This window comes from Aquarana catesbeiana, linkage group LG01 (genome assembly GCF_042186555.1).
Source record: "Aquarana catesbeiana isolate 2022-GZ linkage group LG01, ASM4218655v1, whole genome shotgun sequence".
Lineage (NCBI taxonomy): Eukaryota > Metazoa > Chordata > Amphibia > Anura > Ranidae > Aquarana > Aquarana catesbeiana.
Window position 1 is genome coordinate 442,947,809 of NC_133324.1, and position 121,896 is coordinate 443,069,704.

The following is a 121,896-nucleotide window of genomic DNA, read 5'->3' on the forward strand; positions in this document are numbered from 1 at the left end:
CTAGAAGTTACAATTTTGTATTTTTACTGAGCTCCTGGAGTACAGCTACCGCTATCCTTCTGGTACTCCGATTTTGGATCCTCTGGTCTCAGCTCCAGTAGCTGCAGAGTCGCATTCAGCCACTGTGCCCGCCCCTCCCCCTGTAGGGTTGCCACCTTTTCTTCAAGTCAAACCCGAACACTTTAGCGGCGCACAGCAATTTTTTAATATACATACAGTATATTTTGCTAATAAATAACATTTCTAATTATATGAAGTTCCTTTACATCAGAGTCCTGAGTTCCCCTTTTACATCTGAACTCTGTTCCCTTTGACTATAAGGGGGGACTCTGCAGACTCTGATGTGAGGGAGAACTCCGGGGACTCTAACATAAGGGATGCTCTGGGAACCCTGATTTAAGGGGGAACACTGAGAACTCTGATGTATGGAGAGGACTCTGATGTAAGGGGTAAGATGTAAGATGATGTAAGAACACTGATGTAAGAACACTGTGGCTTCTGGTGTAAAGAGGAGCTCTGATGTAAGGGGTGCTCTGAGAACCCCGATTTACCTTAGTGTACTCACTCAGAGGCAGAAGAGAGAAGGGGGGAGACAGTCACAGACAGGGATGGATGGTGAGCTCACTCACCCCTTGGCAGTCAGCACCTCTCATCCAGATGTATCTGAAGCTGCCGAACTTCAAATTTCGGGACCCCACTTTCCTTTTCTGAGGCACAGTGCCGGGGATTGGAGTGTGGGCAGACATAGAGGGGTAGGGGTGGAAGGAAGAGGTGCAGATTGAGCCTGTTTTCATCTCCCGTCTGTGTGTGTGTTTGGGGGGGGGGGGGGATTGTTAGTGCTGGCTTTGGACAGCATGAAAGAGAGTGTATCAGACACTCTCAGCTTAGACAACTGCAGCCAGCAACCCTGCTGGGAAGCCATAGTCTAGTCTGAATAATGTGTCCGGGTTTCAGGCAGCCTGAAACCCGGAAGCATGATTCCTAACCCAAACTGTCCGGGTGAATCCCAGACAGGTGGCAAACCTATCCCCCTGCCCAAGCACAGAGTGCTTTCTTTTATGTGAACTCATTCACAAAATACTTCTGTATATGGACAGCAGAGGGGAGGGTGGGCAGAGATGCTGTGTGGAGAAAACAGCATCTCTCCCATCAGAACTCCAGGAGTGTAGTAATAGCTGTATTACCAACTGTCAGATGTTGCACCCTGTTGGACTTAACTCTTAGTGTACATTTTAAAAAGTGGCTGAATTCTTGCTAAATTCAGCTTTACCCTTGCAGGCACAGCCCCACTGCAAGGGATACGTTTTTTTAGGTGCCTGGAGCGTGCTGTGGTAAACTGCAGACATGTTGCATTTTTTCGCAGCGCACCGGGCCACATCAAACTGCTGCGCTGCCCAATATTACAGTGAATGAAGTGTACGTGTTTTACACTTCAAATAAAGCTTGTACAAAACAAAAGGGGAGCCGCGTGATGCGCAGAATTGTGCATCACACTGCCCTCTAGTGCAGCTGTCAACGCAGAGCCGCAGCGATGAATCACTCTGGCTGCTCTGCGATTTAACGACTTTGTAGTGTGAATTCGCTCTTACACTTTATTGAAGTGGCACAAATTGACACTTTGCGCACAACAGCACGGTAGGGTGAGTTGCACTGTGTAAAAATGCAGATATGCTGTATTTATATACTGCACACCTCACTGCAGCATTATGGTGTAAATTCCCTTGCATTGGGTCTTCACTGATCTATGCAGATTAACACAGCTCAACAGATATGATGTGAATGCTCCAGTGACACTGTCAAGTAAGTAAACTGTATCAGACAAATGCATACCTAAAAGGAAGAGAGGGAATACTTACCATTCCGAATGCCTACACCACTAAACTCCACATCGTTCGTAAGAAATGGACCTGTCAGGACTTGGATCACCTGCTGGTGGCATTGTGCTTCCCAGAGCAGGAGATTGTAGTTCTGGTGTCCACCAGCAGGTGTCTCCTGCCATATTCCAGTAATCTGTTTCCACCTGATGCTGGTTGCTGGGAGGGTACTATTATACTTCACTTCAATGTTCCGTTTTGCTAGCCAGATACTGCTTGCTATTTATCCTGATCTTGCTCTTGCCCTGCATCCTGCTGCCTTATAACTGCTCTCTTTGTGATCCCAGTCCTGCTTCTCCCCCTAATTCTTGCATATCTGGTATTACCCTGTTTATCTGTGGTCCCCATTTTTGTACATATTGTAATTAGTCATGTTGCTAGTTAGGCTTCCTGTTAGGTTGCCAGATAGGCATTTTGATATACTGTATGGTTATGGTTCACTTGTAACATTTGCTGTGTTTCCTGTTTGTTGATGTTTGGATAGATTTTGGTTTCACTGTAAATAAATCTTAATTAGAGTATACAGTCTGGTCTAAGTTTCCTCAGTGTGGCCACGCAGGTCTGGCCATCCCTATTGCTGATTCCTGACAGGTCCCCTGAAGTCTGCTCGGAAACCTACACTTCAGGAATGTGGATCCCTGAATACCCCACTGATCTCACTGGTTTCTCCTGCTGACCTTCATGTTACTATTTTCTCCTTCAGTAAGGTGGAGGTCAGCAGGAGAAACCAGGAGTCCATCAGAACTCCCACCTTATACTGGTAGGTGTGTTGTTCTACTCATATAATGTGAGACCATATACACATTCCAATGAATATGAAATTATCACTTTAAACTATTTGTTTCAATTCCTTTTTTTTTTGTTGTGGATAAAGTGAGGGAAAGATTATACCCCTCACTTCTCTATTTGTACTGGTGACTGGTCACAGAGAAAGAAAATATGTTATCCCTAGGAAAAAAAATATTTTCCAATTGGAACACCTATTCCGAGACTACTGTATAGAAGAGGAATTTTCTTCACTTTGGGAGATTTTCTCTTACTACCTGTTGCTTGGAGAAATTTCAACAATGGTACACAGAGAGCAAAAGAATACTTGACGGGTTTTAATCCTTCCTTACTTTATCCAAAACTACAGAAAATGTGTTGGGTATGCATGTACCTTACAACTAAGTCAGATTTTCCTAATAATCTGCATCAGTCAGCAAGCATTCTCATTATCTAGAAAATGCATAGTGGGGCACTCTCTTCATTCATTTTAGTAATAATGGATTTTTTTCAACTACTTTATTTAAAGAGAACACACGGTAAATACAGATTCTCATTATATGTAAAATGCCTAGTGGGTCGCCCTTTTCATCTGTTTTGGTTATATTATATTTTAATACTAGTTCCAGATTCTTATATGGAAAATGCATAGTGGATCACTTTCTCATTCTTTTTGGTTATACTGGGTTTTAATGCTAATTCCAGAAACTCAATATATGGAAAATGTGTTGTGGGGTACCCTCTTTGTCCTTTTTAGTTATACTGAATTTAATATTAGTTCCATATTCTCATTATATGGCCTAGTGGGTCACCCTCTTCATCCGTTTTGGTTATAATGGATATTAATGCTAGCTCCAGATTCTCATTACAGCAAAACCTTGGTTTGAGGGCGTTTTGCAAGACAAGCAAAATTTTTAAATACATTTTGACTTGGTATACAAGTGATGTCTTGATATACAAGTAGCATCAAGTAACAACTGAGTATAAAAGAGAGGAGAGGCGCCTCTAAGTGTAGCAATTCCGTTACATTTAATGGAGGTACAACATTTAGAAACTCACATGGTTGATGATTAAAACAGGCACTTCTAAGTATGCAGGCATCCGGGGTAAAGCTGTCCACATAGACCATCCTCCTCACTGCCATTGACGTTGTTCCTTCCATGCTGCACGCTTTCAGATCGCTCTACTGCAGGGTAGTCTTCCAGGTCATGATTGCAGACTGATAGCGGTGAGAGCCGGTGGTGCGGAGGATGGTGTATGTGGAACGCTTTACCCTGGATGCCTGCATACTTAGATGTGCCTCTTTTAAAACCCTTTCATGACTAAGCCTATTTTTGAAATTTGGTGTTTACAAGTTAAAATCCGTATTTTTTGCTAGAAAATTACTTAGAACCCCCAAACATTATATATATTTTTTTAGAAGAGAATCTAGAGAATAAAATGGCGATTGTTGCAATATTTTTTATCACACGGTATTTGTGCAGCGGTGTTTTAAACGCAAATTTTTGGAAAAGTGACACTTTCATGAATTTTAAAAAACCCCATGTATAATGTGAAAGATGATGTTACGCCGAGTAAATAGATACCAAACATGTCACCCTTTATAATTGCACGCACTCGTGGAATGGCGACGAACTACGGTACCTATGAATTTCCATAGGCGACGCTTTAAAAATTTTTTACGGTTACTAGGTTTGCGCTACAGAGGAGGTCTAGGGCTAGAATTATTGCTCTCGCTCTGACAATCGCGGCGATACCTCACATGTGTGGTTTGAACACCGTTTACATATGTGGGCGCGACTTCCGTATGCGTTTTCTTCGCTGCGCGAGCTCGCGGGGACAGGGGCACTTTAAAAATTTTTTTTTTTTTTTTTAATTTATTTTATTTATTTTTGTACTTTTATAAATTGTGTTTAAAATTTTTTTTTTTTTTTTTACTTTTATTGCTGTCACAAGCAATGTAAACATCCCTTGTGACAGTAATAGGTGGTGACAGGTACTCTTTATGGAGGGATGGGGGGTCTAAAAGACCCCCCATCCCTCCTTTACACTTCAAAGTATTCAGATCGCCGAAAACGGCGATTCTGAATACTGTGTACTTTTTTAAATTTGGCGCCATTGGCAGCCGAGTAAACGGGAAGTGACGCTTCCGCGTTTACAACAAGGAGGCTGGAACGAAGCCACTCACAGCTTCGTTCCAGCCCGCCCCCAGCTGCCGAAGATTCCCGATTGGACACCGGGCCTCCCGATCGCACGGGAGGCCCGGTAACAGCGGCGGGAGGCGGCGGGAGGGGGGGGGATGTCCCCTCCCGCTCCTCCGGTATAACAACCGAGCGGCTTTTAGCCGCATCGGTTGTTATACTCGGGTAGCCGATCGCCCGCTGAAAACAACGGTACCAGGATGATGCCTGCAGCTGCGGGCATCATCCCGGTATAACCCTGGAAATCCGAGTACGCATATGTGCGTACGGTCGGCGGGAAGGGGTTAATCATCAACCACGTAAGTTGTTAAATGTTGTATCTTCATTAAATGTAACCATATTGCTACACTTAGAGGTGCCTCTATTCTCTTTTATACTCTGTAGCTCCTGCTGGATTTGCTTCTAATCCCCTTGTGGAAGCTTCCATTTGTGGATGGACATTTTATTGTTACACAACCTATCACATTGCTATAATCTTTTTATATGGACTATATACTGAAGGACTTATGAATAAATGGTTGTGGAATGAATCATTTGAGTTTCCATTATTTCTTATGGGGAAATTTGCTTTGATATACAAGTGCTTTGGATTACAAGCATGCTTCCAGAACAAATTATGCTCGCAATCCAAGGTTTTACTGTATATGGAAAATGCCTAATGAGTCGCCCTTCTCATCCTTTTTGGTTATACTGGGTTTTATTAATAAGTTACAGATTATTATATGGATATTATATTATATGGAAAATGCGTAGTGGGACACCCTTCTCATTATTTTTGGTTGTACTGGGTTTTGATACTAGTTCTGTATTCTCTTTATATGAAAACTGTGCAGTTTGGCATCCTCTTCATCTGTTTTGGTTATATTGGATTTTAAGGTTAATTCCAGATTCTCATTATATGGAAAATGTGTAGTGGGACACCCTTCTCATTATTTTTGGTTATGCTGGGTTTTAATATTAGTTCCAGATTCTCATTATATGGAAAATGTGTAGTGGGACACCCTTCTCATTATTTTTGGTTATGCTGGGTTTTAATACTAGTTCCAGATTCTCATTATATGGAAAATGTGAAGTGGGGCACCCTTCTCATTATTTTTGGTTATGCTGGGTTTTAATACTAGTTCCAGATTCTCACTATATGGAAAATGTGTAGTGGGGCACCCTTCTCGTTATTTTTGGTTATGCTGGGTTTTATTACTAGTTCCAGATTCTCATTATATGGAAAATGTGTAGTGGGGCACCCTCTTTATCCTTTTTACTTATACTGAATTTATTACTAGTTCCGTATTCTCATTATATGGAAAATGCTCAGTGGGGCACCCTCTTTATCCTTTTTACTTATACTGAATTTATTACTAGTTCCAGATTCTCATTATATGGAAAATGTGAAGTGGGGCACCCTTCTCATTATTTTTGGTTATGCTGGGTTTTAATACTAGTTCCAGATTCTCATTATATGGAAAATGTGTAGTGGGGCACCCTTCTCATTATTTTTGGTTATGCTGGGTTTTATTACTAGTTCCAGATTCTCATTATATGGAAAATGTGTAGTGGGGCACCCTCTTTATCCTTTTTACTTATACTGAATTTATTACTAGTTCCATATTCTTATTATATGGAAAATGCTCAGTGGGGCACCCTCTTTAACCCTTTTTAGTTATATTTGTTTTTAATGAGTTCTTCTTGTTCTTATGTAATGCTTCTGTATTTCCCGCCTCAACATTTTCTGATTATAAAATTTCTGTTTTGATTCCTCTGCCTGGTTTTGAAAATGTTTTATTAGAGCACCTACTTCTTTTGCCCTTTTCAGAATGACTCTAATGCCGTGTACATACGGGCGGACTTTTCGGCATCAAAGGTCCGATGGTCTTTCCGATTGACTTTTGACGGACTTTTGAACGAACGGACTTGCCTACACACGATCACACCAAAGTCCAACGGATTCGTACATGATGAAGTACGACTGGACTAAAATAAGGAAGTTGATAGCCTAGTTGATGGCTGTGTAGAAGGTAATAGCCCAGAAGAGGAGCCAAACTACTTCTGTGTCCACTTCTTACCCCCAACTTCTACTTTTCTTAGACCCAACCTTTCAGGGGTTCAGTGATGAACTTTGTTCCCCATTGAACTACTGAAAAAAAGGATTTCATGTTGAGTAGAAAAATTTTATTTTTAACCACTTCCTGCCCACATGATGTCATATGGCGGCGTGGACTTGAAGTGACGATATCTGGATGATGCCTGCAGCTACAGGCATCATCCAGATATCTTTCTTTTTAGCCAGCGATTCCTTCTAGTGTAAAAGTCATCCTAGCGGCTGATTAGCGGCTGGATTGCTTTTACAGGCAGTGGGGAGGGGAAGTCTCCCCCTCCCACCACCCATCAGTGCCTCTCCAGGCTCTCATGTGCACCGGGTTACCACAGAGCTGGCCGAGGACCGGCTGCTCCCCGGCCATCTCTATGAGCCTGGGAGATGCAAACACTGACATTTTTTTCCTAGAAAGCAGAGATCGATGTTTTTATTTTTTTTTTATCTCCTGCTTTCCAGGGTAGAGAATAGATCTGGGGTCTTATAGACCCCAGGTGCCTCCATAAAGAGGACCTGTCATGCATTATTTCTATGGATGGAAGGATGTTTACATTTATTGTGATACAATAAAAGTGATCACAGTGTAAAATAAATAAATAAACAAATAATGTTTTAAAGCGCCCCTGTCCCCTCATGCTCGCACACAGAAGCGAACGCATATGTAGGTCGCACCTGCATATGTAAATGGTGTTAGCACCACTCATGTGAGGTATTGCCATGAATGTTATAGCGACAGCAATAATTCTAGCACTAGACCTCCTCTGTAACTCTAAACATGTAACCTGTAAACGTTTTTAATAGGGTCGCCTATGGAGATTTTTGAATATTGAAGTTTAGCGCCATTCAACGAGTGTGTCCAATTTTAAAGCATGACATGTTTGGTATATATTAACTCGGCATACCATCATCTTTTATATTTTACCAAAAAATTGCATTATATATTGTATTTTTTTGCATTAAAATTCATTAAATTTTATTTTTTCCCCAAAAAAATTGCTTTTGAAAAATCGCTGCACAAATACCGTGTGACATAACAAATGCCATGACCACCATTTTATTCTCTAGGGTCTCTGCTAAAAAACATAATTTTGGGGGGGGGGGGGTTCTGAGTAATTTTCGTGCAAAAATATACAGATATTTACATGTAGGAGAGAAATGTCAGAATTGGCATAAGTGGGAACTGGTTAAGGCATTTCCATGCAAAAAATCCATTACAAATCATATCATGCAGTGGTACAATACTGTAAAGAAAAAAAAGGTGGATGGATTAAACTGGCCTTCATGGGATACAAAGCTAAAAGTTTGTGGGACAAGTTTACAGGATTAAAGATATAGGTTTTAGCTAGGAAGACCTAACGTCTAATTCTAGCTACTAAGAAATGCCACAAAGCCTCCCCCACCTCTCTCTTTTTAATAAATAACAGTCCACTTACCCTAAAGTCAGAGTATAGTTGTGGTCATGTGATGGCCGCATATATGAATTTTATGACATGTGACTGCAGTTCTATAATTACTTTCTACAATAGCTTAGCAGGCGTGTGAAATGTATACAGTGAGACCACTGCTTTCACGCAGAGAAAGGGTCCTTCTCTGTATGCTGGCAGGGAACAGGCTTTTTAACACTAAAGAAAATTAACTTTAAGAATTTTGTTTCAATGTACCTGGAATATATTGAGCCGAGAGACTGAGTCAGGTGCTGGTTCAGGCATCTGGGAGGATTGCGACCATATTGTCGGCATCTTTCCCGAGCCTGGACCTACTGATTGATGTAAGCCGACAGTGGGCTTTAGCCTGCTGTCGGCTGAAAATGGGTCACGGGAGTGCAGAACAAACTGCACTCCTGTGATTCATAGGAGAAGTATGGCCAAAAAAGCTCTGGACATACTTCTCCTTTAAACTGTGTATATACACAATTTCAGCACCATGGATAGCATGCTGACAAATTAGTGAAAGATCATTACCATTATTCAAGGTATATCTAAACATTCCTGCCAAGAATCAAGAAAATCTCTACTTTACTTCCAACATTTGAATGACATTAGACTCAACAACATTCCTTTATGCAAGATTCACCCATCAGCTGCCTGCATAATTAATAAAGTAAAAGTTGCCAGAAACTGATGGACGAATCCTGTTGAATCTTTGAACAAATCTTTGGCTGAAATATTCATTGGGCAAATTGGGAAATATGTACAGTAATTATGTGGGAATTTCACATCTACACACAAACTACTGCTTTATCAAATCAAATTCCACGCATAACAACACTACAGATATTCTGTTCTCTATTATACAGAACACCTGGAGAAATCAAATTTACTGTCAATATGCATACAACACTCAACCCAATCAGGTGACTGTAACTAAAGCCCAAAGAGTGATTATACAGCAACTAAAGCCCTCCTCTGCAGAGGACAAGCCTTTATTGATTTTTCTTTATGTAGTTTTCTCAGATGTCATGCTAGTCACATGATGCCACAGGATCCTCCTCCGTGGCACTGGGCAGTCCTCAATGCAGAGAAGTGATAATGTGAGCACTGTTCTCTGTGGCATTGTATATAAGTGCAGGGTGTCATGGTACCACCCTTCCCTTCTTCTCCAGGCCTAAGACATCCTTCCCTCACAGGAAGCAAGTTGAATGACAGTGGGTGTCATCATATCAAAAGAAGACCAGTGTTAGATCCAGAGCATTCAAAGCTGTTTTCCCAGTCTGTTTTTTTTTAATGATTTTCAAAAGCTGGAGTTGAGCTTTAAGGCATACCCTGCTACTTTGCATTGAGTTTGATGAAAGTGCTGGCACAGCTTACATCCATATAAAACAAAACAGGTAAAAATCTGAATTAGAGGTTGTCAAGATTCTTGCAAAGCACATAATTCTACCTGAAAGGGATCCACTTTCTTTTTGCAACAAAACTGGAGTTCTACTGCAAATATCTTAACAATTTACAGCACATGAAAAGTCAAATAAGTATATTATCTTAGAAGGCAGCTTTTGTGTAATGATGATCTGTGAGTTTAAACTTGAGGAAATACAGGAAATCAGTAAAATAACAAGATCTACACATCCAGGTAGGAAGGCAAATGTACATTCTGTATGTATTAGGTGCATATTTACAGCCAATGGTCTCTTTTACAGGAGATTTTTGAAACAAGTCTTGAGTGCAAAAGATTAGATTAGTAAGGACTACAAAGCTCCTTTAGCATTTTTCAGACAAGTATATGTGAAAAACTGCATTTGTACACATTTTTCAGTGAAAGCATATATTAAGATACACAGCAGTGAAAGCTTGCTTCTTGTTGGTCTTGTGTAAGAAATAAGAAAATAAAGGAACTTTCCACTACTGAAGAACACCCTTGCATTACCCTGTTCCCCTCTATTTAGCAGTCAGGTGGGTTTTGTTTCTACAAGCCCATTGCTTATATGGCAGCATGCAATAAGAAAAACATGAGTTTTAATATAAACATTCTTGATTTGGTGGTCTATCATTCTTATATAGCAACAGTATGAGTCATGGCCCTCCCTTTTGAAGAATAAGCACTGACATTTTGAGGTTGATTGTCCTACAGTTCTGAGTGCACACCAAAGGGTTTTATAACATTGGAAGTCTTCACAAGTGTATGAACCTAGCGCTACTCCCTCCCAGCCTCACCAAGCTTATGTCATTACAAGTTCCTTGTGTTTATATTTTTAGACCCAGAAATAACTATAGAACTTCATTATTATTAATTAAATTGTATATCTGGGCAAAATAGCACATATGCAGTAGATAGCTGCAATACATACTTATTTCCTCATGTTTTATCCTTTTAAAAACAATGCAAGTACAGAACAATACCCGTTGACCCTGAAAAACAATCCAGTGAGCTCCTAATGTTCTGTGTTCTTTGCCTGCTCTAAAATCTCAAGCAGTGTTATCTGCCCTAGCAAGTTCTCTTCGTTGGACTATAAATAACCACCCCACAGGTTATAGGGATGAAGAGACTGAGGTGTTCTGCAGGCCATATCAGGAATGGGAGGGTTTCAGCAGCAGAGGCAGTGCCCTCAAGCCAGAAAGCAATGGACAGGACGAGATCTGGCCAGGTGCTGATTGACAAACTACAGACTTGTGAATCAGCAGTGACAATTCTGATAGTCATGCCCTTTGCAACATGTCTAATCCCATTGCAGTGCAAGCAGTCACAGCCTATATAAGGGTGACAAGACTTCTAAATTCAGCAGCAGTGTTTTCATTCTATCACAGGAGACAACATAGGATGGACTTCACTGATAGAAAGAACAGGTATTTGTAAGACTTTGCAGGGGGCCTAAGGGAAAACTGTAAGTGCAGATACCTTTTATAAATAGGTGTTGCAGCACATATATTTTTCTTTATTTGAAGGCCATAGTTTTACTTTAAGCAGAGTAAGAGGACATAATCCATTATATAGTGGGACCAAAATTTTGGGGAGATTTCAGTCTTAAAGCTGAAATTGAATTAGCTTATATTTTGCCTCCCTGGTTCTTTCCTCCACCTTCCTCATCAACATGCTAACCTTTCTTTTTTTAATGATGTCCTTTATTTCAGACCCAATTACATCATCATTAGGTCTCTGTACTTCTCTGTGCAATGAATGCAGATTATGGCAGGTGGGAGGGCCCAGCAGGCTGCTGTACATAGCTTCCTTCCCCAGTACTCTTTGTAAGAGCTGTGGGACTTGATGCAAGCAGTGGGCTTGCTCTTTAGAGGAATTGTGCAACTATCAAAATGCCTTAAGGGTTGGAGCGCACGGCGATCCTAGGAAGATTGTATTTTTATACAGATCTCCCAAGGCAATGCCCATATGTAATGCTAAGCCTCCATGAGTAAAAAGACTGAGATCCAATGAATAAAATGATGGGCTAGGGACAGTTAGGCAGGCCGTACACAGTACGTTCAGCCTGCCCATGATCGATCAATCAACTTGGGTACAACCAGCATGGTAGGGTTTTACCTGATTATCCCTAGTGGCTGCTATAGCCGCTAGCAATAATCACTGTCTTCTCCCAGCGGGGACGGCTTCCCCCACCCTCCCCCGCTGGGAGAAGACAATTGCCGGGAGGAGGGATTCCCATATCAACACTGTCTGTGTTGATGGGGGAATCAAGCAAATTTCTTTCCTGCAACCCATGGTTTCTTTCCGAGAACCTGGCTAGGGAGTTAATAAATAAATGATGCTGGACATCCTCCAGCCAGAAAATAAGGTGGGCTCTACCTGACTTGCTGCAGCTCACACTGTGCAGTGAATGCAGAGTAAGCAATTTCAGTTCAGAAAAGGAGCACAACAAGGAGTACAACTGTGCAAGACTGAAGGTAAGGCTGGAGTTCAGCTTCAATGTAAAAAAACACTGCATTCTCCTATCAAAGTTATTAGTTGACGGAACACTGGTAGCTAAGAAGCAGTAAATCACTCATGATTTTGGTGTCTTGTCAACCAACAATGGTAATCAAAAGGAACAATGGAATAGACAGAGATAAGCTGAGCATAGACAGTTATTTTTTTAACTAACCGATTTCTCTCTCCGCCCCCCCCCCCCCCCCAACCACCCAGTCAAGTGGCTGCAGCGACTGATTGACAAAAGTTTTCCACCATGTCCATTTTTCAGAAGTTGATTTAACGACTGACTTCTGTCGAACAGGGAACTATTCGAAGATTGGTCAGTCCCTACTGAACTGGCTGAATTTTGATCCATCAATGCCCAGCTTGGTCATTGTGACATCTGTGGCCTACTTGAATCCGAACATAGGCAGAATACCATTAGTGAAAAAACCTGCAGCAGTGACTGACCACTATAGTGCATACCAGCGTAAACAAGATAAGATATAGCAGTAAACCATATCAAAATTCCACGCAACACTGATTATTGGTTGGGGTACAGTGCTAAAGCCTAGTACACACTATTCGTTTTTTCCAAACAACCCAGCGGGTTGAACAGAAAAAACTCAGCTCTGTTCGGAGCCACTATACTAACTATGCAAAGTTAGTATAGCGATCTCCCCCGCTGAGTTATTGTGTTCAGACGGGGGGTGGGAGATGCCCCCGGCCCCCCCCCCCCCAGAACACTCTGATCAGCACTCCGCCATTGGCTGAGAGCGATGATCAGGAGGCAGTGGGCTGCTGGACTGACCGACATACACATGGGCCGAATGTCGACCGTTTTTCTTTTAACCGCCACATGTCTCCCAACATTTGGCCCGTGCGTACCCGGCTTAATGGTGAGAGTTTCACCTTGCCCATGTGTGAGGGTTATTTAAAATGTTATTTGTTTATAAATACAATACACCTGACTGTTTTTTTTCTTCTCAGCAATGATACAACATACACCTCGGTTTTTAGACCATGGTTACATTCAGTGATTGCTAGCACTTTAATTATAACTGGTAATAACATAAAAAAGCAGAATGTTAATGCTGTTTGATCTCTCCGCATGTTTTATCTATCTTGCATATAATGGCATTAAAGATTATCGTTTTAACCCTAAACAAATTACGAAAAGTATACCTATCTTTTCACCAGCACACTTTGGTCCTTTGGAATAACTATTCAAATTGCAATTCTATTTTGTTCCGTAAGAGCAATAGCAATCCTTGAAATGCAGTACCTGATACCAGCCAATCAGAATTCACACTTAGTTGCTATGGGTTACTTAAATGCACATTACTATTGCTCTTTACACTGCCTTATTAAACAATCCTAAGTTAAATTTCACCACTCGGGACTTTTCATTACCAAGGGCAAGTTGATGCCCTAAAACAGATTGTTCTTACATGCCAATACTTTTGCCACAAATCCAAAAAAAAACATATTAACATATTTTAGATAAACTTGACAAACTGCTCTGCCTGATGCAAACAGTATGCAGTAATGTACAGTCCTTTTGTCCCTCTTTCCTAATACAAGTCTACCACTTAGGACTGACAAAGTAACCCCTTGAGTCCCCTGAGTCATTTTATTATGGCACAAGGATAGAGGCTATTCATCCCAGCACTGTTTAAAAAATCGCGCCGTCTCAGTGGCTTCTGGAACCACCGGATATCAGTTACAGCTGGGGTTTAGCACTAAGCCCAGCAGCTCAAATAATCAGCGCCAGGGCTTCTGATGCTTCTACAAATCGCTTTTGTGCTTACATTTGATGATCTGGATAACATTTGCATTCACAGCGCAAGCATCAGTTGCTCAGATAAGCAAATGCAACATCATTCAAATTTTTAGTAATCCCAAACCTGTGAAAAAGTAATTGTTGTGCTAACTTATGCTCTGGTAAATCAGATTGTTATCTCTTAGGGTTGGTTCACACTGAGGCAGCACGACTTACAGTGCGACTGCCTCAGGCGACCCAGGACACGACTCAGCGGCGACTTGCAAAACGACTTCTGTATGGAAGTCAATGCAAGTTGCCCCCAAAGTCGTACAGGAACCTTTTTCTAAGAACGGTTCCATTGCAGAGAACGGGACGCTACTTGTCAGGTGACTAGGTCGCCTGACAAGTCGTCCCAGTGTGAACCGAGGCTTAATGTTAAGCTAACATTTATTGCAAACCAGTTTCCCCCTGCATGTGTCACAATGTAGCACTGAAAGGGGAATTAAGCTCTTAAGTAAAATGTTTATGTTCGCTTTGAGCTTTACCATTCCACTACATTAAATAAAAGTCACACTATTGTGATATCCCTTGGATCAGTAGACTGTTGATTATATACAGGATTAGGGTAAAAATATGGAGGTGAGCAAATGTATGTACAGTAAATGTTGAATTGAGAAAAAATATAGGAAAATGCATTTTTTCTAAGGCACAAGTGCCCCCTCCTCCTCCTGACTTTTTCAATAACTCGAATAGGACTAACAGTGGGCTTTATGCAGAGGATGTGCTGCCCTGCATTTATGATGCCCAAATGTCGCTGCTGTTTGCTTTGCATAAACCTTGGCCAATTTTCCAGCATCAAAGTTAAATCCACTTTCTTCCCGTTGGACCACCAGGCCAGAATTGGTTGGAAACTTCTTTCCCTCTTCAGTTGACGCAACAGTTAACAGTTTACCTGAATTGAGTATATCCTTCCATGTTAAAAAAAATAAAAATAAACAGTATACAGTACAATGTATACAGACCTGAAGAACACACCTCAATAAACTCATTAGTGTCAAAAACACTCAGATTAAAGCCTGGGGTTTAGGGAAGCAATGGCCCTAACACAAGATCATTTTATAGAAACATAGAAAAGTAACAGCAGAAAAAGACATAGTCCATCAAAGCTTTCATTTTTTTTTTTTTAATTGTTTTGTTTTTTTCCGTTAACTTTGTTCTCTGACTATAGATCTATGTTAATCCCAAGCATGTTTGAAGCCATTTACTGTTGACTGTCTCACTATCTCTTTATAAAATATGCCAGAGTTTTTTAAAAGTAGAGAAAGTTTTTAGAAGAAGCTGGCATATTTTATTAAATGAGCTTGTGCTAGGGCTGTTGCTTCCCATAACCCTGGGGTTTATTTATAGAAAGGCCCCTAATTTTGGGGATAAGATAATACAGAGTGTTATTGATCCACTAAGGAGAAGATTTACTTTCCTTGACTCAAAGGGTTTTTTCGCTTGTGGAAGGAATAGAGAGAATAGGAATAGAACAAATATGAGAAAAACCTTCTCATCCACAGGCGCATTACCGCATGTCACATATATTCTGGAGTTTCCTGCAATATGTGAGTCACACTAAAAACCTTTACATAAGAGGATCTCAGAAAATATATACAATATCATAGTTTATCCTTACACTACAGAGAAGTACATATCAGTGACCCTCTTCATCACAATTTTGAGGAGTTGGAAAATGTTAGGCTGCATTGGAGAGGGATTAAGGTAAAATGTATATCTCAGAAAGTGGCAAAATGTTTTTTTAATTTGCAAACATTGAAACCCAAAGGTCTGGATGTGGAGCTTGATATCAACTGTTTTATCAGTGCTGCTTAATATTTTTTCTGGATCTTGCATATGTTCTGATTTGTTTATTGGGATTCGAGGATTTAATTTTTGTTCTTCAACGCTGTATAAAATTTTTTGTTTAGTTTAAATACCTGGCTATACGCATCACTAAGGATTTCAAGTGTTATGTGGATCTCAACCTCAAAACTATAATCCACCAACTCTCCACTAAGGATGAGTGCTTGTTCTTTTTTCCCTGTTGGAGGTCAAAAGAACCAACCTCATTTAAATATTTTATTAACCTAAATTTGTTCACATATTTAGCCCTTCCCCTATCTGGATAATGAAAAAAAAAAACTTCCACAAAACAGTGTACTTTCTTCATTTATGTGGGCAAAAAGCTCTCACTAACCTACAAATGCCCACAGCCAAAGAGGGCCTGCCCCTACGTAACCTATGTTACTCTATAGCTTCACTTACTGTCACTATTAGGTGGTGGCACACCTTACCTGCATTCCTATGGTGGAATTGGAGGTAACTATATTTAGATCCTCTCAGGGCCCTTGGTGTTTAACCATTTGCCAACAGCCCTATTGTAGCTTTACTGTTACAGGGCAACAGCTGTGCGCAGGATCATGTATATATACGTGATCCTTCACTTCTGGGTCTGGGGCACCCATGCATGTCACCGGCAGCTCGCTCCTGCTGTGATTGTGCACAGCGGGAGCTGATAAGCGGGTACAGTGGACTCGACATCTGCCAGCACCCGCCGATTGCTTGTTACACAGGCAGAACGGCAGTCTGCCTATGTAAACAAGGCAATTGGTGTTCTGTCAGTATGGAAGGCATTGATTCTGTGTTCCTGCAAAGCAAAAACATGTATCAATGCCTTCCCCTCGTAAAAACCCCTTCCCCACAGTAAGAAAACAAACACTGGCTAGGGGTAAATCTTCTGGAGCTGAAGTGATTAAAGAGGAACTTCAGCCAAAGAAAATAAAAAAACCTGCAGCAAACACAGACATTTCTGATTTAGGGAGTTCATTTTTAAGCTGAGTCTGTATTTGTTATGGAATGATTTATTAGTACAGCACTCACCTGTGCTGTGTGGGCAGCCATTTAAAGTATGGGCGTTTCTTCCAGGATATGGATGACAAACACCCACCTTGCGCCGTTCTGTTCCTCCTTGCTGTGCCCTGTGCTTGTTCTAATCCTCCTCGCTGTGCCCTGTGGAAGCTAATCACTGAAACAAATAGTCCCTGGCTCGCTCTTCCTCCCATGTACAGGCGTCTCTGCATGCCCCTTTGCCCTCTCAAGCATTGATCCTAAACTTCTGGACACACCTCCCACCCTTCTTCTTACCCTAAAGCATTGATACTAAACCTCTGGGCATGCCTCCCACCCTCTTTCACACTCTCAAGCATTGATCCTAAACCTCTGGACTTGCCTCTCCACCCTCCTCCAAACTCTGAAGCATTATTCCTGAACCTCTGGACATGCCTATCCATCCTCCTCCACCCTCTCAAGTACAAAAAAAAAATAAAACATGCCTGAATACTCCTGGGGTTTGGACAGTGGTGTCCCAGGAATCAATGGGAGCACACACTTCGTCATTTGTCTACGCGATCAGAGCAGGAAGTACATTGGGAATTTTTTTATTTTATTTACTATCCAATAGTTTTATAGGAGGGGGAAAGGATTCCAACAACAAGAATTTTAGAAATAGACCCACAACACCTATGAAACAACCTTACAGACGCGGAAAGACCACAACTATGTGGTATAGAAATGTAGAAATACTGCGCTAGCAACACAGTGGCAAAAAGCAGCAGCATACAATGCGATAACACCAAAAAGTCTAAGAAATGGGGGAAGCTGCGCTAAAAAACGAAGTCCATAACGGTCAACATCAGGGAAAACAAAATGTCTATTGGGAAGATGCAAAGAAATAATAATACCACAGTGTGCATATACAAGCAGTGTGCCCAACCACCGTAGCTGTTGATTGAGCTTACCAAATGGCAAGCTTAAAAGGCAGATGGCTATAGCCCAGCCAAGGCCTTTTCAGCTTGCTGATGATCACGGTGTTCGGATGGCAGGGGGTCAATCTCTAAGGCCCACTTCCGGTATCCACGTACTCAGTTGAAAACCTTTTACTGAAGCTGCTCTGGTCCCACACTGAGCTGTCAGCAGTGGCGTCGCTGTGGAGGCGGGTGTAGAGGAGGCAGCCGACAACAGAAGCCCCATAGTGGGCCTTAGATTGACCCCCTGCCATCCGAACACCGTGATCATCAGCAAGCTGAAAAGGCCTTGGCTGGGCTATAACCATCTGCCTTTTAAGCTTGCCGTTTGGTAAGCTCAATCAACAACTACGGTGGTTGGGCACACTGCTTGTATATGCACATAGTGGTGTTATTATTTCTTTGCATGTTCCCAATGGACATTTTGTTTTCCCCGATGTCAACCGTTATGGACTTCATTTTTTAGTACAACTATGTGGTCCCATCCTCCCAACTCCTGGTCCCTTGTGCCTCTCCAGGGCAACCTTACCATTCACCACCATCATATGATCCCTAATCATCATGTTTGGGCCAGATCAGATATCACAACTCTTGGCCAACTTCCTCCAACAGGTGATCAATGCATTGTTTGACTCATTGAAAAAGGAATTTAACCTGTCCAACTGTATGCTTTTTTTTTTCAGATATATTCAAGTCAGGCATACTGATAGAGCTTAGTTGCTCCAGCTGCTACCCATATAGAAAGACCCTATTAAAGCTTTACTGCTTCATCATACCCTATATCTAAACCACTCTCCTCCCTGTATACATACCATTCCTTCAAGCTAGGCACTCTGTTCTGTCAATAGTAGAGCAACATCTCTGATCTCCAGGAGGAAGCTTGGAATTCTACATATGCTGCACTCATATCAGTCAGGGATAATTTCATCCAACTAAATTTCCTGGCTGTTGCCCTGGGAACCATCCTGGGCTCAGACCCACTTGCTCTTCTGTTGGGTTTCTAGAATGACCCCACAATATCTAAACAGTAGAGAAATCTTGCTCAATTGGAAACTCCCATCCTGAGGACATTGATGCCTGGCCAAACTTGACAAGATTTGGTCTGCCTAGATACAAACAAGACAAAATCTGATTCTCCCCCAATTAAAAGAATAAACTTTCTTGCTATGCTTGGTCCCCTTCTCGCCTTTCTTCCTCCACTACCCACGTTCCTCACCCTCCATGTCATCCCCTCCTACAGTCCCCATTCTAACTTGTGGTATTACATGGTAGTTATTACTGCAATCTTTTGTCACACCTTTATTATGTACCCAAATGAACAGCTTGTTGACTGGCATTGCTTCATCCGTGGCAATGTGAATTTCATCCTCAAATTGATTTGCTTGATTGTACTTGAGTACTGTGACTGTTTTATATTATAATTAGTTTCTCTATGTGCTTGGGAAATGTGTACTCTCCTCCCCTTCCCTTCCCCCTTTTCTTTGTTCCCTTCCCCTTGTACATTCTTTATAACTTGAATAAACTTTACCTGTTAAAAAAATGCATTTTCTTCTATTTTTTTTACTATTTTTGAAAAAAGGAAAAAAAAAAATTCTACCAAATTAAAGAATTATTTGGCCTGTATAATACATTAGGGTAGACTACAAATGCTAAAAGGCAAAATTTGTGGAACCATGACATCACTAAAATAAAAACAAAAAAAAAGAAAAACACTGGGGGTTATCTACTAAAGACAAATCTACTTTGCACTACAAGCGCACTTGAAAGTGCACAGGGAGTACACTTGGAAGTGCAGTCACTGTAGATCCGAGGGGGACATACAAGGAAAATAAAAAACAGCCTTTTAACTTGCACATGACTGGATGATAAAAATCAACAGAGCTTTCCCTCATTTCAGATCTAACCCTCACATTTACAGCGACTGCACTTCCAAGTGCACTTTTAGTGCAAAGTGGATTTGACTTTCGTAAATAACCCCCACTGTGTCTCAAGGGGGTTTAGGGAGGAAAAGGCCTGGGGACTCAAGTGGTTAAAAAAGCAAGACAAACTATCAGTTGTTAGGGGGGCTAAATGAATGAATGAAATGCTGATAGCTATTACAGAGAAAATCTACAAGTCTGTGGGGGTTATTTACTAAAGGCAAATCCACTTTGCACAAGTGCAAACTACAAGTGGAAAGTGCACTTGAAATTGCACTGAAAGTGCACTTGGAAGTGCAGTCGCTGTAGGTCTGAGGGGGGCATGCAAGAAAAATAAAAAAACAGCATTTTAGCTTGCACATGATTGGATGATAAAATCAGCAGAGCTTCCGCTCATTTCAGATCTACCCCTCAGATTTACAGCGACTGCACTTCCAAGTGCACTTTCAGTGCAAAGTGGATTTGTCTTTCGTAAATAACCCCCTATATACGTAATACAATGATGTAAATAGGGCAAAGCAAACCTTGCATAGGTGTGAAAGTTACATGAAAGTAAAAATTACTTTTAAGATGAACTTTAGTGATAACTCAAATATGTCCCCAATTGTATACACCTCAAAATATGTTCTAAAGAATAATTTACTTTTAAAGAGTTAATATCTTGTTTTCTGGATTTGTGGTGAATGTGATGGAATATTTAAAACTTTCTGTTTTAAGACTCCAGTGCTATATAATATATTAATTCCAATTATAGTGACATGGCCAACATGTGCCAAAAAGTTCTTCTTTTTGGCCCCACACCATAAATACTTACTTATACAGTATTTCTTGTAAGACAAGCACCTGATTCTGTACCCAATCTTACTTCAAAGACTTGCATACACTGTATCATAAAAACACATTATGAAGTTGTCGGGATATTTACATTTTAGCAAATTAAAAGACAGTCTTTTATAAAACCACAATGCTCTACAGAACACTGGGGTCCACTTAAAGTACAGAGGTGGTGATGTGGAAAAATTAAAATTAAATACAAGGCTGCATCCATGGTTATAAAAACAACCTACTAACATGGCATATTGTTCTTTTTGTGTCTGCCTAGTTTCTATTCACTCAGTCTCTTGTTGGAACATTTGCAGCAGATGCTAACATTGGATCTGAGCAGCACATGGTCAGGCACCAAAAATACTGCAAGCTTCAGAGCAGCAGCAGGTAAACAACCCAAATGATCAGTTTGCTCCTAATTTTGGTAAACAGCAACCGTAATTCCACTAAATAAAATAATAATAAAAAAAAAAAACTAACAATCCACTCTGGTCAGAGCAAACTTTTCATCCTGTTGGTTAAAAGAGCCATGTTATTGGGCATTGCTGGTTAAACTACTAGATGAGCCGCTCAATCCATTTTCAGCCTTCTGAAGAGTCCTGACGGCACTTGGAACCTGTAATCCTGTGTACAATGTGATCCCACCACACCATGCCTGAAAAACAAAATAAACACATACAAGAACACAGCTATAATGACTGAATGTTCACTAGACACACAAAATGTAATATGTGATGCAGAGCTCTAAAACCTTGTGTATCTAAACCCAAAAACAAATGTAATATTTTGCAGCTTACCAGTCCTTTCATGTGACGGCTATAACCAAATGCTTTAACGGTATACAGTATTTAACAGATTAGAAGGGAGCTAATATGAGGAGTTTATTGTTAGGTTTAACATACACTTCATTTAGAAAATCGTTGGTACATCTCCTTTAGTTGATGCATTTTTTTGGTGACCACTTAAAAAAAAAAATAGGTGCTGACCTGTAACCTAATTCTAATTGTCAATTGGCAAAAACACTCAGAATGATTTAGTCATATCTTTGACGAAACGTACGTCGGGTGGGAGGCGTGCTGACGTCATCGCGGTCTATCGTGTATTGGTGGACGGGTGTCTGCGAGCCGACCGGCATCTTCTTATTGAGCGTTTTTATTCCTGTTTTCATGTAAGTGCATTACTTCTTTTTTCAATAAATTATTTTAATGGATTCACACTATGGAGAGTCTCTTTTTATGTCCCCCTAATATGCTTACAGGCTTGCTATCGCTTGCCTTTTGGTAAGCGTGTATTCTTTGCGGTGGAGGTTCACTGTCATTGGTGTTGGTTTATGCACACAAGAATCATTTTATCAAGATTCACTTCACTGTATGCCATTTCTGTATAGGACATTTTTTGATGGTATCCCTTTTATGTGGTGATTTATCATTGTATTTCACAATTTATGGACTGTCACAATATGCTTATTTAAACAATTTTTTCAAAATATTTTTTCAAATTATTTTTTTTCTTTTTCCTTTTTTTAGCGCAGCCTCCTTCTTCCTTTTAGCGATTTGCAGGGATTTCCTCTCACTTCCTGGCAAAGAAAATCTGACAGGGGTTATAACCCTCCTTTGCTCTATCCAAAATGAAAACAAAAATTGCCTATAGTTCTACTTTAAACACATTTGCATTTAAACTTTAGCCAAACCTTGGACTATGAAAATAAAATCTAAAACTACTGTCAGGTCTTTATTGCTGTCTGTGTCACCAATGAGTTGATGTTCTCCCACTACCTATTAGGCAGATACAGATAACGGGTGGTCTCCAAGACAGGAATCGAGGGAAAATCTCTCCACCAGGAAAACAAACAATATAATAAAATGTAGAATGTGAAAAGTTAGAGTCTTTGATAAGTTTTATTCCTCTCAGTAAAAAAAGTTTTGGAGTTTTACTTTAAATAGACTTGTACTGCATCCATACACAATAAAGACTGCAATTAGCTACCAGAGCATACGCTATCACAGCATGCCTGTAACAACCCAGCTTCCTTTATTGACACCAGAGCTATACCAACTTCATATTTAAATACTGACTTTCATGGATGCTCAGAAGTAGGTCACTCATGAACCAGGTAATGGGTTGTGAGAGGCAGGAAGGGGGACTATTTTCTCCATATGGTACCACAGTCAGCTACAGTCTTGGTTTTAACTTGTATTGCCATGCTACAGTTTAATTTTACCTGAGGCTTTAGCTTCTAAAAATGGGTGCTCATAATTTCTTAACCACATTGCAACAGATCACTAGCCCACAAATCCTATACAGTGTATCACACCAAAAAGTTTATTTGTTGTACTATGTTCCTGCTTCTGACTGAAAATGAACTATATGAAAAAAAAGATTTTAGTTGTATTTAAAGGGTCTCTGAGGCGAACTTTGGATTTCACTGAACTACATGTTCCAACAATTTTCTAAGCAGCCTGGTTAAAAACGTTTCCTTTGTTCTGGTACTTTCTGTATAACAGGTATATTTTACTGTTCAGCTAAAAAACAACTCCACTACTTGCACGTACTTGCACCGCTTTAGACTTGAGGTTTAGATCTAAAATGTGGTAGACCAGGCAAGACTAACGTTAAGAATTTCTAACTAATATGCCATACACATAAATTATTATATTGGTGAATTTGCACTTTTTAGTTAACAATAAAGAAGACATCTGTGTAAAATGATTAATTATTATTTTGGATTAAAGTTGATGGATAGCTAGGTTGTGTATGGCATTATAAAAAAATAAACAATCATACTTTCCCCCATTGCCTCTAAGGCTGAATTCACACCTATGCATTTTTAGTGCTTTTTGCATTTTGCAGATTTGCACTACAGCCCATCTAACATGGTTTCCTATGGGTCACGTTCTGTAGTGCAAATCTGCAAAATGCAAAAAGCACTAAAAATGCATAGGTGTGAATCCAGCTTAGGATGGAGATCTGAGCGATCAAACATCACTGATCTCTCTGCTCTTGAGCCTTATTGGAGGTGGGGACTGTCAGTCACCAGTTCTCTGCTCTGCCCTTCCAGTGCTCACTGGAGCACTGGGCTGTGGAGCAGCTGGTTTAGGCACTCAGCAGATGGCTGAGCCAGCTTCAGGTCCAGGCTTCTAGGCAGATCCTGACTATATGGTCAGGATCTTTTCAGAGCCTGGACTGGGTCTGTGACGTTAGACAACAGCAGGCTTTAGCCTACTGACGGTCACAAGAACTAACTGCACTCTTGTGATCCATAGAAGTATAGCCAAAAAAGGCATAATCAGTAGGAGAAGTAAGGGTAGCTGACTGCTAGAGGAACTGTACTTTGCTAGACTGAGCAGGAGGAATAAAAATGTAAGAATAGTTTTCATACAGGCTACTCATCCTCCTTCACAACATTAACGCTTTTGATATGAGACATGACAAATGTTCAGAACTTGTTGTATTATCACTCCAGTACAATTTGAGAATATCTATACTTCACTGTCAATAAGCGAGTATTGGCAGGTATCTTTTGATGTTTGTTCTTAGGAAGTTTTATATCTTTTATGCTGGGCTTACTTTAACTATAACTCTTGGTTTATATGGGGACTTGCAAGGATAAATATTTTACTGATGGTATATAATGAACAAACAGAAAATGTAATCATGCTACATTTTATACTTACCATAAATGCAGGAACAACTGGCTGTGTAAATTTTGTTTTAAAACTATGAAGTAATTGCTTTGTTTCAGAATTATAAAATGAAAGTTGACCTGTGAAGAAAAAAATGATCACTGGTATAAACAGAATAAATCCACTGAACAATAAATATAACAAAACCAATTTAAAGACCATGAGAGGTAATAAAGTAAAAAAATGGTGCAGATAGGAAATAACTGCTTTGCAATAACAGGCAATATTACAGTGATTATAAAAAGTAATACTGCTTTGAAATAAATCCAATTTAGGTTCTAGTCCTGTTTGTATAGCATTTAATAAAAAAACATAAAAAATGAAAGTAAAGTTTATGTTAAACAATATTAGAGCAGTATATTATTGGCGAAGCAATAGTAATGTATCATTTTCTTTTTTCTGAATACACAGTTAAAATACATATGTTTACTGCTTTAACTACCAAAGTATTTATAATTTTGTCTCCCATTCTTGGAATCTATTGATTGATTGAATGATTTGTATAGCGATGCAAATGCGAACTGAATCGCCTCAAGGCGCTTGATCTGTCCTGTGTTGTCCAGCTTCTTAGAAGAGGTAGGTCTTGAGTTTTTTTCTGAAGGCCTGGTGGTTTTCTTCCATGCGGATGTTAGTCGGTAGAGCGTTCCATAGCCGTGGTCCTTGGACTGCGAATCTTCGTTCTCCCTTCGATTTGTAGCGGGACTTGGGAATGAGGAGGAGGTTTTGGTTAGTTGATCGAAGACTGCGATTGGGTGTGTAGTGTTTTATTTTCTCGTGTAGGTATTGAGGAGCGTTTCCTTGTATGCATTTGTGGGTGAGGCAGAGGGTCTTGAATGTGATCCGATTCTTTACGGTTAGCCAATGCAGGCTCCTCAGGGAAGGGGAGATGGATTCCCATGGTTTTTTTCCTGTTACCAGTCTTGATGCCGTGTTTTGGATGAGTTGTAGGCGTGCAATCTGATATTGCGGTAGTCCTATGTATAGGGAGTTTGCGTAGTCGAAGTCGGGAATTAATGATTGTTCCAACTACTGCTGCTTTGTCCTCTTCTGGAACAAAGGGAATGAGTCTACGTAGCAGGCGGAGGAGATGGTGAGATCCGCTGACTACTGATCTATAAACCTCTGCTAGTCAGTAAGGGCACTAACAGGTACTTACTGGTTTACCAAAGCTCAATATAGGCTCAGCTGCCTGTTGACTACACAGAGGTGATGATGCTGATTCACTGCTCAATGCCCAATGAAGAGTTGTAGAGGTGACATAGGAAGGTTAATGACTGAACCAGAAAGATGAATTGCTTGATCAGGAATTATATGTAGTGTGGAAATGTATGTAAATCACAGAATTGGCTGCACAAATTTAGGTAAAATGTATTTTAGCTGTGCATTTAGGTGCTTGCCCCGAGTTTTGCCCTAATGGTTACAGTATGTGTAATTAGTAAAAGAATAAAATAAAAAAAATTAAAAGAAGCTGTATACCTTATAACCTGTATTGTTGATAATCCCATTTGGATACCTTATAACCTGTATTGTTGATAATCCCATTTGGATAAATGGCTGTACAGTACAGTGGATATAAAAAGTCTACGCACCCCTGTTAAAATGTCTGGTTTCTGTGATGTAAAAAAATGAGACAAAGATAAATAATTTATCTTTACCTTTAATGTGACCTATAAACTGTACAACTCAGTTGAACAACAAACTGAAATCTTTTAGGTGGAGGGAAGTAAAAATAAAAAAATAAAATAATATATGTTTGCATAAGTGTGCACACCCTTAACCATCTCAATACAGTGCATTTTAACCCCCTTCCTTCCCAAGCCATTTTTCAGCTTTCAGCGCTGTCACACTTTGAATGACAATTGCGCGGTCATACAACACTGTACCCAAATGAAATTTTTATTATTTTTTCCCCACAAATAGAGCATTATTTTGGGGGTATTTGATCACATCTGCGGTTTTTATTTTTTGCGCTATAAACAAAAGAATAGGGACAAGTTTGAAAAAAACACAATATTTTTTACTTTTTGTTATAATAAATATCCATTTATTTTTTTTAAAAACAAATTTTTTCCTCAGTTTAGGCCGATACTTATTTTTCTACATATTTATGGTGGTAAAAAAAAAATCGCAATAAGTGTATATTGATTGGTTTGCGCAAAAGTTAAAGCATCTACAAAATAGGGGATAGATTTAAAGCATTTTTATAATTTTTTTTTTTTTTACTAGTCATGGCGACGATCTGCGATTTTTATTGTGACTGCGATATTGTGGTGGACACATCGGACACTTTTGACACATTTTTGGGACCATTCACATTTATACAGCGATCCGTGCTATAAAAAAGCATTGATTACTGTATAAATGTGACTGGCAGGGAAGGGTTTAACACTAGGGGGTTATCGAGGGGTTAACTGTGTTCCTAGGGAATGTTTCTAACTGAAGGGGGAGGGGACACACAAGGGGAGGAGACCGATCTGTGTTGCTCTGTACTGAGAACACAGATCGGTCATCTCTCCTCTCTGACAGGACGTGGATCTGTGTGTTTACATACACAGATCCACGTTCAGCCGAATTACCGGGCAATCGCGTGTGCCCGGCGGACATCGCGGCCACTGGGCACGCGCATCGGGTGCCCAGTGACACGCGCCCCCTGGTGGGTAGGTAAGGCGAGGGGCGTCATATGACGCCCTCCCAGACGAGAGCCGCGCCGCCTCACCGTCATATGACAGCAGGCAGGCGGCAAGCAGTTAAACTAATACTTTGTTGAAGCACCTTTTGAATTTATTACAGCACTACACGATCAGATTTTCCGCAGACAAAACCTCAGTTTTTCGTCCAAAGGCTTGTGCCTGGATTTTGTCTTGCATACAAATGGCAAGGAATTATCAGCCAACAAACACGAACATACTGACGTACTACGTGGTTTTTCGGCTCTTTTGCGCCACCCTTTGGGCTCCTTCTGCTAAATTCGTGTTAGTAGAAGTTTGGTGAGTGTTGATTCGCGCTTTTAATTTTGCGCTTTTCAGTTTGTTTCTGAACGACCGTTCGTCAACCAGCCATGTTGCGGAATCGGAGGAGATAACGTGTTATATTTTATTGGCCTTGGAGTTATTGCTTTGACCCAAGTCCAGTCCAGGAACAGGAGGAGGAGTTCTTGGACTAAAAATTGGTTGCTTTATTAATCGTGACCAATTATGTCATATGCCTTTGCTGCGGGAGCTCCAGGAGAATAATCCAGATGATTTCCGGAATTATCTCCGGATGACGGACCCCTGCTTTCTCCAACACTTGGCATTGGTGACCCCCTATATTAAGAAGCAGGACACATGAATGAGGCTTTTATTTTATTTTTTGGTTGAATAATAATGATTTGATTTGGTATATTTTCTATATTTTTGGATGCATAAAATGCACGTTTTGGTTAAGTTCTATTGGCAGATAGCATGTCTAATTTTGTTTTCTTTTTTTAATGCACAATAAAAAAAATTGTGTAGAATAATACTTTGTATTTTGTGTTTTACTTCAAATGACAGTTTGGGAGAAGGCAGTTACATTTAAAAAAATACAATGAAAAATTGACATAGTTGTATCTTTGATCTTAAAAACTACGGGATAATGGTGTTGTGGTAACTTGCCCAAATTAAAAAAAAAAAAAAAAAAAAAAAAAAAAAAGCAGAATAATATTATTCTTGATATCACTAGAAAATAAAAGCCTTTGAAAATTTGTTTGCAATAACTCCATCAGTATCACCAGCAAAGCAGCTTCATTATTATCCCATTAAAGAAGAAGAGAATTGTGCACTGCATTTCGAGATTTCATAATTTTCCACATCACAAATGTTAATTCTCCATTATGAATGCTAGTTTACAAGATCGACCGCTTCTGGCTCATCCTTGCTTCCGAGCATGCGTGTTTGTACTTTGGACTTTTGTCCGACGGACTTGTGTACACAAACTCGGAAAATCTGACAACACATATTTGTCCGCGGAAAATTTTAAAACCTGCCATCCAACAGAACAGGGCCATTTGTCTGCGAAAAATCTGACAACAATTGTCCGATGGAGCATACAAACGGTCAAATTTTCCGCCAACAGCCTGTCATCACACATTTCCCGCCGGAAATTCTGATCGTGTGTACGAGGCTTTAGGCTCCATTCACACCAATGCATTTTTTCATGCTTTTTGCAGAACTGCAGGGCATATTTTTAACATGGGTTCCTACGAAACATGTTCACATCAATGCATTTTTGTGCCTCTGCGTTTTTGGAAAGGATCAGGGACTATTTTAAATGCAAAATGGTGCTTTTCTGCTTTTTATGGTTTAATAGCTTTCAATAGAGAAGCTGCAGAAAAGAATGTAGTTCGTGTTTACTGCGTTTTTACTGCGATTTTGCCACGATTTGCAATTTTAAATCTGCTCAACAAATTTTCCACAAAAAAAAGCATAAAAAACACAAAACGCAAATTGCTGTAAAATTACGGTAAAAATGCAGTAAAAAAACACAGTAAGCACAGCAAAAGGCACTGCAGCAACACTCAAAAGCAACACGCATAGATGTGAAATGAGCCTATCAGCATGGCACATCTTAACTTGGCAATATTTGCCCAATTTTCTTTGCAAAAGCACTCCAAATATGTCAGATTGCGAGGGCATCTCATATGCACAGCCCTCTTCAGATCACCCCACAGATTTTCAATTGGAGTCAAGTCTGGGCTCTGGCTGGGGTATTCCAAAACTTTAATCTTCTTCTGGTGAAGCCACTCCTTTGTTGATTTGGAGTTATGCTTTGGGTCGTTTGTCATGTTGAAAGCTGAACTTCCTCTTCATGTTCAGCTTTCTAGCAGAAGCCAGAAGGTTTTGTGCCAATATTGACTGGTATTTGGAACGGTTCATAATTCCCTCTACCTTGACTAAAGCCTCGTACACACGGTATGATTGTTGGCCAACCGAGCGTCTGATTTTTGTCAAAAGGGCGTGTGCCAGGATCTTGTCTTGCATACTAAGGGTACACAATTGTCATGCCACAAACATGAACGTAGTGATGTACTACAAGGAATTTCAGCTCTTGAGCGCCACCCTTTGGGCCCCTTCTGCTAATTTCGTGTTTGGTGAGCATTGGTTCCGAGCATGCGTGTTTGTACTTTCGACTTTTCTGTGATGGATTTGTGTACTGACCATACGAAAATCTGACGCCAAACCGTTGTCCGCCGAAAATTTACTAGCCTGTCATCCAACATTTGTTGGCCGAAAGTTGGGCAACAATTGTCAAAAGGAGCCTATTAACGGTAAGATTTTAGGACAACCATCTGTCAACAGACAATCCCCTGCCAACAATCGTAACATCTGTACGAGGCTTAGTGCCCCTGTTCCAGCTGAAGAAAAAGAGCCCCATGGCATGATGCTGCCACCACCATGATTCACTGAGGGTATGGTGTTGTTTTGGTGATGTGCAGTGTTGTTTTTGTGCAAAACATATCTTTTGGAATTAATGCAAAAAAGTTCAACCTTGGTTTCATCAGACCATAACACATTTTCCCACATGCTTTTGGGAGACTTCAGATGTGTTTTTGCAAAATTTAGCCGAGCTTGGATGCTTTTCTTTGTAAGAAAATGGTTCTGTCTTGCCAGGCTACCCCATAGCCCAGACATATGAAGAATACGGGAGATTGTTGTCACATGTACCACACAGCTAGTACTTGCCAGATGTCCCTGCAGCTCCTTTAATGTTGCTGTAGGCCCCTTGGCAGCCTACCTGACCAGTTTTATTCTCGTCTTTTCATCAATTTTGGAGGGACGTCCAGTTCTTGGTGATGACACTGTTGTGCCATATTTTCTCCATTTGATGATGACTGTCTTCACTGTGTTCCATGGTATATGTAATGCCTTAGAAATTTTTCTGTACCCTTCTCCTGACTGATACCTTTTAACAATGAGATCCCTCTGATGTTTTGGAAGCTCTCTACGGACCATGGCTTTTGCTGTAGGATGCAACTAAGAAAATGTCAGGAAAGACCTACTAGAACAGCTGAACTTAATTTGAGTTTAATCAGAGGCACTTTAAAAGATGACAGATGTGTACTGACTCCTATTTAACGTGAATTTGAATGTGATTGCTTAATTCTGAACACAGCTACATCCCCAGTTATAAGGGGGTGTGCATACTTATGCAACCACATTATTTTATTTTTTTTATTTTTACTTCCCTCCCCCTAAAATATTTCAGTTTGTTTTTCAATTGAGTTCTACAGTTTATAGGTCACATTAAAGGTGGAAAAAGTTCTGAAATTATTTATCTTTGTCTAATTTTTTACATCACAGAAACCTGACATTTTAACAGGGGTGTGTAGACTTTTTATATCCACTGTATATGCACTTTTTTATATCTACTTCATTACTATTTCACTGGTCCAAAAACCATGTAGAACACTGTGGGGTTGATTTACTAAAACTGGTGCACTCAGAATCTGGTGCAGCTGTGCATGGTAACCAATCAGCTTCTAACTTCAGCTTGTTCAATTAAAGTGTTGCTAAACCCACAACATTAAAATCAGTCTGTATATGCAGTAAAGCATGCTTGTTATACTCACTGTAGAACCTAAGGGGCTAATCCTGCGCATTGTGCATGTGATTGGCACAGGGCTAATCAGCACTGCCCAGACAGAGGGTCAGGAGGCATGCAGCCTCAAAGGACAGTCAGAGGAGAATGAAAACTCATTCTACAAGCTTTAATCAGACACTGATATAAGTCATAAGACTGATATATACTGCTGCTGAGAAAAGGTATTTAAAAGTTTGTATTTACTAAAATAATTGCATTTCCATGTTCTGTGTACTGTGGGAGACCAGATACAGTGAATGCAGGGTCCTGGGTTTAGGAACACTTTAAGCTTTGACAAAAAAAATGGAAGCTGATGCAGAGCTGCACCAGATTTTCCACTCTCCAGTTTTAGTAAATTAACCCCAATATTCACTGTAAAGAACTTGAGAGCCAAGAACAGATTTTGACTTTACTCAGAAATGTATTTGTTGTATCCTTGTTCTGGTGTAGTGACTCAGAATTACTTAAAGTGCATGTAAAGCAAAGAATAAACATGTTACATATTGCAGCTTAGTCCGTAGATATGTTAGCTGCATTAGGTTTCTTTTGTTTAGGCTTTTTTCCCTTTGTTTTTACCTGGTGATCCTGCCAGTGACATAATCCCATCCTATGGTTACAATGCTCAATCTTTGTACAGTATCTATGGAGGGCATTGTTTTCACCCTTTTTCACCATAGGAGAGTAATTGTGTTAGAACTACAAACACCTCCCCCTCCTCTTCTTTATAACACAAGGGTGTGTTATAAAGAAGAGTCCATAGAACAATGCTAACGATAAGAGTGTAGCACAGGCCAAGTGCACAAAATGTTATCAATTCACACAATTTCTGTCAGAATCAACAGGTATTTTGTGTACAGATATAACAAAAAAATTAAATGGTCTATTTATCTTCCAAAAGGGAGCAAATAACAGCTGTTCATTGCCAGAGTTTACATACACTTTAAGTCTGTCACAGATAGGCAAGTGTCATTTATGGAAAGAAACAAGCAATAGCAGCTCATATATTTCTACCGTGACAAGTAAACAGTAATATAAGGTAGTAAGGTAATAAATCATAGGCAATTACTAAAAAGTTACCTCCATCGAAGTCACAGTATACACCTATTTTATCTGGTACTGCTACTTCCAAGGCTTTTGCTTTGTTGTTGTGTTTTGCAGCAAATGTTGCCTGCAGCCAGTTGTTCACATGTAAGCACCAGCTTGTATTGGTCTTTCCTAGCTGGTCAAACTTGCCAATTGTCTTATATGTGATGCCCACACTGTAGGATTTGCAGTCCTTCTGAGCTTTAACTTCCCAGTAATGCTGTCCACTTTCAATTGTTGAATCACCTGTTGGAATAACCATTAAAATTATTAAGCAACCACAGACTCACTTTGAAGGTACTGTATATTCACACCACACAATCTTGTGCTGATAACCGTTAAAGCTCAACTCTAAAGCTCTCTAGTGAAGGGACACAGACAATAAAAAAGTTGTTTTAGTGGGTTGGAAGAGGATTAAAACCCTCACATTTGTATTCTTATAGTTTATGTAAGAAACTACTAAAAGCCTTCACAAATAAAAATGTAGAAGCCAGTGCTTAGACAGAACCTGTGATGGTTGACATTTGGGTACCTCTACTTAGTAGGTTATTGTATATGATCAAACAGTTCAGGCTATGTGAAGCTTTGAAGTGGCAATCCTTTTCCTCTGTCAGATTACTGTACAGGAAATCAGTTGCTTGTAGGTAAATGTCCTCATGCCACTTTTTTCTCAATATCTCAGTAAATTTAAACATTTAGAAATAAAGGTCCTGCCTAAAAACAGGCCCCACAAGATTTCTAGTGGTCCTTATTAGCCAATAATGCACTTTAACTGGACAAGGGGGTGGTGTATGGACAGGGCTTAGCCCAAAACTGTGGAAGTTGAGCCACTAGGCCATAGGCCTCAGAAGGCCAAAATGGTCATGGTGCGGCTGTGGACAGATGGTGCGGCTGCCTGGATGTTTGTAAACAGCCACAGCCAGGAAGCATGTACAAGTCAATGACAGGCTGACAGAAGGTGTGGCTGTCTGCCGCTGTAAGCAGGCATCAGCACTTTGCGCAGTTACATTATGTTAGCGACAAATGATTGGCCCTGGTTGCAATCTGTCTGTGTCCATGGATGGCCATCTGTCCCTAACTGCATGCAACTGCTCGAAGTGCAGATATAAACAGCAGCAGACAGCTGCTGTTTTCTTCTTAACTTGTCATTGACTGTCTGTAGCTGTCTGCAAACAACCGGGCTCCTGGTCGCAGATATCCGCAGTATAACTACCACAATGGCCAACTTGAGGTTTTAGTAAACATTCTGACACCAGGGTCAATATGCCACAAAAAACACATTAAAAGGACTATTACTTTTCAAAATTTTAAATGGCTAACGGGTAGGTTTAGGTCTCTTCTCTTCGGAAGAAATGCAACTATTAGAATTTGTTTTTTTGCACTCAGGCAGAGTCCATTTGTGTGAAGTCAGTGGATACTACAAAGGTCAGTACAGACTCCCAGATGGTACGGTTGCAAAAGAAGGGAGGGCTGAGCTTTCACCCCTGTGTTAGAGCCTGGACCTAGTATTCAGGGGCAGAAATTACAACTTGCCCACATGTGTGGACGTGTCTCTCAGTTGTATAAACAAGTAAGTTGGGACTAAACTAGAATGGCTACCTTGTTTACATGAAACTAAAAAAGGAGATTCAAAATGGAAAGAGACAGCAATACGTACCCAAAACTGTGTAAGACTCTCCAGTAAATCGGTCTCTGCTGCCCCTGCTAACAGGAGGCCTAGAAGTAACGGAAGTTCTTTTCGGGGATGGTGTTGCACTTCTGCAGGGCACAGGAAAAAACTACATATAACTACTAGGTCAAATCAAACACACTTGCACATGCTAATGCACTAAAACTCATACAGGCAGTGGATTGTACAGTACAAGTTCCAAGTGTTCAGACTGTGACAAGCATTCGCGTCTACTAGTGCACTGTCCTCAACACAGCAATTATGTACATATAAGTTCATATTTTGGCTTATCTTGAAAAAAGGTTTACACTATTCAGCCTGCTCACGCCAAGCACAGTGCTTTTGTCCTTCTGAACCCCAAGTTTGCTTTTGGTTTAAGAACGGATAGAAAATAATAGCTATATTTGTCCCTGACTCAGAATATTCAATTCCTTAAAATCCAGAAAGTTTTTCTCTCCAGACTGCTCAATTTCTCTTCCCCTTTCCCTTCCTGTGCAATGATGTTTGAAGGGAATGAGCACAGCCACGCACTAAGAAACACGTTGGAGGTGCACAGGCTTTAGGTAGATTGATGTCTGACAGGAGTTTCCCCTGAGAAACCTTCAGTGGTGGGTGCAGTGCCAGGATACACAGCTCCTCTTTGAGTTGCAGCTACTAGTGACAGGCTTGGCTGTAGCTCAAAGACACGGTTAAGAAATCCAAATGGAATCCAATCCTCGATGTGTGCAGTAAGTGCACAGTAGTGCTCATTCTACTTGAGATACGTGAGAACTGCATACGTTAGAAATACACCATTGATTGTGTGTCTCCACTACACACTACACAGAGCTTACTATTTGGTCATGCTGCCTCCGTTTCCAGCATGACGTCACTTTGCAATGGAAATACTCGCTTTAGGCTGCTGCTTGGAAAAACGAAGGGACTGATCGCTCGAAATTGTAACTTTCCCCTCTAAACATTCAAACAGGAGTGGATTGTTACTTGGTCCTTACTGATAGTTCAAGTGCGGCAACAGCACTAACAACAGGGCATAGGAAAGAACCCAAAGCTGTTCCAAACTTAAGGTAAAATGTATTATTTATTTAGGCTATGCCACATTTCTCCTTTAAGCTGATACAGAAAATTACAGTGTATTTAGAGGATGTTTAAATTACTGTATATACTTGAGTATAAGCCGATCCGAATATAAGCCGAGGCACCTAATTTTACCACAAAAAACTGGGAAAACGTATTGTCTCGAGTATAAGCCCAGGGTGAGAAATGCAGCAGCTACTGTAAGTGGAAAAGAGGGTCAACAATGCCCATCTGCAGCCTCACTGTGCCATCTGCATGCCTTACTGTGCTCATCTGCATCCCTCACTGTGCCCACCTGCATGCCTCACTGTGTCCATCTGCATGCCTCATTGTGTCCTGTGCCCATCTCCCTGCCTCACTGTGTCCATCTGCAGCCTCACGTACCTTGATCTTCAGAACACCGGCGCTGTGACATGCAGTCAGTCTAGTCGGCGGCCGTCCAGTGTAACAAAGCCCCGCCTCCTCCTCGTCCGTGACGGAACACTGACTCAGTTTCCCAGCAGTGAGTCGGTGTTCCGCCTATCACGGACGAGGACAAGGAGGCGGGGCTTTGTTACACTGGACGGCCGCCGACTAGACTGCATGTCCAAGCGCCGGGAGATCAGGCGCATGAGGCTGCAGATGAACAGTGAGGCAGGGAGACTCGAGTATAAGCCGAGGGGGGCTTTTTCAGCACAAAAAAATCAAAACTCGGCTTATACTCGAGTATATACGGTATTTAAAACTATTTGGAGATGACTTTTGCATTTCTATTAGCCTGCTTTTTTAATTTTGCTTGCTGTTCTATATGTAATTATTGTTTTCCTTTTCAGAACAGTAAATGCTTCCTCCAGGTATCATCTCTATATAATAGAATGTGATTACCACACTTTTCTTGCTTCATTTTTGTTGGGATCAGATTATTTAGATTTAGGCAAGCCATAGATTATACAATTTTCTTTCTTTTAACCACAAAGTTGAAGGAAAGAAAATGCTTGATTCTCCCAGCGCTATTTTGTTAAGCAGCAGGGAACACAGGGAGCCTTCCCCTCCAGCAGAATAGCATGATCACTGCTGGTAGCTATAGCTGCAGGCAGTGATTAATCGGGGGAAAAAAAAACCCAGACGGGCTGGTTGTACTGAAGTCGATCAATGGATTGACCTCAGCACAACTAACCTGCCCCTAGGTGGATCAAAATTTGGCAAGTTCAACACGAATTTCGATCAATCTATGGCTGGCTTAAGGCAGCTTATAGTCTTAGAGGGCAGACAAAAGTGCAGGCAAGATTGTATATAGAAACAAGGTTTCTAAAACATTAAACTAGTAATCCAGGACCAAGGACTATATGCATTAAGCTGATTTCATGCCTATTTATGTATCAAAAATAGATAATGTAGATTACAGTTTACCTATACATAAAATGTATATATAAATATAATTTGTAGGAGTTATGCATCAAAAATGGACATGCATCAGCTGTATGGATGGGTGCATGGACCTGGATGCAGAGCCTATGCATTCAGGTCTGTGCACTTGACCCTGTGTACCTGTCAAATATGGCTGTGTGGATGAGCCCGTACAGCCGATGCATGTCCATTCATGTATATAAAATGTATGTGCATAGCACAGCGCTAGGACAGAAAAGCAAACAAACAGGGATTGATTTACTAAAACTGGATGTGCAAAATCTTGTGCAGCTCTACCTATAAACCAATCAGCTTCCAGGTTTTTTTCATCAAAGCCTAATTTAACAAGCTGAAGTTAGAAGCTGATTGGTTACCATACAGAGCTGCACCAGATTTTGCACTCTCCATTTTTAGTAAATCAACTGCACAGCTCTTTACACTCTGTGTGACTGAGTGCCTGTGTGAATAAGGCCTAAGTGTGCACAGAGGCAGAATTATACTATACAAGTAACTTCAAACTTTGTGAAATACCTGTTTATATTTTTAATTAATATCATGAAAAATAAATTGAGGTTACATTTGACTAAAAATCAGCTTAGCAAGCAAACTGCAAATCAGGTCATTCAGAAATCAGCTCAAATAACAAAAAGTGAATAAAGCTTAGTGTAGGGTAAATAAAAAATAAAGAGTAGGCAGAGGATACTTACCAAAATAAAAGGATGCATATGCAAGCATGGGAAGGAAATAAAGATAAAGCCAAATAAAGACAAGCCAAGCTAAGAACACAAAATTAATTTTAAAGTTCTTGAATAAACATTTGGTTCAGTGAGGGAGAATTCTCCAGAGAAATCCTGCCTACTGGGACAAGGCAGAAACTCAAGGAGTTTCCCATATATATATATATATGTATAAAATGGATCAATTATGGACAAGATCTTTCTATACGTTCAGATAATTGGACACTGGCAAAAAAACCATGGCTGCAGGGACATCTACCTATAATCCCTCCCACTCCTAGCTAGCCTCCATTTTGAAGCAAGAAATAAGGAGATCATAAGAACAGAGGGGAGGATCCTGCGCCCAGTATTGTACTCCAGAAAATGGATTTTACTGGCAATTCAAAAATCCTATTTTCCTGATCGTACAATACAGGCTTTTTAAAATGATTAAAATTGGGAAGTTCAAAAGCTGTAAAACTGAGGGGTGGACAACACAGCAAACAATGTCAACAGGCCCACATAACACACAGGTCAAGAAGAAAATGGCTTCAAAGGAGGCTTTAACATCCACCTGATAAAACAAATGTGTTAATAGAAGCCCAGAGGCAGAAAGGTAAGAGAATAATCTTACCCTCACTGATTGCCTTCATATACTTATCCAAGGAGGGTCCAAACAGACGCTTGTCTTCAAAGTGCTCAAGGAATTTCTTGCTGGGGAGTTCTGCTGGCCTGCATTTAAGAGAATCCTGTGCATATGTACAGAGAAAAGGCTCATCCTGGAAATTTGGTCAAGTGCATTGGGCAAGCCATTCACAGAATAACATAAAGCTATAGGTGAATGGTCTAGCTCACTATGGACTTATGGATCCATAAGGAAGGAGCTGGGAATCCAGGCAACACATTTAGTCCAGACAGCAATGGTCTGAAACACTGCCATAAAAACAACCGCAGCTTATGCAGCAGGGCCCGCCAACACAAAGATAGCCTCCACGGGGGCTGTGAGGGTCTTGTTAAGGTAAGAAATTGCCAGCTCATGGACCAGAAAGGTCTTACCTGGTGTATGGAACTTTAGAGACTTAACACTGGATCCTTTCAGGCAAGCAGACTCAGGCTGCTCCAATACTAAACAAGAGTGAACAACTTCAATAAGCATAGCCATCGTCTCCTATAGCTTAGGAGCGATGTCATTACAGGCATATCATCTTGATCCGACACCTCAGAAAAGGGGGGGGAGGGTTGTCTTCCTAAGCTGACACCTTCTCTTTCACTGTGTCTGGCTCAAAGTCGAAGTGAACCCTGCTGTCTAGGGCCTCAACAAGGACAGAAATTATGCCCATGAACCCTGCCAATATGGCAGAAAATTCCACTCTAGAAAGGAAGGCTGAAGCAGGGGTGGCTGAATCATAAGAAGAAGGCAGGGGGTCAGAATGAGGGCAACCAACAGAGGAGAGGGTACAGGGGCCCGGAACCAATAATAACCTCCACAATGGGCATACTCCCAAGGGTCTTCTGCACCAAACAGACCTCAGCTCGGAACCTGTAAAGCATCCTGCAGGTAACTTCACAAGTTGCACTATGGGCCAAGGGAAACTCCCAGAGCAAAAGCAATGTTACAGGCCACTCCCGCATCTTCCACCAATGATTTGCTGGGGAGTCCACTAACCAGGAAACTGCAGGAAGAGTCACAGTACTATGGTGCAATCGAGTGATGAAAGAATCATCTTGAAATAGAATCACACAGAGAGAGAGAGAGAAACCTAGAAACCTCCCTAGCAGAAGGTAAGCTTCTCTCTGTAGAGAGAAGAGGCCCATTTCCTAAGGGCACAGGCAAAAAAATGGGTTTAGATGGGAGTGGGAGGAGTTATAGGGTATAGGGCAATGTTCCTGCAGCCTTCTTTTGTCAGTGTCTTTTGTCAGTGTCCAATTACCTGAAGATAGCTGCATTTAATGCAGTCATAATGACCTGAAGATGTTTGTGCCCTGTACTGTACGATCAAGAAATATTATCTTAATTTCACTGATAAACTAAGCCAGACATTACAGCATTTGTCCATAAATGATGTATGCATACACATAAAGAAAAAGAAAAACAAAGCAATTCAGTTTCAAGAAAAAACACAATCCAGCAGCCTATCAGAGATAAAAGAAAGCACTTTTATTGGTATTTTTGTAATTAGCAAAGGTGCATGGCTTGTTCAAAACGTATGTGCGTATAAATAAAGCAGAAAGCAAGCTATGTTACAAGGCAAAACCTTTGTGTGAGGAACCTTTGTTGGAAGCTGTCATTCTCATGACGGGTTCTTTTCCTTGCACCAAATCTGAACAGGTTCATCTTCACTGTTCCAGGACTAGTTCTGTTAGTTCAGAAGTCAGAGAATAGCAGCTTCCTTCTGAGTCAGTCTTAAAGAGGAAGTAAACTCTCCTGGTGTGTAAGTACCTTATTATAGGCTTACCTATAGGTACTGTAAATATCTCCTAAACATGCACAGTTTAGGAGATACTTACTGTATACTGCGCAGATTATGTCATCAGGGCATGCGCTCTGAAGGACCGGCCGCCCATGCCATTTATTCAGGGCAGAAACACTGGGGGCTTCGTTCTAAGGTGAGTAGTTCATAATGAGCTAGTATGTTATTCATACTAGCTCATAATGCCTTTGTCTTATGCCGTGTACACACGACCGGTTTTGCTGTCGGAAATAAACTCCGAAGGTTTCTCTGACGGAACGCTGACGGAATTGCATTCAAGCGGTCTTGCCTACACACGGTCAAACCAAAGTCCGACCAAAGTCCGATCGTCCAGAACGCGGTGACGTACAGCACATACGACGGAACTAGAAAAAGGAAGTTCAATAGCCAGTGGCCAATAGCTTCCATCTCATACTTGCTTCAGAGCAAGCGTCATTTTTGGTCCGTCGGCACAGCATACAGACAAGCCGTTTTCCCAATAGGAATGGGTTCTGTCTGAAATATTTAGAACATGTTCTATTTCTAGGTCCATCAGAATTTTCGAAAAAAAAAGTCCGATGAGGCATACACATGATCGGAATAGACAATGAAAAGCTTCCGTCTGACTTTTTCTGTCGGACATTCCGCTCGTTTTTTTTTTTATTTTTTGGGGGGGGGTTTACAACCTCTTTAAGGTTTGGTCATGTGAGTCTGGGATATCTAGATAGGCTTTAACTGCAGGAAGAACTTATGAAGGCTTAGCTTTCTTGCCTAACTGGTTCCAATCTGTCCATGCTTCTTTGTGAATAACAGAAAGTAAGTGTCAGTTATAAAAATAAAATCTTTGAGCAACGTGACCAGCTTTATGTGCATCTTCAAATAGATCAATGTAAATGTGTCCATCTGTGCATGCCCATAATGTACTACAAAAAATCTTGGTTAAAAGAGAAGTATGGCCAAAGTTTTTTTGGCCATACTTCTCATGTGGGTCACAGGAATGTACTTATTTCTGCAAAGCCTGCTGTCGGCTGACATCACAGAGCCAGTCCAGGCTCTGTAAGAATCTCGACAGTAATGTCTGGATCCACTCAGATTCCTGACCGGTGACTTGCTTAGCCTTTCAAACTGAGAGCCTGACCCAGCAGCTTCCACGCCCTCCCCAGCCTGGTGCTCCAGTGAGCACTGGAGGAGTGGAGCAGAGAGTCAATGACTGAAAGTCACCGCTCTCTGCTCAGCGAAGACTGAGAACTGAACGATCAGTGGTCATGTGATCATTCAGTTCTCAGTCTTACAGCCTGTGGGACACAGCTGCAGCATCGTAAGTATGTGTGTTTTTTTTTGTTTTATATCCTGCACTTCTCCTCTTTAACATCATCTCAAAGTCCAAACAAACCTTTAATCAGGCATAAAGTTTTCTTGTATCCCACAAATAACACTTAGCAACAGTTTATATACATAATAAGTACAATATTATAATGATTGAGATAATGCTATTTTCCTTATGTGCAGCAAGGTCACTTTTGCAGAATATTTCCAATGATCATCAATACAGTATTTCTAGCTTCACCAGACCCTACATAAAAAATATGAATATAGTATGTGTATGAATATCTGAGATAATGGCGCATTTTATTTTATTTTATAATTCCCATGCTACATTACACTGAAATGTGATAAGGTGGTGACAGAAGTACCTTACCCCCTTAAAGCAGAGTTCCACTCACAAAAAGTGTAGCTGCTGACTTTTAATAAACACACACTCACCCGTCCCACGGTCCAGCGATACGGCTGCCCGAACCCTCGCTTCTCTCCCTCGCCTCTACCAGCACCGGCATTGCAAGTGTGGGCACACGGCTGTGACAGCTTGTGGCTTCACAGCTGGGTGTGCACTGCGCATGCGCGAGTCACGCAGCGCCTCCCTATTGGTCGGACAATCTTCTGGGACCTGTGACATGTCCCAGAAGATTGCAAAGAGGAAGGGGGAGAGGAGAACTTCCGCTCGAGAAGTGGGAGCAGGTACCTGTCAAAACTAGGTACCTGTCTCCCCCCCAAAATGACATGCCAATGTAGCATATTGGTGGGGGGGGGTACTTAAAGTGGAACTTCCCCTTTTGGGTGGAGCTCCGCTTTAAAGTATATCTAGGCAAAATATAAGATGAAACAATCAGCGCCACAAGTAAGTAATATTGTGATGTTTAAATGAGTTAACCTAATAATAAACGTGCACAGCTGCTAAACATTCCAAGTGGTACACCACACTAATTTTAAAATGGATAGTAAATAATAAATGTAGCGCTATGTGTAAAATTATAAATATAAAGTGCAAATCTCTAAAATAAATAAATCCTACATATAAATGAATAGTCCATAAAATGAAAAAAATGAAGAAATAAAACATGAAAAACTCTTCTTGTGATCAGTGTATCCACACAATTCCACCACAGTGATTGTTCATCCTCAAAAGGAGTGCACACCACCACCACCAGTAAAAATGCGCGCTCACCTCCCAGATGAGTCCAAACTCATATGCAGATCTCCCCACAAGCTCTTTGCTCTCACTTCCTCTTCCCATCAGTGGTGGGTAATCCAGATGGCTCTTTTCTAAATGGTAACTCAGCTCATTAAGATCTACTGAGGAAGGCCTGTGATTGTCCGATACGCGTCTAGAAGGGAGGAGCTGATAGTCACGTCCAGCCAAGCACTGTGTATGTGGACACGGTGGTGCTACTCTGGAGGTTTTTATGTGATTTTAAAGTTTTTATTTTGTAAGTGCAACTTGTCTGTTTGGGGGCTTTGAATAAATTTGTATACGGAGAACACTATGGTCTCTATACTTATTATTTACATGTCCTGAACTCATGGAATCTTGAGCCAAGCTGGGAGATGATCCGCTTCTTTGGATATTAATGAGCTGAGTTACCATTAAGAAAAGAGCTATCTGGATTACCCACCATTGATTGGGAAGAGGAAGTGAGAGCAGAGAGCTCGTGGGGAGATCTGCATATGAGTTTTGACTCATCTGGGAGGTGAGCGCACATTTTTACTGGTGGTGGTGTGCACTCCTTTTGAGGACAAACAATCACTGTGGTGGAATTGTGTGGATACACTGATCACAAGAAGAGTTTTTCATGTTTTATTTCTTCATTTTTTCATTTTATGGACTATTCATTTATATGTAGGATTTATTTATTTTAGAGATTTGCACTTTATATTTATAATCTTACACATAGCGCTACATTTATTATTTAATATCTAGGCAAAAGCTTATTATTTTTTTTATTTTTTTATTTTGAACAGAGTAGTGGGGTAAAACCACAGTTTTGCCATCTGTAAGACTTCCCTTTATTTGCTGTCCTGTAGACTCATCAGCAAGTGAGAGGATATCTTTCATTTGTAAGAAAATCCTCTTGACTGTTTTCATGTGAACAAGTGTGCCCATTTCCCCTCTATTCCTTCTCTGGTGGCAAATCAAAAATTCGAACCCCTCACTACTTTATCCACATGAAGAAAAAAAAGTTTTGCCTTTAGTCTTACGTTACACTTTGCTGCCTTCCGATAGGGCTGTATCTATAAAACTGATTTTGTATGTTCATAGCTATCTGTCTGATGCTAGCTAAATGCTCATGTAGCCTCTTATTATTATTTATTGGAGGTCTTCATTACACCTCTGGGCACTACATTAATTGGGGTTTTCTATACAAAGTGATAAAACCTCTGCTTTTGTGTAAATAGAAAACACTCTATTCATAGATCCTTAACAAATCTGTTGTTCAACATATTTTCTACTGATCCAGAATGACCAAAAATTACTTTTCTTTCTCCTCGTACTCCTCCTATCACCAGATACAATCTAACCTTTCCCAAAAATGTTTTCCAGTTACACCTGGAGTAAAACAAGGATACGTGTAGACACTTAACTTCTCTTTTAAGTCTTACAAATAATGACTACAGTTTATTTTCACCATAGCCTGCATTAAAAGGATTTATTGTTGTTTCTACATTTTCTTTTCTCTGCTATTACAGTAGTAACAACAAGATAACTTACAAAAGTTTATAGCTGTTTGGTACAGGTTATACAGCTGAAACAAAATCTTGCAATTTTAGAACAGTCTTTAGATGGGTGCTTTCTGTGATCCAAGACAAGGCTAGCCAGACCATTTACGTGAAGTGTTAATGAAAATAATCTAGGGTTAGAAACAGTTGTATGCTAAAGAAACCAGGCAAGTCAGCAAGAACTCCTAGTGCTAATCATTTCTACATTATCTTCACCTGGGATTGTTCTTCAGCGTAACATATCCACTGTCAGACAACAGAAATAGGCAAAATGGTGAGACATTTGATCATGAAGAGTAATGGAACACTTTGATGATATGAATAAAACAGGGAATATGCCAGTCTGTTAAAATCCAAAAATGTTGCTGCTATAGTATACAACTTTGGCATCAGAAATATTTGTTGTGTTATATTTTTAAAAGTATTTTAACATTAGAAGATTTGATTATTTAATACATTATGCACATACAAAAAGATCAGGTGTTAACCCTATTGAGAATGTGGCTTACTACTGACGGCAATAAGGACTATAGCATCATCTGAGAATAAAGCTCCACACACACGGGTTGAATGCCGCGGCGACTCCGGCCAGTTCAATAAATACCGGCCCACATTTGGCCCAAGTATATGGCAGTTAGTCTGACAGAAATGTTCTGGTGGGTTTGGGGGGTTTGGGGGGGGTGTCAGAAGAACACAACAGCTCAGCGGGGAGATCGCTGTACTAACCCGTTGGGTTGAACAGAATTTTTTTTTTATAGCGTGTACCAGGCTTAACACTGTACTTTGTAATTGTTTTGACATGGAACAAATTAAATGAGGAAACTTTACTGGGTGCAAATAAGTTGTGCTTAAAGGTAGCCTTTAGGCCCCTTTCACACCAGCGGACTGATCGGGTCCACCTGTCCGTTTTTCAGGCAGACCCAAACGGACCACCCATTGTTCTCTGTGGGGAGGTGAATTTAAATGGACATGTATCCATTTACACCTGCCTACATCTGATCCAATCCAGGCCACCAGATGGATTGGGATCCATTCCTCATCCATCTAGCGGATAGAATGACAGTCGGATGGAAACAGACGGTCCGTTTCCATCCGACTGCCCCATAGAGAACAGCTTTGCTGTTCAACAGGTATCAGCAGACAGATTCCCTACTGAGCAAGTGGATCCGCTTGACGGAGTCCGTCCTGTGTTAAAGGGCCTTACAGAGAGAAAGATAACATCGCAGTTAAGACAAAGTTAAGACTTTCATTAAAAAAATAGCAGCCTTATATTTCAATAGTTTCAGTCACCATTTCTAAACATGTATGTAGAAAGAAAAGTTAGAACTCTGAAGCTGGGTTCACACTGTCTTCGGATGCGGCTCACAGCAGGGGTCCGATGCATTCCTGTTCTCCATTTCAGGGACGAATCAGGCCTGAATTTTTGCCTGAATTCAGATCCAAAACAGAGCCAAAGATGCAGAGGACCCTTGTGCAATCCGCTCCGCAGCTGCCACAGAGCAGTGTAAACAGGCTCCATTGAGAGCCGGTCACAGTCTCCTGTCATGCAAATTGAATGCGGGGAAACCCACATCCAATTGCCATCAGTGTGAACCCAGTCTTAATCTGCATCTTATTCTATGCCAGTAAATCAATAATTATTGCCACTGGATCCGAATGGTAATCAGGAAGCTAGCATTTTCAGAAATTAGCATTGGCAGCCTATATAACATTTTCAGTGCTGGGTTTACTTCACTACAAATCTTTCACACAGAGCCTTGAAGAACACTCAGAGCATATTAGACATGCAGGGTAAGCATTTCCTTTAAGCATTTGTGTTTACATGGCCTGAAGAAGGAAGAATAACTTTACTGAAATTAAAAATGAAAATGTAAGCAGAAAGTACAGAAGCTATTATCTATAAGACCTTCTAAAACATTTCTTATGTAAAACTATAAACCTATTGGATTAATTTGGATTAAAGAGTGGTGGTGTGCAGTAACCTATGTCAACCAATAACAAACTGCTGATTGTAAACATACTGACTAAAAGCTGTAAATGGTTGTCTCAATGGGTTAGCAAGCCCTTTTGCTATACACTATGCTATATACAAGTTAAAAAGTTATTACTTAGCTGTGGGTTTGTTAAGTATGAAAAAAACAAGGCAATTTCACTAGGCATATGTGCAAAACTGGAGAAAAGAGCACATAGGGTGGATGTCCATAGGAACAAGTTAGAAGTTGGCTTTCATTCCCTATCCTATACTGAACCTAGAATTTGGCAGCTTCATTTCCACAGTAATGCTGCAGTTTCTGTAATTTACTCAACATAAAAGTGTTACATCAAAGGGAAGAATGTAGAGAAATGCATTTCTTTGTGTCACTGAAACTGCTATTTATATTTGTAGTATTTTTACACATTTATATATATTAATTCACATTTATATTTTGTGTTTGTTCTAAACCACTGTCTGAGACATTTTGGCGTCATTCAAGCCGGTACTGTCAAACCTGTGCTCATAAACATTTGTAAGACATTTCTCTAAACCCATATAAATGAATGTAATGAATTTTCAGTGGTGCCAATCACACTATGGGGTTATTTACTAAAGGAAAATCCATTTTGCACTGCAAGTGCACTTGGAAGTGCAGTCGCTGTAGATCTGAGGGGGACATGCAAAGAAAATTAAAAAAACAACATTTTAGCTTGCACATGATTGGATGATAAAATCAGCAGAGCTTCCACTCATTTCAGATTTACCCCTTTGATTTAGAGCGACTGTACTTCCAAGTGCACTTTCAGTGCAAAGTGGATTTGCCTTTCGTAAATAACCCCCTATATGTTTACCTGTGTTTAGGTGCGTTGAGTTTAGGAAAAAAATTGTACATCAAAAATCTGAGTAGACACTCTAAACACATGTAAACTTTCCCAAATGCAGCTAAGCTTGCTTTAAAGCAGGAAAATCTTAATTCCGAAAAAAGGGATCTGGAGTGCATAAATGATATTTTTACTTCCCAGATGACTTCTATTGCATTTAGAAAAGCTAAATGTAGGAGTGCCAGTGTAAATGACGCTTGTGCTTCCCAATCACATTTTCCGGCATATAGATGTTTGTTTTTAGCAGGTTTAGGTGCGTTTAGATCTTTACATCTAGGTTTAGTCTTTTTTACATGTGTTTAGCATTGAGTGTCTAATTGGATCCTGGATGCACAGAAATCTATTTTATCTAACTGCAGCTGACTGACTAAATGCAGGTAAACACCCAGTGTGAATGGCTACACTGAAAAATAAATACATGCATTTAAAAATGTCCCCTAGGGTTAGGTTCACCCATCTGCATCCTGCGTGTAGACAACCCATTAATATCAATGGGCTGCCCTAACCATAGAAACGCAGGGAAAAAAGTCCTTGACTCATTTTTTTCAAATCATGCTGCACTATGGAATCTTTCGCACACAAAAATGCGCCACATTTGTTGATGTTTGGGGGTGCCATTAAGAATTAATAGCAGCCTGGCATGCCTGCTAAAGAGCAGCATATTTTGCTTATAGGTTAGGAACGCACGCAATTTTGTGAGTGTTCCCAACCTGCACAAGTGTGTACCTAGCCTAAACACACATATACACAGATTTGACAGTGCCAGTGAGAATGAAGCCTAATTAAAAAAAGCCAAGTTAGCTTTTACTTTTATCATCAAACTAGTAAAGAATATCAGGCAAGCATTTCACCCAATCCCTACTGGATACTGGTGCTGGTCTACTGCAGCCAGCCACTAAGATACTCATGTTCCATACACAGCAAGATTTTCCTGTGAACATTTGTATCTCCTGAGGAACTGCCTATGTATGGCTTAACCATTTGCCGACGGGGCTATAGCCGGATGACGGCTACAGCGCAGTCGGATAACTCTGGGAGGCCATCAAATGATGTCCTTCCAGAATCGCGCTCCTGAGGCATGCACCCAGGAATGTCCGTGACCGTCGGGCCTCCCAGATCCGACGTGTCACGGATTGGGGTAAAGGGCCAATAACAGCCCTTTACCACGTGATCACACCGTCCAATGATGGCGTGATCACTTATAAACAAACCAGAGCATGTCTAGTTTGGCTCCTCCCCTCTCCTCACGCTGATCAGTACAGCAAGTGAGGAGAGGGGTGAGCCGGGTGCAGCAGCGCTGTGAGCTGTATCTGAAGCTCCCACAGTGCTGATCTGTGCCCGGCCAAGGCTCATCCATCAATCCATGCTCCATCCATGTTACATCCATGCCCAGCCATGGCTCATCCATCCATCCATAGCTCATCCATGCTCCACCCATGTTACATCCATGGCTCATCCATACTCCATCCATGGCTCATCCATGCTCCATCCATGGCTCATCCATGGCTTATCCATGCTCCATCCATGGCCACATCAGTGATCATCCATGCCACATCAGTGATCATCCGTGCCACATCCTTGCCACATCAGTGATCATTTGTGCCACATCCATGCCACATCAATGATCATCCATGCCACATCCATGCCACATCAGTGATCATCCGTGCCACATCCATGCCACATCAGTGATCATTCGTGCCACATCCATGATCATTCGTGCCACATCCATGCCACATCAGTGATCATCCATGCCACATTCATGCCACATCAGTGATCATCCATGCCACATCAGTGATCATCCGTGCCACATCCATGCCACATCAGTGATCCTCCGTACCACATCCATGCCACATCAGTGACCATCCGTGCAACAATCATCCATGCCACATCACTGATCATTCGTGCCACATCCATGCCACATCAGTGGTCATCCGTGCCACATCAGTGATCATCCATGCCACATCAGTGATCATCCATGCCACATCAGTCATCATTCGTACCACATTCATGCCACATCAGTGATCATCCATGCCAAATCAGTGCTCATCCATGCCACATCCATGCCACATCAGTGATCATCATGCCACATCAGTGATCATCCGTGCCACATCCATGATCATCCGTACCACATCCATGTCACATCAGTGATTATCCGTGCCACATCCATGCCACATCAGTGATCATATGTGCCACATCCATGGTGCTCATTCATGCCACAACGCCTGATGGTGCTCCCTGCATGTTGGGCCTGTCTATGTAGCCAGGCTGTGTAAAAGTCTCACACATGTGGTATTGCCATACTCAGGAGGAGTAGCAGAATGTGTTTTGAGGTGTAATTTGTGGTATGCACATGCCGTGCACATGCCGTGTGAGAGAAATAACTTGTTAATATGACAATTTTGTGGAAAAAAAAATCTTAATTTTGCAAAGAATTGTGGGAAAAAATTACAACTTCAAAAAACTCACAATGCCTCTTACTAAATACCTTGGACTGTCTACTTTCTAAAAAGGTGTCATTTGGGGGGTATTTGTACTGTCCTGGTTTGTTAGGGTCTCAAGAAATGAGATAGGCCTTCAGTACATCAGGTGTGATCAGTTTTCAATGATTGGCACCATAGCTTGTAGACTCTATAACTTTCACAAAGACCAAATAATATACACCGATTTGGATTATTATTACCAAAGATATGTAGCAGTATACATTTTGGCCAAAATGTATGAAGAAAAATTACTAATTTGCAAAATTTTATAACAGAAACGAAAACAAAATGCTTTTTTTTTTTTTTTTTTTTTTTACAAATTTATCGGTCATTTCATTTATAGCACAAAAAATAAAAAACCCAAAGGTGATCAAATACCACCAAGCTCTATTTGTGTGAAAAAAGGAGAAAAATTTCATATGGGTACAGTGTTGCATGACTGAGTAATTGTCATTCAAAATGTAAAAGCACCGAAAGCTGAAAACTGGTCTGGTTAGGAAGGGGGTTTAAGTGCCCCGTGGGCAAGTGGTTAATATTCAAATGATACAGTTTGTGTATACTTCAGATTATGTGTTGGCTTTTTATTGTTTCAGCCTTGACATCCATTGTGCTAAGGGTTTAAGATTTTTTTAAAAACAGTCTACAGTCAACATACACTTTTCTGTCACTAGGTTTACAATTGACTGTACAGTGTATCACTGTGTATGTTGTGTTTACTTTTTACCTATTTTTTTTTTTCTGGAAAACATGTATCTCATTAAAATAGAACAAATAGATGTAAAAGCCTTATGAAATGAAATTCACAAATTAATATAAAACATAACTTTACAGAATAATGATGTTTTATAAGAAAATAAGAAAAAACTACTTTTACTGGAAATACCAGGATTTTTGAAATGTGACACTTTTAGACAACTGCAACGGTTTACAAAAATGGCTCAGACTGACATATTCTCACAATCACAGATAATTTTACAGAGTGATGACCACAGACAGCACGTACAGACATTAACTTCTACCTACCTGCCTTTGTTCTCCTTTCCTTTGACTTTGCTTTCTTGAGATTTACCACCCATTGGATCCCATTCTACATACGAGTCTTCCACCTTCAGGTTCAGATGGGATGATGTGTTGTCAAGGCCAAAGATGAGGGCTGTCACACAACAGTTGGACATAGTAAACTGTTTAAAAACACTTACTGCTGCTTAAAAACATTATTTTATTCAAGTCTTGCTCATCTCCAACCTGCAAGGGCTAGCAAAGAGGACAGCAACTAAAATCCAGAAAAGATGTCTCCTATTAATCCTAATAGCTCTTCTAACAACATTTACAAGTCGAAGTTACCCATATAAACATATGATTTAAGCAGCATGACCCTATAATCTACATCAGTGGGCAAATTTAAAGATAATCTACTGTGCCAGGGGCATCAGTAGACACCTCTGGCTAAAAGTTGTCATTGAATACGGATCTTTTGGCCAGGGGTGTCTGCTGAAGGGTAAAGATGCCAATAGGCATCCTGATTCTTATCCAATCCTGCCTTAATTAGTAGAAGAATAGGTATCTAATGTCTTTAGGCATGTTAGATGTGGTCAAAAAGATGTTTTAATATAGCACACTAGCTTTGAAAACTTTAAGAGGAATGTCTTAAAATGAGATCTTGCATACTAATCATACATAAACTCACTGGCCACTTTATTAGATACACCTGTTCAATTACTTGGTAACACAAATTGCTAATCAGCCAAGCATATGGTTGCAACTCAATGCATTTAGGCATGTAGACGTGATGAAGACAACTTTCTGAAGTTTAAACCTAGCATCAGAAAAAAGGGTATTTAAGTGACTTTGAACATGACATGGTTGTTGGTGCCAGACAGGCTGGTCTGACTATTTCAAAAACTGCTGATCTACTGGGATTTGCACGCACAACCATCTCTAGGGTTTACAGAGAATGGTCCAAAAAAGAGAAAATATCCAGTGAGCGGAAGTTGTGTGGATGAAAATCAGAGGAGAATGGATTTAAAGGCAACAGTAACTCAAATAACCACTTGTTACAACCAAGATATGCAGAATACCATCTCTGAACACACAACACATCGTACCTTGAAACAGATGGGCTACAGCAGCAGAAGACAACACTGGGTGCCACCCCTGTCAGCTAAGAACAGGAAACAGAGGCTACAATTTGCACAAGCTCACCAAAATTGGACAATAGAAGATTGGAAAAACGTTGCCGGTCTGGTGAGTCTCGATGTCAGCTGCGACATTCAGATGGTAGGGTCATAATTTGGTTTAAACAACATGAAAATATGGATCCATCCTGCCTTGTAGCAACGGTTCAGGCTGGTTGTGGTGGTGGTGTAATGGTATGGGTGATATTTTCTTGGCACGCTTTGGCACCCTTAGTACATATTGAGCATTGTTTAAACGCCACGGCCTACCCGAGTATTGTTGCTGACCATGTCCATCCCTTTATGACTGCAGTGTACCCATCTTCTAATGGCTACTTCCAGCAGGATAATGCACCATGTCACAAAGCTCAAATCATCTCAAACTGGTTTCTTGAACATGACATAAAGTTCACTGTATTCCAATGGCCTCCACAGTCACCAGATCTCAATCCAATAGAGCACCTTTGGGATGTGGTGGAAAGGGAGATTCTCATCATGGATCTGCATCCGACAAATCTGCAGCAACTGCGTGATGCTATCATGTCAATATGGATCAAAATCTCTGAGGAAGGTTTCCAACACCTTGTTGAATCTATGCCACAAAGAATTAAGGCAGCTCTTAAGGCAAAAGGGGTCCAACCCAGTACTAGCAATTTGTAACTAATAAAGTGGCCGGTAAGTGTATATCCATGCTTGTGATACGAACATGAACAATAAGTGAATAATTCTGCCCAGTGATCTGGCTCATCAATTCTAGACAAATGGTGAAGCTGATACACAAACCATATTTCCATAAGAATTTAAAATAAAAAAGTTGAGAGTTTACCCACAGCTACTAATCAGGTATACTGTTCCATATTACCAGCAAAGGGAAGATAAAAACCTAATTAGCTGCTGCTGGGTACATCTCTACTTTGCGCTAGTCTTTATATAGTGTGATTCATACTTTATTTGATACACGTAAACAGGTGGAATACTATGGACTGGATCCACACCTCTACTCCTAGACAGTCTGTATTTGTTGATAAAAAATATAGCTGCAGTATGTCAAATACATTCTACCTGTATAAACAGTTGAAATTTGTACCTATAAATCTTATGCAAAGTACAGTAACAGATTTAATTGTTAATGACTTAATTAATACAACCAACAGTTTGGCAAAATATACGTAATATGGCAAACAGTAGAGGGAAAAAATATTGCTTAAAACATCTATGCACATGGCTTCAAAGCTCGTCAATAGTTAGTCCAAGGCACATCTTGGCTGGTACTAATATGAAGTGACTGCGTGGCGTAAATGTTCAAGTTGAAGTTGATGCCTTCAGCCTCTATAATTCACTGTGTATCACAGTCTCATTACTGTACTTTAAGAAATAAATCCCCAGGGTAAACACTAGCACTAGAAAAACTGCACAAATGTCTCAAGTCACTCGAGGACTCAGCTTATTTAGTTATTTTATGGTTACCCATATTAATAGAAATTTAACTTAACCAAGTTGTGTATATAAGATTGATTTAAAGATTTTATGACATGCTTGAAAAATATTGTGTTCCACACAAAAAAAAAAAAAAATCATTGAATTAGATCAAACCATAATGAATAATTTAATGATTTCCATAAATACTGTAAATCAGCTCTTAATTTGTGACTGTTATATTTATTAACATAGAAGGGTTCCCTCTCAAATGCAGAACAATCAATAACTTAATGAGCCTTGAACATAAACATAACATACAGCAACAAAATAGTCTTACAACAAAGATGCACCTTTATCAATAAAATAAGTACTGGTCATTCAAGAAGCTATAAAACAAGCCTTTGCTGCATATCATCCACAAATATAAGGGAACAAGAAAAAGGTAAATCTGCTCAGATTTGATAATACATTCCAAGTGGAGTATGGAGTGGGTTGATCAGCAGTGGCAAGATCTCCCTGGTTTATTCCTGTCTTGTTCCCTCTTAAGTGTAGTTTTGATTAATCCCTACACAGGATCAGCACATACTAAGCTTTCCAGCACACCATTTGAAAAGCTACAGTCTTTTTTTACCAGGTATGTTGTACATACAAGTGACTCTGTGCTGTCATGGTCATTTAGGCAAACCTGACAGACATTTGAACTACTTAAATTAAAAATCCTTTGAAATAAATAATTCAGAAAGCAAACCCTCTTGCCTTTGCTAGTATTAGAGATAAAAGTCTGTACGGTGCTTGTTTTGGCTTTGTTAACCGGAAAATGCAATTTTTTACACCCAAGGAGCCCTGGGTGCAATCTAGAACTCGGAGCAGGACTCTGATTTCACAGATAAACTGTATCCCCAGAGATAAGCCCCACGTTCCAACCTGTTATACAGCCAGAGCACTTCAACAACCGATAACAGTTTACTTATCGGACTCTGGGATAGTGTGTCAGTAGGCCCAACAGGTAGAGATTATATCTGAAAGCAGGGTTCTAGTGGCAGGGTATGCTAGGGCTACCCAGAAATACAGAAGAGGGCTTTCAAGTTAAAGCAAGCTTCTTGCAGACATTTAACTCTAAAACTAGCAAGGGCTGATAGGTTTGCATTAATAATTATTGTTTCATCAGTGCATTATTTATGTATAAGTTTGGTTAAAAAGGAATAAACTAACTAGGGTTTGCTGCATATGAACATTTAAGCACCTAACATGTCTTTAGCTATTACCAAGCAATGGATGCGTAAACTGATAGAATAGACTGAAATGTAATCAAAAGGAATTAGGTTAATGTGCTGTGAGTTGTACAGTTCTTCACATAAAGCACAGCTATTTGTCACTTGTGCAGTTTATGTCCTAAACTATGCAGCAGATTTTGTTGTTGCTAAATAGCCAGGTTTAACCACTTCAGCCCCGGAAGATTTTACCCCCTTCCTGACCAGAGCATTTTTTGCAATTCGGCACTGCGACGCTTTAACTGACAATTGCGCGGTCGTGCGACGTTGCACCCAAACAAAATTGACATCCTTTTTTCCCCATAAATAGAGCTTTCTTTTGGAGGTATTTGATCACCTCTGCGGTTTTTATTTTTTGCGCTATAAACAAAAAAAGAGTGACAATTTTGAAAAAAATGCAATATTTTTTACTTTTTGCTAATAATAAATATCCCCCAAAAATATATAAAAACAATTTTTTTCCTCAGTTTAGGCCAATATGTATTCTTCTACATATTGTTGGTAAAAAAAAAAAAAAATCGCAATAAGCGTATATTGATTGGTTTGCGCAAAATTTATAGCGTCTACAAAATAGGGGATAGTTTTATGGCATTTTTATTATTAATTTTTTTTTTTACTAGTAATGGCGGCGATCTGCGATTTTTACCGGGACTGCGACATTATGGCGGACACATCGGACAATTTTGACACATTTTTGGGACCATTGGCAAAAATGCAGCGATCAGTGCTATAAAAATGCATTGATTACTGTAAAAATGCCACTGGCAGTGAAGGGGTTAACACTAGGGGGCGATCAAGGGGTCAATTGTGTTCCCTGGGAGGAGATTCTAACTGAAGGGGGGAGGGGACTGTGTTGGGGAGATGACAGATCGCTGTTTATACTCTGTATGAATAGACGATCTGTCTCTTCTCCCCTCAGAGAACCGGAAACTGTGTGTATACACACACAGATCCTGGTTCTCCGTGTGTCAGCCGTGATCGCGGGAGCCCAGCGGTGATTGTGGCCGCCGGGCACTTGCATCGGCTCCGGGCTCTAGTGGCCACATAATGTTGTTTCACCCAGCTGTACCATTCTGCCGCAGTACAACTGAGGGCGGCTGGTCGGCAAGTGGTTAAGGAGAAGTCCACCCAAAGCTCATTTGGCTGTACTTCTCCTATGGATCATTGGAGTGCAATTCGTTTTGCACTCCTGTGACCCGTTTTCAGGGCTGAAGTCCACTCTCTGCTGCTGTCACCAATGTCAGTCCAGTCACCCTGGCATCACGACAATAAAGTCTGGATCCACCAGGTGCCTTGAATGACACCCAGCTCAGCCTCTCCGCGAGTTGCTGAGAGCTTGAGTTGGCCACTCCGCCCCCCTCCACAACCCAGCGCTCCAGTGAACGAGGAGGGGGCAGAGCAGAGCGCTGTGACTGACGGTCTGCAGCTCTCTGCTCACAGAGCTCTGAAAAGCGAGTGATAGACGGCGTTCGATAGCTTGGTTCTCAGTGCAGAGGCGCCGGGGGACCTAGGTAAGTATGATTGAGGGAAAAAAAAAAATCCTTTACTTCTCTTTTAACTTCTTGTTGGCAATCACATCTTTTAGCAATCTCCTTTGCAACATGCTGATCTGTCTAAAAGAGGTTACTCTAAAGTGCTGTGCAGCTGAAAATCTCTTGCATAGTTTAGGTCTGAAGGTTTTAAATGCTGCCTATATAATAAAGCAATTGACATGTCTTTTTAAATTCCACTCTCTATTCTTTGTAACAGCTCTCTAACGTGTATCTTAAGAGTGACTGTACATTATGCTATGTTTTGTTTGCATGTGTTTTTTTCTAAGTGTTTTAACATGAAAGAGAACTTACATGTTCTCACTAAGGCTAGCCATACACGTATAGATTTCTTTCATTTAGCCTGAGGCCTAAACAAGAGAAATGGCATGGATAGAGCAGTCTCTGCTGCCAGTTATTCTATTCAAGCAGCCATGACACTTACTGCTGCCTAAATACCCAAACAATGACTGCATCTGCCTGGATGCAGTCACTGTTCGGCTGGCAACTTTCCACCTGGCTCCTTCAAATTTTCAGTCAAAGTTTGGTGAGCCAGGTGGTGCTGACAGGGCCACCCACGGCTAGAATTTTGGTTGATTTGGCAAGAATCAGCTGGAATTTGAGCTGTGTATGAAGTATAAGAAGTGCTAAGATGCATTTCACATTGGACACTACGACCTATGTAAACATCTGAAAATACTGAGGGTTGTTTCACACCACAAAAAACGCACTGCAGATCCGTTCCAGATGCGTTTCTGCATGAGCGTTTTGAACGCGTTTTTGATGCATTCCAGTGCATTTTTGGTGCGTTTTTGATGCAGTTCCGGATGCATTCCAGGTGCTTTTTTTCTTCTTTTTTTCTTGTTTTTTTCCCCCACTATACTAGGGTCCAGTGCATTTTTAATGCATTCCAGTGCGTTTTTGATGCATTTTACTGCATTCCAGTACAGTCCAGTGCAGGAAAAATGCAGCATGTTCTACTTTTTTTCTGGAACTGGAAAGCCCTGAAACTGACTGCACTGGTGTGAACTATGCCATTGGAAACCATATAACCTACTTTCCATGCGTTTGGCGTTGATGCAGAAAAAAAACGCACTGGACTGCATGTGGTGTGAACTAGCCCTGAATATTTTCTTTGCAGACCTGGCCCTATCTGGAATGAACATCAGATAGGCAGTTAGTTTGTATATTTGCTAGACTTGTATTAATATTTTATGTATGTTCCTAGTACATTTAACATTTTTTTGTCTACGGGCATAATTGCCCATTCACATGAATGCATGGATCTGCCGTGTTTATCCACTTGGGAGGCAGAGGTGGTACATGTAGGCAGACTGTTAAAATCAATAACAGGCTTGATGACTGGGATGACGTATGGAGTACTACTTTTTCTAAGCTGGTGTCAGCACGTGATCACCTTATACAGTATAAATTCTTCCACAGAATTTATTTCACCCCTGCTAAATTAGCAAGGATTTTCCATACACATTCATCCGCTCCTAGGGCAGTTGTGCCGCTCCTAGGGCAGATTTTATACACATATTTTGGCAATGTGCACCCATTCAACTGTTCTGGTCTGAGGTTATAAACAGTGTTAAGTCGGTTACGACGATTAACATTAGTCCTTCTGTAGAAGTCTGCCTATTGGGCCTGGTTGACCAGTTAGCGCCCAAAAAGGTGATCCGCACTCTACCTAGTCTACTCTTCTATTACGCATGTAAAATAATAATTCTGTCATGGAAGAAACCTGTAGCCCCCACCATTTTGGCTTGGAAGGTGTTAGTAAATACATTACCATTGTATAAAGTTACATATGTTAGTAGAGTTGTACCAACTACGTTTGAAAAGTTGTGGGGAGGTTGGATAAATGACAAATCCTCAGCATTAGATTGATTGTATATTAGAGGATCTTGTGGAGGGTATGGTGCTGTTCCTTTGAGTGGCTCTTGGTACTTTGGGGGAGTTACTATTTGGAGTTGTAAATGTTGATTCTATAATGTGTATCAGTTCTTTTAATGTCTTTGTCACAATGCTATATGGGTGTTTTAAAGCCGTTTTAATGCATCTTTTCCTATATGGGAGCTGCATTGTCCACTGGTGCTGATGCATTGTAGTGCTGATTGTTGAATGTTGTCACGTTTGTAACTTTCATATGACAATACTAAAAAATCAATAACAAGCTGACAACTAAATAGATCTTTATCTTCATGCCATCCTGATGTGTACATCCATGTGGGACGGATGTACGGCTCTGAAAACAACAAAAGTGTTCAAAGCCGTGCATCAGTCTTGCTCTGATTTACACACAGAGATGCATCCATCAGCCTGTTGAATGTAACAGGTTGCCAAAACTCATGGACCACCTGTGCTTCCTGGGCAGATATGCAAAACCCTCTGCATGGGTGTACAGATCCACGCTCCTGTGTGAATTAGACCTTAATGAGCTACCAGAGCTGGAAGTAGGCAGACTAGCAAAGCAATCTTTTTTTGATTTAAGATTCAAATTGAGAACTTGCTTCCCATCATCCATATTTGTTAAGTGAAAAATAAACACATTTGTTTTTCCAGTATTCTCCAAATCGAACAAAGTATTACCTTTGGTTTCCAGTGTGACTGGGTCTGAGTATTCTCCTGCTACAGCTTTGTTACATGCTCGTACTCTAAAGTTCATATATTTAGAGTCAAACTTCAAACCTGAATGTGAACATAATAAAGAAGATGGAGGAAAAATAAACAGTACAGGAAAATTCTGTTCAATTTCATCAAGGGTTGCCATGTTGAAAACAAACTATATTGTTAAACTGGAAGGAACAATTGTAGTCATGTTACATAAATTTGTGTCTATTGTTGTTTGTGAATTTCGCCATGTCTGTGAAAGACTGATAAAAAATGAATAGGAATATTATCATTTTATATATGATTAATCAAAAAAAGTGTACACTTCACTTAGGCCTGAAAATAGGGCAGGAAATACGTATAGAACTGCCCAGGGCTTTTGTTCTCATTCTGACATTGCCCAAATAGCCCACATCACCCACTGTGCAATCTCATTTGACTGTTAGTAATATGGTGTTAGTTCATTTTAAAAGATGATCCTGAGTTGGTCTTTCTACACAAAACACCTGAAATCCTTGCTCTGTGATACCATAGAGCTGCTGTTCATAGGCTCCTGAAAACATCATAGCACCCTGCCTCAGTACTTTACTCTCAAGAGTCCTCAGCACAGATGTAAGTAGTGGGCTGGATCTTGATAGGTGTTATACAAATATCAGTATGCCTAGAGGGGCGAATATTAGTCTGGAGGAGTAGGAAATCCTAGGTAGGTTGCATTTGTAGGCAGACTGCCCTGAGTAAGGCCCTCGCGTGATGCAGAACCTCCATCATTGAAAGAACTGAAATCCAATAAATTAAAGAGGTGCTCCAGTCTCCTATGTAAAAATTAAAAGTCAGCAGCTACAGTTTTTGTAGCTGCAGACTTTTAATAAACAGCCACTCACCTGTCCCATGATCCAGCAATGTGCTCAGCCCAGTTGTTTTCACCCTGTGTGTCTGTCTCCCCTTTTGGATGGAGCTCTGATTTAAAGGGTGGGCCAGGGACAATAAGGTTGGGAAGGAAAGGATTAGATGACGTTGGACATCATGCAAGGAAATGAGATGGGCTTTATCTCAATTGCAATCACAAAAAGATATAAAAAACAGTGGGACACTCAGGGCAAATTCTTATTATCTACTGGCTCACCAAACCAATAGGTGGTGTTCCTGGAGCCTATGACTAATAGAAAGAAAGGGAGGGAGAGGGGGGGGGGTATAGGGGTGGAGGTGACACAAGGGGGTACCCATTAAGGGGGCTCCACAAAGGAACAAATTGAGGTATCTCTTAAGAAAAATTAAAGTTTTTTGGAAAAATATTAGTAACAATATAAGAAAAAAGCACCATACCTTCAACGTACATTAATAAAACCAAATATGACAAAGTTGTCAAATACTCAGAATCACAGCCTTGGCTCACATGCACACTTCCAATCACACACTGATGTGGGCAGGGAGGGATAATGATGACTATGGGGATAGATGGCAGTAACCCCCTATAGTGGCTAGTGCTCGTCAATATAGGAAGCTGAAATATAAGCACTGAGCTGAAGGCTCTGGTGGGTCACAAGACAAGTGTAGATAATGGATTCTCCACTAAGGTAGACAGTGTCTGGTGCAGTGACATAACGCAAAACTAGAGTAGAAGGCACAAGTCTCATCCAACAGCTAAACAGTCTCTTAAACCAAAGGTTGCATTGGGAAGTTAGCAAAAGCTGAGGCACAGCCGTTCACTGAGTCAGCCATCTGCACATGTATAGTAGAAGTTAGTGCAAAGCATAGTAGGTCAGCAAGCAGCAAGTTAGTAAAGCTGGGGCAGCAGGGGAGGGAGAGGCACAGAGAGCATACACAGGCAGTCCTCACTGAATGTCCGACCTTAGTGGACAAAAACTCCTATTATACGTTGATAATGACAGGAGAGCCCTCCCTTGAAGCAGTCTCACCCACAGTGGGGACAGAATCTGCGGGTCGCTCTAATGAGTGTCTGTCCAGTGTCTGCTGAGTTACCCTTCGTTGCTGCTGCAGTGTATCTCAATTGCTGTAGCTTATAATGCATGCTATGAAAAGCTTATAGAGTGCAGTGTAGTCAGAGTAAGCAACTTCAGTACGGGGGAAGAGCCTGTACAACTATGTAAGACTGAAGGAATGGCTGTAATTTGGCTTCAAAGGATAACACTAATAGAAGTACACTTAAAGTGATATCAAGCACTTAGTTTTTAAGCATTTCAGCATCTTTTAAGCTATGCCTAGGTTTCTGTATAAGCAGATGTCATGACCATTGCCCCTGAGGGTGTAAGTCCATGCTCCCCCCAAGCTGCTAATTTGAAAGACAAAGTAAGTCACACCTACCAGAAAGTATATGTTCTGTGCCCTTTATATCATCTACTGTTTCCCAGCATCTCTCATCTTTAACCCTTGGAAGTCCATCGTAGTTTGTTTTCCTATATTCCAATACATAATGGTCGATTTTGTTATCTTCCTCAGGCATTCGCCATGACACTGTCACACAATTGTCAGCCACTATACAGTCTGCTGGGTCAATCTCGGGTGCTTTAGGCACTAAATGATGAAAAATAGGCTGTTAAGGGACATTTATGTGCACCAAGAGAGAACTGGATACAAGTTTATAAAATATACAACTGCAATAGCTGGTTATAATTGCTTTTTGAAGAAGTGTTGGAAGCTGGGCTGCATCACACAATGAAACATCAAGCAGCTTTGATGAAGAAACTTTAGAACTACCCAGAGTCTCTTTTCAGAAAGCTGATGGGTGGAGATGTGAGTGGTGCTATCTTTGCTGGTCTTTACTGCACACTGAATGGAAGGGTTTGTCATCTACTAGATTACCTTTAGGCGCCTTTCACACGGACGGATATTCTGCCGCAGTTAAAAGCATATTTTTTTTTCTGTGAAATTCAAGACTCCAGGCACTGCGATCAGCTGCATTTGTACTGCATTTGTACAGTGTGATTAGCTACGGTTGCGTTTAACTGCGGTTTGCCATTTCCATAGCAACCCGACAGGGTACCAACTCGTACTGAACGGGGATCAGACTTGGATCCCCCCCAATGCCCGGCACTGTTTGGTATGAATCTTGAGGGGGAACTTCATGCCAAATTTTAAATAAAAAACCAGCATGGGTTCCCCTCTCCAAGAGCATAGCAGGCCCTTCGGTCTGGTATGGATTTTAAGGGGAACCCCATACGCCGAAAAAACGGCGCGGGGTCCCCCTAAAATTCATACCAGACCCTTTTCCAAGCATGCAGCCCAGTCGCTCAGGAAAGGGGGTGGGCACGAGCGAGCCCCCCCCCCCCCGAACCGTACCAGGCCGCATGCCCTCAACATGGAGGGTTGGTGCTTTGGGGCAAGGGGGGCGCCCTGCTGGCCCCCCCACCCCAAAGCACCTCGTCCCCATGTTGATGAGGACAAGGGCCTCTTCCCGACAACCCTGGCCATTGGTTGTCGGGGTCTGCGGGTAGGGGTACATCGTACCCCTACCCATTCACCTAGGAAAAAAGTGTCAATTAAAAAAAACATAGTAGACAGGTTTTTAAAGTGATTTATTAGGCAGCTCCGGGGGTCTTCTTCCGACTTCGGTGGTCTTCTTCTGACTTCGGGGGTCTTCTCCCTATCTCCGGTGTCGTCTCCGCGCTCTCTGGTTCTTCTCCAGCTTCCTTCTGCCGGGCTCCTCCGCTATCTTCTGCTCTTTTGCCACTCTTTTGCTAGCGGAGGAGACCGGTCTCCCGAGAGGTCTTATTTCCTCTTCTCTTCCTGAGATGTTGACACGTTGCTCCCTCTCACTGTAATGTCGTGAGCGAGGTCCACTACCAATTATATAGGCATGGGGCGTGGCCACCAAGTGATGTCACCTGGTGACCCCGCCCCTTATGTCGTCACAGACCCATCATGCCCCGGGACTGTGACAACATAAGGGGCGGGGTCACCGGGTGACATCACCCAGTGGCCACGCCCCATGCCTATATAATTGGTAGCGGACCTCGCTCACGGCATTACAGTGAGAGGGAGCGTCGTGTCAACATCTCAGGAAGAGAAGAGGAAAGAAGACCTCTCAGGAGACCGGGCTCCTCCGCTAGCAAAAGAGCGGCAAAAGATTAGAAGATAGCGGAGGAGCCGGCAGAAGGAAGAAGGCACCGGAGAAGAACCAGAGAGCGCAGAGACGACACCGGAGAGAGGGAGAAGACCCCCGAAGTCAGAAGAAGACCCCCGAAGTCGGAAGAAGACCCCCAGAGCTGCCTAATAAATTACTTTATAAACCTGTCTACTGTGTTTTTCTTAATTTACACTTTTTTCCTAGGTGAATGGGTAGGGGTACCATGTACCCCATACTCATTCACATAGGGTGGGGGGCCGGGATCTGGGGGCCCTCTTATTAAAGGGGGCTCCCGGATTCCGATAAGCCCCCCCGCCCGCAGACCCCAACAACCAACGGCCAGGGTTGTCGGGAAGAGGCCCTTGTCCTCATCAACATGGGGACGAGGTGCTTTGGAGTGGGGGGCCAGCAGGGCGCCCCCCTTGCCCCAAAGCACCAACCCCCCATGTTGAGGGCATGCGGCCTGGTACGGTTCGGGGGGCGCTCGCTCGTCCCCACCCCCTTTCCTGACCGACCTGCGTGCTCGGATAAGGGTCTGGTATGGATCTTGGGGGGCACCCCACGCCGTTTTTTCGGCGTAGGGGGTTCCCCTTAAAAACCATACCAGACTGAAGGGCCTGGTATGCTCTTGGAGGGGGAACCCATGCCGGTTTTTTATTTAAAATTTGGCGTGGAGTTCCCCCTCAAGATTCATACCTAACAGTGGCGGGCACTGGCAGGGATCCAAGTCGGATCCCCATGCTTGTCGCTCATTGGGAAAGGAAAACAATGTTTCCTTTCCCGATGAGCATCTCGGCGCTGTTATCAGCAGCTGACACAGTGCACTGCGATTACCTGCGGTTATGTGCGGTATAGCTGTGCTAAATCGCTCCTGGACGCAGTCAATTCTATTTTTTCTATCCGCATGGAACCGCATGTAACTAAACGCAGTGTGTGAATGGGGCCATAGGAAAACATTGTGTGCTTTTAGCTGCAGTAGAAAACTAGAAAATCCGCAGCTAAAAGCACCATTCTATCCGTCCGTGTTAAAGGGGCCTTAATCAAAAAGTGTGCCCATGGATTTTCATCTAAATTACTTTGGGCGCTATGACATGAGAGTTTATCAACAAACCTTATTGCTCCTGGTAATCAACTGGTGTTGTGAATAATATTAACTTTAAAAATTATAGAAATAAAAATTAAGAAAATTAATATAAGCGGCGCTAACAGCGACACTATAATGTGATAAAGTGACCATGCGTTTAACCAATAAAAATTGTAGTATCACAAAACATCACAAAAATCACCCTGTGTCAGTAAGACAAAAAGCATAAAGTCCATAAAAGTAGATGAACACCGTGAATGATGTGCAGGATTCTAAAGTATTCACCAAATCACATGTGTCAGTGATTCCTCTCCCTTCAGATTCAAAACTCACCGGACAATAATGCCTCACACTCTCGTGTTTTGGCAAATAAGCGTGATAAACCTTACACACAGGTTTAAACGAGTAATCCAATTTCCATCCATGTATGTACCAATTCAATCCACATGTAAATGAAAACATTTTTGTGATGTTTTGTGATACTACAATTTTTATTGGTTAAACGCATGGTCACTTTATCACATTATAGTGTCGCTGTTAGCGCCGCTTATATTAATTTTCTTAATTTTTATTTTGCAAGTTAATATTATTCACATTATTTACTTTTAAAGTGGCAGCTTTGGAAATTATACACTTTTCATACACTTTGATATACACATTTTTTTTAGCGCAGTGGTGGGAACCCAGGGAGGGCGCGATTATTTTCTTGGTTACCATTGTTTACAAATCAATTGGTATTACGAATAAAAAGAGTTGTTAGAAGAAACAGTTATTAATTTATACAACTACAATCTCCAAAAGAACAGCCTAACAGCTCGACACACACATATAAAGCAATCTTTTACAGAAATTCAGTCAATGCTGTTTGTTGGAATTTGCAGCATCTTTCCTTTTTAAAGGAAAAGGACAGAGAAGGTCGTCTGACTAATCCTGTATACTGTTGCAGCATTAGCATAAGCACTTCTGCAGAACATGAACAGTTCATCAGATCCAGAATACAAAAAAAGAGTGTAATCAATTATTTATATACTACGTGCAGATGGTTTACTTTTAATCAATGGTTTGAGAATTCCTAAACTGGAAAACATTACAAAAACGGAATACGCAAAAACATTTTTAGTATATAGTAATGCTAAAGGGTAAGGAATGACATATGCCCTTGATTGCATTATAGCAAGAACATAGACTTAGATAAAAGCCCAATTCTCAAAAGAGCATCATTGCAGTATTGTGGCCAAGGATATAAAAGCTGGAACTGTAGTGAGTTGTGGAAAATTGCGGTTAACTGAGACCACTTAAAAGGAATCCTATTCTTTTTTAAGCCTTTTTTTTAGATCTGTCCAATAAAGTGATCAGTTCAAATAAATATGAATACTTTAAAAATATGTGTCATATAAACGCATAAACATATGCATTTCTCATCTCAAACGTGACTACAATTGAAATCAGTGTATGCTGTCGCTGCTCTTCATGCTCAATCTACTGCTTGACATAACAAATACAGGGGTTAACTTACTAAAACTGGAGAGTGCAAAATCTGGTGAAGCTGTGCATGGTAGCCAATCATCTTCAAACTTCAGCTTCTTCAGTTAAGCTTTGACAATAAAACCTGGAAGCTAGTTGGTTTTCATGCAGAGCTGCTACAGATTTTGCACTCTCTAGTTTTAGTAAATCAACCCTACACTTTATTAAAAACTAGCAAAAAAGAAATATGTACCACATTACCTGGTAAGAATTTTAAGCCCTGGATCATTTGCCTTTCCTGGGAAAAATCCACCATTAAATATGTCATGTTGTCACTGACTTTTGGTTTCAATGATAGACGAAAAGCTGCAGCCATTGTGACCCTACAATAGAATTGTAAACTGAGAATAAGCAAAAAAAAGCAAAAGGCATGAGGTCTCTGCTGCTACAAAAAATAATATGCTCTTTGGTTTCGTGTTATTTTTCTCAGCTCCCAGAGTCCCCCAGAGGCACTTTGATACCAGCACAATGCCTGTTTGCCTCATATTTACTAGTTAAACTGCACCGGGAACACTCAGGTACACTCAACGTAAGTGACAAAATAATGTGGTTTATTTAGAAGAGGTTAAAACGGATAATGTACTTATTTCATTCATTGGTACATATACATTGTTAGTGTCAAACTCTTATAAAGTACAGAAAACCAGAAACTGTTTTGTAATAAAAAATGGGCAGAGAAAAGCAAAAAAAAAAAAAAAAAAAGAATTATTTCACAAACAGACACACACAGAATGAATCCCATCCAAATATAAAAGTAGTCCAGGATGCCTATTTACATGTTTGTGTTGTGGTAACATGAGCTAAAACCTGCAATGCCTGCTAACATGCAAGCCTAGGTGTTGTGAAGTGCTATTTATTTTAAACGCCACCGTAATGGATCAACATACCCACACTGTGTAATAAAGATAGATTCTGGGGTGTTCAAAATGAATGGGCTGCCTTACTGCACTGCAGCTTACCACACAATAACGAGTTGCATTAACACCACACATAACCTGAATTGGTCGTAAGTCTTCGTACTTGGTTTCTCTGCTACACTACCTTTTTGGGCTGCTCTGCAAAATCACTGCACAGAGGAGGTATGACATGTTTGTTTTTAGGCAAATAAAAATCTGCCTTTAATATCTTTTTAATCAAAGATGTGTGTTCTTACACATACGATAAGTTAAAATGTGCTATTCCTTCTAAAGTTCTAACTGATAAGCCCCAAAGCTGCCTACATTTCTGTAAAAGTTCTTAAGAAATTCCCTATAAACTGTAATCATACACTTCTTGTAGAACAAACAGAATACAAACATAGAATACAAGGACAACACAACAGTACAGCATTAAGAAGAAGAGAGGGGACAAAAGGCAAGACAATCAGAGGAAAGAGTCAAATATATTTGACAGAGTAAAGAGGAGATTGGTACTGTACCTATCCTTGATCTGTCTGGCAGCCTTGGTGCAAGAAGAAGAGAGAAAGCAAAGTTAGTGCCTCCATGCAGGTATAAAGATCAGCAAACTCCATGCAGGACTTAAGGGTAAAATGAACACAACCCGCACCCATTCCTTATAGAACATACAAGTGATCATAATGTGAGTCAGGTCTTAAGGGAGAAAAGAAATACATTGGTGTTAAATGAGTTGTTAGCATTGTGGTTAATCGCCAGGCATTAAAAGAAATCAATCAATTAAATGATTACCTGTAGTGTAAAGGATCAATCAGAAAAATATATCAGAGTGCACTTGAAAGAGCATTTCAGTATAATACAGCTTTGGGAATGTATGCTGCCATTATAGGCAAACATATCATATAGCATAATTGACTTTGCTTTAAATGAGCATTAAATGGTTTGCAAAAGTAGCCAAAATTCTGTTTTCCTTGTGTAAAGGTTTGGTAATATAGTATAACCCCATGGTATGCACTAAACTGCAGTTCCAAATTTAAGCATGCATGTTGCAAAATTGAGTTTTTCTTTTCTGTTTTCAAGTCCTACATGGAAAAGTGTTGATCTAAACGTAAACAATGTCACCAGTGTGCAGTCACGTATTAAGCATCATGTTTATAACTCATAAAAGTTGCTATATTTGCTAGTTACATAAGCAGGCTCTGTTAAACCCCAAATTTCCCCCGTATCTTTCCCCCTGAACTAAACTTACCCAGTTCACATTAGATATTCTTCTTTTTTTGCCCCTCTGATATCATCACAGGGCTCTTCATTCTTTAGCAGCCAAGAGGAAAAACATTCAGGGTTCAGTCTCCAAACATTTTCTGGGCTGGCTCTTGTTGGCACTGTCAAGGGCAAGTTTGAGGGCATTGGCAGGGGAGTGCAGAACTCCCCTGTTATTGCCAACACTCACTGACAACTTTTCTTCAGTTGTCAGTGTATGATGAACAGCAGACAACAGATCTCTTTCGCTTTGCAGAACTTAAAGAATCTGCTACTGACTATTCCTTATGCAGCAGTATATATGATCTTTGAAGATCTAAAACTTGTCATGCTCTAATTTCATACAGGTTGAATGAGTATTGTCCGTGATACTTTTTTTATTTGCACTAACATACAATTTTTCAGGACAAGCTTTCGGGGTATGTCCCCTTCTTCAAGGTCCAAGCAGTACTGATTCACAAATTTTTAAGCTTGTCCTGAAAAATTGTATGTAAGTGCAAATAAAAAAAGTATCACGGACACTACTTAATTTTCTCTGTCACAATTGCACTAATACGGCTACAATCACATTAAGTATACAGGTTGAATAAAAGAACTAACAGAGTCCACCATCCATGCTATACAGATTTCCTGCTATGCCTAATGTATTTTGACAGCCATCCATTGTGACAATTTTCCACCCTGCTCCTTAAATATTTGAACCAAAGTCTGTCGGACATAAGGCTGTTGACATGGCCACCCACTGAGCAAATTTTGACCAGTTTCTGAGGAACATTGGCAGCTCAATTAAGGAAAAAGTTCACAGCAAGTCAGCTCAGCCCATACATCACTCTTATTGTCCTTGGCAATAAAAAGCTACAGGACACCAATCAAGAAAGCTAGCACAGCTGACAATGCAAACTGCACTGTCAATGTCCTGAGCTCCTGGGCAATCAAGAGCTACAGGACAGTGATCTGCAGAACTGGAACAGCTGGGCAGAGGGTGAGACGCTGCCAGGAAGTGGAGCAGTTTTTTTATTTACACAAGTCTGCACACCCTATGATTTATTCCTCCCTGTCAGTGTCCTTGGCTATTGGGCAAGCTGCAGGTCATAAATCAGCACTGCTAGCACACAGGGCATAGGAAGGCAAAGCTGGGCAGAAAGAGGCAGGGTTGTGCAAAGAGACCGCATTTTGCTGACAATGACTGCTGAGAATAGCGTGCAGTGGCTTTTACCTTCCTCGTAAATATTGTTATGGTGTACTTTAGTATAGCTCTAATGAGCTAAAACTGTGCCTAACATCACCAAAATATTAATCTGTCTCAAAAAGCAACATATGTATCATTCCAGTGCCTTTAATAATAGCAAAGTAATTGCTACTGTAAGTCAATAAGCCCATAGCTAAAATGCATTTATCGCACTAGTCCACAGGGACTATATAGCTGCTGACAAGACCAAACAAAAACACTGCTGGCACATTTATTTCTATAGCTGGGTCCATACTCTTTTGATGGCTAGGGCTACCATAAGTACAGAACAGCTACAGAACAAATTAAGAGGACCAAAGCCCTGTCTGGACTCTCTACTTGCAAAGAAAGTTCGGAGTCAAACAAGGCGCACAGTGAATATCTCTGGACAAGTTTATTGATATCAGAGACACTGAGGAGTTGGGGGGAAGCTTTAACGACACCTTCACTAAAAGTGCAGATGTCACAAAATCATCAGTGAGTATATTTTAACTGTATTCTGTTCTAATAAAGAAGGTTGCACGATGAGTTTCTATGTTTCCCATCTTCTATGATGCCCTAATGGAGTGCAGTATGCAAAAAAGTTTAGCAGTTGCCATTTATTTCTGTGAAGTCAAAGTTGAATAGGAGGATTATTATACAATCTGTTTTGGCCATTTTACTTATTAAGAGAGGTCAACACTGAAAGGTAAGTTTATCACCATTTGGGTGTGGCTGGAGTGATGTGAGTTTTTGGTTCCATTTGAAAAAGAAGGGGACATTTCACATTGACACTGGAAAAGTGGACTTTGCACATTTTTGACTATTGGTCACAGATTTATTCACATTTGGTACATTTTGTTTGATTTGCACATGGGAGATTTTTTTTTTATGAATATTCATATTTGTGATATATTCATTTGAATTTTGTACATGGGTGAATTTTGTATGAACTTAACATGGGGAATATTTATATGTGATTTTATTTATAGCACTGTTTGTTTTTTGTATATTTAGGATCAAAACTAACTAGTAAAATTATGTTATAGGGAGGACGCAGATAAAAAAAAATGCTGTGTTATGACTTTTAAAAAGACTGCAACATGTATGTCATTTTTTAATCATAGTTCTACTTTAACCACTTACCGACCGGCTCATGTACATATACGTCGGCAGTTTGAAGAGAGATATCTCAGTAACAGCAGCTGCCACAACTGAGGTATCCTTCTTTAGAGCCGGCGGTTCTGTTTACAATAATGGTGGTCTCTGCAGCGGATTCACCGCAAGATCACCGTTATCGGTGGCAGGAGAGGTGCCACCCCCCCCTCCCACCACTCTCCCACGCCCTCTGCCACTTACCGGAGCAGTCGGCAGTGGCGGAGGCGATCGGGACCTGTCCGTGGCTGTGTATGGAGACGAGTGAGGGGAAGATGGCCCCCACCCATCTCCATACTATAGCAGGGCGGAAGCGACGTCAAAACGTCACTTCCGCCCATACGTCTTAAAGGCACATTTTTCTGTTGTCATTTTTTCAAATGACACTTTTTTTTTTTTTTATTGCATTTAAGTCCAAAAATGAGATATGAGGTCTATTTGACCCCAGATCTCATATTTAAGAGGACCTGTCATGCTTTTTTTCTATTATAAGGGATGTTTACATTCCTTGTAATAGGAATTAAAGTGACCCAATTTTTTTTTTGAGTTACAGAGGAGTGACCTCCTCTGTAACTCAAAACATGCAACCTGTAGAATTTTTTAAACGTCGCCTATGGAGATTTTTAAGGGTAAAAGTTTGACACCATTGCGGGCGCAATTTTGAAGCGTGACATGTTGGGTATCAATTTACTCGGTGTAACATTATCTTTCACAATGTAAAAAAAAAATAAAATAAAAGTGAATTTTTTCCAAAAAAAAGTGTGCTTGTAAGACCGCTGCGCAAATACGGTGTGACAAAAAGTATTGCAATGACCGCTATTTTATTCTCTAGGGTGTTAGGAAAAAAATGTAATGTAGTAATTTTCTAGCAAAAAAAACGTGTTTTTAACTTGTAAACACAGAGTCTGAAAAAGAGTCCTGGTCTTTAAGTGGTTAAGGCCTCTTGCACATGATACTCCTGTTTGAGCATCTACTTTTTTAGACTTTTTTTTGTAAGTATTTGCGAATATTTACGCGCATTTTTACGTATATGAATTTGCGCACGCTCGCGCATTTTAGGTTAACTAACCGTCCAAAAAAGCTGGGCTGTATTTTAGCTCAGTAAAAAAAAAAAAAAAAAAAACTATATTGAGCTTTTTAAAGCTGCAGTGTGCAAGAGACCTAAGTATTTAGCTGGGAAAAATTCTCCTTTCACTCAGTAGTTTCTATGAGTACACATCTTAAATCATTCCAGAACCTGTTTTGTTGCTACAACCTTGCTTGTGTGGTGATTCTACAGTTTTTTTTTAAATGAATTTGCTGTGTGACAAAAAACTGAGCAAAAGTGTAAACTTCAGACCATTTACTGAAAAGCCAGAGATGAAAGACAAGACAATCAATGGTCTGGATTGCCGTTTCTTATATAGTAGGAGAAATGATCTACAAAGATGCTATTGAACAGTGCTCTCTATCAAGTGACTGTGAGTTACTGTGACACGTATTGTAAACAGGTCCTCTCACTTCTGCTTGCTTTGTGATGTCACCATCATGCTCCAGTGCTTCCCAATGCCACTGATCTATTCACTCTCCACTCTGTGTTCTTCTACTGCATCACATTAACGGCCAGATGAATTTAAAAGCAAACAGGGCTACAAAGGGACGCAGCTGTGTGTAGGATCAGAACTCACTACACTGTAAAATGTATCTTTCTACCTTTTAATGCATTTATGTATTAATTGCAACTGCTTCGTTTTATAAACACTTTACCAGCAGTCATAACTAACATACTCAGAACACTTTGGAAGAGCCCCTACTGTAAAAATGACATGTTTGGGACAGGAGGAGTTGATATTGGTACAATTATTTATCAATATATATAAAACGAGATTTAAATACAAAATATGTGTAGAATGTTAAAATGCTAACCTGTATACAGTATATAGGATATGCTCTGTTAAACTGTATGTGGGCCAAATGATGTGCCCCATGCTCTTATTCTGTAGAAAACTGTTTATTGTATAATGGTTTTATTGTATAATGGTCTGGGTGCATTTACTTATATAAAAATGATGGTTTAGATCCAGGGTTGGCAACCCGTCGATTGCGATCTACCTGTTGATCGAGGGAAGCCAACAGGTAGATCACAAGCAGGGCTGTGCCGATGCTTCCCCCCAGCCTCCGAAAATCTATTTTTAATAGCATAGTGGAGTGGGATGCAAAACAGTGCTGTATAGATGGCAAGAGCTGCTTTAGTTAAAGTGGTTGTAAACCCGAAAAAAATTAAAAATAGATTAAAAAAAACCCTGTAAGACAAAGGCATAGGATAGCATAGTAGCCCATTATGAAATGCTTGCCTTAGATCGAAGCTGTTGCAGCGGCCCCGCAGACCGCTATGACTGGCAACATGTCTCCTGGAGTTATTTCCGGGTTAGTGGGCTCCGGCGCTGTGATTGGCCAGAGCTGCGATGATGACACTCCCGCTCTTGTGGGTCACGGCATGCAGCTGCAGTAACGGCACGAGTGAGCTGTTTGTTCAGTGTGCATGCGCCAATGACGTTGGCGCAAGCATATATGGTATATATCTCCATGCAGGTTTAGGAGATATTTACAGTACCTACAGGTAAGGCTTAGTATAGGCTTACCTGTAGGTACAAGTGGTGTAAAAGGGTTTACAACCACTTTAACTTTGCAAGTTAACCAGCAGGTGATTGGTTGCTAGGCAGTCATAGCAACTAATCTTCAGCTTGTCAACATGAAAAGTTAACCTGGCAGCTCCGCTGCTGCCCTCCATCCAGCACTGTGCCGCCTCTCACTCCGCTCTCATGTACAGCTGGTGTAACGTAGGAGAGAGCTACCTACACACGTCTGTGTGTTGTGAAGGAAGCAAATGTCTCTTCTTGTGGGGGACAGAGAACACTTCTTGGGGGGGGGGGGGCACTACTGTGTGCGTGTATGTGTGTGTGGGGAAGGAGGGGCAAAGGACACTACAGTGGGGGGGGGGGGGTCAGGGGGTCAGAGTACATTACGGGGGGGGGTTGATGTGAAAGGGGGCTGAGGACACCACTGTGGGGGGGGGGGGGGGGCAGAGGATACCTCTGTGAGGGGGAAGTGATGTGAAGTGAGACAGAAGACACTACTGTGACACACTATGTGCTCTTCATAACGTCTTTTTTTTTGGAAGCTTAATTTTTTTTTTTTTAAAGGGCGATGTTGACACCCTCCCAACACCCATGGGATCTTTGATTTCCTTATTTTCCATATCCCGATCTCAGCCTCTGAAAGGTTGCCTACCACTGGTCTAGATTATGTGTGAAATGGGCATGTGTGATTTCCAGGGACAGGTGCAAGCACATCCCTTAGCTGTGGTATATGGAAACAGCTGCAAAGCATAGTATATTTTATTCCAGCATCCCAATACTACGATAAACCTAGTGGATTATTTATGCTTTTTTTGCACTATTTGATATGGAAGTTGCACGATTCACATCCACGTGTATGAAAGAGTGATCCTTGAATGCTTTGTCTTGACAAGCCAAGTTAAACAGACAAGATGCAATGCGAGATTTTAAAGGTGCTGGCACAGACAGTTAAATCTACATTCACAGCTATTGGTCGAGAGAACAAAACATGGCTATGGGAGGAAGGAGGCAACATAAAGGGTTCTCAAAAAGGAGCCTGCTTATAGTTTTAAGCGTAAAATAATGAAAAATGGAAATTGTTAAAGTACAAGTAAATCAAATTTCATGCACCAAATTACAAAGCTTTAAAAAGGTTAACACAGTATAACTCAAAAGTATAGTCATTTTATATATATATATTATTATGTTAAGTCACTCAGTAGCAGTTTATGTATGTTTTGAGGTGGAGAACTCAAACTTTAGTAATGATGTGAATACTGAAAATAGATTAATTATGTTGTCTAGCAGGAGACATCAAAGAAACACTTATATAAATGGTGTTTAGGCTTCTCTGGGAAGCACCCTCCCACTGAGCATGTAGAGAATGGTGGAGGAAAATGTCTTAAAGCTTTCTCATTAAAGTCACATTTCATATTTTGTACCTTGGTGAATTCCTCAGGCTCCTTTATGTCCATGGTCCGTGAAGCAAATTCTAATAGCTCCTCTGAACTCTCTAGGGCATTTGTACACTGGGACAGCTGATTCTAGAACAAAATGGAGAAAAGAAGAGGCAATGTATGTGTGAGCGTTGAGCAAAGTTATGTGATTGAAAAAGAAATGCAACAAAAATAGCACAGCTATTCTGTCACTTGTCAAATACTTCCAGAACACAAGAGCTCTACTTTGCTTTACTGAACTGGCATCTTAATGGCATCCCATGACATGGGAAGATTCACTGCTTTGCTCCTATATGAGCTCTGCTGAAAACTGTCACAAAGTAGCTGAGCAAGTTGCCAAAGGTGCATAGTTTGTGAGGATGTTGGGTGTTTGAGAGCATATTACATGTTTTCATATTAAGTAGGGAAAAAGGTTTATTGGATATATTTAGGTATTTTAACTGACCTTTCATTTAAACCAACAGCCACTTTTTATTCAGAGGAGAGTATACTCATACGTTTGTACAATGTACCACACAATTTAAAAAAAACTCCTAAACTCTGGGGAGCTCAAACATGTAAACAGCAACTTCAGTTCCCAAAGTTGTGCTTGGTCACACAACATTCCAATCCTTACTTTTTGGTCTGTCTTTGTGTTGGACTGCCTCACTGACCAAATAAGATGCCAAAGTGAAAAGCCAGGAACTGAAGTCACTGTATGCATATTAAAGATCATGTAAGCCAGCCTTTCTGAACCATTTTACCCCAGAGGAACCTCTACAATTATTTTCAGGTCTTGGGGACTAACAAATCAATTTACAGGGGTTCAGTGGTAAAAATGCACCTTATACTGGTGGTCAGTACGAAAAATGCAATCCTTACAGTGGTGGTCAGAATGTTGCTGGCTTTTTCAGGTGGCATTGGTCCTGGAATTTTGCAAGCGTTATCAAATGGGAGCTACAGCTCAAGGAACCCCTGGCAACCTCTGCAGAGATCCTGGTTGAAAATAGTAGCTGTACGCTCTAATATAAAACTTTCTGTATGTGAGAGAAAGCAAAGGGCCTGTGGCAAACATATTTAGGAATTCTTCTCTCGCGTTGCTGGTACTCATATGGAGTTCCCATCCCAGAAGATTACTGACAAAAAGAAGCAGAGTGGACTGATGCTCTAAATCTATGTTGGTATAAAAACCTGAGTCTTTGGGTATGAATGCTATGTTCCCAGTATGCACTTCAAGGCTTGGTTTTCAATATAAACTGAAATGTACTTTGTGCATCAAGCAACAGCTAAGCAATTATGAGGGAAGCATAAGGTAACCTGAAATCAGGAGTAGAGTCAAGCATTGCCTCACCTGTAGCTCCTGGGTTTTGTGAGCTTGTTCCTGCTTGATTCTATTAGTCATGCTCTCTTTCATCTCATCAAGCACAGAGTAAAGGCCATCAAACTCTTCATCCAGGTCAGACAAGACCTTGGCAGAATTTCCCTGGAATATGTTAGTAAAAACACATCACAGCAATGTAAAGAATATATATGTATAAATAAAAAAAGAATAACACATCCAGTTATGGCCTAATCGAGCAAAACATTTTGGGCTGGCTGTGTCCATAAATACAGGATTTTTGTTACTTACTGTAAAATCTCTCAGAGATCATTGATGAACATAGCTCTTCTATTCTAGACCACAGGGTTTTGTAGTGCCACCTACAGGCGTAGGAAACTAGGCAGAAAAGAATACAGCACCACCTATGGGCAGTCCTAGCTTATATAAATACCTCTCTCTGCTATAGGCAAGCCAGTTAGTCGCAAAGCAGTACAAGGAAAAAAGTACCAAGTAGAGGTGTTGGGCACTGTGTCCTTCAATGAACTCAGAGAAAGGGACCATATGGATGTCCCAAAGCAGTGCCTCAATGAGGGCAGGGCAAACTAAAAACAGGAGCAACCAGGAAAGCATGCCAAACAACCAACAACCCCCCCCCTTCAAGGAAACAAGGAACCTTAAACAGCAGCCTGTAAAACCCTGCAGCCAAAACAAGCATCTGAATATGTGAACAAATCAACTTTGTAAAATGTGGTAAAATGTGCACAGACAACCAGGTAACCACCTTGCAAACCTGAGACACAGACGTCTAATGTTGGAACGCCCAAGAGGCACTAGTTGCCCTGGTGGAGTGTGCCATAACGGGCAAGGGAGGAGGCCATCCATGATCACAAAAAGAGAATCCGAACTCTGTACAACGGACATCTTCAGGGGATAGAAGATGTCGTACAGCTGTTGTACAGACGAAACGTGCATAGGATGAGGCTAGTGGCTTCTGATTTTACACACCTGCTGATGTTCTCTGATGTGGCTTCTTTTTGACTATGAGAAGCTTTTATATTTGTGAGTATATTTGCTTTAAATAGTTCATGTGTTTTTAAGCAATACTACTCTATGGTCCTTTGCTCTTTCCTCCATGTATCCCAAGTTTGAGGAGTGGTCTTTAGATAACCAGGGGAGGGTTCTGGAGACTCTGGAGTCTGCAGTATTTTGTTTGGTAGCCTTTGATTGGATGGGTTCTGCTCTGCTGATCTATTTTAATTTGGAAAGCATTATCATTTGGTAAGGGAACTTGATTTCAAGATGGTTTGGGACTATTGAATTCTTACTTATCTTCAAGATTTTACAAGTGGACTTGAATATGTTTTTTTGAAGCATACTCTTTTATCATGCACAAGTTTCAATTATATGTTCTGTGATGTATATTGTATATAATGTTTTCTATCACAAGTTATGATTACATACGATTTGGTTGTTGTTAGATTTTCCTTGTGTTTGGAATATATAAGTGCAGGATCACCCTTTTGCACTAAGCACACAATTGTTTGTTGGGTTATATAAACATTTGGTATGTTTTCTATTTTCTATTGTGAATAAAATATTGAGTTAATGAGATTTGCAAATCATTGCATTCTGTGTTTATGTAGATTTTACACAACGTCCTAACTTTTTGGGAATTGGGGTTGTAGAAGTCCAGACTAAACCTGTCTAAGTTTAAATCTGCACCCACCCCTAATTTAAGTCTTATATCAACTAGCCTGTAAAGGAAAGATGTGTATACTTACTTAATCTACGTGTGCTCCAGTCCGGTCATGTGATCTCTCCAGTGTCCACCTTCAGGGAAGAGAAGAAAGCAGCGACAACGGCTGCAGTACCTGGGTGGTGATTTCACCCATAGGCTTACTATGGGGCATCTGTTGTCTGCTGTCCCATCTCTGCCTTGAAGCCAGCAATGGGAATAAGGTAAGTATTAGGGGTGCAACGGATCGTCACCGATCCGTGATCCGAACGGGTCAACATACGCTCTGCGGAGCACTCTGCTGCCTCGGCCTTAGGAAGGCCGCGGCTTCGGCCTAGCTCCGGAGCGGCGGCCATCTTGGTACACCCGGCGGCAGCGGTGCGCGCTGACGTCATCACCCCTCAACTCGTGGATCTGATCTGGCCGGCTTGGCGGTTTCTATTCTGTAAGGTAAGACTAAACAACACTAGTCTTCCTTCCTATACTCATACTGTATACAGTGGGGGAGTCTGTGGATATTTCAGCAGTGGGGGAGATTGTAGATATTACAGCAGTGGGAGAGACTATGGATATTACAATGGGGGAGATTGTGGATATTACAGTGGGGGAGATTGTGAATATTATTACAGTGGGGGAGATTGTGGATATTACAGTGGGGGAGATTGTGGATATTACAGTGGGGGAGATTGTGGATATTACAGCAGTGGGAGGGATTGTGGATATTACAGTGGGGGAGATGACGTGGATAATACAGTGGGGGGAGATGACGTGGATAATACAGTGGGGGGAGATGACGTGGATATTACAATGGGGGAGATGATGTGGATATTACAGTGGGGGAGATGACGTGGATAATATATTACAGCAGTGGGGGAGATTGTGGATATTACAGTGGGGGAGATTGCGAATATTACAGTGGCTGAGATGACGTGGATAATACAGTGGGGGAGATGACGTGGATATTACAATGAGGGAGATGATGTGGATATTACAGTGGGGGAGATGACGTGGATAATATATTACAGTAGGGGGGGAGATTGTGGATATTACAGTGGGGGAGATTTTGGATATTACAGTGGGGAGATTGTGGATATTACAGTGGGGGAGATTGTGAATATTACAGTGGGGAGATTATGGATATTACAGTGGGGACTATATGGTGGTGGAATTTTCACAGGTTTTTGTAAATTCAATTAATTTTTTTTTTGTTAATCTGAAAATGATCCGATTCGTGACTCCTGATCCGAGGAACGATCCGAACCGTGAGTTTTTTGATCCGTTGCACCCCTAGTAAGTATACACATCTTTCCTTTACAGGCTAGTTAGTATAGAGCTTAGAATGGGGGTGGGAGCGAGTTTAACCACTTGACGTCTGTGCTGTAGCCGAACGACGGCAACAGCGTGGACCTGAATTTCCGGGAGGCCATCATATGACGGCCTCCCCCGTGCACGCTCCCTGCAGGGTGCGCGCGGAGCGCGCTGTGATCACCGAGTCACTGATGTCAGCCAATGACATCTGATCACATGATGTAAACAAAAGCTTGGTAATCGTTTTTTTTTTCCCTCTTCACGCTGACAGCGTGACGAGAAAAAAAAGCCGATCACCGGCTCATCTGCAAGGGACATCGGTCCCGAAGAGGAAGAGGCAATTATGCCTCATCTGTGCACACTAGTACCCCCTGGCAGTGCCACCTGCCATTGCCACCTGCCAGTGCCCACCTATCAATGCCCATGAGTGCCACCTATCAATGCCCACAAGTGCCACCTATCGATGCCCACCAGTGGTGCCAATCAGTGCCACCTAGCAGTGCTGCCTATCAGTGTAACCGATCAATGCCCATTATTGCCACCCATCAGTGTCCATCACTGCCGCCCATCAGTGCCGCCTCATCAGCGTACATCAATGAAGGAGAAAAATGACCTGTTTTAAAATTTTATAACAAAATATAAAAAAAAAAAATTAACAAAAAATAAAAACCGTAGAGGTGATCAAATACCACCAAAAGAAAGCTCTATTTGTGGGAAAAAAATGATAAAAATTTCATTTGAGTACAGTGTTGTAGGACCGCGCAATTGTCATTCAAATGGCAACAGCGCTGAAAGCTGAAAATTGGTCTGCACAGGAGGGGGGTTTAAGTGCCCAGTAAGCAAGTGGTTAAGCTTAGATCTGACTTCTAATTTAAGAATGAATTGCTTCAATGTACATGTACTAGACCCCTCATTAGCTTTATGTTTTTCATTCAGGGAACTCCGCACAATCCCCCTTGTCCGCCGCGGGGGAGATTTTATTGGGCGGCTGGGTGCCGCACATGTTCACCTAGTTATAGGGTAAGCCAATCCCGTATTTATTTCTTAGGTTATTTTTTCTTTTCATATGCTGCATTACGATCATTGTATTTATTATGCTTGTATTATACTGTATTATCTGTCTTATAAATTGGTTCTCCTGAAGAAGCGGTAATACCGCAAAACTAGTCGAGAACCAGACCATTCTATACCTTGTAACAACAGATATCCCTTGGGGAATCCCGAGCCTCTGTTTTGTTTATGTATATCAATTTGGATGATGGTACGTTTTAAAGACTTGTTATCTTTGATTATATGAGGCTATACTCAAAATCCCTTCAATGTACATGCAGATTTAGCTGTCAAAATTGGCTTGCGTAAAAAAGCTCAGTTACTGCTTGTTAAGAATATGCAAATTATCTAAAGCTCCTCTACCACCCAAGGCACACGTAAGGCCATACACATGGCCCTCCATGCATCACAGCTAATCGACGCCTGGCATCTTTTTCACCCCGACGAGCAAGACTACTCTTTCTATTCACGCCCCCACAATTTGTACTGGCGGATAGACTACTTTTTTATCCCCCACAACCAACTCCAGGCTGTCAAAGATTCTTCGCTGGGGTCCATCACATGGTCAGACCACGCTCCGGTCACACTGAAATATGCCCTGACTGACTTCCATAGAGGTCAAAGGAAACCATGGAGGGTCAATGAGAGCCTTCTACAGGACTCCGAGGTACTGGCTGACGTGACAAAAGAAATAACCAACTACTTACAATCTAACAGTGACACTGACAGCGACGCGGGCCTAGTATGGGAGGCCCACAAGGCGGTAATACGTGGGGTACTACATAAAACGCGGCGTGAGAGTAAAAAAACAAAGTACTGCCCAACTAACCCTACTCCTTGGTAAGCTGCAGACACTGGAAATTACACACAATGTCCAACCGGTCCACTAAGAAACGAGCTCGACACAATACGCACGCAGGTCACAGACCTACTCAACTTTAAAGCTAAGGCAGCACTCCAAATCTCACGCAAAAAGGTTTACGAATCGGGTAATAAATGTGGTAAACTTTTGGCACAATCATTACGCTCCCGGAAACTGCTCTCCAACTTTGTGTGTCGGAAAATCCGATGGAAAATGTCCGATGCAGCCCACACACGGTCGGAATTTCTGACAACACGCTCCGATCGGACATTTTCCATCGGAAAATCCGACCGTGTGTACGGGCCATTAGACTGTATGACAGACTACATAACCTCGTCCTGCATGCCCACCCTAGCTACTGAGACACGTGAACTGCTAGAAGACCCTATCACATTACCTGAGATACAGCTTGCAATAGGAAGTACCAAACCAGGAAAAGCCCCCGGACCGGACGGCCTCACGATTCAATACTACAAGACACTACTTCCAGCATTAGGCGACCACCTAACTAAATTATCTAACGGCCTTACCGAGGGAGCACTACTTATCCGTCATTCCTAAAGACGGTAAAGACCAGACCTGCTGCGGGAGCAACCGACCTATATCCCTGCTTAATACGGACTTGAAACTATTTACCAAAATTATAGCCACCAGACTAAAATCCCATCTACCCCACCTGATACATTTAGACCAAGTGGGCTTTATTCCCATAAGGGAAGCAAGAGACAACACCACCAAAGTCCTGAACTTGCTCTACTCAGCCACCCACACCAAAACACCCAGCGTCTTTATAGGCACTGACGCTGAAAAAAGCGTTTGATCGGGTCAACTGAGCCTTCATGCTCGCTACATTACGACACGTGGGTCTGGGCTGCAACATGTTGAGATGGATCTCAGTGGCATAGGCGGCACCGTCGGCTAGAGTCAGGGCTAATGGGGTGATCTTGGAATCTTTCCCAATCACTAATGGAACGCGACAGGGGTGCCCGCTATCCCCCCTATTCTTCGCCCTGTCACTAGAACCATTCTTGTGCCACGTGCGACTGAATCCTAACATCTCCAGCATAACACTAAACCACACCCAACATAAGGTGTCTGCGTAGGCGGATGACCTTATGTTCTCGCTCACTACTCCCTCTGTCTCCCTTCCCAACCTGCTTCGGGAATTCGCAACCTATGGGGCACTTTCCAATCTAAAAATCAATTTTGCCAAATCGGAAACGATGGGTGTGGGGATAACGCAACCACAGCTCACACACCTACAATCCAGCTTTAAATTGGACGACAACCACCTTAAGGTATTTGGGCACACATATCCCACACACATTCTCACGGCTTTATGATCTTAACTTCCCACCCCTACTGAGAACAATCAAAACACTACTAACACGGACCTACACTCCTGGATAGGACGATGTAACATTCTGAAAATGACGATCCTCCTGAAATTCCTCTACCTCATGCAAGCGCTACCTATTTATAACCCTACATCTTACTTTAAACAGATACAATCCATGTTTACAGAATACCCATGGGCCAAAAAGAGACCCAGACTCTCACATAAACTCCTAATCCTACCCAAACACCAGGGTGGTCAAGCAGTGCCGGACATTCGCGCTTATCACCAGGCAGTGCATTTGGGGAGATTGATAGACTGGTGCCGACACCAAGTAACTAAGCTATGGACACAAATGGAGCAAAACCAACAGGGCCCACTGGTGTTACAAGACCCTACCGATAGAAACAAAATGCCACCTACTGATTGGCAATACAACACGAGTCTGTGCCCGACTCATTTCTCAGGCATCCATATCTTCCCCAACTCACCTTTATACCCCATACTGGGGAACCCCGGTTTTACACCGGGTATACAGGATGCAATCTTTCGGGGTGTGAGCGACACGGGCCTACACCAGGCCTTCCACTTTAGTACTGGAGGACGCTGGCACACAATTGCAGAACTCTCTGATCCTGCGGGCCCGTTTCGTCTGGACTTCTTGAGGTCCCGTCAACTAGGACACTTCCTTCACTCCCTGAAACCCCCCGTCGCCAACGATCAACCCCTCACAACACTAGAGGAACTCTGCAACACCTCAGGAACCATAATGCATACGCTATCCCTAGCTTACAATCTCCTATATACACCGCGGGCAGATTTTTCGCCCCCGGATTAATTAAATGGGAACTGGAACTAAATTGCCACTTCAATACGACTAAACGGCAGCGCATCCTTAGATTTACTCACAAATCCTCCATCTGCGCCAAAACCCAGGAGACAAATTACAAGCTCCTATCGAGATGGTACAAGACCCCAGCACTACTCCACAAGTTCTTCCCGGCGACGTCTGATCTTTGTTGGCGGTGCCGGGCAGACAAGGGAACATTGGTGCACATTTTCTGGTCATGGCCAAGCCTGAACCACTTTTGGCGAGTAGTACGAGAAGTTAATCAGAAATTCACAGAACACAGTATACCAGATGACCCCGCATTCTTTCTCCTGCACGCGTCTAACATCCCGGAGAAATTATACAAAAAATCAGTGATTAGACACCTGTTAGATGCAGCCAAAGCATGCATCCCAATCCATTGGAAAGCCACACTCCCACCGACAACTGCCTCATGGATTACAAAAGTAGAAGAAATAAAACACATGGAGGATCTTATCTTCACAGAGCAAAATAGGCAAGAAACATTTACTAAAACTTGGCAGATGTGGAACGCCTTCATATTCTCGGCTGAGGGTCAAGCCCTGAGAGATCCCACCGCGGCTATATGAGGGTGCACCCCCCAGCATGCCTCCTCCCAAACGCCTCCCCCTCCTCCCTCTCCACTCCTGACCATTTCTTCTTTTCTATCCCTCTAGTTTTCATCATACTATCCTTTCTAGCTCTCTCTATCCCCACATGAGGGGTTTTTTCTTTGATAAAAAGGAAAAGACAATGCAGGAATTGGGTGCATGGACCCTGACACCTAAAAGCCATTACCTAAACTGGCACATCAACACTCTCACTTACGAAAGAGGTTTTTCTGTTAACACCACCCACTTATTAAAGTAGAGGTATCTAGTCAACCACCAGGGACACATGAGACGCCTCAAAGATAAGATACTATGCCTGTGCCTACCATGACTTGTTCTGTTGTCAGAAATTTTGTCCAGTTGGACACGTTATTATATACCTTGATTTGTAAACGTAATAATATATTGCCTTTTCTACTACTGTGTACCATGTCGGCCCATGTGGGCCTTGTCCCTGTTATAAATAAATAATAAATAAAAAAAAGTCCATTATCTAGGCACAAGTACACTTTAAAGTGGGTCTTGCACCCAAATGGAAAGTCTGCTTATTAAAAAATGACCCAACTCCCCCCTCAATGTCAAAAAGCAGCATTACACATAAAAAACAAAACCGCCTGGGGAGAAAAGTAAAAAATTGTACCTAAATAGGTATTGAACCTAAAAAACTAAAATATAATAGTTTGCAGCTTACCAATTCTTAAATGTGGTGGCTCCATTCATTTTCCTTTATTTTCCCCTGGTGATCAGATTAGTAACACACTTTTTTTTTGTTTTAGGGTGGAGAAGTAACAGAGACATACTTGAACAGCAGCATCGTCTGTAGAGGCTAGCGTTAAGCTTGGTACCCATGTACTGAAATTCAGCTGGTTCAGCAGGCACTGGACAAATTTTGGTATGTGTGTACCAAAGTCTCTTCAACAGAAGCCGGTCCAACAACCAGCTTCTGTTAAAGAGTTATACTGGAAAAGCTACAATCAATCAGCGCATGCAGCCAATCTGTGTATTCTGACAGGGAGGGGGAGTCCCCACAGTCAGTATACTATAGAACATTGGGAGAGATCCCTGCATTAGCATTGCTTGTGTGAATGCAGGGATCTGTCAGTTTTTTTTTTGTTCAACCTGATGGTTGAAAAAAAAAAATGTACAAGTATACCCAGCCTTGCAGCAGATTTAAATGGACTTTACATAAGTGAACAACAAATTAAAGCTAAACTCCAGCTAACACTTTTTAAAACAAAACTAAAATCCGCAATTTAGGTCAGTGTACATTTCAAAAAAGACTGAGCAGGCAGGTAGGTTAATTTTATTGTGGAAGAACATTTTTTTTTTAATCAGTGAGGTTGATTTACAGCTGTGCATGGTAGCCAACCAGCTTCTAACTTGTTGAACTAAGCTTGTTCAATTAAGCTTTGACAAAAAAACTTGGAAGCTGATTCTTTTCTGTGTAGAGCTGCACCAGATTGTGCACTCTCCAGTTTTAGTAAATCAACCCCAATGTTAGATGATTTCACATCAGCATGTAGTGATGCATGCCAATGTGAAATTTAGTAAGAATGGGGAAGATCCGCCTTAATAAGTGGAGCTAGTATTTAAGTGCTTCAGGGTTTTTGGACTTTTGATACACATGTTGTTGTAATTTACCCTCCACATACTGCACATGCTTCTGGCTTCATGATCCCTCACACAATGTCATAAGCAAGCCATTTTTGGCCATATATCTTACAAGTAATGATGGGAGATATTTGGTTTGCTCATCCTGTGAAACCTATTACACATTTCTCCCCAGTTCTTCTAAGTGCATGAATAGCGAGTGCAAAAGTCACATACAACCAGGGCTGCTGTTAGAAATGATGGGGCCAAGTACAGCCTACTTGACAGGGTCCCCCCCCCCCTCCCCACCTTCTCTCGCAGGTAGTGGGAAGTTTGTTGTTGGGGGGCACTATTTAGATGCACCTGTCATTCCAGCTGCAAGAATCTACTGATTCTTGCCACTGGAATCTGGTGGATGAAGCTAAATAGCTGTGTGGAGAGGTCCTTAAAGCAACACTACGCTCATGTGTGAATGGGCTGGCTCATTAAGTACAGTGAAAATCCTGGTGTCAAGTGCTTAAGCACACTGCCCCACTGCAGTTTTCCCACAGTGCAGATGCCGTGCAGAGCAGTATACCTGCGGTTTTCATGCGGGTTACTTGGGCTTTCCCATAGACTTCTATTAGATCAGGTGTTTAGGTGGGTTTTCTGAAAACGCACCAAAAGTCCTGCAAGCTGCATATTTGGTGTGCTTTCAGAAAACACACAAAAAAACCCTAATCTAATTGATGTCTATGGAAAAGCGCAGGTAACCAGCACGAAACCCGCGGGTACATTGCAACCGCACTGTGGGGAAACTGCAGTGGGGCAGTGGGAAAGGGGCCAATTGGCTAATAAGGCCAATTTTGGGAAATTTGAAATTATCCCTTGTAGTTGGGTTGCACTTCGCTGTGAGTGTTAATTGCCTGTTTAGCCTAGGAAAGCGTACAAGTAGGGAAGAGTAAAAGCGATTTTACTTACCTGATATTCTGCTGCCCCACACTTCACTGGTGGATCATCCCTTTTGTATCATCAAGTCCAATACAGTTCAATAGATTTCGGGGAGAAGACGCTGCAGGGACTGGTCTAGCAGCTCAGAGGAATGGAGGATCACCTATGTAAATCTATTTTAAGAAGTCCCCTAGAACTAAATGAGCAATTAACTCTTCACACTTCAAATTGCTCAGGTGTTATTTATAAAATGTAAGTCTTACATAGCCCATAGGTGATCTGTCGGTGTTACTTTGATCATATAAAAACAGAAAAAAGCCACACTAAAAATTTTGCAAATGAGGATCTGATATGTGTGCGCAAACCAAAAGAGCCCAGCCAGCACTCAGCTCACATTTAGCCCACCTGGTGCTGTCCCTCCAGCAGGGGGTGCTAATGAGACACATTATCCTGAGGCGTGCCGGGCACCCAGAGTAGTGTCAGCCTGAGCCACACAGAACCTCACTGTGGAAAGGAAAATGTCAAACATGAGCTCAATAATAAAAGCAGGTAATGAAGAAGCCGATCTGCTGCTCAACCGAGTCTGACCCACCCCTGCTCCCCAGGAGAGCCCTGCCTTCTCCAGGACTGCTCTGCCCACTTCACCTGCCACTGTTCACCCCCTCTTTCAGCTGGAACCGCTGGTAACACTGCTGCATTTGTTCTCATAGCCCTATCCGTTTTTGATCAGGGATGCCTTAGGTCGCCCTCTCCTACCTTATGATATCACTCCGTCAGGGACTGAGGCTGCTGGCTGGTACTTTCATTTTAGTATCAGCAATTGCAGCTTTTATTAAGCCACCTATGCGCCTGAAAATAACAGTTCCTTCTCTGCTTCAGCCTCCTGAGCCCCTCTAATAAACTGATGGGGCCCAGGGAAATGTAATTGATTGAATCACCTGGGAGCTGCAGGGGAAGCATGTATAAACTGCCTAGTCTGCCTGCACATGTAATGAAACCTAAAGCTGCCGGGCCCTCCTGTTAAATTGATGGCCCCCTACAGGAGGACTTGTGGTACCCCCTTATCAGCAGCCCTGCATACAACATATTATTCCGTTAGGATACCTGGAAAGTGTCCTGCACTTCCTGAATAGCAATAATATGAATCATATGTATATTAACATTAAATAAAAGTAATAGAGATTTTCCACTTACCTGTACACCTTTAAGTACATGACTTAATGTGTCAATAAAGTTTTGTATTTCATCATTTTTGTTGGCAAGCGTTGTGATGATCCTCTGCAAAGCTTCCTAAAGACAGAGCAGATATGAATGAGGACAAGTGAATGTTTTTTGTTTATTATTCTATTGTAGACACAAAACAAAATCAGTGAGTGATGCAACACAGCTGTAGATTTTTGAGATAGCGTGAAATCACAGCTTACAGAACAAATCTCATTATTCCTCCATATAAGTAATAATCCCTCTGAGAACACAATTTAATCTATGGGCAGTGCTAGCGCAGGACATCAGGTCAAAGTAGGACTTGCCTAATGAACAGTTGCCTAATTAAAAGCATTTAAGAACATTACCTTAGGATTTTAGTGTTTGTTTATGTGGCCAAATGCTCAAGGATATATTAAATCAAGGTATATGCATACATGCAAAAATAGTTAACATTTTACAACAAAGTTTGTAGCATTGCCATTACAATATTATTCTGGAGTTCCCATATTGAAGCAACCCCTCACTTCCTGACTAATAAAATGTCAGCAGCATAGGAGGTTCATGGTAAATCTCTCAAATAGAGCGCCTGATAATTGTAAAAAACTTGGCAGTAGTTCTAATCCTTTCCCAAAATAAAGAAAATGATTTTGGATGGGCATAAACTTTAATAACAAGAGCAAGACCATTTTTAGATTATGCCTCCCCCTTAAAACAGCCATTTTTACTAGGTAAATGTTTGCTTGTAAATGTGTGACCAGCTACAACACTGGTCACAGTGATTAAACACATTCTATAAACTGCAGAAATAAAGAAAAAGCAATATCTGAAATACAAAAGTTAATCGCCATAGCCAACAATATTAGGCTGGTTTACAATAAGATGTACTAAAGTGTCTGGAATAAAGAAACAGACATTGCTGCCTAAAAGTAACTGCTCTGTTCTAATCCCACACTGGTGGATGCACTTTCATTTATGACGTTCCCTAAGCATTGTGTTAAAAAACTGACAAGTGGGAATGTGACAGGGCTGCCTACAGCAATCAGAGAGTAGGGTTTTATTCTGCTCTACAAAATGACAGCTGGGATTTGACTGGCTACTATAAGCAACTCAGGCAGCTTTCTTTTTCATTATCAGCACCACTGTCATCATAAATAGGACTACTCAACGTGTAGAAGACTGACCATAGATGTATAGACATCTCACAGGGAAATATGAAAACGGAAGCATATGTTCACCACCATGCCCAACGCCACCTCTTGGCCATTCACTTATCTCCACAGTCCCAATTTTATATGCGTGGATGCTTGCTGAGGACCAATGGAATCCATAGCCATGTGCAAATTTCTTCCAATATCCACAGATATCTTCACTTTACAAATAGATTAAAGTATATATTTTTATCAACTTCTAGGGAGACTTGGGTTCTAGTAATCCACACTGCCACTAATCCCTTTGGTCTAGATCTATCCATGGTGGCCTCCACCACCATGGAGGTCCAGTGAAGTGCAGCTCTTGCATAGAAATGTATTGGGTCTTGGCGGCCAGGATGTTTTGTTGTAAAGGCAGTGGGGTATCAGGTTGGCCCTTATGCTGCGTACACACAAGCGGATTTTCCATCGGAAAAAACTTGGATGGTTTTTCCGACGGAATTCCGATCAAGCTTGCCTTGCATACACACGATCACACAAAAGTTCTCTGAACTTTCGACCGTCAAGAACGCAGTAACGTACAACACTACGACGAGCCGAGAAAATGAAGTTCAAGGCTTCCGAGCATGCGTCGAATTGTTTCCAAGCATGCGTAGGAATTTTGCGCTTCTGAATTTGTACAGACGAACGCATTTTCGGATTGGAACTTTTTCTGACCGAAAAATTGAGAACATGCTCTCAATGTTTTGCTGGCGGGAATCCCGCCAGCAAAAGTCCGATGGAGCATACACACGGTTGCATTTTCCGACCAAAAGCTCTCATCGGTCTTTTGCTGGCCGAACTTCCGATCGTGTGTACGCGGCATAAGGGTGAAGAAAACAGATATGGAAAGGAAGGTAAGTATTTTGCCAGATAGGCTGCACTCAGGGGATGGGAGGTTACTTAGAATGATAACTTCACAAAAGGTGAAGTGTTCCTTTAAAGCTAACCTCCAGATATACACTGTAAACACTAATGGCAGCAGTTAAGTACTTATTAGAAAAAAAATACATTTATATTTAAAGCAACTACTGCCATCAGCCTCTTGTGGTCCCCTGTTCAGCAGCCCTCAGGACCCATTTACATCTGCGTTTTGCGCTAAAAAATTTTTTCACAGGACAGCACAGGGCAGTCTATTCACTTGAATGGCTGCCCTACAGCCAATAAATACTCCAAAGAAGCTCCTGCGCAGAGCTTGGCGTGTGTGTTAGTGCACATTTTTTTCCCACGTGACAGAACACGTGTCTGCTAGCCACGTTTGGGGTGCCATTAAGAATTAATGGCACTGCAAACACAATGCACATGTTGGCATGTTTTTTATGCCTTCTGGGAATGCACATTCCCAGAACAAGCAGGTGTCAATGGGGCCTCTGAGTGAGGGAGGACAACACTGGGAGCCAATAAATTGTGCTGCCGGACATACAGTATGAGCTTGCAATGAACATTCTTGCAGTAAAAAAAAGCAAAGTGAAAAGAAGATTGACTCATCACTATGCTGCTGCTATTCCCTCACTGTCCAACCACAGACCAGTGGCAGGGAGGTGACCTTGCGGTTTTGCAGTAAACAAATATCAGGTCAGCAACCTGGCACTGAAGTCTAGTAGGGCTTTGCATAGCTGCGGACTTGATGAGCAGAAATATAAATCCATTGACAAATAAAACAGTTCCCACATGTATTTCATCAGTATATTTAGTTGTTTGCCTAGGGTTTGGCTTTAACATTCCTGCCTCGTTAGACATTTAGAGAAACAATGTTTTCAAATTGACAACTAATTTCAGATATTGATTGGGTTTTTGCTCAACTTGATAATGAACTGAAAAAGCTGTAGGACAGTCTACCCAAAGCAGATGTCAACAGAGGGATCAGGGTCAAAATTACACTGCAGCCAGTAGCAGTGTTATAAACCAATCACTGAAGAATGATATCACAGAAATGTAGATAGTCGCTTGATATACACAAAGAAAGCTGCTCTCAAACACCTCCAAAAACAAAGTTCAGCATAATAACACAGGTATTCCAAAATACTTCAAGAAAAAAAGCTATGAAGATAAAATTACCATATTATGTAAAGTTATATAATGTCACATCCCTGGAGGCAATTTGATTTGGTGATGGGGGTGGATTTCCACTAAATAGACTGTATGTAATAGCCTGTTGTTGTACAGAATCCCAAGGTCAATAGGCTTACTTTACCAATCTAGAACACCTTTTTTTCCATAACAATCATTATTTTGAGCTCTCATTGGCTGTCAATGCACATAATGAGGGTTATAGCTTAACACATGAGGTTTAGTCTTAAACCAGCTTTGTCTCCTACTACAATTATGTATGGAATGCTGTATGGAATACTATTGTTTTTGCCCCACAGTGGAATGCCTGCGTCCCCATTGGTGTGCTGTAGTTCCTCTCACAGACACGTACATTCTGTACTGACATAGGAGTAGGCAGAAGGAACCACAGCACAAGACAAGGGAGCAGACATTCAACACAACCAGAATGTGTTGGAAACCTACAGATCAGAAACACAATGGATTTTTAACAAACAGGCTGCCAGAAAAGTAAGTATACAGAATCTTTTTTTACAGACTGCCCATACTTTACCCATAGGGTCCCTTTAAAGCAGAACTAAACCCACTGATTTGATTGTTTCCCAAAACAGTTTCATTCAAAGAATGCCTCTGGTGAGAACTGTCACAGTTGTCAGTGTCCTTCTGCCGGCTCTCAAATGAACTTTCAAGCCATCAGATGGTGGGTGTCAAAGCTGATCATATGTGCAGCACCATGTCAACTGTAATCTAAATAGAGGTTAATATGGCACTGTCTTTGGCTGTACAGGATGGGAGGGTTTAGTTACACTTTAAAGTGGTTCTAAACCTCTGAAATGGAAAAAGAACCAAGCAGATCCATCTATAGTGTGTGCTTGCCTCAATCCAAAGCACCAAGTGTGTTTTCTGTCTCCTCTCATTCCTCTGTTATGTGCATTTCTGAGTCATTTCTGAGAGTTTATGCCTGAGCTGTGCATGTTTCCCTATGATACTGTGTAGAGGGTGTGTGTCCTTTTCCTCCACTCAGGTCGCAGATTACACTCAGCTCTCCACTCTAAACTTGAATCCCTGCCCCCTAATTTCTAGAGCTCAGAAAATCTGCCTATATTCTGTACTTTAAACAGCTGTGGAGGAGAGTGCTGCTGATAAATGGGTACAACTTATGTAGGAGAACTTGTTTCAGCCCTGTGTATCACCCGATGCTAGTCGCTTCACTGGGTATATTTAAGGGTTTACAACCATTTTAAAGTGGTCTTAAAGCAGTATTAAACTGCATACCAAAATGTATTATATTGCAGCTTACCAATCATTAGATGTGGCGGCTGCATTACTTTCCCCCCTCTGTTTCCACCTGGTGATGTGGCCAGTAACACACCTCCTGTATTAGTGAGACACAACTCTGGAGGAATGAGAAGAGGAGGTACAGCAGACATCAGCATTGTCAGTCTGGGGGTGGGGGGTAGTGTTACATGTATTATCAGATTAGTATTAGCACTAACTCCAGCTCACACTTTATAATCAGTTACACCAAACATTTTTTTTTTCTTCTGGGATAAAGGTTTTTTACGAATAAAAGAAAGGTAAGGCAAAGAAGTCAGATTGAACACCACATCCCAATTATTTCTAGAGCATAAATTAGGGGAGGGGGAGTAACAAACCCCGGGACTTTAACAGTGTTATGAATAGAAAGAATATGAAAACACAGGTACACAATCAATAAAATTAATTATATTATTACAAAGGTAAAAAACATGAGGAAATTAAACCATCCTTATCATGAATTGTATGTTCCATTGGAAAGCACATATACTGTACAGACACTACCACTCAACATGTTTCGCTTTTTGATGCTTATTCAGGAGATTTAGGTGAAATGTATACATATACTATGGATAACAAGAGACAAGAATGAGACCTCATGTTGGTTATTTTGATCATAAGGAGAAAAAAAAATAAATCAATACTATAAACATTGGCATAACATATGTATGCAGATAATCAAAAATACAATAATGGTCAAAATGAAACAGTTATACAAAAAGTATGTTGATATAGAAAGAGATAAATCCTACCTGGACTGCATAAAACCATATAAAAGGCTTGATTGGAATGGAAAAATGTACGTCCCATATAAGTTCAGAGTGAATGCCAGGAGCCCTATGCCTGCTTTATCCGGTCCCATTGTTAACAACAATACTTTTCCTTGCATGGCAATATGTGATCCCAGCCTTTGAGCTGCTATTCTTATTGCTCAGCATGATTTTACCCCCATTGGTTAATCCAACCCAGTAGGGAATTCCACTAACTAAAATGGCGTGCTCATTTGTGACGCTGACGATGTCACATCCCGCGCGCCGTTGCCTTTTGGATCTGGCGCATGTGCGCGGGTAGTCTTATGTTGTGACTGCGTCAGCCTCGCATCTTGCGCGACTTTTCAGACCTGGTGCATGCGCATGGGCATCCTCATTGCTCGTCCACGTCCCAGCGGTGATGTCAGGCACCGCCGGGACGGGAGGTTTATATGAGTGCGGCTATCCGCCTTAATAATCTGTCAGAGGCGGATAGCGTTTGGGAGAGGTAACATCTCTCCCATCTCTCTGCATACATTTGAATCTTTAAACCTAGGTAAGTTAGTGCTTGGCATTTTGCTTTCCAAGTATCAGACTCAGCTGATTTATCTTGATATTTAGTATAGTCTCTTTGTCCTTTTTTTTTTTTTTCTAGATCCTTCCAGCTACCTGCACTAAACAGTGTTATCCAGCTACAAGTGGGTCCAGCTGCATATGTTTTCTCCATATTTTAGCTGGACATTCTCTAGATGCATTTTCCATGCTGGATTTAATTACTAACTAGCAGGACTTTAATATTGATTCAATCCTTTCAATATTGATGTGAGGTAACTCGTACGCGTATTATTTTGAGCTTCATTTTTGTGTGTGTTTTTGGTATTCTTTTGAATATCAATATTTGATACTCAATTTCTTTTCCACATAATTCCCTGTTTCTTCTCTCAGGAATATGCATGTTAAAATTGATTTCCCCCTGCGATCACATGAAAACAAACCTCTAGGCGGGGCACTCTGAACTTATATGGGACGTACATTTTTCCATTCCAATCAAGTCTTTTATATGGTTTTATGCAGTCCAGGTAGGATTTATCTCTTTCCACATCAACATACCTTTTGTGTAACTGTTTCATTTTGTCCACTATTGTATTTTTGATCATCTGCATACATATGTTATGCCAATGTTTATAGTATTGATTTATTTTTTTTTCTCCTTATGATCAAAATAACCAACATGAGGTCTCATTCCTGTCTCTTGTTATTCATAGCATATTTATACATTCCACCTAAATCTCCTGAAGAAGCATCTAAAAACGAAACATGTTGAGTGGTAGTGTCTGTATATGTGCTTTCCAATGGAACATACAATTCATGATATGGATGGTTTAATTTCCTCATGTTTTTTACCCAGTAGTCACTGGTTAAATTGTGTTTTTTTTTTAAAAAATTGATCACTTTTATTGCTGTCACAAGGAATGTAAACATCCCTTGTGACAGTAATAGGTGGTGACAGGTACTCTTTATGGAGGGATCGGGGGTCTAAAAGACCTCCAATCCCTCCATTCCACTTCAAAGTATTCAGATCGCCGAAAACGGCGATTCTGAATACTGTATATTTTTTTAAAATCCGGCGCCATTGGTAGCTGAGTAAACAGGAAGTGACGTTGTGATGTTGCTTCCGTGTTTACATTCAGGGGACTGGAACAAAGCCATTTCTGGCTTTGTGCCAGTCTGTCTTTAGCTGCGGGAAGTGGCAGATCGTGTCTCCCGGTGGGACGGGAGGCCCGGTCAGAGCGGCGGGAGGCGGCAGGAGGGGGGGTATGCCCCCTCCCGCTCCTCCGGGATAACAATCGAGCGGCTTTTAGCCGCAGCGGTTGTTATCCCTGGAAAGCCGATCTCTCGCTCTAAAAAACGGTACCGGGATGATGCCTGCAGCTGCGGGCATCATCCCGGTATAACCCCCGAAAGCCAAGGCCGCATATCTGCGTACGCTCGGCGGGAAAGGGTTAATACTGCTTTAAACCCAAAACCAAAAAAATTTAATATATTGCAGCTTACCAATTATTAGATGTGGTGGTGAAAAAAGAGAAAAAGCCTTAAACAAGAAAACCTAAGCAGTCATCATATCTAAGAATTAGTAAGCCGCAATATAATAAATTCTTGCTTTGGGTTTAATACCACTTTAAGTAACCTTTGCAAGTGCCTACTCCTGTTGCATTCTCCATGATATATAATACATTTCAATTTAATAAATAAATGGAATACATTAAAAATTCAGCAGGAAGAGTACAACTCCCTTGTAATGGCCACAGCGAGTATATAGAAAATACGAAATAAAAATGGGTGCTAGCATAACTAGGCAGATTAACTACATTGGTGCTTCTCTTTGGTCACTGTGTAGTTGTAGTTGAAACAAAACTGTACATTTCAAATTTAAGATTGTTACCACAGATGCTGCCACCCTGAAAACAACTTGTGATAATCAAGCCATCTGTGACCTAGGTGGACATAATAATCACCATTGGCTGTCAAAAATTCTCATTATTGCAGAAAGATTTTCTGCCCTAAAATCTGCAAATAATCACAACCAAGTCCCTCCACAGAACAGTGGTCACTGTAGTGTGAGAAACATGGCAAGCCCTGGAACTTTAGGGATCCAATTAAGCATTGGCAGATGTATTTCTCACCTTACCTTTATCCACACATGTCTAGACTACAAACCATAATTAGTAGAAATACAAAAGGAAAGCCAACAACAATATGAGTCACAGACTTTTCATTCATATGTTAATGAAGCAAGCTCTTAAAAAAAACTTCATCCATCACATCTGTTTGGATGAATGTGAAAAGGATCTGTAATGAATAGAATATATAAAGGTCTTTTATTTGTACTCTGTACTATTATTCATATTAGATATTTTAGCACGTAACCTAAGGGTGTTCCAAATGTCCATTTTTTGGGGTGTTATTGATACCTAGCAAGTACAGTATTTACAATACATAATGCTATGTGCATTGCAGTGTGATAGTTAGCATTGACGAAGATTACAATGCTAAAGTGCAAGTGAGAACGGAATGATGGATACAATTACATGAAAAGTTGCTGAGCTCTTTCACCTGCTATAAATGCAACAAAAGAAGCAACAATAAAAACTGCAATCAAAGACCTGTGTGTCAAAAGAGTCTACAGATTCATGTGCTACCTAGGCAGACTGTTGTTTTGTCAGGGCTGCATAACTAGCACACTGTACATTATGTATAGGATATGTAAGATGATTGATAGCGCCACAGATTATTCTATTATTATGATTATGCTATAGCCAGCAGCGCTGATCAGTTTATTCTGACGGCAGGGAAGTCTCAGCTCATAGCAATAGCTCAGCGGGAGGATTCCTCCATCCACCTTGAATGTGTGAATGGGGAAATCATGTATGAGCTGCCTTAGGTGTTTGACATTGTTATAACTTTGTGTCACCAGAACCCGAATCCCATTTACTTTAAATTTAAAAAGATAAGTTTGAAATATTAAATATATAAAGTCTTACTGTTTTTTGCTCCATAAAAGAAAGGAGCTCAGGTACCATGCTTGATACAGTGATCCCCACAATCAACACTTTTCTAACTTGTTTAGAAGTGTCAGGTTGTTCCAGTAGCACAGGTTAGCTCATATTGTCATGTAGGAATGTCTAGAGCCACCTCTAGAACCATACATGAGAACAGGACCACATCCAATATTATCTGATACAATTGCTCATTTCCACATTGCTTTAAATTGGTTGTAAAGGTTCAAGTTTTTTTACTTTCATGCATTGCTTGAAGGTAAAAAAAGTTTTGTGTACAGCAGCGCCCCCAGCCCCCCTCAGGCCTCATGCACACTGGACGTCAAAATAACGTTATAAAAACGCCAGTAGCTTAGCAGTGAGTTTTTCAACATTTTTTCAATTGCGTTTTTAGCGTTTATTAGCATTTTTTTAGCGGTTTATAGTGTTATTCTGCGTTTTTCTTTTTTTCAATAGATCAAAAACGTCAAAAAAACGCTGGTAAGCCACCTTTTTGAGCGTTTATCTGCGTTTGTCAGCGTTTTTTGACATTAGAGCATTTTTACAGCTGAAAACAGCTGAAAACTCCTCTCAAAACTCACTAGTTTTGGGGTTTTTTTAAAGCCAAAAAACAACCCAGCCAAAAACTGCTAACAGCCTATGTGTGCATGGACACATAGGATAACATGATGGGGAGTTTATTGATTGTAGAAAAAAAATGTCTGAAGCCAAAAACAGCAGCTGTAAAAATGTCCAAAAATGTCTAGTGTGCATAAGGCCTTATACTCACCTGAGCCCAGCTAAGTGCACGAGAGCCTCGGTTCACTCAGGTCTCTTCCTCCTCACTGGCTGAAACAGCAGCGGTAGCCATTGGCTCTCACTATTGTCAATCACAGCCAGTGAGCCAATGAGGAGAGAGTGGGGCCAAGCCATGCTCCGTGTGTGAATGGACACACTGAGCAGCAGCTTGGGAGCGAGCCTGCTCGGGTGCCCCCATAGCAAGCTGCTTGCTGTGGGGGCACTCGGCAGGAGGGAAGGGCCTGGAGCACAGGCGGAGGACCCGAGAAGAGGAGTACCATACCATACAATACCATTAAGATGTCTTCCTCACCATCTAAGGACTTGACAATCTGCTCCCATAGGGACCTTCTTAGAAAATTCTTCTAAAAGCACTGAGTTTTAGTGGCTAATTATATATATATAAAACAAAAACAAAAAAACATTAATAAGAAATGAGCTGCCTAAGTTGAGAATACAGTACCAAATTAATATCACTTGTAATAAACCTAGAGCGAAGGGGGTTGGTTCAAAAATAAATAGACCATAAAATGCACCATGCAGCTACAAGTAGCAAAAAGCAACAAGAACGCACAGAGATCACCTTTTGCAATATGTGAGAATAGACAGACAATACCATATTTTTTCCATTTACTGCAATTTTAATGTAAAATTTAGATTTTTGAAGTATAGCATTATCACATATTAACCACTTGCTTACTGGGCACTTAAACCCCCCTCCTATCCAGACCAATTTTCAGCTTTCAGCACTGACGCACTTTGAATGACAATTGCGCGGTCATACAACACTGTACCCAAATAAAATTTTTATAATTTTTTTCCCACAAATAGAGCTTTCTTTTGGTGGTATTTGATCACCTCTGCGGTTTTTATTTTTTGTTAAAAAAATGTAAAAAGACTGAATTAAAAAAAAAAAAAAATTTTTTTTATATTTTGTTATAAAAAAATTAAAACAGGTAATTTTTCTCCTTCATTGATGTACGCTGATGAGGCGGCACTGATGAGCACTGATAGGCAGCAGTGATGGGCACTGATGGGTGGCAGTGATGGGCACTGATGGGTGGCAATAATGGGCACTGATCTGTTACACTGATAGGCAGCACTGCTAGGTGGCACTGATTGGCACTACTGGTGGGCATTGATAGCTGGCACTTGTGGGCACTGTTCGGTGGCACTTGTGGGCACTGTTAGGTGGCACTTGTGGGCACTGTTAGGTGGCACTGTGGGCACTGTTAGGTGGCACTGTTAAGAAGCACAGATGAGGCAGATGTGCCTCTTCCTCTTTGGGACCTTTGTCCCTCTCATCTGAGCCGGTGATCGGCTTTTTTTTCTACTCACGCTATCAGCGTGAGTAGAAAAAAAAAACGATTACCTATCTTTTGTTTACATCATGTGATCAGCTGTCATTGGCTGACAGCTGATCACATGGTAAGGGGCCGGGTATCGGCCCCTTACTTGGATCGGTGATCAGCCAAGTCTCAGTGACTCGGTGATCACAGCGCGCTCGGCGCGCACCCTACGGGGTGCGCGCCGAGCGCATGCACAGGGGAGGCCATCATATGACTGCCTCCCGGGAATTCAGGTTCGCGCTGTGGCCGTCATTCGGCCATAGCGCGGATGGTAGGTGGTTAAGAAGAAAGCTAGCTGGGTATTACTAAAAAAAAACTTGTTTGTGATACTGTAATTAGAGTGGAGGGCTCCCTAATGGTAAACTATTTATTTTAAACCCACTGAACATACAGTGGGAAGATACAGTATGTGAACCCCTTCAAATTAACTGTTTTTCTGCAGTGACTTGCCATAAAATGTGATCTTATTCTCACAATGTGCTTAAGCTAACAAAAACAATTCTAATGTCTCATGTCATTATTGAACACACTCATTAAATGTTCACAGTGCTGGAGGAATATGTAAGAGAATCTGTAGACTAATTACTTAAATGAAACCTAATTAGAGTCAGTAGTTTCCACATCTGGAGTACAATTAATGAAATGAGTTTGGAGGTGTGGTTTAAAGCTACTTTGATTGATTAAAGACACTCCAATATTTTAAGATTACTGTAATAAGAAGCATCAGCTGATGTGAACCATGCCTTGCAAAAAGTAGACATACGATCAAGAGTAGTTGATCTGCATAAGACTGGAAAGTGATACAAAGCAATCTCAAAGTGTTTTGCCATCCATCGGTCAACAGTTAAACAAATTGTCAATAAATAGGGACAGTTTAGTACTGTGGTTACTCTTCCTAGAAGTGGGCGCCCAGCCAAGATGACTCCCAAGGCCCAACACAGAATCCTCAATGGGGTAAAGAAGAACCCACGAGTAACAGCTAAAGGCTTGAAGATATCACTGGAACTGGCAAACATCCTTGTTCATGAGTCTATCATCCATAAGTCTTTGAACAGGCAGGGTGTGTCCATGTCAGTGAACCATTGAGGAAGCCACTGCTCTATAAAAAAAAAAAAAAAAAATTGCTGCATACCTGAAGTTTGCCAAAGAGCACCTTGGCAAACTGCAAGGCTACTGGCAAAATGTTCTGAGGACTGATGAAACAAACGTTGAATTGTTCAGGTAGAATACTCAGCACTGATTATGGCATAAAAAGAACACAGCTTACCAAGATCAAAACATCATCCCAGCAGTGATCTTTGGTGGAAGAGGAACATCATGACTTGGGCTTGTTTTGCTGCCTCATGGCCTGGATCACTTGTCATCAATGAGGGGGAAATTAATTCCCAAGTTTACCAAAATATCCTACAGGATAATGTCAGGGTGGCTGTCTGCCAGCTGAGCATTAGTAGAAGTTGAGTGCAGTACAATGACCCTGATGCCACCTACACACACACGGTCTGACTTTTCGACAACAAAGGTCCGACGGTCTTTCCGACAGACTTTCGACGAACTTTCTAACGACCGGACATGCCTACACACGATCACACCAAAGTCCAACGGATTCATACGTGATGACGTACGACCGGACTAAAATAAGTAAGTTGATAGCCAGTAGCCAATAGCTGTCCTAGCATCGTTTTTTGTCCGTCGGACTAGCATACAGACAAGCGAACTTTTCGACCGGACTCGAGTCCGTCAGAAAGATTTGAAGCATGTTCCAAATCTAGAGTCCATCAGATTTTTGACCGAAAAAGTCTGCTGCAGGTCCAATGAAGCCCACACACAGTCGAATTGTCCGCCGGACTTGGTCCGTCGGACCAGTCCGGTCGAAAAGTCCACTCGTGTGTACGCGGCATAAGAATCAAAGTAAATTCACTACAGAAGCAATTTTTGGAGTGGCCCAGTCAGAGCCCAGACCTTAACCCCATACAGATGCTGTGGAATTACCTCAAGAGAGCTGTTCACACCAGACATCCTGCAGATGTGTCTGAGCTGAGGCAGTTTTGAAAAAAATTAATGGTCAAAAATTTCTCCTGCACATTGTGCATGTCTGATACAGAGAGACTGAAAGTGCTTGCTTGAAGTGATTGCTGCCAAAGAAGGTTCAACCAGCTATGAACTCTAATGGTTCACTTACTTTTTTCCTCCAGCCCTTTGAACATTTAATGCGTATGTTCAATAAAGGCATGAAAATTAGAATTGTTTGTGTGTTGCCAGCTCAAGCACATTGTGTTTTTCCATTGTTGTGACTTAGATGAGGCTAAGATCACATTTCACTGCAAATTATAGCAGAAAACCAGTTCATTCCCATGGTTTCACATACTTTTTCTCGTACATTTGTACGAGACATCTTGTGGGAATCAAGCACAAGTGGAGAGGCACCTCTAGGTGCAGTCGTTTTTTAAAAATCAATTTAAAATCTTCCGGAAGAGCAGCCTCAGAACGAGGCTTGGAACACAGTGGATGGCTGGCAGTAGGGGGACGACGTCATCAAAAATGGATGCGTTTCATGAGCGTGCGCACTTGGATACTCTGCAAGTCGCGCTCCTTCTTCAGCAGACAAAACAAACAGTATGAAGGAACTTACATCATTCGGAAGATCCCCCGGTCATCGTACACAGCACGGATCTTGTCACAGGATGTGGGAACGTCATCTCGACTTTCTGATACCATGCTTTTCATTTTTATACTACATGTGAGTTGAGTTTACGTTGTCTATTAAATTGATTTTTAAAAAACGACTGCACCCAGAGGCGCCTCTCCACTTGTGATTTTTTTCAGCTCTTTGGAATATGGTTTCTTCCCTAAATTGATGGCAGGCTTGTGTGCTTCCTGTGGACGTTTTTTTCCCTCTCCCACTACCACTACATAGCTGATTTGCCTGTGTATGCTAGATGGACTATATTGTCAATTACTAACAGATTTGTATTGGGACTTCTATGATCTCTGTGTTGATGCGCCTACACTTGTGTTCATCTTCTACAATCCAAAAGTAGAAATGGACATGGAGAGACTAATGCAAGGACAAATAGGGTGGTTCTATAAAAGTGGACGTGTTACGCACTGCAACCAATCAGATTCAATCAGCTGTCTTTTTTTTAAATGTCAGTCAAAGTATGAAGGAACTAACCAAATTGGTAGATATAAGTGATTCCTGCACTACTCTTTTGTTGCACCAAGGTTAGGTTTTCACTTTAGTGTAAAAGTTAATCATATGTGTAAGGCCGGCCATACACGGTTCGAATCTCGGCCGGTTCAGCAGGAACCGTTAATGAGCAGGCTGAATGTACCAAGTTGATTGATTGATCGATCAACTTGGGTACAACCAGCCTGCCGGATTCTCTTGCGGTTTCCCCTGCCCCTCCCCACTGGGAGAAGACAATGACCTGGCAGGAGGGATTCCCGAATCAACACTCTCTTTGTTGATGGGAGAATTGAGCAACGTTGAGCAAAGTTCTTTCCTGCAACTGGTGCAGGAAAGAAATGCACTACGTGTATGGCCGGCCTAAGTCCTGGGTTAGCGCCTAGGAAAATGGAAGCTGGCTAACTCTAATGTTACAGCTATCTGCTTTGTAATGTGCTGCAAAACTTAGAATGATGCTTGCTCTAACATTACACTATAGAAAACATGCAAATACAGGGTGTGTATCTGGAGATTTGTGAATAGCAGACCTCCCCTTGACTTTTTTCTATGTCAACACATGCACAACAATCTTAACGTTAACCTTGCAGCTTTCTAGGATATGTAAATGCACCTTTGCAAGACAGCTTCTGATTTCTCTGCATCAGAAATAAAGCAAGTGGCCAGCCAATGTCTGAGCAGTGCCTCTATAAATAACCCAACAGATGAGTTGAAGGAAGTGTACAGAGGATCGTCTGTCAATAGGGCATGGATTTTATAGGCAGTGGCGGCAGGCCAGTTATAACCTTTAGCTGACACAAGCACAGAGCAGGCTTGTATGAACACTTGCAGTATAATACAAAGGCAAACCTAAACTAAATCCCTTAGTTTTAGTTAAAAAGAATCCACTCTTGAATTACAATATTGTCTAAACCTGGGCTTGACAAATGTGCTTTGAATCGTGGAGCCAGCTAAAAAAGTTAGGAGCCAGTTCTTTTAACTAACAAAGCTTTATTTAGCATTATGAAGGCAGTCTGGTGATAGAATTATTGCTCTCATTCCAGTGTGCGCGGCGATATGTAACATGTGTATCGCAATCAATGTTTTCATGCGTAGGCCTTGATGTCCAGGGAAATTGTCAACAGGGACCCTGAAGTGACATCACACACGTCACTCCTGGGTCAACAACAAGAAGAGGGGGGAGAGTGGACGTACATCTGCTCTCCTTCCCCCCTCTACCAGGGGGCACCCGCTATGCCAGACCTGGGCCCGCAGATGGGCAAGCGGAGCTCGGGATACATAGCGAGGGGCACGTGCTGGGTGTGTGGAAGCATTCGGGCAGCAGCCCAGGCGACAGGACACTAATTCTAGTCGCCATGGCAGCCTGACACCTGGGATTTGTCCAGCCCTGGTCTAAACCTGGAACCATAGACAACTATAAAAGACAGTATTGAACCCGTGTGTGTATTAACAATTCCCTTCCAGACATCAAACTGACAGTATTGTGTTATGTACAGTGAAATAATCAGTGCTCTACTGTATGGCACGTTTTCACCCTGGGAACTGAAGAGGAAGGTATTTAACCCTAAAAAGGAAATATAAAGACTATCAGCCCCCCCCCCCCTCCAATCCAACAGCATACACTTACCTTTTCGCACACCTGTTGATGCATTAATCCCCAGGATCCACTGGAAATACCTGTTACTTCTAAGTATAGAGAGTGACTGGGCCTTGAGACAGGTCTCTGCCAATCAGCACAGTCTCACAGAGGATTCTTAGCCCTGTGTAAGAAATTACTTTGGTGATTTGTAGGCTACACAGTGGTTTCTTTTCACTCCCAGTGGCTTCCTGAAGCATTAGGTAATTGAAAATAGTTTTAGTATAAATAGTAGTGGAGGTCTGCAGTACCATGAACCTGTTTCTTTGCCCAGGTGCAAGAAAAAACAAAAAAAAAAGAACAGTATTTTCAGTAAGGTCTAAACAAATTCATGGGGTGGGCAACTACATGGTAAATGAGGTTTAATGTAGAAAAATTTAAAATAATGCATTTGGGTGGCAAAAATATGAATGCAATCTATACACTGGGGGGGGCCTCTGGGGGAATCTAGGATGGAAAATGACCTGGGGGTCCTAGTAGATGATAAGCTCAGAAATGGCATGCGGCTAACAAAGCAAACAGAATATTGGCATGCATTAAAAAAGGGATAAACTCCAGGAATAAAGCGATAATTCTCCCACTCTAGAAGACTCTGGTACGGCCTCACCTGAAGTATGATGTCCAGTTCTGGGCACCAGTACTCAGGAAGGATGTACTGGAAATGGAGCGAGTACAGAGAAGAGCAACAAAGCTAATAAAGGTCCTGGAGGATATTAGTTATGAGAAAAGGTTAAGATCACTGAACTTATTCTCTCTGGAGAAGAGACGCTTGAGAGGGGATATGATTTCAATTTATAAATACCGTAGTGACTCCACAATAGGGATAAAACTTTTTCGCGGAAGGGAGTTTAACAAGACACGTGGCCACTCATTAAAATTAGAAGAAAAGAGGTTTAACCTTAAACTACGTAGAGGGTTCTTTACTGTAAGAGCGGCAAAGATGTGGAATTCCCTTCCACAGGTGGTGGTCTCAGCGGGAGGCATCGACAGTTTCAAAAAACTATTAAATAAGCAGCTGAATGACCACAACATACAGGGATATACAATGTAATACTGACATATAATCACACACATAGGTTAGACTTGATGGGCTTGTGTCTTTTTTCAACCTCACCTACTATGTAACTACTATGTAACTATAAAATTTTAGTTTGCACGTTATTGAATGATGGAGATCAGCAGAGCTTCACTACATTCACTAAGCTATGAGTAAAATCAGTGCAACTGTACTTGCAAAGAGCTCAGTCTAGTCATCTTTAGAGAATCAACCCCAAGATCAGTGAAAAGTTAAAGCAGAACTCCACCTAAAAGGGCAAGTTCCACTTTAAGTCCTCCTCCAGGTAATTTTTTTGGTGGGGAGCATGTACCTAGTTTTGACAGGTATCTGCTTCCACTTCCACTTGGATCGCCTAGGTGACTCTCCCCCTCCCTCCCTGCAGTCTTCTGGGACACATGACAGGTCCCAGAAGGCTGTGGGACCATTCACTTAGGAAAGAACGGCTCACACATGTGCAGTGGGCAGCTGGTTGTAAAGCCGAAAGCAGCATAGCCGGCTGCCCAGTTAGTATGCCCGCGCCGGGAACCCTGGACAGGTAAATATCCTTTTATTCAAAGTCAGCAGCTACAGGGTTTGTAGCTGCTGACTTTTATTTTTTTTTCCCAGAGTGAACCTCCTCTTTAAATGATAGCTGATAAGTTGACAAGAATTAGCGTTTTATAATTTTGCTATATGCCTCATTGATCTAGTTTAATTTTTTAAATGAAAAGTCAAATAGTACATGTGTTCAATTACCACCAAGCTAATGGATATCAGAATTAAAGCAACTATAGGACTGAATTCCAGCAACTAACTTGATGTGTGTACACACCATGTGAAGCTTCAAATTGACCGTTCAAGTCACTTCACCATAATCCTCTGATGAAATTCTATCCATCTTTAAGTCTCTGAGTTCTAAAGCTAACAAATACTGTTACAGAAACTCCAGTCCACTACTGTTACAGAAACTCCAGGCTCTGTGATACAGAAAGCTCAGCAAGTTTATACCCCACTGCAACTTTCACTATCAGGAAAATAATCTTTTTTTCTGTTCTTGGTATTTAAGATTTCTGCTTGCACTGTTATTATCTTTGAATCATTCAGCAACACTAGACTTCCTTATATATTAATGCAAAGATGTTAAAATAATTTAAAGTGTATTTACACTAATGCAACCAAATGTACCAAAGACTTTATCAAAAGCACACCATGGCCGCCCCGTACATGTGTGAAACGGTGTTCTATTGAATAGTGCACTACGTCGAAAAGTGCCCGCGCATGCGCAGCACGGAAGGGCACTCCAGCTGGTTTCCCGATCAGCTGGCGTGACGTAACCATAGCGCACGCGCACATTGTAGGAGGCATTTTTTGACGGGAAACCCCTTTTAACAAGCACAATTGAAATTTATGCAAACAGCGGAGGGAGACCGTAGTTGTCAGACTGTACCTCGCTGTTGCGGGGCAGGTTTACAGTGTGCTCAAGGTCGGGCTTTATCTGTTGCAGGGCAGGTTTGGTGTGTTGAACGGCGGGTTTTGCCTGTGTCTAATGATGGGTTGCAACACAGACAAAACCCCCCCTTCAACACAGCCACACTGGGTTTTTATTGTTTTATATTCATGATCGGTATGTACAGTTTACTGTAACCAATAAAAGCAAGGTGTGCCACCAACACAGCTTAACACTGTAAAAAACTAGTTTAGAGCTCTCTAAAGAGACCCCTAACTAATGCATGCAAGATTAAAATGGATTTTATCCTTATAGTAGATGAGCAAGTTAATTAAATTATGCCAAGCTTTCCTTCAGTCACAACGTCTAATCTGGTCAGCATGGCAAATCTAGGATAATGTTTAGTGGTATTTGCCAAATACCTGCTCTTATAACATTGTAATAAACTGGTGTACAACTTCTTTATTCTCATGAAGTATGAGGGAATTTAACAGCACCTAGACATTATTTTCTTTGACTTGCCTTCAATTTGCTCATCAAATTTATTCCGTCCAGAAAGATTATTATGAATTCTGACAGTTTACCTATACCATAACAACAGTATGCAGCCTATGGACCTACTAAGGAAGCTGCTATGGAACTACTATGGAATTCTCAGCATACACTGTAAACCAAGTTCAGCTCTCATATAGTGATGACACATGAAGCACTGCTGGAACTGTTAAGAGCGACCATATAAGTAATCAACACTTATAATAATTGGGCTATCTCTGACTTTCTGGAAGTGATAATGGACAAGACACTTTCTACCACACCGGGGGATTTCCAAATTTTTTTTGAGAATTTCCCTTTAAACATATCCAGTCTACTACAGGAAAGAGGCAAGATCAAAGTACTGTTCACACACTGCTGTCACCATTGAGTGCGAATATTAGAGGGTGCCAATCCAGCAAATACTCACTCGACCATTTTTCTGAAAAGATATCTACTTGTCTGCAGTCACCCTAAACATACAACCCAAGTGCTTGTCATTTTTAGATTTTTAGTCTTGTATGCTTGAAACACCCCAGCAGCTAGTAGGAGAAAACACCAGGGATGATGTCAAACTGACCAAATGTTTAACCAAAAGATTCCTAAAGTCCAGTGCTAGGGAGTATTCATGTGATGTGAAATGGCAGTATTCAGTCCCGAAAGTTCCAATGATGGAAACTGTGCCACAGTTTGTATATAAACATAGCAGAATTTATTAAAAATAGAAACAAACAGCTAGTTCATGTTACAAGGATGATTAAAATGAGACAGCCCATGTGGAAATAATTAGATGCGCTCATGTATCACAGACATCCCTGCTGTGTCCTGAGATCAGGTCTTGTGCTGTGGTGAAAAGAAGAGAATCTCCGCCCAAGTTGCCCAAGGGTGCAAGTCCCAAGGCATTGATCCAGGGAATATCCCAGGGAATATAACATTTTGGTCTGTTAAATATACCATTAAAAAAAGCATTTTTTTTTTATCTTGGCAATAAGTGCCAAAAATACTGGTTGATCGTAAGGAGCCTGATTAGCCCAATCATTTCTTATGTAGATTTAGACAACAAATACTGCTCATGTTGTGGAAATGGAAGGAAGATGTGTGATTTAATAGTGTAGAAAAAGAAAACTGGGCAGTGCTGACCCAGTCCGCAAAAATGCTGTGCTATGGCAGCCCCCACAACAGGACTCAGGAGCAGAGTGCATACGTTTTTGCACATTCAGGGTTGTTAAAGGATAAAACAGGAATTGGATGGAATTGAGAAAATTAATTGGTTTTCAGAGATCTACTGTATAGATTTTTTTCTGTCCTGAAAACAGAGTCCAGCTGGTACCACAAAGGCCAGTAAAACTTTACACTTCCCTAGTGAGATGTCCGTGGCAGAGACTGCCCACCTAGAGCTCCACAGAGCTGTCATTATGTGAGGCAAAACCAAGCAATATGAAAGTTGATGAATTTTTGGGGAATCACATATTGTTTATTTAAAGGGTAAAATCATTATTCCACGAGGTTTAAGACAAGGTTCTGATTTGGGGAGATTACTTTTATCTCCATGGGGTGGTTACAGAACTGTCTTCAGTTCTTTAGAACAGTACTCAATACTCAATTTGTGTATTGCTTTGTATTGTCTGACAAAAGGTGGAGAGACCTGAGGGGGGTAGACATTCTACAAGCTTGTTCTGGAACTCTCAGTGGGTTCCAACACCCCGCTGGCTCTGCCTTACTTGTGGAGTGGTCTGCAGTAGCTTCAAAGTTTGCCTGGCTCAGGTCCTATCCTAACCTATAAACATTGTACAGAACATAATATGTAAAGATCATGTTACTGTATTGAGGATGTTGCTTTATGTCTTATTTGTACCACATGACAAGTAAGGAAACCAAGGGAAGAATAGAAGACAGAGGAAGGTATTCCTTCTAATTACAGTGATCCTGACCATCCCTAACCCATGACTAAGCCTATTTTTGACATTTGGTGTTTACAAGTTAAAATCTGCATTTTTTGCTAGAAAATTACTTAGAGCCCCCAAACATATATATATATATATATATATATATATATATATATATATATATATATATATATTTAGCAGAGAATGTAGAGAATAAAATGGAGATTGTTGCAATATTTTATATCACACGGCATTTGTGCAGCTGTGTTTTAAACGCAAATTTTTGGGAAAAGGGACACTTTCATGAATTAAAAAAAAACCACACACTAAACTTAGCCCAATTTTTTGTATAATGTGAAAGATGATGTTATGCCGAGTAAATAGATACCAAACATGTCACACTTTATAATTGCACGCACTCGTGGAATGGCGACAAACTACGGTACCTAAAAATCTCCATAGGCGACGTTTTACATTTTTTTTACGGTTACCAGGTTAGAGTTATAGAGGAGGTCTAGTGCTAGAATTATTGCTCTTGCTCTAACGACCGCGGTGATACCGCACATGTGTGATTTGAACACCGTTTACATATGCGGGCGCGACTTCCGTATGAGTTTTCTTTGCTGCGCGAGCTCGCGGGGATGGGGGCGCTTTAAAAAAAATTTTTTTTTTATTAATTTTATTTATTTTTATTTTTAGAAACTGTGTTTTTTTTTTTAAAAATGTTTTGATCACTTTTATTGCTGTCACAAGGAATGTAAACATCCCTTGTGACAGTAATAGGTGGTGACAGGTACTCTTCATGGAGAGATTGGGGGTCTAAAAGACCCCCGATCCCTCCTTTGCACTTCACAGTATTAGTAATATAACACTGTATATTTTTTTTAAACCGGCGCCATTGGCAGCCGAGTAAACGGGAAGTGACCGGGAGGCCCGGTAAGAGCGGCGGGAGGTCCCCTCCCTCTCCTCCGGTATAACAGCCGAGCGGCTTTTAGCTGCATCGGTTGTTATACTCGGATAGCCGATCGCCCGCTCTACAACATGGTACCAGGATGATGCCTGCAGCTGCGGGCGTCATCCCGGTATAACCCCGGAAAAGCCGAGTACGCACATCTGCATACACGCGGCAGGAAGGGGTTAATGACAGCACTAGACAAATGAGCAGTACACCACACTAAAGCCTCATACACATGATCAGATTTTCAGACGACTGTTCATCTGTTTTTGTTGCATGCTAGTCTCATGTCAAAAGTGAGGAGGTTACTCACCATATGAAAATTCTTATACGACAGAATACAACTTCAGAAGTGAAGTAATGCGTTGAATAGTTTTGTATGTATTCCTACGTTTCTGAGCATGCCTAGTCTTGCTCTTACGATTTTTTTCGTAACAAAATATCATACTAATTATACGAAAATCAGACATTGTGTTCACATCCAACAAAAAGTTTATAGTCTGCACATCCAGCTTTTGTTGGACGCAAAACCAGAATCGGCTGTCGAAAACACCATACTAATGATCCGAAAATCGGCAGATTGTTCGCCGGACAAAATTTTACTTCCGATTTTCGTATCGTGTGTATGGGCCTTTAGGCTCCATTCACATCAAGGCTTTTTTGGGCGTTTTTCTACCCTAAACCTCAGTTCTTAAAGCGCCCAACAAGACAAATCCCATTCATTTCAATGGCCTCTGTTCACATCTGAGCATTCTGTCGCCTATAGCAAAACGCCTGCCGCTCTTTTTTTGGCAGATTACCGGCGTTTTACTGCTATTACATTGGTGACCTTTTGAACTTCAAAACGCCTGTGCAAAAACGCCTGAAAAACGCCTGTAAAATAGCAATGGCTAGATGTGAATGGAGCCTAAAAGTGATGGTGTGTATCTGGGACTATCTTTACAGCAATCTACTTAGTAAATAAATTGCAATACAGGCACATATATATGCTATATTCAATAGGTCAGTTTTAGTAGAAGATTTTGTAATTATATAACACAGGCGGATATAAAAAAAAGTAGCAATGACTGTAGTTATGTATACATTATAAGCATATACTCATATATTCTTAATGCCTTGATACATTCCTCCTGTAACCCACTAAATAGCAACGCTGCCACTAGGAGAGGGAAGGTCAGCACAAGGAGCCAATCAGGTTTTGCTGCTTACACATGTGTTGACAGTAAAAACACTGGGAAGGAAAGAGAACAGACTGAACAAAAGGGATGAGCTCATCAGCATCCCACCACACCTCTAGGAAACCCTCAAGTGAATTTCTCGTATAGCTACTCCAGCATTCTGCCCATGCATTATATATAGACCTGTCTACATAAAAATACATTGTTACATCACATAAGTTACATTCTGTCACATCACATACATTAAATCATGCAGCAATTTCATTTGTGGAGTCTAAGTAATCATGAAGAAAGCCTAGCCGATAACTTGCTGCATATAGTATGAAATCTACTGCTGGATGTATATATAACCAAGGCCTTGAAACTGTATTCTACTCCTTCTATAAAAAGTACGCGTAACACAGTCAGGAGATCCTTCCAGGGTCACCACCTGTTATAATGCACCTATTCTATTTTAAAGTGCTATGAAAAGCTACAGGTAAGTCCTCTCTCAAGGAACAGCTGTTGGATATGTCTACTAAGCTAACTAAACTAGCTTCCACCTATACAGATAAGAAGTTTATTGTCTCAGTGTTTGATAGCATTCTTTTTATATATAAGAATCGCCTTCTCACCACTTGATTTAACCCTGTAATGCTGCACTACCGTGCCACAGTCCTGGCCACACTGAATTCAATGGACGAGTTTGACAAGCAGTGCCAGGAAGCAAAGCATCGTGGCTGCAGCATGTGTACAGGCCTTTTCAGTTTTATTGTGACAATTCAGGTGGGCTGTCATAGGGCAGTAAAACTGTGGCCCAGCCACCTGTTTTTACTGCCCTCGCCCACCCATCTAATAGAGCCCTAATACACAGATTTTATGACTTTATTTTGATTCTATATTGAGTGTATTTATTTCATTTATCAATATTTGATGTTGATTTGGTTTTTATTCTATTGAATATTACAGCTACTTTGCAAAAGGTTTGCCTGCAGATTGCCCTTAAAACGTATATAAAGCCAAAAACAAAAACATAATATATTGCAGTTTACCAATCCCTAAATGTGGTGGTTTAATTAGTTTTATTTTTAAAAATGTTCCCCTTATTTTCTACTGATGTTGAGTTTAGGACAACTGAGTATACAAGTGTGAACATGAACAATTGGAGAGAATGGGATTCTGCGTAGTTAGGTGGAGTAAAGCATAGTAAAGCCTCGTACACACGATCGGATTTTCCACAGACAAAACCTCAGACTTTTGTCCGAAGGCGTGTGCCTGGATTTTGTCTTGCATACAAATGGCGAATAATTGTTGGCCAACAAACACGAACATACTGACATACTACGTGGTTTTTCAGCTCTTTAGCGCCACCCTTTGGGCTCCTTCTACTAATTGTGTGTTAGTAGAAGTTTGCTGAGTATTGATTTGCGCTTTTCATTTTGCGCTTTTCAGTACGTTTCTGAACGACCGTTCGTCAACCAGCCATGTTGCGGAATCGGAGGAGATAATGTGTTATTTATTATTGGCCTTGTAGTTATTGCTTTGACCCAAGTCCAGTCCAGGAACAGGGGGAGGAGGATTTTTTGGACCAAAAATTGGTTGCTTTATTAATCGAGAGCAGTTATGTCATATGCCTTTGCTGCGGGAGCTCCAGGAGAATAATCCAGATGATTTTTGGAATTATCTCCGGATGACGGACCCCTGCTTTCACCAACTCTTGGCATTGGTGACCCCCTATATTAAGAAGTGGGACACATGCATGAGGCTTTTATTTTATTTTTTGGTTGAATAATAATGATTTGATTTGGTATATTTTCTATATTTTTGGATGCATAGAATGCACTTTTTGGTTAAGTTCTATTGGCAGATAGCATGTCTCATTGTATTTGTTTCCTTTTCTTAATGCACAATAAAAAAATTGTGGAGAATAATACTTGGCTATGTGTTTTACTTCAAATGACAGTTTGGGAGTAGGCAGTTACATTTAAAAAAATACAATGTAAAATTGACAAGGGACACCAACATGGTTGTATCATTGATCTTAAAAACTACAGGATAATGGTGTTACGGTAACTTGCACCAAAAAAAAAAAAAAAAAAAGCATAATAATATTATTCTTGAGATCACTAGAAAATAAAATTAAAATACGTTTGGCAGAACTCCATCAGTATCACCAGCAAAGCAGCTCCATTATTATCCCATTAAAGAAGAAGAGAATGTGCACTGCGCTTCGAGATTTCATAATTTGCTGCACCACGAATGTTAATTCTCCATTATGAACGCTAGTTTACAAGACCGACCGCTTCTGGCTCATCCTTGCTTCCGAGCATGCGTGTTTGTACTTAGGACTTTTGTCTGACAGACTTGTGTACATGCGCTCGGAAAATTCGACAACAGACATTTGTCCATGGAAAATTTTAAAGCCTGACATAAAACATTTGTCCACAGAAAACCCGACAACAATTGTCCGATGGAGCATACAAACGGTCGGATTTTCTGCCAACAGCCTGTCATTACTCATTTCCCGTCGGAAAATCCGATCGTGTGTACGCGGCTTAAGGCATAGGGAAATCAGCATATAAATGCTGAAGTGTGAATGGGGGCTTAAAGTGCAAGTCCACCCTAAAACTAAAATCCCCGCATCTACAGACATCCACGATTTAACAGTAACCTATGTAACCATGTAAAGAAGAAATCAGTATACATACCTTTTTATAAAGCCGATACATTCCGATCTCCAGCAGCGGAAGCTCTGCAGAGGACACAGACAACGGCTGTGAAATGAATGCAGTGCAAATCACATGCGATGTCCATGCGATGCAAATTCAGCCATACAGAAAGTATGGCTAAATTTGCATCGCATTCAGACCAAACTCGCACAGGACCTTTTTTTGGTTCCGCAGCAGAATCGGATCGCATGGGTGATCACACCCATGCGATCCGATTCCTGTCTGAATTTGCAGATCGCACTGTGATATGCGAACTGATTTGGGGGTGTCATTAACTTAGAATTGACACTCCCAGCAGTTCGCATAGGGCAGTGTGAACTACCGTTGGGAGACATGTGATGCGGAAACTGGCAGTGGATTCGCAGGGTTCCCGCATCGCAGCAGTGTGAACCAGCCCTTAGGTCTCATGCACACAGGACGTTTTTTATGCTGTTCTTAGGGGCATATGGTGGGGTGTTTTTCTGCCTTTAAATGCCCCTGCATGTTAGCCTATGTGCCCATGGATGCATAGGGGTTTAAGCCTGGTACACACTAATCCGCATACACACGGTCGGAATTTCCGACAACAAATGTTCGATGTGAGCTTGTTGTCAGAAATTCCGACCGTGTGTAGGCTCCATGGGACATATGCTGTCGGAATTTCTGACAACAGATGTTTGAGAGCTGGTTCTCAAATTTTCCGACAACAAAATCCGTTCTCGGAAATTCCGAGCATGTGTACACAATTCCGACGCACAAAGTTCCACGCATGCTCTGAATCAAGCAGAAGAGCCGCACTGGCTACTGAACTTCATTTTTCTCAGCTCATCGTACGAGTTGTACGTCACCGCGTTCTTGGCGTTCGGAATTTCCAACAACATTTGTGTGACCGTGTGTATGCAAGACAAGTTTGAGCCAACATCCGTCGGAAATAAATCCATGGATTTTGTTGTCGGAATGTCCGATCGTGTGTACGCGGCATAATAGTTTTTTTTTGTTCAATCCAGCAGTTTGAATGAAAATAAAAACTGACAGCTCCGGTCCGAGCCGCTGTACTAACGATCTGATGTTAGTACATCAATCTCCCCTGCTGAGCTTTTGTGTTCTGACAGGGGGACGGCACCCCTACCAGAACACTCCGATAAGTGCTCTCAGCTGAATGACGGCGTCCCATGATAGCGCCCGCTGTGGGGCGCTCTGTGATCACAGTGTCCAGAGGACACTGCTGATCACAGATTGAGTTAAAGAGCCAATCAGTGGCTCTTTACCAGTGCCCATCAGTGCCGCCTATCAGTGCCCATCATCAGTGCCACCTATCAGTGCCCATCATCAGTGCCACCTATCAGTGCCTCCTCATCAGTGCCCACCAGTGCTGCTTCATCAGCGTCCATCAGTGCAGCTTTATCAGTGCACATCAGTGCAGCCACATCAGAGCACATCAGTGAAGGAGAAAAATTACCTGTTTGCAAAGATTTTATAACAAACTATGAAAACTTTTTTTTTTTTAAATGTTCGGTCTTTATTCGTTTATTTAGCAAAAAATAAAAAAACCCAGTGGTGCTTAAATACCACCAAAAGAAAGCTTTATTTGTGTGAAAAAAATGATAAAAATTTGGTTTGGGTACAGTGTAGCATGACCGTGCAATTGTCGTTCAAAGTGCGATAGCGCTAAAAGCTGGAAATTTGCCTAGGCAAGAAGGGGGTAAAAGTTCCCAGTATACAAGTGGTTAAAGGAGATGTATGGCCAAAGTTTTTTTGGCCATACTTCTATGGATTACAGGAGTGCAGTTAGTTTGGCCCGCTGTCGGCTGACATTACTCAGCTGGTCAAGGTTTAGGAAAGCTTCCGACCATATGGTCGGGATACACTCAGAAGCCTGCAATCCGCTGAGAGCCTAAGCAAGTCCCTTCCACCTCCTCCACAGCCCCGCACTCCAGGAAGCGCTGAAGGGGAAAGCAGAGAGCCACTGAGTGACAGTCACCAGCTCTCTGCTCAGAGTGGAGGAGAGAACTGAGTGATCAGCTGTATTTGATCGCTCATTTCTCACTACAGAGCTGGGGGGGACAGCTGTAGCATTGGATAAATCCTAAATGAGTATAATACAAACGAGCGGACTTTTCAGCATCAAAGGTCCGACGGTCTTTCCGATGGAGTTATGACAGACTTTCGAACGACCGGACTTGCACACACACGAACGGACTAAAGTAAACTGAACGTAATGATGTACGAAAAGACTAGAATAAGGAAGTTCATAGCAAGTAGAGAATAGCTGCCCTTGCATCCTTTTTCGTCCATCGGACTAGCATACAGACAAACGGATTTTTCGACTGGACTCGAGTCCGTCGGAAATATTTGAAACATATTCCAAATCTAAAGTCCATTTGAGTTTCGACAGAAAAAGTCTGCTGAAGGTTCAATGAAGCCACACGGTTGGATTGTTCCGTCGGACCAGTCCGGTCGAAAAGTCCGCCCGTGTGTACGCGGCTTAAGGCCCCTTTCACATGGGGCACATCCCTTTTGACAGACTCCACTTGCTCAGCAGGGATTGATCAGTTGATCTCTGCTGAGCTGACAGATGACAGGTCCGTTTATGCTCACTGTGCAGAGACGGACCTGTCGGACTCCTGCTCTCTTCTATGGGGAGATCGGATGAAAACGAATGCCTGTCCACTTTCATCCGATCCGCCGGATGGAAAATAGGACCACCATCTGTCTTGATTTGGTGGACTGGATTGGATATCGGCGGATGTCAATGGACATGTCACCGCTGACATCCGTCACTCCACAGAGGTGAATGGAGCGTCTGATCGGACACCATGCGAGAAAGTGCCCTAAATGTTTGTTCTTCTTTAAATCCCGAACTTCTTTTTTAAACACAATGATGCAGAAACAAAAACAGTTGTTGGTTCCCAAGGAACACACAATCAACTGTTGATCAGGTGTGTGCTGGCCGCATATCTCCATCGTGGCGTCCAAATCATATATTTCGGCGTGTTTGCCCATCCTGTTGCAGTCCTTGGAAAAAACGAAAGACACAGTGAACCTGAAGTGGGTGTAGGCTGGTGTTTAATCATCGCTGGTGTTTTAGCAGAGGTCCCCCTGCTGTGCAGTGTGTGCGGACAGACACCAGGCCCAGGATGGGAGGATGGGATGAAGGCCACAGATGATGCTGAGGAAACTGCTGGAGAATCAGTAAACCTTTTACAAGGCATTCCACGCCCAGATCAAAAACAATGGGTGTCTTCTATTCCATATACAAGGTTTATTCAATAAAAGTGGCCATTGAAATGTGATCCATTGTGAGGGCAGCATGCATAGCTATGCACTCTGTATTTAATGTTTAGAAATAGACACCTGATCTCATTTTGTAGAAGTATAGGATGGGGTTGGGGTGAGGGATAGGTAAGAGCAGACATGATGCTAAGCATCCCTCACCCTCCTCTGACCCACGCCCATAGTGTCCCAGCATCCCTCCATCCATCCCTCCATCCATCCCTCCATCCCTCTATCACAATGCACATGATGCTGTGAGGAGGAATGGTGTCTATTGTCCCCACAGGCCAGCCTCGCCCGCTCTATACAGCAGCCAGCATCTCCTCAGCAATGAATGAAGAACGCCTCGCCTATTGCCGAGCTCACACCTCACCGTACAGGGCGGAGGGCGCTCTGACAACTTTCTAATTCTCCATAGGTGGGAATGGAGGAAAAAACACTTACTTTTTGAGTATCCATAGCCAGGCCCCGGAGCCCTCCGCAAGCTTTTGTAGAATAGAAGATAAAGCAGAAATGACTAGGGTTGATGAGACAGCAGCCTCAGCTCCTCCTCCTCCTCCTCCTGATCTGCTCGGCGGCTGCTGCTGCTGCAGAGAGCTCACAGTGCAGTAGTACCACAGAAAGCAGGACGACCAAAGAGAAGACTGGGAGGGCGGGGAGCAGAGCGGCTTCTCACTGGACCATAGAGTGGGGGAGACAAGCCGGAGCGTGACGTTAAAGCCCTTGCTGAAGCTAAAGGAAGACATTTTTGTTGAGGGCACTGTTTGCCCTGCAAATATTGATAGTGTGAGACTGTGATGGTATGACTTACATACGGCCTTGTTTCTGCATTCTTTAGCAACACTAGTTTACAGGAATATTTCTGTATTGTTGACTTGTGTGTTCCTTAAAGGGGTTGTAAACACTCATGTTTTTTCACCTTAAAGCGGAGGTCCACCCTAAAAATACATTTTACTTTAATAGCTTCCTTTTAATGTACTAAACATCATTTAGTTAAAAAAAAAAATGACTTGCCTGTAAGACCCTGTTGCTTAGGCAGATTTCCTAATCTGCCTACTTCCTATTCCACGGTGGTCCTACTTCTGTTCCTGACTCGCCTGGCCTCCTGTGGGCATTACTGTGTTTTATTTCCATACAGAAAATGACGCGGTTTACTCTTATCTTAGTTGTCATAACTACGGGGCGGGACCTGCCTCCATTGCCGACCGTTGTTATGGCAACTGTACAAACTAACGGCGCTACGAGCGCCGTTTAACTGCGCATGCGCGTGATAGAGAGGTGCATGCTGGTTACCCAGCATGCACCTCTCTCATCGAAAACCAGGAAGAACAAACAACTGGGCTTCACATGCCAATAGACAAGATGGAAACGGCCACAAGATCGCTCAGACAATATTCTGTAACTTTATTAATTGAATACTGAACAGATCGGCATCTTATGATATTTATTAATGAACCTATATTATAATAATATTAAGTAGGTAAAAAAAAAAAAAAAGGTATGGCCGGAGCACCGCTTTAAAGCGGAGTTCCACACAAATTTTTAACTTTTCAGTAAATACATTCTTGCAGCATAATCATTGTGAAACGGAATTTTTTATTTTTCTGACAGGTTACCTGGATATTCCAGTTTCCAATCCAGCTTCCTGTCTCTGCCACCCACGGATATGTCTGTCCTACCCTGGCGGGGCACTGTCTCCTGGGGGCTATGTGTCATAATTCCCAGGAGTCAGTGTGGATGGCCGCCGCTCGTTATTGCTGTATTCCAAAACCGCAAGTGACGCAATGACGCCAGTCTTCCGTCTGTTGTTCATTTTGTTAATCTTCGTTGCCATCACAACGGGCGTCGTCATCAGAAGTGCCTGCCCCATTGTGATGGCAACGAAGATAAACAAAATCAACAACAGACGGAAGACTGGCGTCATCGCGTCACTTCCGGTTTTGGAATACCGCAATAACGAGCGACAGCCACATCAGAAGTGTATGGCAATACAAACTACGCATGCGCGAGAATGGAACGGTGCATGCTGGTCGCTCAGCTGCACCGTAACCCGGAAAATAGTGCTTGTGAGCATCACATGCCCACAAGCAATATGGAACATGCCAGAGATAGAATAATCTAAGAAATCGTATGATCAAAATCAGCAATAGAGCGGTGTTCGATCCCCAAACCGTGCGTCATAGAAATAATAGTATTTAAAACAATATATTCGTCAAAAAAAAAATTATATAGTTGTAACTCCGCTTTAATGCATCCTATGCATTAAAACATAGCTCCCAACTGTCCCCGATTTCAAGGGACTGTCCCTGATTTGGAGCAATGTCCCTCTGTCACTCTTCCCCCCTCATTTGTCCCTCATTTTGGTCTGATCTATATAGATGTATATAAAATGCACTTTTTATCTATCAAAAAGTGTTTCCCAGCGCTAAACCTTTCATCCAAATTCTAAATTGCTGCATTTGTACATTTTTAAAGCCAATATAAAGGAATAGCAGTGGTAAAAAAAAAAAACTCTTGTGGATTTAATTAACCCTTTTATTGGTTAATTCTCCTTTAAGGGGGTGTGACAGGGGGCGTGTCCTATGCGTACATACGTTTGCTAGTAGGTGTCCCTCATTCTCATCTCAAAATGTTGGGCGGTATGATTAAAGTGGTGTTCCACCCGGAAAAACATTTCTTTTAAAAGTCAGCAGCTACAAACACTGTAGCTGCTGACTTTTAATAAGGACACTTACCTGTCCATTGAGCCCCCGATGTTGGCCCCCGGGGCAGCCGCCACCATTTTAACTAAGGGAAACCGGCAGTGGAGCCTTCGGGCTTCACCCCCGGTTTCCTAGTCGTGCGGCGCTTCCTGAATGGCCTCGTCATCTGGGACACACACAGGTCCCAGAAGGCAGCGGGTGAGCAGCAGGAAATTATGCCCTGGGCTGCGGTGATGCTGGGGCGGAAGTACACAAGGTTCTTCAATAAAGGTAGGAAGGTTCAATAAATAAATAAAATCAATAGCCAAAAACTAGTGGTGGAGGGGTAGGCTTTCCTTTAAGATCTAGTTTAAAAAGTGGGTGGAACTACACTTTAAGGTGAAAAAACACCTGGCAGTCACCGGCCCCCCTGTTTTACTTACCTGAGCCTCTTCATCTGTTCGTCGGGGCTGCACTGTCCCTCTCTCCACGGGATCCCAGCTCTTGATTGGATCCCGCTGCTGTCAATCAACTCCAATGACACAACGGGCGCTGGGGGGGGGGGGGGCAGGGCTGAGTCCGGCATTCATGTGATTCATGTCATGGACGCAAATGCTGGACTCGGGAGTGCGCCCGCAAGGTAACCCCCCCTCCCGGGAGAGCACTTCTCCTAGGGGGTTATCTGATATGGGGAGGAGCCGCAAGAGCTGCCGGGTGATCCCCAGAAGAGGATGTTCGGGGCCACTCTGTGCAAAACGAGCCGCACAGTGGAGGTAAGTATGACATGTTTGTTATTTAAAAAAAAAACAATCCTTTACAATCACTGTAAAGCAGCAGTAAAGTCTGGATTACACAATTAAAATAAAAAACTTTCCCCTGTCCTTATATTAAAAGTCAGCGGCTACAGTATTTGTAGCTCCTAACTTTTATTTAATTTTATTTTTTACAGACTGGAGCTCCTCTTTAAAGCGGACCTTCAGTAATTTTTTCATCTTTCCATCTATTGAATCTTCTGCCCTTGTTGTTTTAACTTTGGATAGTAAAAATACCTTATACAGCTAGGGTTGCCACCTGTCCGGGATTCACCCGGACAGTCCGGGTTTTGAATCATGTGTCCAGGTTTCAGGAGGACTGAAACCCGGACACATTATTCAGACCAGGCTGTGGCTCCCTAAATAACCAAGATAGTCACTCACAAATCTGTTGCCGCCCCGGAGCTACGGGCAGGTTCGGCATCACTGGGGGGGGGCAGGGCAATGATGTCGGCAAGACATCCCAGGTATCCCAGGTCGCTAAAGTGTTTGGGTTTGGCTTGAAGAAAGGGTGGCAAACCTATATACAGCCCACTTCCTGTTTCTTGTCTGATAGTGGAACTGCAGTCTGCTTACATAATTTGTAATAAACACATCTTTGCCATTCTGAAGCCTCCCTCCAACCACTTTGCATATTATTTTATATAAACTGTGATTCTGTACTTGCCAAATATGCTGCAGAAATCTCCCTCCACTGAGTGTGGCTGCAATCATTTTCACTGTGGGCAGATGAAGCTGCTGCCTGTTCACTTCCTGGATTTACACAGAGGCACGCTTCCAGCTCTGCAGCTTTCATTGGCCCTCTTATGACTCATCCCCCTCCTTTCCCGGCAAATCGAGAGCTGTGCATGAAGTCATAAGCCTAGGCTTTTCAATAAACAGGAAGTGGGCTGTAGAAGGTATTTACTGGCAGAAAAAAAAATGTTTTACTATCCAAAGTTAAAACAACAAGGGCAGAAGATTTAATAGATGGAAAGATGTAAATATTACTGAAGATCTGCTTTAAAGAGGAGCTCCAGTCTGTAAAAAATAAAAATAAATAAAAGTTAGGAGCTACAAATACTGTAGCTGCTGACTTTTAATAAAAGGACACTTACCTGTCCAGGGATCCTGTGATGTTGGCACCTGTAGCCGATTCGTCAATGGGCTTTCGGGTGCAGGCACCAGCATCTGTAGTAAGGGAAACAGGAAGTGAAGCCCTGCGGCTTCGCAGCCTATTTCCTACTGCTCATGCGCGAGTCGCGCTGTGCTTTCTGATTGGTCCCGGCATCTTCTGGGACCTGTGTGTGCGGGGGTAAGGAGGAGGGGTCGTGATCTTACTAGGAAGTGGGAGCGGATACCTGTCAAAACCAGGCACCCGCTCCCCCCCAAAAAGTGCCAAATGTGGTAGTGGGGGGGGGGGGGGATGCGAACAAGCGGAGCTTACCCTTTTGGGTGGAGCTCTGCTTTAAAATGTACTAAATCCAGGACCCTGCATTCACTAGATCTAGTCTCCTACTGTACACAGAACATGGAAATGCAATTATTTTAGTAAATATAAACTGCTAAATACCTTTTCTCATTAGCAGTTAGAACAGTCTTGTGACTTCTATCAGTGTCTGGTTAAAGCTTGAAGGAGAAAAAAAAAAACTCTCTAGCAAGACACACCAAACTGAGCATGTGCATCTTGGACTTTAGTTCTGCCTAATTTTATGTTCAATCAGGCCACATGCACGCAGAGCTTAAAAAACGCTGCTTATATAGGTGTTTAGTGGTTTTTTTTATTTTTTTATGCCTGTAAAAGCACCTCTATTTTATTGAGGAGGAACATTTACAAGCAGAAAAAAACACTCCAAAGATGTGCTCTGACATATAAACACATGCAAATGTGCATAAATGTACTGTATTCCAATGGCCAGAATAAATTACCTACTTCCTGACCACCCAACCACTGTATATATAAGGCCAGGCAGGACAAGTTCCTTTCTAAGAGGACATACCCATATGGTGTACCTATTTGGGCGCTCATGCATGTCCTCTGGGCCACAAAGCCCACTGTCACAGCAGATCACAGATCAGGGTACAGGGCAAGTTGTGATGCTGCAGCCTGTGAAGTCTCTCCTCTCACAGCAACTGGAGAGTGTGAAAAAGGGAAAAAAATAAATAAATAACAGCGATCTGACGCTGATCACTAGAGCAGTGCTGTATCTAGATGATGACATTTTACTGCTCTGGTTGGTGATCATAGACACTGTATGAAATGGTGACAGTGACCTTTTCTTTTTTTTTAGTTTGTAATTTGTTCCTGTAATGTAAAAAAATAAAAAAATATATAAACTAAAAAAAAGGTAAATAATATATAAAAAATAATTATAATGAAATAATAAAAAGAAAAACAGTACAAGGCCTCATTCACACTTTTGGTACTCTCTGAACAGCGATCCATGTTCAGATCGTTATTCAGAGAGCATTAAACAGTTTAACCCCCTAAATGCTGGACTACTGCACCAAAACAGTATGTGTGTTTATGGCTGTGATGCAGTTATAGCAAGGCCCAATTCACTTGAATGGGTTGTACTCAGCTGGCGGTAATGACCGCTGAGTCCAACAAGGGATATGTGTACACCCCAAGGTACTACCTTCCCAGCTAAAGGGGGAGCAGTTGAAGGACAGTAAAAATACAGCTCAACCACAGGGTTTTTACACACTCACCATACCTGTGCAAGCAGTCACAGTGTACCTGAATGGTGCCACACCAGTCCCATTGTCACAATAAGGCCTTATTCACATGGGGCGTATCAATGCGTACCTTTTGTGAGGGCCATGTTTACTCACACAAGGATGTACAGATTTGTCATGCAAGCAGTTGTATTCATGTTCATTGGAACACAGTGGTTGCACGGACACAGGCACTGCTCCCAATTTGACATCTGTGCGGTTGCAAGGCCGAACACAGACAGATGGAGGGCAGAAGCTGTGTCTGTGTAGCCGGTTGGTCCCCTTGATAATGCTGTCTCCAGCGAAACCGATTGGGCGGGGCCACAGGACGAGACATCATCACGCATAAGATCGGTGATCGGACCGAGTGGTGTTCATGACACAGGAGCACTTGAGATCCCTATATGCTGTGTGGAGATGTGACCCCATGTCACAGGAGCATATGAGCAGTGTATGCCTAATTTTGGTAGGCTTGCTTATTACACACCTGTGCGCTGGCTTCATAAACATCCCAGGAATAGAGGTAAGTGCTCATCCTTAGAGACAGCTCTGCCCGGCAGACAGGAGTTCTGGCCTAGGAGTCAGGAGGGAGCCAGTGCAGCATGAAGCTGCAAGCACAGAGGTGCTGAGCGTCAGGTCTGGGGAAGACAGACCAAGGCCTAAGGTGTAAGGCCTGAGCAGGAGTGCTGCGTTTTTAGCCAGGAAGGCTGAATGCTGGTTGTTCTGAAGCAGGACTGTAATGCTGAATACCCCTGCAAGGGAATTTGATGTTTATTTTTGAACTTTCTGTTTCTTTTGAATAAAAATGGGCTGCCATGCCCTTGAAAATGCAGTCGGGACTGACACGATTTCTTCAGTTCGCATGCACCACTAGAGCTTAATCACCCCGGATTGTCACAGCTGTCATACACAAATTTTTCTGTGAGTTTGCACTTTGTTTTTAATAAATGTATGCTGTAATGGTTTTACAGTATGGAGCTCGCTTTCTTCTTCCATGTCTCTTTGATTATGGTGTGAGTTCCTGTCTGCTGACATTTATGTGGAGTTCAGGCGGTGTCCTTGTAGCGTCAATCTTGCTGGTGGAGCCATTAACCCATGGTGATGAAAGCATGCTTTTGTGACCATTATCTTCTTTGGTCATACATATTTGGTAGGCAGCTTGATCACAGCAGTGTGGGGGCACAATTTATTTT

General features: G+C 41.6%; 1 protein-coding gene across 4 annotated transcripts; it reads right to left on the minus strand.

Annotated features, from left to right (window-relative positions):
* Nucleotides 1-18,758: 18,758 nt before the first annotated feature.
* Nucleotides 18,759-115,179, minus strand: FSD1L (fibronectin type III and SPRY domain containing 1 like). 4 transcript variants are annotated; one of them, XM_073636196.1, is made up of 14 exons: nt 114,958-115,179; nt 85,704-85,799; nt 74,268-74,399; nt 72,923-73,024; nt 65,786-65,808; nt 64,570-64,691; nt 59,999-60,208; nt 57,656-57,754; nt 49,691-49,820; nt 43,548-43,577; nt 33,641-33,738; nt 31,978-32,229; nt 24,292-24,380; nt 18,759-21,272 (listed from the first exon to the last, which is right to left on the minus strand). In XM_073636196.1, the coding sequence occupies exons 1-14, from the start codon at nt 114,970-114,972 to the stop codon at nt 21,150-21,152; spliced, it is 1,521 nt and encodes a 506-aa protein (XP_073492297.1). In that variant the 5' UTR covers nt 114,973-115,179; the 3' UTR covers nt 18,759-21,149. The 4 variants fall into 4 exon arrangements, with proteins under 4 accessions (XP_073492297.1, XP_073492288.1, XP_073492312.1 ...); XM_073636187.1 differs by having other exon boundaries at nt 33,641-33,741; XM_073636211.1 differs by lacking the exon at nt 43,548-43,577 and having other exon boundaries at nt 114,958-115,178.
* Nucleotides 115,180-121,896: the final 6,717 nt, after the last annotated feature.

Coding starts and splice junctions, on each gene's coding strand:
- FSD1L (XM_073636187.1), bottom strand. Junction 24,381..31,977: donor ATACTGTGACTTCGATGGAG/GTAACTTTTTAG, acceptor TTTTCTTCACAG/GTCAACTTTCATTTTATAAT. Junction 21,273..24,291: donor CAGTTGTTCCTGCATTTATG/GTAAGTATAAAA, acceptor TTTGTTTTTCAG/GCATGGTGTGGTGGGATCAC.